At 33.6% G+C, this 144,179-nt stretch overlaps 1 protein-coding gene across 1 annotated transcript; it reads left to right on the top strand.

The window, feature by feature from the left end:
- The first annotated feature begins 54,153 nt into the window (after positions 1–54,153).
- LIFR (LIF receptor subunit alpha) lies at positions 54,154–138,196 on the top strand. The gene is made up of 20 exons (XM_031964308.1): positions 54,154–54,311; positions 79,241–79,395; positions 80,741–80,852; positions 84,140–84,279; positions 91,291–91,454; positions 99,194–99,368; positions 99,760–100,017; positions 102,540–102,669; positions 108,637–108,806; positions 110,672–110,817; positions 112,113–112,275; positions 115,210–115,280; positions 117,281–117,503; positions 120,417–120,596; positions 122,564–122,665; positions 123,433–123,600; positions 127,033–127,194; positions 127,963–128,056; positions 129,779–129,857; positions 130,451–138,196. Exons 2-20 carry the CDS (start codon positions 79,263–79,265, stop codon positions 131,075–131,077), a joined length of 3,297 nt encoding a protein of 1,098 aa, XP_031820168.1. The 5' UTR covers positions 54,154–54,311; positions 79,241–79,262; the 3' UTR covers positions 131,078–138,196.
- The last annotated feature ends 5,983 nt before the right edge of the window (positions 138,197–144,179 follow it).

The following is a 144,179-nucleotide window of genomic DNA, read 5'->3' as shown; positions in this document are numbered from 1 at the left end:
GAAAGGTGATCAGAGAAGGTTTCATAAAAAATGTTGGTATTTTAAGTTGGGCTTTAAAGTTTGAATGGCAAATTCACCAGATGAACAAAAGAGCAAGGAGATTATACCAAGCATACAAAAAAAAATGATTTTATTTTGATAGGATAGAAAGCAGTTAATGCAATACAAATTTAGCAAACATTTATTAAGCATTTACTGTGTATAAGCTACTGTTTTATATGCTGAACATACAAACACAAAAAAGGTCTAGTTTGATTTTGTGGAACGGAGTAAGAAGATATAGGGCTGAAAACCTAGATTGGAGAGGGTCTTAGAAACTAGGTCAGAGAGTTTGAATTTTACTTGATAGGCAATAAGGAGCAAGGATGAATATGTGGTAGAAGAGTGACATGGTCAGCATCTGGGTAGCACAATAGTGCATAGATTGCTGGGCCTGAAGTCCAGAAGACCTAAATCAAATCTGGCCTCAGACTCATACAAATTGTGTGACTCTAGGCAAGTCACTTAACCCTGCCTCAGTTTCCTTATCTGCCAAATGAGCTGGGGAAGGAAATGGCAAAGCACTCCAGTCCCAAAAAGACCCCAAATGGGGTCAAAAAGAGTCTGTTGTGACTGAAAATGACTAAACAATCACAGACTGAAGCAACAATTAATAAGTAAATCAATAACCATGTATTAAGCAACTACTGTATACCAGACATTGTGCTAGATACCAACAATACAAATACAATGAATGAAACAATTTCTAATTTTAAGGAGCTGCCATTCTAACAAAAGAAATGTTTTTATTGTGCCATGGTCCTGTCTAATTGTCAGTTACCTCTAAGAGTAGGCAATAGAGTCAAATTCCTCCTCTATTCATTCCTTAAGCCATCTGTTAGTATGAGGATGGGGAGCATGTAATTCTACTCAGATTTTATTGTTGTTCGTTTGTGTCCAACTCTTCCTGATCCCATGGACCACATTGTCCATGCGATTTTCTTGGCAAGAATACTGGACTAGCTTGCCATTTCTTTCTCCAGTGGTTTAAGGCAAACCAAAATTAAGTTATTTGTTTGGAGTCACACATTTAATAAGTGTGTGAGATTGAATTTGAACTCAAGCCTTCCTGACTGACTTCCTGACTTCAGATCCGGTGTTCTAATCACTGAGCCACCTAACTGCCTCCAGGTTCCACTCAGAACCACTCTCTTATTGAAAGTTTGGGTCTGAGGCCCTTTCACACTGGTCCTGTATGAGATTTAAATCACTGACCTGGAAGTGAAAGGTTCCTATTACTAGTTCCTTGAGCCATGCAATACAGGACATATTTTTGTTTTCCCAGGAGTTTCAAGTTGTGCACAGCTGGTGCATTCCATTCATTGCTGGAATGCTAATTTCTCAGACATGTTTTTTAATTAAGACCCAGTTCTTCTCTGGGAGGCCTTTGTGTCTGATCTGGGATATCCATTAAAGAAGAAACTAAATATTGTGGAAAAATAACAGGGAAAATCAGAATAAATTCAAAATAAAGGACTTTAGGAAAAGGATATTTCATTGTGGCAATCAATATCCCTTTTTTGGGCTAGGATACTGACCTGTGCTACCTTCATTAAAATGTTCCTTCATCATTGTTAATTAAGCACTGTGCTGGGTGCTAGGAATATAAGTACAAAAAATGATGCAATCCTTCTTGCAAAGAACTTTTATTCTAATGGAAGAACCAACAATTACATGTCTATAGATATCATAAATACAAAGATGATCAAAGTAAATATATATATATAGTAATTAAATTAAAAAGACATTTGGGAGGAAGAGTATAAGCAGTTGGGGGTATCAGGAAAGGCTACAAGTGGAAGAAAGTTCTTGAGTTTTTCTAAGAGAAAAAGAGAGGGGAAAAGAAGGAAGAAAGAGAGACAGAGAAAGAGAAAGGGAAGAGGAAGGGAGAGAGAGACAGAGACAGAGAAAGAAAAAGAGCAAAGAGAAAGGGAGGAGGAAGAGAGAGAGAGACAGAGGCAGAGAAAGACTAAGACACAAAGACACAGAGACAAAGAGAGAACAGAGAGCACCAGGGGAGGCAGAAACAAAGAGAAAGGCACTATTAAAACAGAGAGGAAGAAAGCACAGACTCCCAGCATGTGCTATGGTTATTGCAAAGCCATGAGGATGTAAATGAAGCAGAGCAGGAAGAAAAAGCTAGCCTGATTGGAGATTAGAGTACAGGAGGGAGAGTGAGTTTCAGTGCTTTAGAAAGATGAGTTGGGGGTCAGATTGTGAAGGGCTTTAAAACCTAAATACAAGAGTTTCTATTTTATCCTGGAAGCAATAGAAAGCCAATGAGTAGATTAAGTAGAGAGTCACAGTCAGATTCGTGCTTAAGAAAAATGAATTCTGGTAGCAATATTTAGAAGTCAGACTGGAATAGTAAGAGACTGGGGTATTAATTAGAAAGCTTTTGCAATAATCTGGGAGAGAGGTAATGGGGCAATAAACTAAAGTGAGGTGATAGTTGTGTGAGAGGAGAGGAGGGTCAAATAGAAAAGATGTTTGAAGGTAAAAATGCCTAGATTAGGTACATGGAGTAAAGAGAGTGAGAGTCCAGGATATTGCTAAGGTTACAAAGCCTAGGACAATGGAAGGAAAGTAGTGTCTCACACAAAGAGGGAAATATGATAACTTCTTCATCTGCAGCAACTCCTACTTCAACTTTTTCCACTGATGACTCCTTTTTGCGAAGAAATTTTTATACAGCCCCAGGTTATATAGATATATAAAATAGTTGTACAAATCAAACATTTACTGACAATAAAGAAATCTATTTTAAAACAATTCTTTGGTTTACATAAATTTTGCTGAGGCAATTGGGGTTAAGTGACTTGCCTAGGGTCACACAGCTAGGAAGTGTAAAGAGTCTGAGACCAAATTTAGACTCAGGTCCTCCTAACTTCAAGGGGGCTGGTGCTTTACCCGCTGTGCCACCTACTACCATTTATTAAAGATGAAAGTCGATTTGCATACTAATGAGATGAATGTGCTTGTTTAATTTTATATAAAGAATTAAATCATGGTGGCACATTTGATGCCTTTTTTACTGTTGTCAAATTTTTCAAGACTAGAAGGGAAGCTTTTTCTTTTCACCTCTGTATCTTGGAATCCCCAGCTTTCTTCAAGGCTCAGTTAAAATGATACCTCCAACAAGAGACTTTTTTTACATCGTCTAATTCTTATGGTTGTTAGAGCTCTTTACATAGCTCTACTCCTCCCTCTGAAATTACCTTGTATGCACTCCATATATCTGTATATGCAGCTCCCCAATTCAAAATGTAAACTCCAGAGCAGCTCCTTCCAACCCCTATCTCCCTACACCCCCATGAACTTAACATAATTCCAGATATCTTATTAATTGATAGACAGTGATAGTATTACAACTGGAATCCCATTTCTTTCCTCCAATTATAATTGATAGTGCCTTCTGTTATACTTTAGTACACTCATTTCTAATTACTTCATTGGTTCCCCACCCCCCAACAATAGTTTCTTTTCTTCATGCCTTTATCAAAAGATTTTTAAAGATACCAACAAAAAGCCAGTTGAACTACCAGTTACCTTGCCATTTCTCTGTCTTTCTTTTTATCTCTAAACACTTGGAATAAGCTCCAAAGTTTCTTGGCCTGAACTTCATTACAGCTAGATATCAAAATATTCTCCAATACACTTCTGTATATTTTACTCTATAGAAATTAGTCTCATTCCATTTCCCATATCCCTGGCTTTGCACAAGCAATTCCTTATGCCTGCAATGCACTCCTTCCTCCCCTGGACTTCATAGAATTCTGAGTTTTCTTCAAAGCTTAATTCAAATACCATCTCATACAAGAGACCTTTATTTTTTCCTGCAGTTGCTGACTCCCATCCTCCAAAGTAACTTTGTATTAAATTTGAAATATTTAGTATTTACTTTTCTGTGAACAAAGAGCAAGGACTGTTTCATTTTTGTCTCTGTATTGCTCATGGCCTAGTATAGTGCTTATCACAACCTTAGTAAATGTTTATTGAATTGAATGGAATCTGTGCTGACTTCCAAATAAGGATTGAGATCTGACCTGATATTGATCCACTGACATAGGGAACTCCTGGATAAGGAAACTCCTGGGAATTTGAATTAGTCTCTTCTCTGCAGGGTCATATACCAAAATGTGTTAGAGGCAGGATCTGAATCTAGTCTTTTCCAACTAAACTAAAACCAAAGATCATTTATTGCATCTTCACTCTTCTGAAAATATCTTGTCTGACCTTAGTTCCCATGATACCCTATTCACTGTATTCTCCCTTCTCACCCTTTCTACAAGATAAACTTGATATTCATTTTGGGTGTATTCCAATTTTGGTATTCAATTGTGAATTGAATACCAATTTTGGGTGTAGACTCAGGTCAGCCATCTTTTATTACCTTTCCAATTATGCTTCTGCCTCTGAATTTCATCATGCCCCAGGTTACCTTATTTTCATACTGTTTGTCTCTCTGACTCTGTCTCTCTCTCTCTATTTCTCTCTGTGTCTCTGTCTCTTTCTGTGTCTCCTTCATTTCCACTTCTCTCCTTTTCTCTGTTTCTTTTTCTCCTTTCTTTGTCTCTCTCCCTCTTCTCTCCATCTATCTCTCTTTCTCTTTCTCTGTGTCTGTTTCTCTCACTCTTTGTGTGTGTCTTTGTCTCTTCCATTTATGTGTTGTCTTCCCCAGGCTCCTTAAGATAATCTTTCTTTTGCTTAGAAAGTATCTTAGTGCTCAGAGAAATGCCTGGCACATTGTAAGCACTTAGTAAATTCCTGCTCCCTCCTATGCCATCTGATCTCAGAGGAGAGATGCCATCTGTATGTACAGCTTTGCTAGATCATCCCAAACTTTTCCCTTGATTGTTGTATGTGCAGAGGCAACGTGGCAGTGGGTGGTTAGGCTCAATGTCAGGAGATCAGAGTCTTGGCTGAACCATTTCTAAGTTGTATGATCTAGGCACATGTGTTCTGCAAAGTTGGGCACAACAAGAATGTTTGCTTTCCCTCCCTTCCAAAGTTCTTGTGAGAAGGAAAATGAAACACTGAATGTGGAAGTACTTTGGGAAGACTTGACTAAATAAAACTTACCATTTTTTTTTTCAGACTGGTCCCCTTCTTTAGTGTCATCCCCTGTGCAATTACATTCTTTTTCTTCAATTACACCTTAAGACCATTTTAGAAGCAGTCTTTTTTTGTCTGCCACATTTCAATGATTTATTTATTTTTCTCCTAGCTAGGTCGTGTGATTTAATTTGCAGAGGGAACTTCCCTCAGATAAGCATGTGCCAACCTTATGTTCTTAGAGATTGACCTGGGGACACCACAGAGCTCAGTGACAACTAGTATCACTGGACCAATTTGTATCACAGACAGGGTTTGAACCCAAGTCTGCTGAACTCATTCATTTTGGAGCCAGAGATCCACTGTGATTGCAGATAGATTCTAATAAACTAAACCTCTCCTTCAAGATTTTTTAGAGCATCAGTATATTACAAATTGTGTTCTGTAGAATGCAGGAATTCCCTGTGGTTTGAACAGGCATTTCTTGAGAAATTTTTGGTACTACTTTAACATATTTAACATGTATTGGTCTACCTGCCATCTGGGGGGAGGGATGGGGGGAAGGAGGGGAAAAATTGGAACAAAAGGTTTTGCAATTGTCAGTGCTGAAAAATTACCCATGCATATATCTTGTAAATAAAAAACCATAATTAAAAAAAACTACTAAAAAGAAGAAATTTTCTGTACTAGAGGTACTTTATTCTAGATCAAAGTATCTGAGATTAAAAGTGGTGAGAGACCTTGGAGCTGATGAGGAGTCTGATGTCTAGATTCTTCCAAGTTGTGCCTTCTTACAAATTCCCTATTTCTATTAATGACTTCATCAACCTCTTCTGAATCACTAGACTCAAACCCTTAGCTATCTTTGATGTACCTTGCCCTGACCCCACTTTCCTATAGTCCAACAGGTGCCAAATATTGCCAATTTTACCTCTTCATATTTTTGGCCAGAAATTCTGAGGGTCCTCCCCTCCCAGACTGATATTTTTGTGATGGTAAATTGAGTTATATTTTGTCTCAACTTTTACCTAGTCCTTAGTCACTGTCATGGTTTCAGACAAATTAAGACCTAAGAAAGACCTTAATTTAGAAAGGTCAAGGTCATCCACTTTACCCTGGGCTATCACCAGTCATCTTGATTTTTGTCCTGCCACTGGACATGAGGGATGACTCTGGAGGAGACAGTAAGGCTGATGACTTTGACCAGGTCTACCTCACTTATATCGAATTTATGTGCAAGTCAAGACATCACCTTTGTGATATCATTTGTCCTTTTTGAGGATGAAGAATGAACAATAACAATAATATGTAAGTAATCCAGTGGATAGAGCTTTGGACCTGGAGTCAGAAAGACTGGAAGTTAAACCTCAGATACTTAATAGCTGTATAATCCTGGGCAAATCACTTAATTTCTGTCTGCCTAAGTTTCCTCATCTATATATGAGGATAATAATAGCACCTATGTCACAGAATTGTTGTGAGGACAAATCAACTTTATAATCACTTTATAAGCCTTAAGTAACTACATTAATTTCACATATTGTTGTTAGTGGTAGTAGCAGTAATAGAACTAGCAGTAGTAGTGATAGAAGTAGTAGTAATTACAGTAGTAGTAGAAATAGCAGTGGCATTAGCAGCATTAGTAGTAGCAGCAGCAGCAATAGCAACCCACTATATCTGGCCTTAGACCATACTGTTCAGATAATGTTTCACAACCCATCTAGCTATCTAGCTTTCTTATCTTATCTAGCTGTACCCTTAAGCCCTGTCCCCACATCAAGTTCAGACCCTGACTTTGCCACTATCTCCATCTAATCTCTGAAAGAATTTTCTTTATTGAGAATTGTCTATGCTGATAAAAATCATTTTTAACTAAAAAATCCAGTCTCATATATCAGTTTGTTTAAAGTGCACTATAAATTGATGAGAAATTAGCAAAAGAAAAATTATTTTGAGACTCATCTGCAGAATATTCCTGCAGTATATTGATTCCATATATTGATTGCTTAAATCCAGAATAACCTTGTCCATTACTAACTTAACTTAGCTAAAAACAATCAGATGATATTCTACAATTCTCTAACAAAATTAAACAGCTCTTCATCAAATAGGAGCTAATATACCCATTATAAAGGCATGGATTTAGAGCTGGGGGGAAATTCTAATTTTCATTTAACCCAATCTCCTCTTTTTTTTTCAAGTAAAGAAATTAAGGCCAAGAGAGAGAAAGATGTTATTGTTTCAAAGAAGATGTCTCGAAGATGTTATTGTTTGTTCTTTATTGTTTCAAAGAATACCAAATGACATTTTGGAGTGTGTCTTGTATGTAAATTGAATTCCAGTGAGTCAGAGTTGTACAAAGTCTGTGGCCTCAGTCTCTCTTTCAGAGTCATGGAAGTTCAGTGGCAAGACAAAAATCAAGATGACTGATTATGGTCTGAGGATCAGTGGATGGCCTTGTCATCTTTGAAGATTGACCAAGTCTTCCACAGCACCTGTTTTAGCCACTTTCATGACTGTAGGAAGAAAATGTTTTTCTCTGCTCATTCTGCTAGGGGAAGTCCTCTAATTTATTGATGAGTTTGAGGCCCATAGGTTGTCCTCAACCTAGTTTAGCTCACATGCCAAGATAAAGTTTTACTGGGGTGTGCCCACCACACATGCAACAGCTTCTTGGAGCCATAGGTCACAGAAGTAGGAGAGCAGAGAGATATCATTTTATTTTGGTTTAGTTTTTTTGTTAGGTAATGTGGGTTAAGTGACCTGTCCAGGGTCACACAGCTAATGAGTGTCAAATGTCTGAGTCCAGATTTGAATTCAGATCCTCTTAAGGGGTGGATGATTTATCTACTGCACCATCTAGAAAGTTCAGTGGAATTCTTCTCATTTCAAAATGAATGAGATATAGAATATAGACCGAAAAAATCTAAGAAAAAATGAAGATCGAAAGAAATCTCTAGGACCAATCATTTGAGAGTTTCCCTCTAGCTTAGTAATGTTACTGATGGACATGCCAACTTGGTTTAAGACCAGACCAAAACAATATTTTAAGAACACAAGACCAATTTAGAGTGAGTCACTGGGCCCAACTAGAGCAGCTTAACTGACCACAAATGTTTGTGAATAGCCTATGGGGTATCCTTAAAGGGTCTGTTCAAACCTTTCATTTCCATTGGTTGGAATAGAAATAAACATAGAGGTTAAATCAAATTCTACATTCCACAGGACAGATTAAAAGTTAAAGTGTAAGCATTAACTCCTTGGTTGCATACCTCTACCAAGACTTGTTTAGAGCAGTCAGAGAATCTTTAGAATGTGCTTCCTAAGACATAAGAAACCAGAATAATGCAGCTGTTTACTTCTGAAAATAAGGTCTGTGTTGCATTGAAGCAAAATCAGTCTTACCTAACTACTCGCAATGTACATGTAATTATTACTTATGCTTCCAAGCCTCAAAGTTTTGTTAATGCAACTAGAAGTTCTATGTAACTGTTACACAGTGAGCAATTGATCCACATCTTGGATTGAGAGGTTTTGAGTAAACTTTCTTCAGACTAATGTCTTCGGAGCAGCTGCTTTCATTCAGAGAAAGTATTTTCCTCTTCTCTCTTTGAATTTGAGATTGAAAGAATATTTAACATTTGTGCACTCAGCCACATTCAGATACCATCCAGGGGTCCTCAAACTATAGCCTTGTGGGCCAGATGCGGCACCTGAGGACGTTTGTCCCCCTCACCCAGGGCTATGAAGTTTTTTTTATTTAAAGGCCCCCAAAACAAAGGTTTTGTTTTTATTATAGTCCGGCCCTCCAACAGTCTGAGGGACAGTGAACTGGCCCCCTATTTTAAAAGTTTGAGGACCCCTGCTATGGAATTGAATGATAATAGATTCTCATAAGATTGTAGGGATTAAGATCATTGGAAGGAACTTTAGCAGATGTCTAGTTCAACTGCTTCATTTACAAATCAAAATACTGAGACCCTAGGAGGCCACAGATATTTAACACTTACTAGCTCTGTGATCCTGGGCAAGTCATTTAATCCTGATTGCCTTGCAGAAAAATCAAACCAAAACAAAGAAAAAAAAATAAAGGTCACACAGATAGTAAGCACTGGGGATAGGATTTGAACTGAAGACCCCTATGAGAATGACAAAGATTTAGAATTGGAGGAAATCTTAAGGTCATAGAATCCAACCCCTTCATCTTCCAGATAAGGAAAATCCCAGGGAGGTTAATTGATTTATGTGCTGAAGACCACACATTCAAAGAAACCCTGAGAGGTCTTCTTCATGCACCTGTGCTAAAGAACTTTATTATGCTTATAATAGCTTACCCCCCCCACCCCCAGCCAAGTAATACATACTGCTTCAGATGATTGGGGAAAATGAAATGAAACTTTCACTCATTTAGTTTCGGTTTGTTTAGGAATAAAATGATGCAAAATAAAGCTCTGAACTATCAGACAATGAAAGGCTCTTTGACTCACTTCCTACCCTCATCTGGGAAATTTGCTCTTCTCTATTGACCAACCATTTTCTTAAGACTCGGGCAAATAGTGATTTGTGAAACCACATGCTTTATTAAACATAATAAAAATGCATAGAAAGTGTCAAGCACTCCCCTCTGGGGAGACTTTACTCAATTGTCTCCAAAATTGGAATTTCCTCTACAGAATTCTCTTGGCTTTCCAGGATTGGAAAAATGATTTGAGGAAGAAGTTAGGATCTTAGAATTTAAACAGTAATGTAGAAAGTTCCATTTCTCTCATTTCTGCTCATCATTCTTTTAATTCTTATTCCTAGGAGTTGGCAGGCTCTGGAGTTCTGGAATTTGCCCCCATAACAATGCTCCCTTCTCTGAGCAGCAGCCTGAATCTTTGCTTCAGGTCTGAACCTCAGCTTTCTCATAGGAATTAGGGATGCTTTTGGCAACCCAGGAAGTTTATTTCCCCAAACTTCATACCTCAGTCTTAGCTTCCTGGTGAGCAGAGTCTTGGGTCATTTGCTCATTACCCTCATGCCCCTTCAGTTGGTAGACAGGAAATATTCACTAAAGTCAATCTTAATCCTCTTAAAATCATTTGCTGTAAAACTACACCATTTACCTGTTTGTCCTAGGAGCCTCAACACTACTGGATGGAGAAAAAAACAATTCAGTTCAAGTCTCAAAAGAAACCATGAAAAAGGGGTGAACTGCCAATTTCGCTGGGCCCTTGTTTCACTTGTCCATATCCCAGCATGTGTGTGTCACTCTATGGGAAGTCTCTGCAAAGTGGAAAAGTGGTGACAGACAAAAGCTAGGCTCCTAAAGAGCTGTTAAGGAAATCCTTAGCAACAAAGTCACTAGTCACTTTTTATAAATCATCCTTATTTTCCAGTGGATAACAAAATGTGAGAGCACAATGCACAGACACTAGTTATATACCTTAAAGTAATTTATTGTAAGATCAAAAGAACTAATTCTACCTTCTGCTTTTTTCAGGCCTTCCAAGAGGATTTAAAATTTTTTTTTAATTTTGTAAAGACAAATATTTACCTAAATAACCTATTAATTGGTGTGATTAAAAAAAGAAGTAAGACTTCCCAGTTTACTCTCACTCTGATTCTTCAGAATTAGTCATTGAGATGAGATGAACAGCAGCATTCCTCTTCTCTACAGGGCTCTTTTTCCAAAAGAAAGAGCAGGTAAAGTTGCAAAATAGAGTTTACCTTTGCCACCCTCTCATCTCTCATTTTAGTTCTTCTCCCTGTCGCACCTCTTAGTACCTTTTTCTAATCTGCTTGTAGAGGCAGGGACTGGACCCGAGAGCTCCTTGATAAAAGGAACTCTTACATAAGGACAATCTCTCTATGACGTATAGACATATTATATTTGCAATTTGTGGTCTTATTACTAGAACGTATGAGAGTTTCAGGGACTTCCCCAGGATTCGTCAGAGGCAGGACTGAACTCCAAGTTCTCCTAGCTCCAAGTCAATTCTCCTCTCAATAAGAGTTTTAATTAGCTAATAATTAATAACCTATTAATTTAATTAACATTTATGATAGTTTTAATAAGATACCATTATCAATTCTTGCTTATAGAATCTTATTCAATTTCTAGTTATAGTTTTCAGTTATAGAGTGTTTATCAGTGATATATTCTTCTGAATGTGCAGTTTCATTATTACTTGGTTGGATTCTTTTCTAAAAGTAAATTTGTTGACTTTCTTGCTCTAGATGTCTGACAAATATTATATACAAAAGAATTACTTATCTATGGATGGAAGCATTGGTAAATGAAACTATTAACTACACTTTTAAACAAGAGTTCAGAGAATTTCACAAAGTTCATGATCTCAAGTATTATGGAAAAGAATCAAACAGATGTTCAACCAGATAAAATCCTAAAAGTTCAGTCAGTACACTCCTTGTTGTATTAAGGGTCATGAGTGGCTGAGTGGGTGAATGATGAGTATCTATAAAAGGAAGTGTAATATCATCACTGCTTTGATGAAGATTTGTCAAAAACAAAAACTCAACATTAAGATTCTGAGAAAATGTAATCTTTAAATTATATAAACTGACATGTTAAAGGAAAAAAAAATCTGATATACTAGGAACAATCCAACTAAAGGCAACTTTTAACTTTAGAAGGATTAAAGTGGAAAATGTGACTGGATATGAGAAGGCTTTAGTGACAAGAGGAAATTCTCACTTCCTTTCCATAGTTGGGTGCCTTTTGTGGGACTTTCCACCTTTGGAATAGGCAACGAATCTATGGGTCTACTGAAAAAGATATCTGGTTTTTAATTGATATTTGGGATTTTCTCAAATTATCCTGTACATTGGAACTATTTATGTTTTTTAGTGCCCTAATACATGTGGCATTAAATCAGGAACTTGCCTAGCAAATCAAACAAGTCCCTGTTATCTGCAAGAATTTATATGTCTCTCTGAATTCTTTTGCAGAGAGAAACTGACTTTGCAATGCACATTGGTGAAATTGATTGTTCATGATCCCAACCCTCCTTATTTTGATCAATATCAATACAGTTCACAATGAAAGCTCACTACATTTTTTGGGTAAATGGAGTCAGAATGAAAATTTAAATCTTAGCTGTAATATAAAGGAGACAATACAGGGCAGCTAAGTGGTACAGTGGATAGATAGAGCACCAGCCCTGAAGTCAGAAGGACCTGAGTTCAAATCTGGCCTCAGACACTTCCTAGCAGTGTGACTCTAGGCAAGTCACTTAATCCAATCGCCTTAGCAAAAAACAAATAAATAAAAATAAAGGAGACAGTATAAAGAATATTCTATGGATCTGACAAACAGTATGATACATTGTCTTGGTAAGTTGAAAAACTACAGCTTTGTCCAGCAAATTCATAGGAAGAGAGATATTAATGTAATAAATTAGTTTCATATCTTTTTTGTTTGTTTGATGGCTAGTTTTCAAAGAGCAGAATTAAGAAATGATAGGAGATGGAAAACATTTTTAGTAACCAGTGGCTCTGCCTACAACCTAACAATTTAGAGCAAAAAGATATGAAGCAAAGTGCCAAACTTTAAAATGAAATCAGAACACAAAAATCCTTTGATCTGAGATAAATCTAGTATAATTACATGTTTGTATGTGGCCTGGGGATGGCCATGTTCCAAATAGCATCCATAACTCAGTTCATCAAGTAGATGTTAGTTACTAAGTTTGGAGGGCATTTTTAAAAAGAGAAATATGATATATGCCTAAAGGTACCTTACAAGTTAGTACTTGGAAAACAACTGTAGTCAATGTCATGTAAAAATATATCATTCTAATCTGTGGATATATTTCCAGCTCAGAATCAACTGCCTAGAAATGTTGTTCCCAAATCTACATGAAAATCTCATTCAGAAGCATGCTAAATAAGGAACGTTAGCATCTGAACCTGGAATTTTTAACACAAGATTTCCTGAGGAGAACCAAGGCATGAGAAGGTTACAGAAATGCAGTTACATCTGGTTTCATTTGTCTCTGTCCTGAGGCCTAGTTACCAGGTCTCTTAAAACTTTAATCGCTTCTGAAAAATGCATTGGAAACAGTTTTGGAAATGGAATGCCTGCCTACCTTACCTATTACTTTGTTATCAAGAAAGGACTGCTGCCAATAATAGCGTAAAATAGTTTTCCTTCTTTTATATTGATTGATAGATCTTTAAGTTACAATAAATAATTATGCAACATAATACCATAGGAAAACTAATTTAAGAAAAAGAATATATTTTTTTTAAATTTGGTTGGGTTAAGTTAACTAAACCTTATCTCTCAATTGAACTAGTTTGTATAGTATAAGCTTTGGTAACATCTGGGGACAAGCAAAATTATTTTAAGTGAATAGTCAGGGTAAAATTCATATAATTATAGACTCTCCCAAAAAAACATTTAAATAAATTTCAAAACTCACCTTGACTAACCCATGCTTGAGCAGGAAACTTATTTACAATATTTCCAACAAAGCCATCCAACCTCTAGTTGAAGGTCTCCAGTATGGAAATGTATTACCTATGAAGACAGATCATTCTAGTTTAGCAGATTTGTCCAGATGAGCAGAAATTTTCCTCTCTGAAATTTCCATCCCTTACACCCAGCTTTCCTCCATTAAAATCCTCTAATCCATCATGGCATGGAGGTGACCCTAGGTTCCCTACCTAATCCAGGAAAGCACAAGCTCTGGCAGGCTCTCTACCAGACTGGAAAGGGTTAATGAAATGCATTAATCTAGTGATGAACTATATCCATTGACCAAGGCTAAGCTGAGCTACATTCAAAGAAACTCATTACAGTTTGGTTTCAGAATGAAGAATTTTGGGGCCACAGCAACTTTCAAAGATTATCCACTGACTTTCAGAGGGTTATAGTCTGGTATTGTGGAGGGAGTATTTTACTGGTAGAATTATAGATTTTTAATATTTCAAAGCACTAAAAAGGCCTTTTCTTTCTTTTTTGAAGCAATGAAGGTTAAATGAATTGCCCAGGATCATACAGCTAGTAAGTGTCCTCAGACAGATTTTATCCCAATGTCTGTTTTCTTAGACTAAGAAAACCGGGTCCCCAAAATGAGATGGAACATGGTACTAAAAATTGTGTTAGATTTGGAATCAGAAGGTTGAAGTTAGAATTCCAATCCCTCAGTTTCCTCATCTGAAAAACAAGAGAGTTAGAACAGATGACTTCAGAGATCTCTTTCAGCACTGTATGATCCTCTCAATTCTTTCACTGGAAATATTGGAATTAAATTAAATGGCAGAGTTAACTTTATTCAGTGATCCCAGGAATATCATTATCAGGCAAAACATAAAACAAGATGTATGACTGCTGAAGGTGTTCATCTCTATCATAGATGATAAGCGAGCCAAAGTAGAAAGACTCCCTATAAATGGTATAGTTCTCTGATGCTACATCCCCCCTCCCTAAGATGATATTGTGCTAGCTAATTCCCAGAAAATTACAGGATCTCTTCATTGAAATTCATGACCATGCAATCTATGTAGGGGAAAAGATGGATGAGGGATTCCTAATACTTAAACTATGACATGCAGCTGGAAGGGTAATCCATTGAGCTGGTTCATTAGTTAATCTAATTTGTACAGGCACTGCAGCTGGATTGGGTTGAAAATTGAAGAGGAATAATAGAGTGGTCAGGATTGCATTAAGGAAATTGTGCAATTCATAAGCTCCTCTCCAATACAAAACCACAAAATTACAGAAATGGAAGGGAGCTCAGAGTCCAGACTCATACCTGGAGAATTTCCTCAACAGCATTCCCAGCAAGAGAACTTGGCTTTAAAACCTCAGGTAAATGGGAACCATTGTTTCCTGAATGTCAGTCCATATTATTTGTGGGTTCTACTCATTAGATCTTTTTCTCTTTCATCAAGCCCAAATCTGCCACTCTATAACTTCTTCTAATTGGATGTAAATCATGATCATCATAAATTCTACATAATCAAATCTTGGATCCATGAATCAGAGAGAAATGGAAAAGGGCATGGTGACATAAGAAGACTGTAGTATAATGCCAATGACGACGTATCTATAAGAAGTAGCATTAACAATATCTTCAAGGAAATTATAATTGGAAAAGGTGATAGACTGACCAGGCAGCTAAAAAAGGGGATAGCATAAAGAGAACCCAAGTGTACCCATGTTAGAGGAAAGTCTCCAATAGATCCATTATTAGGGATTTTGGGGAACTCTGAATAAAAATGTGAACTAAGCAATTATAAAATCACAAAATCTCAAGGTTAGGTGTTGTAGATATGTTTCATAGCTAGTGATATTGATAAGAACATAGATCTTTTGAAAAACTTAAATATTAAAATATGAGATCATATTATTTCTTTTTTGACTTCCATGTTATGTTCCATACTGTTTGCAATCCACTGAAACCTCCAAGTCTTTCCATGTATATCATTGTTGAGACTTAACTGTTGCAACCTACTGTACAAGGTTTTTATTTTGTTTTTTAAACCCATATAGGATTTTACACTTATCTTCATGACATTTTGTCATGATTTGTTTTAACTCAGTGTTCTAGCCTGATGAATCTTTTTTTGTTGTCATTCTGCATCTTGTGTTCTAGAATGACCCAGTTGTTATCTCCAGATCTGTATCACTGGCACTTTTTAATATGCATTCCAACTATGCATTCATCCAATTAATCAATAAAACCATTGAGAAGAACAGCACCAAGGACAGAGCTTCATAGCATTACATTAGAGATAACTCCATATTAACAAGGAGTTCCAATTCTACCTAATTGTGCTATCATCTGATCCACAGTCTCCATCTTGTTGAGAAGATGTCCTGATAAGGTTTGTAAAATGCCTTGCTCTGTAGCTAACGTAACAGTACATTAGAGTACACGATGTCTATAGCAAGTTTTGTCTTTAGATCCCCCTCTCCTACCAATTCTCATTTGTACTAACCTCCTGTCTACCACTCTCCCCAAACAGCCTTTTGTCTTGTATTCCATTTTTGTTCTTCTTACTGTCAACTAATCCTTAAAAAATGTTAACTGATAATAAGCTAATCATGACCTATGGGGTAATCTCTTCCAAAAGCATTCAAATTTTTAAAAAATGGACTTGGAATGAAGTCTTCAAGAACTTAACTCCTAATGGTAAAATGAAAAGTGGTAGGCTAGTTCTAGGAATGGCAATTGATGCTGTGGGACACTGGGAAAGTTGGAAGCCACATACATACAGACTCTAGATATCTTCCTCCAGCATTTTGTGGATATCATTGCTATATTTGGGCTATCTCTAGATGTTATCCCTTTCTTTAGCTATATAGTCTATCCACTTCCTTTTCTAATCATAATTTCCCTAAAGAAATTTAACAGCTTCTTACACATACAATGAGGCTAAACTATGGTTTATTTATGTTATCCATTTCTCCATTGCTCCATTTATCATTTCAGTTTGAGGTGAGGCAAGCATTGTTCTGGTTTTCCTCAACTGTACCTCTATTGCTTGACAGTGCAAGCCTGCTTCATACCACTATAGCTCCTGGGGGAAGAGGAGATAATTATATGTGAAAAAGATATCCTTTCCTATGGAGAAGAGTGTATAAATAAACCTGGCTTGCCACCTTTAACCAATTGCTAGCTCAGAATAAATCCATGGTATTTCAGGTGAGTAGTAAAGTTCACTGGATAAAATTTTGGTGACTAATAAAAAAAAGTTATCAGTTCTTCCTTTGGAAATTTTGAGGAAGCGGCTCAGCAGTTGTTCTTCTGGGAAGGGTTAAGTATGTTGCTTGGAGGCTAAGGGATGTACTAGTTAACTTTTTGTGGAACTCTCTCCTCCACAATTAGTATATAAAAGTGAATGTGTTCTTTTTGTTTAGAAACATCAATTGGCTTTGCTGGCATCTAGGCTGGTACAATACATTTTTGCCAAGTTGGAAACAGATCTAGAATATCTTCTTCTATCCCACTTGCAGAAATCACCACAGCATTTCTTCTTGTGACCCTAATGGGAAGCACATGGAGATCACTGAACATTGGGATCACTCTTTTCCTCAAATTATGTTTCTCAACCAAAGGCTATGATAAAGTAACCTTAAAAACATGACCCTGGCAAAAAGAGTCAGTAGCCTTGCTTATTCTGGCCATGTTCCTGGTGCAATCCAGGGTTCTGGGAAGACTTACTTTAATTACAACCTCTCTCACCCTTTCTTTCTCTTTCTCTAAGGCTCATGAACTCTTACATAACACATTGTATTGAGGTTACTAAAATCAAGAGCTTCATTCTTAAGTTAATTAAATAGATGTAATTTCCACTTGGACTCTTTCCTTTGTACGACATCTGGTAAAATTAATATTTTGCTGTTTTTATATTCAGTACATAATTTGAATTCCCTCTTAGTTTAGTTTCTGTTTCTGGATAAGACTTCTCGTCTTGTTTTGTTTGCAAAAATAAAGTTTCTGTTTATTCCTATGATTTCATTACTTTGAAGTTCTCTTAGATGAGGAAACTCCTCGTGTCAGTGCAGACCTTCACATATTTGTGACTTATAGAAAGCTTTTGGAAGCAGGAGGAAGATAAATGACTTGTCCAGGATCTCACAGCAAAACTTTCAAGGCTGAGATAGGGGGTTGCTTCTCTATCCACTATGTGCTTCCTCTTGTATAAGAGAATAAAAGGATTTAAAGTCTTAAATCATCTTTTCCATTTTGTGAACAAAATTCCTTCCAAAGACTTTCCTACTACAAAAAATTCTTTATGGCAATAATAATATAGCAAAATAGTCCTATGAGTATTAATTCTGTTCTCATAATGTCATGTTGTTGTTCAGTCATTTTCAATTGGGTCCTTCTCTTCATGACCACACTTGATTTGGGATTTTCTTGACAGAGATATCAGAGTGGTTTGCCATTTTCTTCTTTAGTTCATTTTATAGATGAGAAACCTGAGGTAAACAGGGTTAAATGTCACAACATATAAGTCACAACATATGTGATCTAACTTAAAGTAAAACACATATTATTAAATATAGAACAAATCAGCTTAGTCATGTCAAACTTACCCAATGCTATAGACCATTTAAAATATTGAAATGCAAACATACATCAAGGTACTATGTGAATATTTATATGATGAAAGTATTTAAGATTGCATAAATGATCACAGCTCAGGTATGTAGTATAGGGGAGGTATGAGTTAGAAAATGGGCAATATCACCTCTAAAATTTCTTTCAATCTTTCCCCCATACACCTTTTTGAGATATATAAATTGCAAAAATATTAGGCAATATGAGAATTCAAGTTGTCATCAATCAATGACAATCAAGACATTAATGACTTGAGTCACTCTAAATGCAAAAATTTTGATAAAACAGTTTCAGGACAAAATATGTTTCCACAGTATAGAATTAACATGTCTCTATTCAGAACTCATTTGTTTCCTGAAACATTTGCCGCTATTGTCCAAATACAATCTAAAGAGAAAATATGAATGTTAATAAGCTCATTTTTCCCCCTCTGACTCAGGAACATTCATTTACTAGGCATGGAATAGAATTTTTTCTACTACTTCTTTCAATTTTCCTCTTTATTCAGATAGAAATGAAATGAAAGTTGCACACCCACCTAGTCCAAAATTTTCTAGGACCCTTTAAAACACAATTAAGCAATTACTCCAACCAGATGAAAATCACTGACTGTACTTGGCTATAAGTTGGGTCCAGTGCATTCTCCAGCTCCCTTTGAAGGCTACATATCAGAGCTTGACATGAGCAAGACAGTGTACATGTGAAACTGCATCACTTTATGCATTGAAATACAGCAACTCTCTCTACTATCAATCAGCACAGACTTATTCACAATTCTTTCCTTCCTTTGTCCTGGTACTATTTGGTATATTGGGAGCAAAAGGAAGGTGAATGGGGAGAGGGAGAATTGACTTCAACGTAGAATATCTTAGACATGAGGTCATCTAATCCAATCCCTTCCCAAAGAATGAATCTTGCCTAAAACATTCCCAGCAAGTGGTCACCCAGTTTGTATTTTAATTTCTTAGGACAGCAGATCTAAATCTAGATGAGATCTCAGAGAATATCTATCTAGTTGAAAGTATTCATTTTACCAAAACTTCCAGTGACAGATACTCTCTCCAGCAGTAAAAATACGAATAATTGGCATTTGTATAGCACTTAAAATTTTGCAAAACATTGTACATATGTTATCCATTTGATTTTTAATCTGGGACAACTTTAGTTGTTAAAAAAATCTTTTTCTTTTTTTTACTATTAATTTTCAAATCTAGCTTCCTATAATTGTTATCTTATAGTCCTAGGTTCAGCCCATAAAAGTTGAGCAGAACAAATGTTTCTCATGAAAATCTTTCAAATAGCTACAGACTGTGCCTGTCCTATGTCCAGAATGAATAACCAAATATATACGCATATGTAAATATACATATAGTCATACCTATACTATGTAGAGCTATATGAAATTTATATTTATGTATATATTCTACATATAGAATGTTTTATATATACATGTGCATGAATATGCATATGTATGTGTGTGGGTACATATACACGTATATGTATATATACATACACAACACACACATATGCATATTCATGCACATGTATACATAAAATTGAACACTGTACTTTAGATGTGGTTGGATGAAGGGTTAGCCTATTATGTCTCTTGTTTTTGATTTCATATTCTACTGAGTCTAAGATTTCAAAAGCTGTTTTGGTTGACATATAATATTAAATATACTGAATTCATGGTTCACTAGATTCCTAATTCTTTTGTTATGGGAGCCACCTGCTAGTAGCTACTGGGGATCTAATTCTGACCAGCAGAATAGATCCCTTTATGTGAAAAGATGATAATGATATAGGAAGACTGAGAGACAGTTGCATTCTCTGACCTCTATCCTCTTCCCTCTTGTCTCCAATTTATTTCATTCCCCAATTCACAAGCAACATCTGTGTCAATAAAGGCTGATTTGCAATTTCTTCAAGTGTTTTATATTCACAGCTGTGGGCCCTCAGAGAATCAACCTGTCCAAAGGCATGGTTCTTAACAATTCCCCATTTTGTTTATATGAACACGATTATTTTCCCCCAACAGCATGGCCAATAAGTTTGTCCAATATTGTGAAGCAACTGTCCATTTTCTGAGGAATACAACCAGCACTATCAAAGTCTTTTCCACTCTATTCCTCTGGATGGTTGCAGGGTGAGACGCTATAGAGGGTGTTGAATCTTGTGAGATATCATGGAGCCAAAATTTCTGATAAACAGAAAAGAGGATTGTAGTCAGATCAGGCATTTTTCATAAGTCCCTCATCAGTCTCTTGGCTCAGCCCTTTGATGTGTTGGCCCATTTTAATTACCCTGACTGAAAAAGTCTTACCTGGTCTCTTCTCCCTTTCCTTTCCTGCAGGTTACAGAAGGAACTCTCTTGGAAGGATCCTACTCACAAACAGCTCTCAAGCGCTGCTGATTTTTTATTTCTTGTGTTTCTTGTGCCCCCCATTGGGCGCCATTTGTTACGGGAGCAACCTGCTAGTGGCTGCAAGGTATTATAGGATCCACCTGCTAGTGGCTGCTAGGAATCTAATTCTGACCAGCAGAATAGATCCCTTCATATGAGAGGATGATAATGATACAAAGAGCCTGAGAGACAGTTGCATTCTCTGACTTCTCTCCTCTCTTGCCTCCAATTTATTTCATTCCCAATCCACAAGCAACATCTGTGTCAGTAAAGGCTGATTTGCAATTCCTTCAGGAGTGGTATGATTCATAGCTGTGGGGGCTTTTGGAAAACTGATCTGCCCCTTCACACTTAGGCATGGTCCTTAACACTTTATCATATGAATTGCTTTTTAGCTACATTTCCCTCATCCTGTTGCACAGTGATGACATTGATAACAACATAGTAGAACCTTGGGGTACATGAAGTATTCAGTGAAGACTAGTACCCAAGCCTTTTTAGGGCTGTTCAGCTAGCTTTGGTGTCTATTTTTCTCCCAAAACTCACCTGTGTTTCTTAAGAAGCATGAACAGCAGTCACATCCTAGTAACCCATCTCAGCAGATAAACTATACCAGGTAGAAAATAATTGACAGGATTCAAACTCATTGATGAGTTAGAGAGATGTCTATCCCAAGCATGTGAAGAGTTTCCTTTGTAGAATGAGTAGATAAGGATGATTTGTTTCTATGGCCATAAAAATTAGGGGTTGGTCAGGCATCTTTGTTAAGGTAATATATAAAGAAATTGGCCAAGATATGAGGAGTGAGAAAGGAACTCTCTGAAACCCTCCCAAATTCCTTTCCAAACAATTAGAAAACTGCCTCACCATTAATCTAGGAGCAGGGAAACAGCTTACCAGTACAGATGAAGAGGTCTGTTTCCCTGGGGTGGGAGGGGAGTGATGTGTAGGAGCAGTGCCAGTCAGTTTCATAGCACAGGAACCTGCAGCAAGGCTCCAAACCTGGAGCTGATTGGTTGTTATCCTTTGTTCTAGAAGAGGACCAAAATGACATCACTATCTTACAGTAGAGTTACAGTGTGTCCAACGGGTTGATCAGACCAATACAAGCTCAAAATGCTCTGCCACAAGTCAAACAGTTTCTATGAACATTTGTTCTGTGTGAATTCTCCGCAAAATCATTTTTTTGGGGAAGTGTATATTTGGCATTTGAACAATGTGGCCAGCCCAATGGAGTTTTGCTCTTTGCAGTGGAGTTGAAATGCTTGGCAATTTAGTTTGAGGAAGGACCTCAGTATTTCATACTTTATCCTTCCAGGTGATCTTCAGAATCTTCCTAAGATAATTCAAATAAAAGTGATTCAGTTTCCTGGCATGGCAGTGGTATACTGTCCAGTTTTCATATATATACATACAGATGTTAGCATATCTTTATAAAGATAAAGAGAATAGATCATGCTGTGACAACCACAAAGGGCTGGGAGATCTCTCTCTGAAACCAGTCTCTTCCTAAAGTAAGCAGTCTATGCAGCACGGCAAGGTTGCATCTCATAGACTATCCCCAGCACAAACCACAAGTAATTATTGGCCTTACCGCTGATCAGTAGTGAAGCCTTGATCCTGGAGTTGGCTAGTAGTGAAATCCCATCCCTGGGGCTAATCACCAGAGAGATCCTGTTTCCACAACAACCCAGCAGCAGGGCCCTGCCCCTGCAAAAGGCCAGCAATTAAACTGCATATTCAAAGGAGGCCAATAGAGAGGTCCCACTCCTGGTACAAGCCAGAACCCTAACTTCAAGAGAAAGCAAGAAGCTAAGTCTTGAAGCAAAATGAAAGCCAGCAGTAAGACCTAGCACCACTATGATATTCCAAAAGGCAAAGGAGTTAAGTTTATAACCAATAATAACCTACCCAACTAAATTGAATATAATCTGTTGGGGAGCAGGGGGAGGGATAGACATTTAATAAAACAGAGGACTTTTAGGCATTTCTAATTAAAAGACTAGAACTCAATAAAAAATTTGGCTTCCAAAAACAATTCTCAAGGGAAACAGATAAAGATTAAAAAAAAAACATGAAAGAGGATAAATTCTATAAGATAAAGAAGGAAACTATATCTTGCTGAAAGATACTATAGACAATGAAATCATATCAATATTAAACATAAGTGAACCAAATGGTATAGCATCCAAATTTTTAAAGAAGTTTTAAAGGAAGAAATAGATAATAAAAATTATACTAGTAGGGAACCTCAACTTTTCCCTTTCAAAGCTAGATAAATCTAACAAAAAATTTTTTTAAAGCAAGTAGTTAAGAAGACAAATAAAATTCTGAAGAAGTTAGCTATGATAGATCTCTGGAGGAAGTTGAATGGGAATAGAAAAGAATATACCTTTTCTCAGCAGGAAATGACACTTTCATGAAATCTGACTATGTATTAGGACATAAAAACCTCACAACCAAATGTAGAAAAGCAAAAATAGTAAATGCATCCTTTTCAGCTCATGATGCAATAAATTACATTCAATAGGGGGTGATAGAGAGATTGATTGGAAATTAATTAATCTACTCCTTTTTTAAAAATTGGCATCAAAGAACAAATCATAGAAACAATCAACAATTTCATTAAAGAAAACAACTATGAGACAAGATACCAAAATTTATGGAATGCAACCAAAGCAATACTTAGGGAACTCTTTATGTTTCTAATTGCTTACATTAATAAAATAAATAAAAAGCAGAATAATAAATTGGCCATGCAATTAAAAAAAAACTAGAAAAAGAACAAATAAAAAATCCCCAATTAAACCCCAAATAGGAAATCTTAAAAATCAAAGGAGAAATTGATAAAATTGAAAATAAGAAAACTAGTAAATAAACTAGTAAATGAACTAGTAAATAAAACTAGAAGCTGGTTTTATTTTAAAAAATAAAAATAGACAAATCATTGGATAACTTGATTTTAAAAACAAAGAAGAAAACCACATTACTAGTATCAAAAATGAAAAGGAGGGGCAGCTAGATGATGCAGTGGATAGAGCATCACCCCTGAAGTCAGAAGGACCTGAATTCAAATGTGGTTTCAGACAGTTAATGCTTCCTAGCTGTGTGACCCCGGGCAAATCACTTAATCCCAATTGCAAAAAAATGAAGAAGGAGAAGGAGAAGGAGAAGAAATAAAATAATTGTTAGGTGCAATTTTGCTCAATTATATAGGCCAATAAAATTGTCAATTTAAATAAAATGGATGTATACCTATAAAAATATAAATTACCCAGATTAGCAGAAGAAATAAAATACTTAAATATGTCAATCTTAGAAAAGAAATTTAACAAGCCATCAATGAATTTCTTAAGAAAAAATTGCCAGGATCAGATAGATTCACAAGTGAATTCAACCAAACATTTAAAGAACAATGAATCCCAAAATTATTACTATTTAGAAAGAAATAGATGAAGGAAGAATCCTACCAAATTCCTTTAATGAAACAAATATGGTGCTGATATTCAAATTTGTAAGAGCCGAAAAAGAAGAAAATTATAGAGCAATTTCCTTAACATATCACAAGGATCATAGACTGACTATATGGAATTGATACCAGGAATAGTTTATTCAATATTATGAAAACTGTTAGAATCCTTACAAGGTGTTAAGTCACTAGAATTGATAGAAACAATGCTTATGTTTACACCTTTGAGAGTTCACACATCAGCTCACACATTAGAGTTCACAAGTCCGGGAGATTCACAAAATTACCCCTCCCACAATCCCATTCTCAGAGGAAGAGTCAACCTTTGAGTTTACACCTCTAAAAGAGCATAAAAGGAGCTGAGTCAGTGGAGGAGTCAATTGAGGAGATTGAGAAGCTAGAGACTGCAGTCGGGCAGAACTGGGGATTCAGAAGAGGAGAAGCTGAAGCTGGCAGAAGCAGAGGCAAAGGACTAGCAACAAGAGCTGTCAGAACCAAGGAAAGCTCACTAGGCTATTTTGGAAGAGACAATAAAGGACTGTACTTTAATCTCTGACTGCATTTGAGGTGATTATTACTTGGAACTGAAACTAAGGCTGCCTCCAGAAAACCTCCCCAAGAAACTTGCTCCCAGAGAGAACCATCATATTTTAGAAAAGAAGAGAACACTACAGAAAACTATTGGCATAATTGGCCATATTAATAACAAAACCAACAGAAATCATATGATTATTTCAATAGATGCAGAAAAGCTTTTGACAAAACATAATACCTTTTTTTATTAAAAATACCAGAGATTATAAGAAAAAAGTTTACTTTAAAATGATAAATAATATTTATCTAAAACCATCAGCAAGCATCATCTTTAATAGAGATAAGCTAGAAGTTTCCCCAATACAGTCAGGGGTAAAACAAGGATGTCTCTTATCACCTCTATTATTTAATATTGCACTAGAAATATTAGCTAAAACAATAAAAGAAAACAAATTAACATTATTAGAATAGGCAATGAGGAAGTAAAAATATCACTCTTTGAGGATGATGTAGTGTTGTACATAGAAAATCCTAAAGAATCAATTTCAAAAGATTCTTGAGTTTCAGAATACAAAATAAATCCACAAATAATCAGAATTTCTATGTATTATCAACAAAGTCCAGAAGCAAGAAATAGAAAGAGATATTCTATTTAAAATAGCTATAGACAATATAAAATACTTGGGAGTCTACCTGTCAAAATAAAACCAGAAACCATATGAACACATCTATAAAATACTTTTCACAAACTAAAGCCAGATCTAAACAATTAGAAAGATTTTAATTGGTCATGGCTAGGCTGAGACAATGTAATAAAAATGACAATTCTATCAAAATTAATCTATTCGTTCAGTGTCATACCAATCAAACCAACAGAAATTATTTTATAAAGGTAAAAAAAAAGTAACAAAATTCATCTGGAAGAAGAAACGTTCAGGCAGATTAAGAGAATCCATGAAAAAAAAATGTGAAAGAAGATGGTTTAGCCATACCAGATTTCAAACTGTACAATGAAGTAGCAATAATCAAAACAATATAAGAAATGAAGTCGTGAATCAGTGGGATAGATTGGGTACAAATTACATATAGTAAATGACTATAATCATCTGGTATATGATGAATCCAAAGATCTAAGTTTTTGGAACAAAAATTCATTATATGACAAAAATCACTGGGAAAATTAGAAAACAATATGGCAGAAAATAAGCATAGACTCACACTGTATACTAAGATAATGGTATCAAAATCAAAAAGAGTATATTATTTACACATAAAAGGTAATGCCATAAGCAAATCAAGCGAGCATGGGATAATTTATCTGTCAGATTTATGGAAAAGGGAAGAATTTAGGATCAAAGAAGTTATGGAGAGAATTATATAATGTAAAATAGATCATTTTGATTATATGAAATTAAAAAGTTTTTGCACAAAGAAAACCAATGCAATTAAAATTATAAGGAAAGCATAAAACTGGAGAAAATTTGTGCAACAAGTATCTATCATTTTTCATTTCTTAAATATATTGAGAACTGAGTCAAACTTATAAAAATACAAATCATTCCTTAATTGATAAATGGTCAAAGGATATGAACAGGCAGTTTTTAGACAAAAGTCAAATATATATATAATCATATGAAAATATGACCTAAATCACTATTGATTAGAGAAATTCATATTAAAACAACTGAAGTGCTATTCATACATATCAGATTGGCTAATATAGCAAAAAAAAAAAAAAAAAAGGAGTTGAATGTTGGAGGGGATATGGGAAAACAGAGATACTAATGCTCTGCTGCTGGCATTGTGAATTGATTCAGCCATTCTGGAAAGCAATTTGGAACTATGTCCAAAGGACTATAAAACTGTGCATATCCTTTGATACAGCAATGACACTTCTAGGTCTGTATCCTAAAGACATTCCAAAAAAGGAAATGAACCTCTTTATACAAAAAATATTCATAGAAGCACTTTTTGTGATGCCTAAGAATTGGAAATCAAAGGAATGCCAGTCAGTTGGGGTTGGCTAAACAAGCTGTGGTATGTATTATAATGGAATATTATTGTGATATAAGAAATGACAAGTAAGATGATTTCATAAAAATCTGGAAAGGCATAGTGGAGTGACCAAAACCAGGGCAATATTGTACACCATAACAGCAATATTGTTCAATGATGAATTGTGAATGATATCTATTTTAAGCAATACAATGATCCAAGACAATCCCAAAGAACTAATGATACTATATGCCTCCAGAGAAAGAATTGCTATTGATTGAATACAGACTACAGCATACCATTTTCCACTTTTTTCTTTTATTCAATTTTTCTTATATAAAATGACTAACATGGAAATGTTTTACATAATTGTACATGTATAACCTATATCTGATTGGTTAACATCTCAGGGAGGGCAGAGGAGAGGGGAGGAGGATGGATAGAATTTGGAACCCAGAACTTTAAATAAAAATGTTAGAAAATTGAAGTGAGGACAGGAAATAAACTGATTTAAAAAGACCTACCCGGATTTTTATATTCTTCAAAGTTATTCCTTTTGAATGCTATATATAGTCATAATCTAGGATAAAGACAACTGGATATAGGTCAGAGGTCCTGAACTCAAATCTTGGTCTGGCTACTTCGCATATTAACTGACACTGAGTGGGTCACTTTAACCAACTAGACCTCAGTTTACTCAGTTGTGAAATGAAGGAGTCATGCTGGACAACTTCTAAAGGTCCCCCTGAGCCCTAAATCTATGATACTATGATCAGTATAATACTACTATTACTTCTATTTTGGAATTTCCTTCAGTGAATCAACTGACAAGCATTTATTAAGTACTTATTCTATGTCGAACATTGTATTACATCTGGAGATACAAAGAAAGTTAAAAAACAAATATACAACATAATCCCATTCTGAAGAAGCTCATATTTTAATGGGTGAGACAATATGGAAATAATTGTATATGCCAAAGATCTACACAGTATAAATGGGAGGGGACTAGCAGCAGGGACACCAGAATATGCCTTCTGTTATAAAGCAGTTTCCTTTTTTTCCCTTTCCTAGTAATCTCTGTTGCATTAGTTTTGTTTGTTTAAAAAATATTTTTAATTTAATACAATCAAAATAATTTTTATATTTTTGTAATGTTCTTTATTATTTGATCATGAATTTTTCTCCTTCCCAGAGTGTAATATTCCTTTTTTGTTTTTTTCTAGCATTTTTTTTGTTGGATTTATCAAGTTCTGAGAGGGGCCAGTTATGTTTTAATTAGGTCTATTTTTTGTTTTTATCTGGGACCAGGATTCTTACCAAGACTTTTTTTTTTTATTTCAGTTGAAACACAATAGATTCTGCTCCAGGCCCTTTCCTTTACTCTGTGTGTGTCTCTCTGCTTCAAATGTGTTTCTTGTAAACAATGTATTGTAGATTTGGAAATTTTTATCTACTTTACTTCTGTTTTATGGGAGCATTCACATCACATTCACATTCACTATTATGATTACTACCTGTGTATTTCCTTCCAACCTATTCTTCCTCCTTTTTATCTTCTCTCTGCTTTCACCCTTTCTCTTTTCTCCAGTGTTTTTGCTTTTATCTACCATTTCCCCTAGTCTACCTTCCCTTCTGGGGAGGAACTGACTCTCTTTTACTTTATCTGCTTTCCTCCTACTGTCCTGCTGGATTAAATAGATTTCCATATTCAACTGATTGTGGATATTATTCCTTCTTGAGCCAATATAAGGTTCAAGCAATGCTCATCATCTTCCATCTTCACCTCCACTGTAATTGATCTTTTGTGCCACTTTCTGTGATACTTGTGATATTCCAAATAATTGATGCTATTCCATCTCTTCCTTCTTCTTCATCTAAGATACTCATCTTTTTCAACCCTTAATTTTTATGTCATTCCCCCCAGCTAACCTTATATTCATGCCCTATACCTATGTATATTCCTTCTAGCTATACTATTAGTGATACAATTTTAAAGAATTTTCAGTATCACCTTCCCATTTATGGTTATAAATGGTTCAGTTCTGTTGAATTCCTCATGTTTTCTTTCCCCTTTTTACATGTTTATGCTTCTTTTGAGATGATATTGGATGTCAAATTTTTGATTTAGTTCTGGTCTTTTTATGAAAACTTGAATCCTTCTATTACATTGAATGACCATATTTCCCCTTGATGTATATTATGCTTAATTTTGCTGGGTGGTTCTTGGTTGTAGTCTTAACTCATTTATCATCCATAATATCATGTTCCATGACCTCTGATTCGTTAATGTTGCAAGTTTCAAGTCCTATATAATCCTTATTGTGACTCCCTAATATTTGAATTGCTTCTTTCTGGCTATTTGTAGCAGTTCCCCCCATACACACCCGATTTGATAATTCTGAAATTTGTTCCTTGGAGATTTTATTTTGAGATCTTTTTTTCTGATTGGTGAATTCTTTCAATGCCTATTTTACTCTCTTGTTCCAAGATATCAGAATCATTTTCCATGATAATTTCTTGAAAGGTCTTCCTTTTAATTATGGCTTTCAGGTAGTCCAATGATTCTGATGTTGTCTCTGCCATCTATTTTATAGGAAAATCATTTTTCCCTATAAGGTGTTTTACATTTTCTTCCATTTTTCATTTTTTTGAATTTGTTTAAATCATTCTTGATATCTTAAGAATTGTCAGCTTCCACTTGTTCACTTCTAACTTTGCAGTGGTTCTCAAAGTCTGGTCCAAAGCATCCTGGGAATCTCTGAAATCCTTTCAGAGAGTCTACAAATTCATAATTAGTTTTTATTTTTAATGTGATCAATATCTATAACTATAAACCACATAAACAAAAACTCTTTGGACAATCCTCAATCATTTTTAATAGGATAAAGATATTGAGAACAAAAGTTTGAGGACCACTATAAAATTTAAGGTATTGTTTTCCTAAATTAGCTTTGGTACTTTCTTTTCCATCTGATCAATTATACTTTTTTTAGGAGTTATTTTCTTCAGTGGATTTTTGTAACTGATTCTACTTTTTTATGTAGTTTTCTAAGCTTTCGTAATTTTATATCACTCTCATTTCTTTTCCCAATTTTTCTCCTACCTCTCTTATATGCTTTTAACAGGTCCTTTTTGAGCTCTTCCCTTAGTTCTTCCTGGGTTTAAAAGCACTTCCCATTTTCCTTTGGTGTTTTGCCCATAGGTGTTTTGACATTGTTGTCCTCTTCTGAGTTTGTCTTGGTTTTCAATGTCTCCATGGTAACTTTCTATGATTAGATTTTCTGTTGCTTTGTTGTTGTTGTGGTTGTTCATATTTCTCTCTGTGTGTTTCTTTGTCTCTGTCTCTGTGTGTGTGTCTCTGTTTCTCTCTGTGACTTTTTCTCTCTCTTTCTTTCTCTTTCTATTTTTCTGTATTTCTCTTTCATTCTCTTTCCCTCTCCCCCTGTCTCTGTCTCTCTGTTTCTCCCTCTCTCTTTATCTCTCTTTTTGTCTTTTTCTTTCATTCTCTTTCTCTATCCCTCTCTTTCTACCTCTGTTTCTCTGTCTCTGTTTCTCTCTTATCTCTCTTTCCCTGGTTCTCAGTCTGTTTCTCTCTTTCTATGTCTCTGTCTGTCTGTCTATCTGTCAGTCAGTCTGTCTCTCTTTTGCTTTTTTTTTTTAATTTGACCTTTGTCTCAAGAGTAAAAAGAGTACTATCTCAGGCTTCTTGTACCAGTTGCTGAAGGCTCAGCCTGTTTACCTAGTGATGCAACAATGTTACCCTGAAGCCCATGGGGGACCCTTATGTCTGGTTCTGTGCTGAGGGGATGGGTGAGGAATAATTGACACTGCCGAGGGCTGCAGAGTCTGGCAGCTTATCTGATGCTGAATTGGGGTCATACTGATGGTGACTTGTGTGTGCTAGACTTGGTGGAATGTTCCTGCTTTTCCCAGGGATTACACCAAAGCATGTGGTAGTCTGGCATCTGTAATATGTCTGTCCACCCTGGGGTTACATCAGTGGTGGTTCCTGGAGGTAGAGTCTACTGGTGCCTCTTGGTTATGCCAAAGTATATGGAGGGGTCCTGGTATTGCTGTTCAGCCATTCTAGCATTCTCAGTATCTCCAGCTGGTTTGCTGAGGTGGGATTTGCTGCTAGCTCTCTGGGAAGCTTCCTTTCCTGAACTGTGCCTCCTCCTACCCAGAAGAGATAGATCCCTCCTGATGACCCTCCAACTTTCCTGCACTAACATTTTGCTTCACCCCACTTCCTTGATGGTTCTACCACTCCAGGACCTGTCTTGTGGCACTTTTTTTGGATGCCCAGAGGTGAACATGGGAGACTTACAGTGATTCACTGCTCACTCCATCATCTTGGCTTTTAGAAGTTGAAATTCTCAGTTAAGTCTTGAGGAAAGTAAGGGAATCTAGGAGATAGAGGTAAAAGGGAGGACATTTCAGTTATGGGTGAGAGCCAGTGCAAATTTATAGAGTTGAGAGATGGCATCATTTGTGAGGAACAATAAATAAGCCAATGTCAGTGAACCACATTGAATGTGTAAGGTAATAAAAAAGAAAAAAAGAAAAGGTCTTAAATAATAATAATAATAATGAGGATTTTTTAAAAATTAAAAATTTTTATTTAAGCCATAATAGAGAGTTACCAGAGTTTATTGAGCAGGGGGATGACATGGTCAGGTGAGCACTTCAGAAAGGTTACTTTGACTGCTGACTAGAGGATAGATTCGAGAGAGACTTCAAGCAGGGAGGCCAAATAGAAGGCTATTATAATTGTCCAGGTGAGAGGTGATAAAAGTCAGTACCAGACTTCACACATGAGTGAAGAAGAAACACATTCAAGAGATATTGCAAGAAGTCAACAAGTTTGGCAACAGATTGAATATGTGATGTGGGTGAAAGTGAAGATAACATTGAATTTGAACCCTTAAGTGTCTGGGAGGCTGTAATAAGAAATTTTGGTTAAAAAGCTAATAATGGTTAAGTGAGTTAATAAGAAAGTTTGAAAGAAGGGGAAAGGATATGACGAGTTTGAGATGACAATGGAAAATCCAGTTCAAAATGATGCATAGATTGTTAATGATGTGAGAGAACAGGTCAGGAAAGAGGTTAGGACTGGATATGTAGATCTGGCCATCATCTTTTTATTATTGTTGAGTAGCTTTAGTCATATCTGATTCTTTGGGATTTCTTTTGGAGTTTTCTTAGCAAAGACACAGAAGTAGCTTGTCATTTTCTTCTCCAGCTAATTTTGCAAATAAAGAAACTTGGGTAAACAGATTAATTGACTTGCCCAGGATCACAAGGCCAGTAAATGTCTGAAGCTGAATTTGAACTCATGAAAAGGAGTCTTTCTTATTTCAAATTCAGTGCTGTGTTCACTGTGCCACCCAGCTGCTTAGATAGAGATAATAATTGAGCTCCTGGGAGCTGCCAAGTAAGATTGGGAAGTAGAAGAAGAGAGGGGTACATAGGACAGAACCTTGGAGGACAACTATAATTAGTGGATGTGATTTGGACAAAGATCGATTAAAGGAAAATTAGTTAGACAAGTGGAACAAGGAGAGACCAGTAAAAATAAAGAAAAGAGAGTACCTAGAAGAGAATAATAATCAAGTCAAAGGACATGGAGAAGTCAAGAAAGATGAAGATTAAGAAAAGGCCATTGGATTTAGCAATTAAGAGATCAGTGGTAACTTTGGAGAACGCAGTTTCAGCAAACTGATGAGACTGGAGATCAAACAGGAAGAAGGTTTAGATTTGAGTGAAAGTGGAAGTACCAAGTGTACCTTTCTCAAGGAGTTTAAGCCATGAAGGGAAGGAGATACAGAGTAATAGATGGTAATGATGGTAGGATTAAGGGAGGGATTTTTAAAACTTAAGTGTGTTTGTAGGCAGCAGGAAGCAGCCAGTTTATATGGAAAAATTAAAAATAAGTGACAGAGTAAGAATGATAAAAGGAGTAATCTGCTAGAGATCATGTAGCGGGATCTACCTTGGCAAGGAGGCCATTTCTATGAGACACAAGGGAAGGAGATAGTGAAGAAAGACACATGAGTGAATGAAATAAGAAGAAAAGAGGGAATTCTTAGTGAATAACCTTAGTTTTGTTTGTTTATTTGTTTGTTTTCAGTGAAGTATAAATCATCATAGGGCAACTGGACGGCAAGTGGATTGAATACTAGGTCTGGAGTCAAGAGGCTCATCTTCCTAAATTCAAATCTGGCCTCAGACCCTTATTGGTTGTGTGACCCTGCATTTAACCCAGTTTGCCTCAGTTCTCTCATCAAATGAGCTGCAGAAGGAAATAGCAAATCACTGTAGTATTTTGCTAAGAAAACCCCAAATGGGGTTCCTAAGAGTCAAACACAAGTGAACAAGAACAAATAAAAATGATTCATTATCTTCAGTTGTGGGTGGAGGGAAAGGGAATGTCATGAGAAGCTGGAAGATTGAAAAAAATTGGAATAGCTACTATAGTGAGTGAGATAGTGAATGATTAGGGAACAAATTTGTTAACTATAAAGTAGGCATTCTAGAGAGCACAGTGGAAAGGGCAGGTAGCCCTATAATGAGACATTTATGGTGTAAAATAAAAGAGCACAATAATAAAGGGGGCATGAAATAAAGGGGTATAAGGTTTGGTATAAGATGGTGTGAGATGAGAAAAATTTATGAAGCTAGGAGTATGCTAACCCCAGGTAAGTTTACATTGGCTGGAGAGAGGTTCTGTAAGGGTGGCATGTGGTTAAGCTCATCAAAGGCTCTCTCTTGAGCTCCAGATTCATGGTAGGTTGTTGATGCTGTGTCATGTAAAGAGTGAAAGGCCTGACTTATAGTTGGCAATGGTAGTCAAAAGTATGGCCTGTAGGAATTCAGAGAAGAAGTTGACTTTGGTAATTCAGGTAGGACTGAACTGAGAATAGCTTCTGGAACACTGGAGAAAGCTTTACTGTAAAGATAGATGCTGCAGGTGAATGGCCTGTTTTAAGACTGATACAAAGCTCCCTGGAAAGGCTCAAGAGAGGCTAGGAATCATAGGCAAAAGGTGTAAAGGAATTTATCAAGGAGTTTAACAGAGAGAGAGAAGAAAGATCCAGGATAATAGCTTGTGAGGACTGACTTTCTTAGAAAAACCATTTTAAAGAGTTACCTCTCAATTTTTATCCAAAATCATACTGCTGAACTGGATCACATATTTATTCACTGGACTTTGCCATAGATGACTTTTGGCTATTTTCAAAACTCAAATCAATCTCAGAAGATAAGATATGCTGCCAGTGAAAATACTGAAAAATATATGCTATATACTGTGACTGAACTATTGGACTATTGGTTTAGAGTTTGAAGGGACTTTAGAGATCATCCATTCTAATACATTTATTTGTTAAATGTGGTTCAGAGGGGTTGAATGACATACATCATCACAACTTTCTTCATGTTTACTGTGTGTCAGACATTATGCTAAATGTTTTACAAATGGTATCTCATTTACAAGTGGTATCCTCACGGCAATCCTGAGTAGGTGCTATTATTATCCTTACTTTAGATATGGGGAAACTGAGAGAAACAGAGTTAAATGACTAGCCCTAGATCACATAACTAGTAAATGTCTGAGACTGGACTTGAATTCAGAACTTCCTGATTACAAACTCATCATTCTATCCACCAGTCATAATTGTCCTATCTTAGTCAATCTGAGAAGTGTATAGTGGTATTTCAGAGTTGTCTTAATTTGTATTTCTCTGATCAATAATGATTTGGAGCACCTTTTCATATAATTAGAAATGGTTTTAATTTCTTCATCTGAAAATTGTCTATTCATATCCTTTGACCATTTATCAGTTGGAGAATGAGCCCAGGAGCTTTTACAGAATTCCCAAAATTCTAATACTTTTTCCATTACACCATAATGGATGTCAAATTGGGGAAATCATTTGATCAATGATTATGAGAGAAGGCAAAAATATTACTTCCATCTCAGAAATAAGCAGAAGGAAACAATGAACCAATCATATGTTAAATATCAGAAATCCTTTGTTTCCAGCTAAAACTGTTCAAGGAAGGTAAATCTTTTTACTAGAAGTTTTTAGGGTTGATGGCCTGGGGGTGACTGGAGTGGAATGTGGTTTTAGAGATAAGTAAAGGTTATTGAGTAAATGCTGGCAATCTATAGGACCTTCATGTCACTTACTAAGGACTGGGATTACAGCTAGGTATCCTATGGATCTCTCAAAATATCCGGGAGAAAAGCAGCATTTCTTTTATTTTCTTTTTTGTTGACTTAGCCCAAGAATTGTAGATGAGATACTTTAACCTGTCAATTTAAAAAGAGACATTTGCCAGAGAATGTTCAACAGATTTGATAGTTTTCCTTTATCTTTCCCTTTGTAAAGATATACAATATTCTTTAATGAAACACTTTATTGCAATATGCTTAAGGAGAAAAAAAGAAGCCATAGATGGAATGCCTACTTTATCAATACTATGATCATTTTTTCTTTTAGCCTCTTATAATAAGTACAATAAACCTGTACCCAGTCTTTTTTTTCTACTTATTTAATACTTCCTATTTGATTATTCTTAGACTAACTTGATTTTAAAATCCTTTTGGATAGGCACATTATTTTCTAATTCTTTTTTTTAACCTCCTAACTGTGCTAATAGTACTGATCCTTAAGAAATACTTGTTAAGTAACTCCTTGTGCATAAATACACTTGGCTTCTACTATGCGACTATGTCTTGAGTGACAGTTTAGATCATTCCTTACAAAACTTCCAAGTTCAGCCAGAGTCTGCCTGCTTGGTTTTCAGAGTACTAGGGAAATTACTAAAAAGGGAGCTCATTAAGTAACTAACTATGAATCTCCCAAATTGAAAAGGCTAAATTTGCTTTTTATTGCCCAAGCTTTACAGTAAGACCTAATTAATGAAATACAGTTTATTTATTTAGGAAGATAATTAGACTATCTAACAATGTTGAAAGCTGGATGCCCCAGGTTTTGTCATCTGACTGCAGAGTAAACACTCAAATATGTAAGCGCCTTTCACAACTTGTATGATCATGCATCAAGGATGTTTTCTACTCTCTTTCATTTTACATTTCTTTATATGGAGACGATAACAATGCATTTATCATCTTCAGATCATGACAAAAATGCTAATAATGGAACTAGATTAATACATGCCCTGACTCTCACTGCCTTTTGTCCTTCTTTCTCTATGACCTCTCCTCTCTTGTATAGTTGTAGGATTCTTGATAAATGACAAATACATCACATTTAGTAACTAAGAAATACATAAATTCAAGGAACTGGTTTGTTTGAGTGATTTTTTTTTTTTGGTAGCTAGTAGACACATTTGCAAGTGATCATAAAAGGAGAAGAGGCAGAGATATGAAAATGACGACCATTGCTATGATTCCTAAAGGTTTGTAAAGCTTTTTTTATTTGATTCTTGAAATCCTTCTAGATATGTGCTGTTATTCCACATCTTACAGGAGAAGAAATCAAAACTCAAAGTATTCATCAGTTCACTGGGGGTCATACGACTATTAAATACCAGAAGTAGGTTTGAGTCTAGGACCTTGTAACTCCAAGTATAGTTAGTAACCCTTTCACTACACCATTCTATACCTAGAAATGAAATCATAATTGCCTTTTTTTAAATAGACAACACTTCCATCAGTTTCTCTGAATAATACCTTCATCTCTTTAAAAATTTCATAGTTACAACCCCAATTCATGCCATCAACTTCAGCTAAAATCAGTTTCCACTGAGAAAATAATAAATGAGTTTCAGTGTTTTCTCCAAGGATTTATATTCGATTATGCAATTACTTTTGTTTTTATTAGAATTTTAGTACCATTACTGAAAATCTCTTTTGACTTAAAAAATACATTCATGACCTACTGTTTACCAATTTTCATTTGTTTGTACTTCTGTGGTCAACAAATTTTAACTTAGCATTTTCTCCCTTCCTTTTATACTTGCCAAAACAAACCATGGGAGACATAAGAAAAGGGAGTGTAATTTGACCTTTTCCTATCTAAAGCAACTACTGTATCTAAATAAGTCCAAAAGATGCCATTGTGATGCCACTCAAGGAAATTGTCCAATGTCCCATTTTAATATAATAATAATAATGACCAACTGGAATTATCAAGTTCCTTTCATTCAAGGATCAAGTGCTATGTTGATTCTTAGTGTTCACAGTTGTTTGGTTATTGAGAAGTATAATGTTTCTATGGTTCTCCAATGTGTTGACTGTACATTCAAGTGAAAGCAACAAGCATTTTAGTGAAAACAAGAAAGTCTTTGTTGTTCAGTCATGTCTGATTCTTTGTGATCCCATTTGGGGTTTTCTTGGTAAAGATATTGGAGTACTTACCCATTTCCTTTTCTAGATCATTTCTAGATGAAAGAACTGAGGCAAACAGGGTTATGTGACTTGCCCAGGGTCACACAGCTAGTAAGTATCTGGAAGCAGAACTGAACTTGGGTCTCCTTGATTCCAGTCCTGGTACATCTCACTGCCCAAGAAAGTTTAGGCAAACATGACATCAAACTTCTCCATGACCAAGTGGTAAAAGAGTCAAATAGAACATAGAGGTAGAGCCAGAAGCAATTTCATAGTTCATCTGTTGCATAGTTCATTTTCCAAATGAGAAAACTAAGATCTAAAGAGTCTAAGTGACTTTTTCCAGGTCATACAGACAGTGGGTGAGTAACAAAGTTGAGATTTGAATTCAAGGTTAAAAAAAAGCTGCCATCTTTCCACATCACCATACTAGTCCTTATATAAAATGTACTCCAACACACTCATAAGGGGTAAAAAAAGGAAACTGAGGACCAGAATAGTTGAGTGAATTGAGTGAAGTTTATAGTTTATTGATATATGGAGCAATAGAAGAAGAATGTCTTTTAATTCAAAGGACATAAGTTCAATTCCTGTCTCTGGTACTTTCTGTGTGATCATGCACAAGTCATTTAATATAGCTAAGCATAAATTCTTCATTTGTAGATTAAGGAAATTAGACTAGATTAGGGTTTCTTAAACTTTTTCCACTTGTGACCCTTATTCATTTTTTATGCCATCAGGCATACAGGTATATAAAATATGTATATAAATCAAACATTTATTTTAAAACATTCTTTGGTATACATACAATTTTACCATTTATTAAAGATAGAAGCAAATGTGCTTGTTAATGAGATGGATGTGCTTGTTTATTTTTACATAAAGAATTAAATCTTGGTGGAATATTTGACACTTTTTACTATTGCCAAATTTTTGTGACCCCCACATTTAATACACAACCTTTTATGGGGTCATGGCCCACAGTTTAAGAAACTTTGGACTAAATGATCTCTTAAGACATTTCCACCTAGAGTTGTGCTAAAAATTTTCTCTAATTCATTGTGAACACTTACATCTCAGATATCAGAAAATGCTATAAACTAGTTTGTTTTTGTTTATTGTTTTGTTGAATGTCTGGAATGAAAATTATATTCCCCATCTCCCAACTCTGAAATTAGTATATGCTTTCTCCCATACTAGATATGCTCAAATGAAGGTTAGTCTTAGGTAAATCAGACAAATAGAGGTCAAAATAAAGGGCCAGATTTCATATATTTTGACAGTAGCATAGTTTTGTTGTTGTTGTTGTTGTTGTTTTTTATTATTTGACAGATTGGTCAATAAACTGTGTAAATCAAGCTAATTGTACAATATTTCAGAGTCTGATTCTTTTTGTACAGCAAAATAACGTTTTGGTCATGTATACTTATTGTGTATATAATTTATATTTTTATATATTTAACATCTACTGGTCATCCTGCCATCTAGGGGAGGGAGTGCGGGGGTAAGAGGTGAAAAATTGGAACAAGAGGTTTGGCAATTGTTAATGCTGTAAAGTTACCCATGCATATATCCTGTAAATAAAAGGCTATTAAATTAAAAAAAAATAAACTGTGTAAATACCTGCTTATTTATGTTCTTGTTCATATGAATTTTAGGTGATTGTTCATTGAGTGGATACTCTTATCCTGAAAATGGTTTCTAGTAAATCAATATCCTCCTAGAGACAGGTAATAAGTAAGTTCTGTAAGTAGAATGTAAACCCTGACATTACTTTGTCAGGGTTTAATATTTTCTTATTTTTTTATTTATGGAATTAAAAAAAACATTTTCAAAACATAGTATTATAAAAAGATTATTGCACATGAGACTGCAATTCTCTTATGTACTAACTTGCTGTTTCTTTTAAATATATAAGGTCATAATTTAAATTTCTTTTTTCCCCTTTTTTCTTCTTCCCCAACCTACATGGCTACCATTACATATACATATATTTATATAAAATATACACACCTATTTGTGTCTAATGGTTTGTGTCTGATATATACATGTATATATGTGCATACATACTTATAATGTATATCTAATAATGTGTCTAATACATATAATTATTCAATATATATTCTAATATACAATTATTCTATGGCACTTATATTTATCATTTCTTTCTCTGGATACAGGTAGCATCTTTCTTCATATGTCCTTGATAGTTAATATGTGTATTTATAATAGTCAAAATAACTTTATCACTCAAGGTCATTCTTTTTTAAAATAACTTTTTATATACAAAACATATGCATGGGTAATTTTTCAACATTGACCCTTGCAAAAACTTCTGTTTCAACTTTTCCCGTCCTTCCCCTCACTCCCTCCCCTAGGTGCAGGTAGTCCCATACATGTTAAATATGTTAAAGTATATTTTAAATACAATGTATGTATACATATTTATACAATTATCTTCTTGCACAAGAAAGATCGGATTTAGAACGAAGCTAAAAATAACCTGAGAAGAAAAAACAAAAATGCAAGCAAACAATTACAGAAAGAATGGAAATGTTATGTTGTGATTTATACTCATTTTTTAGTGTTCTTTCTCTGGGTGTAGCTTGTTCAGTTCGTTACAGATCAATTGGAACTGATTTGGTTCATCTCATTGCTGGAGATGGCCACGTCCATCAGAATTAATCATCACATAGTATTGTTGTTGAAGTGTATAATGATCTCCTAGTACTGCTCATTGCATTTAGCATCAGCTCATGTATATCTCTCTCCAAGCCTTTCTGTATTCATCCTGATGGTTATTTCTTATAGAACAATAATATTCCATAGCATTCATATATCACAATTTATTCAGCCATTCTCCAATTGGTGGGAATCCCTTCAATTTCCAGTTTCTAGTCACTACGAAAAGGGCTGCCACAAACATTTTCACACATATGGGTCCCTTTCCTTTATCTCTTTAGGATATTATATATATATATATATATATATATATATATATATCTTTAGGATATTATATATATATAATATATATATTATATATTATAATATCTCTTTAGGATATATATATATATATGTATATATATAATCTGTTTAGGATATAAGCCCAGTAGTAACACTGCTGGAGCAAAGGGTATGTACAGTTTGATAACTTTTTGAGTATGGTTCCAAATTGCTCTCCAGAATGGTTGGATCCATTCACAATTCCACCAACAATGCATCAGTGTCCCAATTTTCCCACATCCCCTCCAACATTTGTCATTATCTTTTCCTGTCATCTTAGCCAATCTGACAGGTATGTAGTGGTATCTCAGAGTTGTCTTAATTTGCATTTCTCTGATCAACAATGATTTGCAGCATCCTTTCATATGACTAGAAATAGTTTCAATTTCTTCATCTGAAAATTATCTATTCATATCCTTTGACCATTTATCAACAGGAGAATGGCTACTCAAGGTCATTCTTAAAACAATATTTGTTTCATTGTATACAGTGTTCTCTTAGTTCCACTCATTTCACCCTTCATTATGTCTTACAAGTCTTTCCATGTTTTTCTAAGATCATTGAGCTTATTATGCTTTACAGTACAGTAGTATTCCATTGAGTTTAACCTTTTCAACAACCCCACAGATGAATATATTATATGTACAGATAGTGCTCATCTCAGAGAGTAGCTGGCATCTTGGAACATAGTCAGAAGCTGAACTAACCTTGAAAAATTGTTGTCAGAAACAAAAAAAAAATGTAGTTTAATAGGATAGTATATCTGAAAAAGAAAAAAAAATGTGTATAGAGCTAGGTAAAATACTCGTCAAGAGTTAGAAAAGTGGAGTGGAGAATATAAAAGCAAGCATTTTTGAACATAAAGAATTAGGAGTACAATTCAAGAATTGTATGAATTAATCTATAAACATAATGCTTTGTTCTCATTTTCTCAAAATATATAGACCAAAGCCTAAAACCTAGTATTCTACATTTTTTATAAAAAGTAAGAATTCAGTATTTCTGAAATTTTGCAATCATTTTCTCACTAAATAAGGAAAATTTGAAGAAGGGACAGAGAAAACTTGAATCAGCACATTTCCTCTCCTACAGGAAGAAAGTATTCCTTCATTGAGTATATGTCTCAATTGTTATAAAAAGGATTTTACTTTCAAAAGCCATGGTGAATGAATATGTATTTATCCTAGAGCTGATGATATACCCAGTATCTCCAAGTATCTCTGGGTGATATTAAAAGACAGCTGTCTGTGATGTTTAGGGCTGCTAGATTACACAGTGGATCAGGAAGTTCTATCTTTCTGAATTCAGATCTGGCCTCAGGCACTTACTAGCTGTGTGATCCTGGATAAGTTACTTAACTGTATTTGCCTTAACTGTATTTCTTCATCTATAAAATGAGCTGGAGAAGAAAATGACAAATCACTCTAATATCTTTGCCATGAAAATACCAAATAGGGTCATGAAGAGTCAGATAAGACTTAAATGATTTAATTACAAACTGTAATGCAATGATGGAGAGCAGGATTTGAATCAGGAAAATCTGAGTTCAGATCTTACCACAGATAGTTATAAACTATGTGATCCTTAACCTTTCTGCTTCAGTTTCTGGTCACTTGTGAGGATCAAATTACTTAATATATGGAACATGCTTTATAAACCTTAAAGTTTGTACTAGCCACTTTCTCATATTAATCCATTGGTGAACCAAGCCAATGACACTTTTTTCTCTCTTGAATCCCTTTATCATTTCACCAATTTCACCCTGACAAGCCTCAGCTTTGGCTCACTCTTAGCATTACCATCTTTTTTTCCAGCACAGTAATGCTTAATAAAGATGGAGAAAATCATGCAATCATTCTGACAGAATCTATTATATATTTATGTAACACAATCTCAACTGGGCCTTCACTGTTGCAAAGCAGTCCTTCTAGCTTTATCAATTCGCTATCCTACTCTCTACAGCAGCTCTTCCAAACCTTTTCATCTTTCCTCAAATATCTTGTGACTGTCTTTTCTCCCCACCTTCTCAGCTGAGAATCTTGCCCCATATTTGACAGAAGAAACTTGAGGCCACTTGCGATGAATTCACTCTTCTGCTCTTTTCTTCATCTCCAATCACTTCATTTCTTTCTGGTACTCTATTCCTTTACCCTTGTCTTATATGATGAAATGAGCTTACTCCTTATCAAACTTATTCCAAACCTATCCCTTCATTGAATCAAGTGATCCCATTCCTTTCTATCTCCTCAAAAATCTTATTATCCCCATTCTATCACTTTTTTTTGTTTTTTTTAAGTTTAATTGATGTCTTGTTTTTACATTACAAACATTTACAGATTACCCTCATTTTGTAGGAGGTCAGTTGTAGCAAAATAAAACAAGTAAGCACAACTCATGATAAGTAGCCTCATCTGAGGATGCATGCAACATGCCACATCTACAGTACTTCCCTACCTCTTATTTTTTTTTTAAAGGAAGAGAAATCTATTTCCTCTTCCTCTCCTACTACATTGGGGGAAAAAAAGAAAAACAAATTTATTTCAATATATATAATTAAAGAAACCAAATTCCTTCATGTCACATTCCCTATATGTCTCTCATTCTATACCCTAAATTTACCACTTCTCTCTCTCTAATGAATGGCCTTCTTCACTCTTCCTGTTGTATATTTCCATATTTACCAGGTTGTGCAAGAAAAATCAGACCAAAAGGGGAAAAAACAATGAGAAAGAAAAAGTAAACAAACAAAGGTGAAAATACTATGCTTTGATCCATATTCAGCCTCCACAGTTCTTTCTTTAGATATGGATGGGATTTTCAATCCCACATCAATTAGAATTATCTTGGATCACTGTGTTGCTAAGAAGAGCCAAGTCCATCACAGTTGATCATCACATTATCTTGCTGTTAACTATTGTTCATTGTTCTCTTGATTTTGCTCACTTCATTCAGCATCAATTCATCTAAATCTTTCCAGGCTTTTCTGAAATTAGCCTGCTCATCATTTCTTGTAGAACAATAATATCCCATTATATTTATATACCATAACTTATTCAGCTATTCCCCAACTGATGGGCATCCACTCAATTTCCAATTCCTTGCCACTATAAAAAAAAAGCCGCTACATACATTTTTATATTTATAGGTCCTTTTCCATCTTTTATGAGCTTTTTGAGATACAAACCAAATAGGAGCACTGTTGGATCAAAGAATATGTAGTTTTATAACTCTTTGGACATAGTTCCAAATTATTCTCCAGAATGTTTAGATCAGTTCACAACTCTACCAACAATGCATTAGTGTCCCAATTTTCCTACATTCCCTACAACATTTATCATTATTTTTTCCTGTCATTTTAGCTAATCTGATAGGTGTGAAGTATTACCTCAGAGATGTTTTAATTTGCATCTTGCTAATTAATAATAATTTAGAGCATTTTTTCATATGACTACAAATGGCTTTAATTTCTTCACCTGGAAATTGTCTATTCATATTCTTTGACTATTTATCAATTGGGAAATGACATGTTCATATAATTTTTTTTGTTTATATAATTTTGATTCAGTTCTCTCTGTATCTTAGAAATGAGGATTTTATCAGAAACACTGGCTGAAAAAATTGTTTCCCATGTTTTTGCTTCCTTTCTAATCTTGGCTGCATTGGTTTTGTTTGTACAAAATCTTTTTAATTCAATGTGATCAAAATTATCCAGTTTCTTCCCCAAAATGTTCTCTAGTTCTTCTTTGGTCATAAATTCCTCCCTTCTCCATAGTAATTTGTTATATTCTAAACCTTTATGTCTAAATTATGAATCCATTTTGACCTTATCTTCATATAAAATATGAGATGTTGGTCTGTGCTTAGTTGCTGCCATATTATTTTCCAATTTTCCCAGAAATTTTTGTCAAATATTGAGTTCTTATTCCAGAAGTTGGAATTTTGGTATAGTAGATTATTATCAACATTGACTATTATGTCTTGTATACTTAACCTATTCCAAAGTCCACTACTTTATTTTTTAGCTGATACCAAATGGTTTTGATTGATCGCTGCTTTATAATAGAATTTTAGGTTTGGCATACCTAGGTCACCTTCCTTTGCATTTTTCATTAATTCTCTTCTATTATTTATTTTCAATTTATCCCTTTCACTAGCTATTCCCTCATGTTTCCTATAACCTGAAAAAAAATCTTATTTAATTCTTCTATGCTCTCTTTTGTCTTTTGTGGCTAAAATTCTTTGAAAAAACTACAATAGTTGCCTCCACTTTCTCTCCGCTCATTTTCATCTTAAATCCTCAAAATTTGGTTTCTGACTCTTAGCATTCCACAAAATCATTCTACCAAAATTATTAATGATCTCTTAGTTGTCTCAACCCTATGGTGTCTTCTCAATTCTCATTTCTTTCTCTTTTACCTTTCTGAAACTTTTGATGTTGGTCATCTCCTCCTTGATACTCTCTTCTCTCTAGGTTTTTGGGAAATCACTCTCTATTAGTTATCCTCCATTTGACCATTACTTATTTGACCACTCCTCAGTCTCCTTTACTGGATGTTCCTTTTATACCTTTTAACCATAGGTTGCCCATATCTAGTATCCCAGAACCATAGAGTTCCATTCTAGGCTCTCTTCTCTTCTCTTTCTGTATTTTTCCACTTGATGATCTCATCAGTTCCCAAGTATTTTAATTGTCATTTCTCTGTTTATGATTCTTAAATCTACCTATCCTGACCCAAGTTCTCCTCTGATCTCCAATCTTGCATCTCTAATTGCCTTTCCTGGCATTTCCAATAAATAGTTTAAACTCAACACATCCAAAACAAAATGCATCATATTCCCCCCAACCTCTCCTCACCTCTTATTATTTGATTGAAGTGCTATATAAATTCTAGCTAAAATTATTATTTTATTGGCTGAAACCCAAAGCAATTCTTAATATTCATATGATTTCTACTAAAATGAAAAATGAAATTTATCCCTATACTCTTTTTTCCTAAACAGATATGTGTGTGTGTGTGTGTGTGTGTGTGTGTGTTATATAAAAGGTAAAACAAACAATCAAAGAATAATTCAAAGCAAAAAGTGCTGAGTCCAAACTGACTAATTCAGATGAGAATCACTGGACCCTTTACCACTCAGGTTCTGGTGTGTCTGTTTAAGTTTTTGCTTTCTATTAAAGCTTATTTTCAAAATATAAGCATAGTTAATTTTTTCAACATTAACCCTTGCAAAATCTTATGTTCCAATTTTCCCCCCTTTCCCCACCCTCTCCTCTAAATGGCAATATATACTAAATATGGTAAAAAATATGTTAAATCCAATATATCCATACATATTTATACAGTTATCTTATGCACAAGAAAAATCAAATCAAAAAGGAAAAAAAATGAAAAAGAAACTAAAATGCAAGCAAACAATAATAAAAAGAGTGAAAATGCTATGTTGTGACTTACCTTCAGCTCCCACAGTGCTCTCTTTGGGTGTAGATGGCTCTCTTCATCTCTGTTTAGGTTTTTAACTTTACTTGCAGGTCTTCTCCCCCTTTTGTGTGATGGAAAGAATACCTGGCTTGGAGGAAGTCCTGAGTTAAAGTCTTGTCTCTGACATTTCTGTAGCTCACCTTTAAAATATGCAATCTTTTTATTAAACCAGTTATTGATGACTTTCAAGTAGAAACTTATATATATGAAGAATACATATTCAGAAGAATATAACTATTTCATGAATTTTTGTAGCTGAAAAAATGTATTACTTGATAGCAAAAATCTTTTTAGTGATAATTGTTTCCTATTGTAAGCCAGAATACAAATGGAATTGGGGAAGTTTTAGTTAACACCAATATTTCTACAACATCAACCACTGTTATAAGTCAAGATGCAATTGAACAGAATTGGAAGGCAATTTGAGTTAACTTTGCCCTTGGGTACATTGATTGGGGACCTAGTTATGGGCCCTTTGTTAACAAGAGAATATAGACAATCTCTAGGACTTTGGAATAGAAATCTTAGCTTCATTGTAGACTACTTTTACATTCTTGTTGCTCTGTGTCTGCTGTTATATTTTTGGAGACTGCTTTTAACGCTTATGGAATACTTTTTACTTGGAAGTTACCAAATACGTTTTTATTAAATAAATTGCATATTTTAATCGTAAGGCTTCTGAAACTGTGGGTCTTAAACCAAAGCTTCTTAAACTATGGGCTATGACCCTATATGGGATTATAAAATTGAACATGGGGGTCATGAAATTCGAATTTATTATCAATAACTGTTTGATTTATATACCTATTTTATATACCTATATACTTGGGGTCATATAAATATTTCTCAGGTAAAAAGGGATGACAAGTAGAAAAATTTAAGAAGCCCTGATCTATTATACCAAAGGTAAAAACCATAACCAGAATTATTAGCAATTTAGGATTGAATCTAATTGAATGGTTTATCATCCATCGGTCTGTTTATTGCAAATATTTTAGCTCTAGTAAGTCAGAAACAAACTCCTTACTAGCCATCAAGGGTTTTATGACTATAAATTTTGGCAACTTGAATTTAAGCAACATTTTCTAAATTATTTCCAAGAATTAAAATGACAGATATATTTAATATATTATATCTAAAGTCAGATGTCTCACATATTACTACTTATTTACTATGTGCCAAACACTATGATAAACCCTTGGCATACAAACTCTTTATAGAGAATGAGACAGTCTCTATCCTCAAGGAACTTATATTCCAATGTGGGAAGGCAAGAAATATGGGGGAGGGTTGATCAGGGAAGGGAGTATTCTTTTCCTCTTGAGGAGGCAGAAAGTACCCTCTGGGGTGTGTGTGTGTGTGTGTGTGTGTGTGTGTGTGTAGGAGAGAGAGAAAGAGAGAGAGAGAGAGAAACAGAGACAGAGACAGAGACACAGAGAGAGAGAGAGACAGAGACAGAGACAGACAGAGACAGAGAGACAGAGAGAGACGGAGACAGAGAAATAGACAGAGACAAAGACAGGCAGAGAGAAATAGAGACAGACAGACAGAAACAGAGAGAGAGAAAGAAAGAGAGAGAGAGAGAGAGAGAGAGAGAGAGAGAGAGAGAGAGAAAGAGAGAGAGAGAGAGTTAAGTAGTTTTTCAATTTTGTCTAACTCTTCATGACCCCATTTGGGGCTTTCTTGGCAAAGATTTTGTTTACATTTCCTTCTCCTGGTCATTTTTTCAGATGAGGAAACTAAGGCAAACAGAATTAAGCCCAGGATCACACAGCTAGTAAGTGTCTTAGGACAGTTTCAAACTCAGGAAGATGAGTCTTGCTGACTTCAGGCCCAGTGTTCTATCCAGCAATGGACATGCTAATTAGACAGCTAAGAGGATTAATTTTCACATAGTTAATAAACAACTAGTTTGAAACATAGGTCTGGAACTCCAAAAATGATGACCCAATAGCTTCCCCAAGGATAGGAGGCATGGATCTAGGAAGTTCCAGGTCTCAGGGCCAGTGTAGAGAACTCTGGTCCAAAGTGGGGAAAGAATAGATTAGCTAAGATAGACAAATGCTGAAATATCTTGGGTAGATGGCATGTGTGTGTGTGTGTGTGTGTGCTATGCCCTCACTTTTATTAGAGCAAAGTTACTGTAAATGATTATGTTTTTCCTTCCTGGAGGTCAATAAGTAAAGGTCAGTAAGTAGGAATAGTGTCATTTAGTCAATAATAAAGGAGTCAGAACTAGACTAAATGTCTTTTCAAAGGCAGGGAGCAAGATGTAATGCTATATTAGATAATCTTCAGTCTTTTGAATTGCTGGTGTATTTACTGAACCATTTTTTAGCTACATTTGTTGAAGAACCTTAACAGATCTAAACCTTTTGCTGAAATAGCATTATCTTTAGTCACCTGAAATTCTGACTTGGAAATCATCAGCTATGATAGATCCCTGTTGGCCAAAAGTACCATGGTGATGACTACCTAAGAGACCATTCTTTTCCACTGTAGAACTTAAGCTGTGAGTCAGATTTAGCACCTGAAATAAACCTTAGAGACCTCATCATTATGCAAATTATTTTTCCCCTAAACATACAAGGAACTTTTCACCTAACCAGACTTTTAGGGGCTTTAAATTTACCCTGGAAGGAAAAATTTACAATTAAAAAAGTCTTCATAGTCACAAAAACTAGATTTAAAAGATTTCATTTTTTATAGTTTTGGAATTTCTGATCTTTTATAATATCTTGAAATCCTATTCAATTGTATGATTATGGGAGTTAATGAATAATGCATTTAATTCTATCCAGGAGAAGTAAGTAAAGTATTCTTTTGTGACATCCAATAGGTCAACTGAGAACTTTAGCACTGGATCCTATATCTTGAGTCTGAAATCATTGATATCCATACTCTAGCTAAAGGCAGCAGTGATTTTTAAATTCTTCCTCCCTTTACCTCACCTCTTTCCCCACCCTCACTTCAACTCCAAGCAATACTTAAAGAATATAAATGACAAGGAATAAAAGGAGAAGATGGGAGATGAATGGGGATGTAAGGTCAAACAAAGAACTAGAAGGTATAAGTTTTAGAGAATAATAAAGATAAGATGAAATTCAGAGCAGTAGACATGTAAATAAAGTAATAAAAATAGTGGGGGGAGGGGAGAAGGGATGGAGCTTGGTTAAGGAAAAGGAAGAAAATAGACTTTGGCTGAAGGGCCTGTGAAATCAGTGTGCATCAGAGTATAGAGGAGGAAAATAGCAGGCAAGGTCTACTCACCCTATATAATTTTTAAAACAGTAATTGTTATTAATAGCTTATATTTTTATATCACTATCCCTTGTCATGAAAAATGAAAAAGAGAAATATAGTTGCATTCTTATTGTCATTGTGTATATTATTTTCTGGGATCTGATTATTTCCCTTTGAATCCAGTTCATATAAGTTTTTCCATGCTTCTCTGTATTCACTATATCAATCATTTCTTACAGGCCAGTGATGTTCTGTTGCGTTCACGTACCAAATTTTATTCAGTCTAGTTGCAGGGTATCTAATTTGTTTATAATTCTTTGTTACTATAAAGAGGGTTGCTATGTATAAACAGACAGATATAGATGATAGACAGATTAGATAGACAGATAGATAGATAGATAGATAATGTACATGGCCTTTCTTTTTTGTCACTAACCTCCTTGTAGGCAAAAATTTTGAAATACATGAGGTTTATCTTCAATGATTTTTCATCTCTCCTATTAGTGTCTATGTCTAGGATATTTTCTCTTATTCCCAAAACTTTGATGCTCCTAGCTAGCTGTCAAAAACTATATAAAGTTGTTTATTCATAGAATCTTAAGTTGTTACACCTGAATTTTAAAGTAAGACTCTTGAAAATAAAAAAGTCTTTAAGATGTAAAGAAATGATTAGTGGTGATATCTCAAGAATTTGCTCTAATAAGAAATGATGAAATCCGATAACAGAAAAACCTGGAAAGACTTGGGTGACTTGATGCAAAGTAAAATGAGCAGAGTCAGAAAAAAAAACATGTTGCTTTTTCCCCCAATAATGCATAAACTCCTTGAGTGAATGGATGACTTACTTGTCCTTATATTTTTAGCAGATAATAATCAATCCATGGACATTTATAAGTGTTTATGTACCAGACATTGTGCTAAATGCTAGGTATTGATTGGCACATAATATGCATTTAATAAATTATTGTAGAATAAATCTACACATTTTATCCCTAAGGAAAATTTGTGAAGAGATTCTTAGGGATATGTTATTCAGAATTGAGACAACCGCATTAGCATCCTGGATACCTTAGAATCAGCCAGAATCAGGATAAGCAAAAGTCCTTGGTCTTTATTCTTGGTCTTTAGGGGTAGAAGTGAAGGGGATGGAAGCAGGATCTCCACAATCTCCTTCTTCCTCATCTATGGCCAAAGTGACCCTGGCTAGTCTTATTCCACCCCCTAGTCCCTCCTACCATCCTTTGTATACACCATAATCGAGCCAGCACAGGATAGTAGGAAGGCCCATTTTCCAAGCATATGCCCATAGAGTATTGTCCAATCAGTAGTTAGCCTCAAGTGCTCGGCTGTCTTGACCTCAGTGCATTGAATCAAGAGTTTCAGCCCTCTACAAGAATAGTGTTCCTTAAAATTTCCACATCTCTTAGACAGAATTCCAAGCTATTCTGGGTAAAGACTACTAAAACCAAGGGAAAATTAGCTGATTACTCTCATGTCTTTTTTTTAAGTGATCTAATTATAAGTTTGAATCTTGTCCAAAACAGTGCTCCAAAGTAAATCAATTTAATTCTACATTTATCTATCAGACTTAAGACTAGAATAGTTTCACTCCATTCAATTTTTCACTGGTTAGTAAAAAACTTTGACATTTGTTGATGACTGTACTTAATTTGCAGATTTTTTCTTCAGTTCCAAAATTTCTTCCAGGAACTCTGCCGTATCTTGTTCCACTGATTTATAAACATTGTACATATTAGCTCACACAACATGAGAAGCATGTTTAATGGGCCAAGATACGTGTAATTTAATAACAAAGAGAAAACTATCAGTTTAAGTTTTTGGCTTTCATAACTGACTGATCTTTTCAAAGGAAAAGCCCCCCACTTCTAGAACTTTCATCACAGATATTATTATTTTCTGCTTGGCTTAAAGGTCATTTCTCATCCAGACATGTCTATTGCTATCCCCCAAAGTAACAGTAGATATCTAAAGAAACTAGAATAAAACAAAGGCGAGATTGAAATAAAAAGATTGCTCAATTTGAAATTTTTTCTGCTCCTTACTATTTATGTGACCTTGAACAAACCATTTAAATTTGTTGGCCTTCAGTTTTCTCATCTACAAAATGAGGGGCAGAATAAATGATTTGAAAGTTTCTCCAGTCCTCAATCTATACAATAACTCAAGAACAAGAGAAGGAAGAGCACAAGTCTATAAAATGCAGTCAGGTAACAAGACCATCCTGCTTATTCAGAAATGTCTTCCACTTGCAATTTGTTGTAGGATATGCTACTTTATTCACATTCATATTGGAAACAAGCTTAACTTATTGTTACATAGTATGACCTTTTATTTCAATTGGGCATCTTCAACATATATAGAAACAATATTTTTGTCTATCGGCTTTATTAGCGCCTAAAGTTCACACAGCTTGAATTCTCCTACTAGTGACTTATCACTGTGTAATGTCTCATTTTGAAAAAAAGGAGAAAAACTTGAATATTTGCACACTGATTAGGAGGTAGCATAATAATAATTGTCTAATTATATATAATTAGCATTAATTATTTGTTAGTATTATTATTATTATTATACTTTAAAAGAATAATTGACAATAGCAGGACTGGAAAAGCTCATGGGCAATGAGGATTACTACTATTTATAGACTGATCTAGGTAGAGGGGAAAATTAATGCAATTATAATGAAAATTATCTAAATAATTCGCATTAGTTAATTCACGTTTCCCCCACACATACACAATTGGGCTGCATTGCTAGCAAAGTCATACAAATGCTGTGATTTTTTAGATGCCCAGTAGTGAGTTATTGGTTATGTACAAATTTATTCACGCCCAGATCACTAGTCACACCTTGATGTGACTTTTTTTGGCAAGCTCTTTTCTTCAGTATAAAATTCATTATCCACCACTTGTAAATCTATATTAAAAATGTGCAATATTACCTTCTGGTCTGAAGAGATATGCCTAAGGTGCTTTAAAAATCATTAATTTTTAAAATATGCAAAGTTAACTCATTCTCCCATGATACCATGAATGTTTTTCAACTATAATATTTTTAAAAGGCCCCTAAGCATGAAGTTCTATATAAAACATTTAAAACTGAAAAATTCACAGGGAAAGGATATTTCAATCTGTTTTAAGTAAATTGCTAACTTTTCCCACTATGTGTGCATGATATTTCTCCAACTGGAGAGGATGCAAGTAGAGTAAGACAAGAGACATCTCATAGAATTTCACCTTTATATAGAAGAACATTTTTCAAAGTTGTAAGTGATAGGCTAAGGGAAGAAAATCCACTCAGCTCAAGCATATAACTACAATGTAGAGAATAGTCCCGTGCTCTTTTTTTTTTTTTTTTTAAACCTTCCCTGTAGGAACTATATTTTAACTGTTTTTTAGTTGAACAAAACAATCTATGGCACTTTATTTCACAATTATAGTAACAGGAAAAGTTTGGGAAAACATGCCTAGTTTTGCCATTGTAGGAGCTTCCACAGAATTACATTCACTACAGGGCTACTCCATGGACTAATGTCTCTAGAAACTAACCTCCTGGGACTTCTATGCTTTGAAATTTCAACGTCTCTTTCTCTGATTATTAAAAAAAAAAAAGGTCAGGTCTCCAGAGGAAGGTGTGTATCCAGTACCCCTGTAATTTGCATGCCAACAGTTCCATCTGGCACATTTCTGACCACTGCAAGAATTAATTGTGCCAAACCAAACATTATCAAAAATGTCCAGCATCAAAGGTAAACAGCTTCCCACCGAGATTCTGCACCATCAAACACTCTTAGCTAATTTCATCTTGTTCATTACTTGGGGAGCATACAGTGGCCAAGTGAAACTGCGGAAATGGGAACAATGCACAGAGGAAAAATCTTACACCATTAAGGGATCCGTTTCTTCTTCACACAAATAATAGCCTGGCCACGCCTTACTTTACAGGCAAGACTAGATGGCTCCAGGAAATTCTCAGTAAGGAGAAATGTCCTGTCTGTCCTCTCAAACCGAAGTATCCTTCCCACAGGAAAGTTTGCCCTCACCTCCAGTAAGGCCACGACCATGAGCTAACTAGAGTGGAAGCTTAATAGACCAGAGAAATTGGAATGCCCTCACTAGCCTTGCCGTCTCAGGGTACGGGTGCCAGGTTTAGCGCGGGAAACCAGGAGCCCCTGACTCGCACACGCGTTAAGAAGTAGCGGTGCCTGATTAAATCATTTCAAGATAAACAGAGTAATAAACCATACCAGGACCCTCGAAACTCAGGGGGAATGAGATTTTTAAAACATGGGGCTGGAAGGAAGGCAGGGGGAGAGAAATAGGGTAATTTCAGGCAAATCCCCTTCCTTCTCCTTCCCCCACAGCAAAAGAATGATCTTGTCTCTAGAGCCCTTTATAAAGTACATAGCCCCGTACTATGTACTATGAACATCTTCATGTTCGTCTGTGCAGCACTACGGTGAGTAGAACGGGTGCGCCTCTGCTTTTCTCCACTCGCCACTTAATATTACTATTATTAATTAACGATATATGTGTGTTCCCATTCCCAGATTTTTTATTAGTTTGTTTGTTTATTTTTTATTTATTGCACACGAGTCTTTGGAACTTCTGCACAGCCTTCATGCGGACTAGTCGTGTCTCCTGCAGCCCCTCTCGGAGCCTTCCAAACCCTCGGCTCAATTCCTTTTTCTCTCGGTTCCCCGAAGGCGAGCAGCCCCTCACTGACGGAGCTCCTAGAACTAGCTCCTCCAGCTCTTTTCTCCATTCCTTCCTTCTCATTGGAGACTTAAATGACCTTTCAAGATCTGCCCTGGGATAGGAGGGGGGGAGGTGAGGGAAGTCGGGGGAGTCCCTTCGGAAGCACCACCCACCGCGTCCGACCCCCGCTGCGCTGCGGAGCGCGGCTGAAAGGCCCGCGGGGCGCGCACGAGCCTCCCTTTGGTTCTCCCGGATCAGGGCGCGCGCGCGCCGACGGGACGAGAGGAGGAGAGGGAGGGAGTAGGGAGAGAGTGAGGCGGGGGCGCGCTCCAGGCTTCCTGTTGTGGTTGTAGAGGGAGTCGGCTGGAGTAAGAGGGAGCGAGCCGGGTGGAGCCGCGAGGGTGTGTGGGTGGGTGGGAGGGGGAGGGGAAGACGGGGGCGGGGCCCCGGGGAGCAGCGCCCCCAGCTGTGCTGCGTGCTGGCGCCGCCCCCGCGCGCCGCAGTCACAGCTGTCGAGTCTGGGGCTCGGCCGCCGCAGCTTGCCGCGGGGGCAGTTAGCATTGCCGGAGGGCCCGGGAACTGGAGCCGGAGAGCCCCGGGAGGCAGCGGTCGCGCTAAAGCCGGGCTCGCGGCGAGGGGGAGGAGGCACCGTGCAAGGAGGCGGGGGGAGGCGGGCCTGTCGTGGCCTCGGGAGCCCGGGGAGCGGGGAGCGGGGAGCGAGAGCCAAGGCGGCGGCGGCGGCGGCGGCGGCGGCGGCGGCGGCGGCGGCGGGTCCCTGCCCCGGCTCTGCCTCCCTTCCCCCCTCGCTCCCTCCCCGCTCCGGCCGGCGCCGGGAGCCGCGGACCCAGAGCTCGGTCGGCTGCAGAGCGGCCGCGCCACCCCCGGGAGCATGCAGAAGTAGCGGCGCCGGCTCCGCCGCCCGCCAGCGGGTGAGTAACGGGAGGGCGAGATGGGGCGGTGGGGATCCGGAGAGGCGGGCGCGGAGAAGTCAGACAGACCCCTCACGTCTGCGGAGACGACTCCTCAAGCTCGGCGGTTTGGGAGGCTGGAAAGGGGGCAAGCTCGGCGGTCCTCAGCGCCCCCCACCTCACCGCGGTGACAGTCCCCGAGGATGGAGGTGTCAGAGGGGAAATGCCCTCACTTTGCTGTTTCTCCAGTTCTCCCATGGTCAAGTTCCCCTCTATCCACCCTGGGCTTCCGAAGAAAATGGGACGGAATAATTTTGAGGCCAGAGGTCAGCCTGGGATAAGGGAAAGAAGGCGCTGATTCTTATCTCTGGAAACTGAACAAGCTTCTTGCTTTCTATGTCCATATGGCTCCGTCCATCTTCAGGAACATCCCCAACCAGCCATCCTTTCTTTTATCCCCCTCCCCCACACCCAGACTTTGTACTTAATTACCTTTTCATTAATTAAAAAAAAACACATTTAACCCAAGTTTTCTTCTTGGATGACGACTTAACTGGACATAGTTAGATTTGGTGAAAAGTGTGCTACTATATAAGGTGAAGTTTTGAACTTATTGGTGCAGGTGGAGTACAGTAGTTCTTGTAGAAGCCAGAGCGAGAATGAATTAGTTCGAGAAAATCGTGTTGGTCCGATGTAAGGTATTCTACTTTTAAGTGCACTTGGAGAGAGTTGATTTCTCTATCCAGCTTTATACTATATTTCATTAAAAAAAAAAAACAAAACTATTGTGTGAATCTGTGGTTGAAATAATTTTTTGTGTTTTGTGAAACTGATATTCTGTAGTAACAGTGATTTGCTGTTCTTGAAAGGAAGCTTGCATAAGGCATCTCCTTCAATTGTTGTTATGGAAACTAATTTTGGTGTCATTTTTTTTTAAGCACTTAGAATTTTAATTAAGAGTTTGCCCCAAACCTTATTTCTTTCAAAATGAGAAAGACTGTAGAAATTTTTTTGTGGTCCGTATAATCATACTTAAGTTGTTTTTTCCCCTGTGTATTTCTTACCTTGGTCCTTGATTGATGAGATTGAAACTATTTGAGGACAGTGTTAACTAATCACAAATTAAATTCATGTGTTTTTGAATTCGTGTGTTTTTAAAATGACCTGTTTGTCTTCCAAAAAAACTAGGATTAAATTATATCATAGCCACGAATAAAGCAGTGAAAACCTGATTTTTGGCTTCTTAAGGATGGAATGGATCAGGAACTGTTAGATTTCTTGCAAGCATTACTTAATGATCTTACTCAAATAACACATAACAGTGTCATCTCTAAAATTGTCAAAGTATTTTTCAGGCCATTTTTAGCATTTTTAAGTTGATTTGAACAACTCTTATAATAACAGTATTATCCAAGGCATATTTCTTATGTTTACAGTCAGATACCAATTCGTGAATATTCCATCTCTAATTATTCAGTCTATTGTGTCTGATACCAACATTGCCCCAAACATATACCAACACTTGAGAGCTTCTTAAGGATTTTTATGCAGTATAGCAATATATCATTAATCCTAGTATTTATTTATTAAACCAATATTTAAATAAGCTTTTTAATTATAAGATACAAAGAATCTCATTCAGACTACAGTGTCTTGCCAAAGAAATGAGCTGTTCATTTAAAAGGGTGGTAAGAAAAGGGAGACAACTGCTTAGTTTAAGTACAAATTTACATTTCAAGAAGGGTTTAAATTTTTCAAAAATTTGTACCTGAAAAGAATTTTTGTGATTAAAATAAAGAAACAATAGTTTACATTCTAAGGCAGCACATTTACCCTTAGATTGCTGGATCAATGAATTTTATAGATTTATAGATTTCTGGAATAGGGTCCTTAAATAACATTAGTGAGGTGAGAGAATATTATCTGTGTTAATGTACGTTAATGATGTATTTATTGAATATCTGTTTCATTTAAGTTTGAATTCTTAGTACCTTCTTGTAATTGTAAAATACATCATTAATGGAGAGGGACTATATAAAGAGAAAGTTTTATAGTTTAATTTATCATTAAATTTGAGAATTATCCAAATGTTAAGGTTTTATATTTAAAGAGCACATATTATAGGTATATATATACCTATATGTTTATAAATTGCTAATTTTTAAAAATAATTAAAATATTTTAATTAATTAAGAATTTAAATTTGAAAATTTAAAATAAAATTTTAAAATCACCTTTGACTTACAGTAAGGAAACTTTTCATGATATTTTCAATAGAACCAACTCTGGATGTTGGAAGCTAATAAAAGTTACCTTCTCTTGGTAACTATACCCAGATATGGGGAGATTTTGTACTAAATTATGCATTATTTAAGTTCTCTATCATGATATTTGAATCTTAATATAACTTATGATTAAAAATTAAATGCCCCTTTTCTTTTTTAGGCAGCCTTTCCTACTACATTTTATACTTTAGTACATTCTCTGAAAACATAGTATTTTATTCATAGTTACTAATGTGACATGAAGTTAAAATATTAAAAGTGATTTATTGATGCAATAATGGACTATTTTGATATTATGTAGTCTATATATGTTCTCTGTTTTATCAAGGCATCCATTTGTGAAGTTTTCAAAGGCACTATTTTATAATTTGTATCAACTATTCATAAAAGATTAGGTATGTATATAAAACAATACCTGGATTTGTATTGTCACTGTCATCATGAAAGGATTGTGTTCTTTCTCCATTTTAGGTAACATTTGGAAACCTGTGGCACTTCTTCATTTTAATGTATAAGCTACTTGTCAATCTGTGTTGGGGTATGTGTGTGAACTGACAAGTGCATGCAAATAAGTTTTTGCCTTGTCAGTTAAAAGCTTGGGAAGTATGTTAGTTTTGGTGACAGACATTATGATAGAAATTATAATAAGTATTTATAATCTCTTTATCCCATCTGACCGTTTAAGATTTTATGATTCTATTATGTTTTTAAAAATGTTTTTCCCCCTAATCGATTGATACCTTAGCCTAACAGTTTACTTTTCAAATTTAATTGGATTCTTCTTTATCTTTGGGTTTTTTATGCTTGTTTTCATTCACAGTGTTTTAGGTAGTAGATACTCAATAAATGTTGCACTGAATCCTGAATTATAATGTATGTTCAACTTTAATCTGATTTATTACAATCATTATTTTTAATTGGAAATGTGAAAAGGGAAATATGTCCAAGGGAAATGTGAAAGTTGTAGTTTAAAAATAGATTTGGAAAACCAAACACTAACAATACTAATTTCAGAAGATAGTACTAAGGTAAAGGGTAGACCACATAAATGAAGACATTTAGCTCTTTAAATTCTAATTGGTTTGGAATTTGCTTGTCTCAGAAAATTTAAGATTAACCTGATGCTTGCAGATATAAGTAAAATGTTCTTTAGGAATAAAGAATGGAATAAGCCATTGCAATCATATGATTTTTACTATGATAAATATAAAACCATGTCTTTAGCATTTACATAGTCTCTAAATTTGCTTATGTAATCTACTTGATGGCTGGTACTCTGCATATTAAATTTTCTAGTACTAGAGCCTTAAGTTAATTTATAATCTTGATGATGAACTAAGGATGTTAGAACTGCAAAAGACATTAATGAACATTCAGTTCAATCTCTTCATTTTTTTAGATGTAAGGAAACTGAGGTCCAAATTTTTAGTATCTCAGTCTTATGTCTCAGACTATTCTTTCCACTCTATCAAGGTGTTTTTTAACGTGTGTGTGTGTGTGTGTGTGTGTAACAAATTCCTTCTTACAATAATGCCTTTAAATACATAAAATAAACCACATTGGATTACAAACCAAAAAAAAATTTTTTTAAGTCCATAGACCCCAATTTAAGAACCACTGCCCTAAATCAGGTTATAGATGTCTAATACAGTTAGTCTTTAGATGTCTGGGTTTAATCTTCACCTGGTGTATTTCTTTCAGATATTGTAGTCCACATTTACCTTTTTTAGTTCACTCCAAAAGCATTTCACCTCAGAGGCTCAAAATTTGCAAATGTTAATGGAAGAATGGAAATGAGAATTACTCCTGTCCTGTATATGGTAGAGGGAGGAGGGGTAAGCAAGGTATATACAATGGGAGATACTTTTTAATAATACTTTCTATAATGCACTTAAAAAATCCCCCCAAATACTACTTTAGATAGCAACTAGGAATATATTTTATGGTAAATCACATTTATTCCATCAAAGTTCAAAGCTTTATTTATACAGGGGGTGTATTTTTATTTATAACAATTCAAACTGTCCAAAAATAGAATTTGCTACCTTAAGCTAGTGAACTCCCATCAATGTAGTTTTATCCTTGATACTAGTATTCTTGATACTGTCACTATTTTGTGACACTTCTCTCTTTTAGTTCTCCTACTGTCTTTTTGACCATTCCTTCTCAAGTTTGCTTGGTGGATCTTTTTGAGGCCATATCTACTAACCGAGTATTCTCTCCCAAATTTTAGGCATTTTCGTCATCATTTTACACCTGAACTACTGGAATGACTTTGTGGTTATCTGCCTGCCTCGAGTCTCTCTCTGCTATGGTCCATCCTTCATTCAGTTGTTATATTGATCTTCAAGTTTACCCTACACCTCTCCCAGTTCAGTAAATGCCAATGACTTCCTCTTAACCTTCAGGACCAAATATAGAATCTGTTTTTCACTCTTCATAAACTGCTCTCCTTTAACAGTCTTCTTATACTTCACTCCCTTTCCAAGTACTTCGTGATCCAGTGATACTGACTTCCTCACCAGACTATATTTTCACTGTCCCCTCTACTTGGAATGGTCTCTTTTTCTTTCCCCACCCCAGTCTCAATTTCCTGGTTTCCCTGGTTTCTTTCAAGTGCCTACTAAAATCCTACCTTCTTCAGGAAGACTTTCCTGATATCTCTTTTTGTTAGTGTCTTCCCTTTGTTAATTATCTCCATTTATTTTGTATACAACTTGATGGTCTATAGTGGTTTGTATATTGTCTCAGCGCATTAGACTATAAAATCTGTGATAGACTTTTTTTTTATATCCCCAGTGCCTAATATGGTGTCTGACATATGGTAGGCTCCTAATGTATGCTGGTTGAGTAAGAAGAGGAATAAGGTATAATAAGGCTGGGAAAGTGTATTGAAGACAGATTTTAAAGGGATATATATGACAAACTAAGAAATTTATATTTGATCCTTGAGGCAGTACCCAGATTTGTATTTTAGGAAAATTACTTTGCCAGCTATGTGGATGATATATTGAAGAAAAGCCTTGAGACAGGAAGACTAGATATAAGAGTACTACAGTAGTTCAGATGAGAAGTGATGAGGACCTAAGTTATAGTGATGGTCATATGTGACTAGAGAGAAGACATGTTAAAAATGTGGAGATGGCCATGGTAATTGGACATGTGTAATGAAGGAGAGTAATGAGGATTTGAAAATAATTTCAAAATATAAAACCTGATGATGAAAAGGAAGCATGTAACCTCAACAGAAATAGGGAAATTTGGAAGAAGAGTGGGTTTGGGGAGCATGTTGAGCTGGGAATGTTTATGGGGCATCTATTTTCAAATGTTCAGTAGACAGTTTTTGATAGGGACTGGAGCTCAGAAGAGAGCCTTAAGTTTACTTGGAGATCTGGAAGTCATTTGCATATTGATTATAATTACCTTTTGGAATTGATGAGATTACCAATGAGATTGTGGGACCCAGTTAAGGGCTATGATGTAGATAAAAGAAACATCAAGGGAAACTTAATAAAAGCAAAGGTCGCAGATAGAAGAAGAATCAAGAGAGTATAGTTTCATAAAAATCCCTGAGAAAAGAGATTATTTAGAAAAGGGAAAGATGGTTATTACTGTTATGTGCTTGCATCCTATAAATTCTTCCTTTTTAGCTTGTCCAATTTATTCCATTTTTCTCATTTCCATTGCTATTATCCTAAGCAATTATCTCACACAACTACTCACAGACTCTTAGCTGGTATGTTCCTCCCTTCAGTTTTTTTTTTCCTTTTCCCTTCTCCTTGATCCCTTCTCCACCTGTTTCCCCATTGCCCCTTTCTGCCTATCTCATTCAGATTAAAAATGCAGAGGCCCCTAATTCTAGTGCTGATTGGCAAAAAAGCTTTGACCTGCTCTGTTTCTGCCCTGGATCAGTTCATCTCTTCTTAAGTAGCTTATTGCCTCCCCCCCCCCTCGCCCCCGGTCCTGAAAGGCTCTCCATATTGGTGCTGGACTTATTGTAGATGCCAGTAATTTTCTTAGCTGTCCCGCACCTTAGAACTGCAGAACCCAAGAGATCCATCAGTTTCCCCTTCCCCAGGAGCAGAGTTTTCAGGCATGTACTACCAAATATGTCATTATTCTAAGTATATCATTCTCCTGCTCAGAAATTCACAGATCCAATCCCTGAGGCAGGCATTCAAGGGCTTCTCATTTTTTTTTTTTTTTTTGACAATCTTATCTCTGTTTTTCTCCTTTAAAAATCTTTTGGTTAAACCACATTGGGCTTTCCCAAACCTAGTTTAATGTCCTCTCTCTTTCCCTCTCTCAGCTTTTTCTTACATGTTATCTTTGCTCTAGAACATTGTTTCATTTATTCTTTACCTATCCAAATCAGCTTCTCCTTCCTTTCCAAATCAAATGCTCTTGTCTTTTATGAAGTATAGATGATTTAAACTACCATGACCTACTCTTCCCTAAAAACTCATGGCAATTTCTTGTTTATAGCTCTTATTTAGTAATCAACTCTATATTGTCTTTTGGCATTTCTTACTTTAAATACAAACATATGTATGTTTTATATACATGTAATTTCTTTTTAAGTAGGGAAGGCTTTCTAATCAAGGGAAATGCTTTTGTTAAAGAATAGTATGGCTCTGTGTATGGAGATAGCTGAAAAAAGTTATCCATTTTTTTTCATGGTATCTGAAATATTGAATGGAGAAAATAAAATCTTTGTGATAGAATCTTCAAGGGAAGATAAAATGAATTTGGATATGAAGAGATAAAAAATAGCTTGTGTAAAAAAATCATTTATTTTAGAGTTTTGTGATCATTGAATCATTGTTTACTTTCATAGGACTGTAGTAGTTTGGGGGCCATTATTACAATTCCTTCATTTAACAGATAAGAAACCGATACTCAGGGAAATTAATTGACTTTCCCAAGGTCACATATGTAGTTAGCATCAGAGGTAGAATTTTAATTTAGATTCTTTAATTCCAAATCTAATACATTTCCCAATGTGGATGAGCTCCTCCACAATTGCTTAATGTGACAAATATAATATTTTTCTTTGGGTTTATTTTGTCAGACCATTATTAATAAGAAAACTAGTAGTTATAAGGTTTCTGTAAATTTTGACAGTAAATCTCCTAGTTTACATTGTAGTGAGTAAGTTGTTGTAATAGTAGAGCTTGCCTGTATATTTTTAAGACAAATGGTAGATATTTAAGGTACTTATTGTAGGAACTTTGCTTAAGCCCATCTAAAATAGGAAGATCTAATTTACAATAAAGATGGATTAAAGTGTGGTCATTTTATAAATAGTATTTTTGATAATATATTTAAAATATTTGAATTATGATTAAAAATACAACTTTTCATACTTATGTCTATTGTGTGAAGCAAGATATATACAGATGTTTTAATCAGTATTATCCAAGTCTTCTAACCCAAGGTAGTAAACCATCTCAGAGAGTGTTCCCTTTTATATATTTTCAGTATATGATCATATATTTTGTCATTTTCTCCTTGTTTTTAAAGTACTGTTTCTTAATACAGTTAGAAAATAAAGAGGTACAAATAAAATATTTATTGATAAAGGTTACCAAAGTTTTCTATATCAGTTATCTTCTCTTAATCTCTTCTATATGAATATTGTTCATAAAACTCTTTGTGAATTTTCATCATTCAGTGGTGGGTTTTTCACATGTCCAGAAAGCATTTTGAATAGTAATACAAAGAATAGAATTAATGCCATTGTATTTTTATAGCTCTCTCTGCCTTGTTTTATACCAATTTACTATTTTCACTATATATTTGGAAGACGACTTGACAGAATTTAAGGCCACTTTGTATTTTTTATTCATTTTGTGGTTTGCCATAGACAAAGAATTCATCATCAATAGCCAGCCTGTTAATGATGGTCTTTTCCATTCTTAAAAAGCAGGTATAATCTATTTTTTGGACCATAATAGTTGAAGTCTTTTCAACATGATTGATAGAATGTGCCATTGTTTGCGCTTTACTGATGTTTTTTGAGAATCCAGTTATATATGTCTTGGTTTAAGCATGGGAATTAACTTAGCCACAACTTTATAAAGACTTGAGGGAACTGAGTGTGCCATTCTCCTGCTTTTACAACCAGTTTAGAATCTGAATTGTTTTCTTTATGTTAACTTGAAGAGATAGAGAAATTTGTTTAAGATTATGGTGTCATATATTTACTAAGTTATTCAACAAAAACATTAAGTTTTAAAGTTTGGGCTCATTAGGATTTGAAGACAGATACACAAAGTGAGTACCAATAGATAAGAAAAGAAACAATACTCTAAAACTTTTATAGCTATGCCACAAAATGAACTCTCTGTAATTCCTTTTGTGTATTCCTTTGTGTACGAATCTTCATCTCTATTCGTGTGTATGTCTCTTCCTCTCTATGCATTTTTTTTCCTTTTCTTCCCTGTCTCTATACGGTGACCTCACCAGTAATTTTATAAAATTGAAATTTTCATTTTGGTCTGGAATTGTTGGATGCTTCAAAACAAAGGAGTACAGAAATTGACAACTACTACAAGATCAACTTTTTAATATAAAAACTAAAAAATGTGTTACAGGCAATAAGAGATAGAAAAGATAACAGAAGAAAAGTGGAGACAAAAGGAAGGAAAAAATCAAATGGACAAAGACAGTGACAGGATGGGAACAGCAGTAATATGAAATGGAAGTAATGAGGACCAGCAGTTAAGAGCAGCAGTGAGAGTGGCAACTTGTCAGATGACTGAAAATAGAACCACTAATGAAGAAACAGATATAGAATGGCTGTGTTCTTATGTATCTATGTGTGACAGTGGGTAGTGGCAAACATTTACCTGCACGTCAGGATTTTAGCCCTTAAGGGCATATTTGTATACCATGAGGAAAGTATGACAACTAGTCCAGTAAAAAGGGAAATCTGAGTTTTGAATTTACTATGTGCCGTGGTCTATAGAAATAAGCTAAGTAAAGTAATACAGGTCTATATCTGTAGCACAATACAGTTTAAAAAGGCTAGGAAATATATAATTTTAGAAGGTTTTCCATTAAAAACAGCTTCTAAGTTTTGCCTATGTAAAAACAAATTCTTATCACTGTTTTCTTTGCCTACACAACTGAGATTTTACCATGGAGATGAAGGCTGTTATTGTATTAGATTCTTGTACTACTTCTGTGAAATAACAAGTTTCTATGTTCATAAGATCATAGATCTAGAGCTTAAACAGATATTAAAGCTCAAGATTTTACTTGTCTGACAGCCTAAAGTTCAAATGAGAATATATATGAAAACATTTTGAAAATTTTAAGAACATAGAAACATGTAAAATTACTTTTATTATAGAATTAGAAAAGAAACATAATAAATGTGCTTAAAGTGATGTGGCTGAAGTTAAATCTATTTAACTTTAATATTGATTAGATGTCATACTTAATTTTGAAAGAAAAAACATTCTCAAAAATACTTCCTTAAAAAAAAGTATAAGAAAGTCTAATAATTACTTAGGCAATTGTCACCATTTAGGTGTATGACACTTCCTTAAGTTAATAAAAAAGAACCTCTAATAGAATTTCACAAAGTCAAAGTCATAATTTGCTTTTTGGGTTAGATAAGTCTATTAATATTTGAAGGTGCATGTTAGACATTGAATTTTTATTGTATGTGTATCTATATATGTGTATTGTATGTATATATGAAGTTAGTTGGTATAGAAGAAAATCCATATGAAAATTCTGAGCATTATTAAATCTGGACACTTGGGAGAAATTAGGGGAAGAGAAAGATTTGGGAGTCTTAGTTTATTATATGTAGCTGCTTGTGATCTTTTTGTATTTCTATTTTCATATCCATTGAATTAATTACCCATCTTATCTTGACATCTGTAAATTTGATAAGTATATCATTTTATGTCTTCCTTAGAAAATATTTGGGCATTTTTTATTGTCAATAGAGAAAAAAAGAAGCAACATAAAGCATTATATTACTCCTGTATTTAGGGACAGGATTGATTAAAAAAGGCCAACAAAAGATATACCTGGAGGGGATCAGAGAAGCTAGATGATCTTGCTCTGTACAGTGTCATGGAAGATCAGGCAGATGATGGATAATAGAGTGTTATTACAAAGGAGAAGGGGGTGTTACTCTTCAAACCAAGAGATGGAGGAGGATGAAATTTTAAAAAGCCAACCATTAATCAACAGTTGGCATAACTGGTGCCATGAGAAATTTTGAATAGGTCAGGGAAGAAACCAGACAGCAAGAGTTAAAAGAATTGGGTGAAAAGTGGTGGCAGTTAGTATATATTACATATGTTTTCTCTCCCTCCCTTCTTTTCTTCTTCCCTTCCTCCCTTCCCCCTTCTTCCCTTCCTCCTTCCTCCCTCCCTCCCTCCCTCCCTCTCTCCTTCCCTCCCTTCCTTCCTCCCTCCCTCCTTTCCTTTCTTCCTTCCTTCCTTCCTTCCTTCCTTCCTTCCTTCCTTCCTTCCTTCCTTCCTTCCTTCCTTCCTTCCTTCCTTCCTTCCTTCCTTCCTTCCTTCCTTCCTATCTGGTAATAAATAAATACTAGCTTTAATAGAGCTATAGGTTTGAGAGAAATTTTTCTTATATTAAGGAAGAACTCAGAGTATTTTAGGCAAAGGAGAAAGAATGATGAATGAAGTGAGAGAGACTGAAGATACAACAGAAGAAAGGATGATTGAAACAAAATGCTGGGGAAAGTTAGAAGGGTGGAACTGGTTGGGTTTAGTCTTGTCTTGTAATGCAAGAGGAAAGAGAATAAATGAAAATGTATTTCAGCAGTTATTAACCAAAAAGACTTGTGAATAGATTTCAGGAGCTTCATAAAGTAAGATGAGAAAAAACTGCATCTTTATTCAATATAATTGGTTTTCTTTGTAATCCTATTTATTTAGAGACTGGGTCAATAGGTTTCATCAAATAACAAGGGTGTTCATTATACAAAGAAGATTACAAACTCCCTGTTGTAAATATTGAAATATGAAGGACAGTGAGTTGAAAGAATTTGTGTCACATGGTCTTGTTCTCACTAAAATAGGTGAATAGAGAGTAACATTTTTTGTGTTTTGTAAACATTTTTTAAAATTTCTTAAAATTCCATGTTTATGCTTCAATGACAAGAATTTAATTAATTTTCAAAAAATAACATATGCAAATATGTGTGCAACATTGCCAAAGTGGATATTCTTTCCAATGATACATAACAACCTATTCATGCTTCCTTATTTTGTGTGATACTTGTTTATTTCCTCCAGTAAGTTCAATTACCTATCAGTTATATATTTTTTGATAAAATGTATAATGATCTCATATTATTCCTTTATAATTTTATAATGTATTATCAACATGTTTGTATCTACTATTTACTCTTTTATCTTTTGAGTAGTTCTCAAGTTTATTTCTTTGGCGACTGTACTGTTCTGTAACCTTCAACCATATTGTACTTGAAAAATACCATTTTTTAAAAAATAGGCCTATTTTCAGGGAAAAACTTGAGGTCAGTTAGAATTTTGAAATTTTGCACAGATAATCTACTATTTGTTCAATTCTGAACCCAATTTTTCTTATAACTCACATTTTTATATATATACACATATATATATCTATATCTTTGTAAAATATTTTAATATTTTCCTAACAATCCTCTAAGATAATGCAATGGTAGTTTTTCCATTTTGTAGATCAGGTAATTGATGCTTAGGGTGGAGTGTCTAAGCAATATGGCTATGGTCTCATGTCTAGTTAAGTATTAGAGCTAGAATTCAAATCTCTTCTGATTCCAAGGTCATTGTTTTTCCTACTACTTTATTATAAAATCTAGTATTTTGATTTATTGATAATTTGGATGAAAAATTTAAGTCATTTTAAACAATTGCTTATCTTAATTATGCTAGATTGTAAGATCCTTGATGGCAGAGACTCTTTTGTATCTTATATAAAATATGAGATACTTGTGAAGCACTTTGCAAACTTTAAAGCACTATTTATTCCCATTATTATCATCAAAGTCTGTGGTCTAGTAGGTTGACTAGAATTTTATTAGTGAAGTTTCAGTTCAATTTAGTAAATTCTGATCAGTAGAAGATTGTTATTTGCAGTTTATAGACTGGCATTTGAATTTTGGGGCTATGATTTTAAAATATATGAGTATTCATTTACTTTCTTTTTTGATCTGATTGTTTTTTTCTGCAGCAAGAGAATTGTATAAATATGTTTCTACATATTGGATTTAACATATATTTTAACACATTTAACATATATTGGATTGCTTGCCATCTAGGGAAAGGGGTAGGGGGAAGGAAGAGAAAATCTGAAACACAAGACAATGCAAGAGTCAATTTTGTCAAATTATATATGTTTTGAAAATAAAAAGTTTTATAAAAAAATTAAAATTTATGAGTATTGATAGGCAATTTTCTTAGCTAGGCTTACAGTGCATCTAACAGGCTGTGAACTAGATATATCTGTCTGTCTATGCCTGTATTCTTCCCCTCCACCCCGTTTTTTTTAAACTAAACAGTATTTTATTTTTTCCAATTATATATAAAGATATATGGCAAAATTTTTGATGAAAGTTGTACGTGTACAATCATATTAAACTTATTTCCACATTAGTCATATTGTGAAAGAAAAATCAGGGAAAAGCCACAAGAAATAAAAGGAAAAATTATATGTTTTGATATGCATCCAGACTCTAATTCTTTCTCTGGATATGGATAAGTAAGATTTTACATCATGAGTCTTTTGGAATTGTCACAGATTATTGTATTTCTGAGGAGAGTCAAGTCTATCCAAGTTGATCATTGTATAGTGTTGCTGTTACTTAGTTCAGTATTCTCCTGGTTCTGCTCACTTCACTCAGCATCAGTTCATGTAAGTCTTTCCAGATTTTTTTGAAATCTTCCTGCTCATTATTTCTTATGGAACAATAATATTTCATTATTTTCATATGCCACAGTTTGTTCAGCAATTCCTCAATTGATGGGCATGCCCTCAATATTCAGTCCTTTGCCACCACAAAAAGAGCTGCTATGAATATTTTTGTTCATATAGGTCTTTTGTCTTTTTTATGATATTTTTGGGATACAGACATAGTAGTGGTACTATTGAATCAAAAGTTATGCAAGTTTTATATAGCTTTTTGGATATAATTCCAAATTCCTTTCCAAAATGGTTGGATCAGTTCACAACTTCACCAACAATGTATTGGCGTCCCGATTTTCCCATATCTTCTCCAACATTTATCATTTTCCTTTTCTGTCACATTAGCCAGTCTGATGGTATGAGGTGCTTTAATTTATTGTTTAAATTTGCATTTCTCTAATCAATAATGATTTAGAGTATTTTTTCATATGCCTATAAATAGATTTAATTGTTTTTAAACCTGGAAACTGCCTGTCCACATCCCCTGACCATTTATCAATTGGCCAATGACTTGTATTCTTATACATTTGACTCCATTCCTCTGTGTATTTTAGAAACGTGACCTTTAGCAGAAACACAATAAAAAATTGTTTTCCAGCTTTCTGCTTTTTTTTTTTTATTGGATTGATTTTTTTAATCTATTGTTTCCAGTATTTAATATAAATTTTTTATTGACATCTTTTTTTTAGATTAATTTCCTTAAATTTTGGCTATGATATTTCTGAGTTTTCATCTTGGGATGTCTTTCAAGTGATTGGTGGATTCTTTCAGTTTCTATTTTATTCTTTGGTTATAGAATGTCAATACAATTTACCTTGACAATTTCTAAAACGTTAATGTTTAGCTTCTTTTTTTCATTGTGGCTTTCAAGTGCACCAGTAACTTTTAAATTATCTCTCCTACACAAATATTTTGTTGGTGGAACAGATCCAGCTATTCTGGAGAGCAATTTGGAACTATGCTCAAAAAATGATCAAACTGTGCATACCCTTTTATCCAGCAGTGTTTCTATTGCACCTTTATAAAGAGATCCTAAAGGAAGAACCCACATGTGCAAAAATGTTTGTGGCAGCCCTTTTTGTAGTGGAAGAAACTGGAAACTAGAAAATTAGTTGGAGAATGGCTATTATTTGGAGAATGGCTGAATAAATTATAGTATATAAATGTTATGGAATATTCTTGTTATATAAGAAGCGATCAGGAGGATGATTTCAGAGAGGTCTAGAGACACTTAACATGAACTCATGCTAAGTGAAATGAGCAGAACTAGGAGATCGTTGTACACATCAATATCAATATTACAGGACGATCAATTCTGATGAATGTGACTCTTTCCAACAGTGAGATTGATACCAGTTCCAATGATCTTGTGATGAAGAGAGCCATTTACACTCAAAGAGAGGACTGTGGGAACTGAATGTGGATTACAACATAACATTCTCACTCTTTTTGTTGTTGTTCACTCGCATTTTGTTTTCTTACTCATTTTCTTTCCTTTTTGATCTGACTTTTCTTGTGTAACAAGAGAATTGTATAAATATGTTAACACATATTGGATTTAACATATATTTTAATATGTATAACATATATTGGATTGCTTGCCATCTAGGGGAGGAGGTGGAGAGAAAGAGAAAATCTGAAATACAAGACTATGCAAGGGTCAGTATTGAAAAATTAGCCTTGCATATGTTTTGAAAATAAAAAGCTTTAAAAAAAAAACTCCAGCAAAATAAAATAAAATACATTATCTTTCCTGGATCTCTTTTCCAGGTCAGTTGTTTTTTCAGTGATATAATTCACATTGTTTTCTTTTTTTTTTTTCATTCTTTTGATTTTGTTTTATTTTTGATTTCTCATAAAGTCATTAGCTTCCATTTGTTCAACTCTGATTTTTAAGGAATTCTTTTCCTCATTGAGCTTTTGTACCTCCTTTTTCATTTGACCAACTGTTTTTTTAATACATTCTTCTCATCATTAACTTTCTGTACTTTTGCATCACTCTCATTTCTTTTCCCTGTTTTTCCTCTACCTCTCTTACTTGATGTTCAGAATCCTTTTTGAGCTTTACTACGGCCTGGGACCAATTCTTATTTTTTCTTAGAAGCATTGGATGTAGAAACTTTGACTTTATCTTCCTCTGAGTGTGTTTTGATTTTTCTTGTCACTTTCTGTATAACTTTCTGTGATCAAGGTCATTTTTTGTTGTTTGCTCATTTTCCTCATCCTTTTACTCAACTTTTAATTCTTTATTAAAGTAGGGGAGGCTCTGTTTCCAGAATAGAAGATATATTATCCCAAGCTTCAGGGATTTTGTGCAGCTGTTTTTCAGAGAACAAAGGGAACTAAGTTTTTCATTCTTTCAAGGTGGTATGAGCCACCTTGTGTATGTGCGTTTATTACTCACCTGGTGTATACTCTGGTCTGTGAGTACCACAAATACTCTTTTCTGCCCTGGAGTTGTGAGGGGCAGCCCCTGTTCACTTTAGCTATAAGTTCTAGTATGCTTTTGCTCCCTTTCACCCTGAGACTGTAAGGCAGGACTGCATTCTGGATCTGAATATGGGCAAAGCAACAGAATTTTGCCTCAGTGTTAGCAAAGAGACCCCTATTCAATGCCTTTACCAGTCTGTGGGCTAAGATGCTGCCGATAGAGGAACTCCCATGGCCTGCTCCTAGTTTGCTGAGGCCAGGACTGGGCTGCATTCCCACACTAGCGCAATAGACTTTTTCTGCCAAACTTCTAAGTTGTCTTTGGCTAGACTGTCTTTTTGTGGTCCTGATATTTAAAATTTGTTTAGAGTCAATATTTAAAGATATTTTCAGGAGTTTCAGGGAGAGCTCAGGCAAGTCTTTGCCTTTCCTCTGCAATTTTGGCTCCTCTGCTTTTCTTCTAGTTTTGGTTGCATTGGCTTTGTTTTTACAAAATCTTTTTAATATAATGTAATCCAAATTATTCGTTTTGCATTTTATAATGTTCTCTATCTCTTCTTGGGTTATAAATTCTTCCCTTATCCACAGATCTGGCACTCCTAATTTGCTTATGGTATCATCTTTTATGTCTAAATTATTCACCCATTTTGACCTTATCTTGGTATACAGTGTAAGATAGTCTTTGCCTAGTTTTATGCCTTTATTCTTACTAGTCTAATTATAAAGAGATTTTAATTTGAAAAGGAGGAAGAGGGGAAAAAACTGTTTACATATATATTCCAAAATAGTGGTTTATATTATAGTATTTCACAGAATACTAAAATCAGGAAAGAAGACAAATGTTTAATACAAATGAATGAAGAAGCAAAGACAACAAAGAAAACCAGTAAAGATTCTAATAGAGGAAAATTAGACCATAGGTATTACTGAGAATTACTCGGTGTTCTGTCGATTTTTTATGAGTGAGGTTCATCTCATATCTGCTTCTTTTACCTCTTCTTCCATGTTTGTATATTCTCCTCATATACCCCAATTATGAGAAATACGTTCTACTTCCTGCTTACTCAAGTAAGTACTTCTTCCATTGTTCATGGCTGTATTTCTGTTATACTCCTTTCCTCTCTTAACACCTTTAGAACCCACTCTCTTCATCTCCAGGACTTCTGCCTTTCTTATTTAATTCTGTATCCATATCCCTTGATGATATTAAGGATCTGAATCAGGTGAAAATGTAATTGGTGAATAGTTACCACAGTAAATAAAAATGCAATAGAACATAATATTAATATGTGGTTTTATAAATCAATATGCAGCCCATGGCCATCCTTATGTTCATATTTGAATTTAACACCACTAACTGACTATACCTTGAGAAACTCCTTCCCCTCACCCCTCTCATAAAACTTCTCATATTTGTAATTCTATCTTAAGGTTGAGGCAGCCTGATTTATGGTGAGTAAAAAGCAAACAAACAAATAAAAACTCACCTAATTTATCACAGCTAACTGTTCTTCAGACTATTTTATTTATCTGGAAACCCGAATTTGTCCAGGCATCTTGTAATTTGCCTTCCCATACTGAAAAGGATGTGACAGTTAATGACTGCATTATGACTTCATGTATAATCCTTTTAACTTCTCAGATCAGAGCATCTTTTAGTATTTGCCAGTCCTTTCATACTTTGTATTCCCTTATTAGAATAGTAGCCCCTTGAAGGCGGAAACAATCTAATCTTTATATTTTTTTGTTCCCAGAGAGTAATACATAACACAGTGCCTGGCACATAGAAAGTGCTTAGTCATGTTTTTTTCATTTATTTACAATGAGAATTAGACAAAAAAAAATGTTCTGAGTTTTAGTAACTAGGCATTGGTATTGCCCCAGAAGATATGTTCCTAGAGATTTACATGGTCATTTCAAATGTATTTTTATCATAATTTCTGATTAATTTTCAATCAGCAGTATAATTCCTAATACATTTTAGCTTTTAAATTTATAACTCAGAGTGGAATTATGTTGGATCAAAAGAAAAATTAGAAAGGAAAAATTCTTTTTTTCCTTGGTTTTCAAGAATTACTTTTGAAAAATTGAAAATAGTTTTAATTATGTTTGTTTTTATATTGACTAATATCACTAAGTTCCTTTTGCAAAGAAGCTTCTATTCTTCTTAGTCTCTAAACATTATATAATTGAATTATTTTTATATTTCTTGGGCCTCAAATTCCTTATCTTTAAAATAAGGCATTAGACTAGGTAATTTCTAAAGTTTTTTAAGTTCCTAAACTAATAAAATAAAGGCAATTTTTGCACAGTGGAGGCAGCAAAATCTGGGTTCAGATCCTGCTTTTGATATTTACTGGCTCTGTCACAATGGACATGATAGTTAGACTTTGAATTTCAGACAGTTCTTTAAGGAATAAACAGTGAATATCTGGAAGGGAGTGGGTGTGAAGGTAAAGCAGGATTGATGAGTTGTTCACATTATGTGGTCTTGATATAAGCTGGTATAATGCTTTTGAATTCAAAGTGAATAAAAATAGCATTTTTAAAAACTTCCCCAGTTGGGAAAAAATGTTGGGGAAAGATTTCCTTTGACAGATGATATGAAGGGGTTTTGTGATGTTTAAAAAGGAAACATGAAGGAGCTCATGATGGATGGGCCTTTATTTCCTCAGGAAAGTATGAGGGGAATCCCTTTAAGAGATAGGAAAAAGGTAGTGATATTGGACCTTGAAGACCTTTAGAATATCTTCTGAAGAATTTGGTATGATCTACCAGGGAAGAATAAAAGAATGATGTATTATAGGGTACAGTTGAGATTATATCAAATTAATTTATAATTGACCCAGTTGGCATAGTAATATGACTTTTTTCAGAAGCAAGCAGAAGTAAAAGTGGAAAAGGTACATGTTTGGGGTAACCGGATTGGAAGTTAGCAAAGTTTGAATGGTAAAGGGGACAGTAGATTCAGTGTTACAGGATATAGGATAGTATATAATTGAACTGACTATTTAGTCATAAAGTCAACACTGAACTGAGATGCCAGAATAGGAGTAATAGACTGGTAAAACAGAAGGGAATAGAAGGCTTGAAGACATGGTAAAAGTGCAAAATAGATTTATTAGCAATTACGCATTATGGAAGATGAAAGGATAGAAAGTTGTACAAAATCAAAGAGAAAAAATTTAGTTTAAGATCATGGAGGTTGCAGTTAGGAGTGATAGTGAGCAGTTAGATGTGATCAGCTTTTTGAGTATTCTGATTAAAAATAATAAACATAATAATGAAAATTATAACAATTGTTAGCATTTAAATGCTTTTACGTTTGCAGAGTGCATTATATTTATCTTATTTGATCCTCAGAATTACTCTGAGTTAATGCTGTTATTTTCCTTGTTTTACTGATTAGGAAATTGAGGCTGAGTGAAATTAAAGTGACTTTTTTTTGTCACATTGCTAAGTGTCTGAGTAGGGTTTAAGCTGAGGTCTTCCTGACTCCACATTCAGATCTTATGCTTTGTGTAACTTAGCTGCCTAGATTTTCATTTAAAGTGGTTTAAGAATTGAAGCTGATAACTTTTAAGTTCAAGGGGACATCAACAAATACAGGATATTAAAGTTTCTAGTGGGCTGAAATGGAAACTCTGAAAACTGAACCCCTTGAGAAAAGAAGGAAATTCTGGTGGATTATTTACAGAAAAAAACATTCTCTCTCTTTATAGGATGAGGACAGAAATAGTTGATCAACATAGAGAATCCAATCCTATAGGACTCTATGATACCAGACAAATTATCAATGTAAAAGCATGGCATCATCTTCCATTGCTGGTTGTTCCACACACAGGACTCAAAGTGCAGGCAGTAGGGAGTAGTTCAAGACATGAACACATAACTGTTATCAAGGATTTGGAGGCTTGTCCATAGTAGATGGCTTAGACTTGTTCTGTCTGGCTACATAAGGCAGAACCAAGAGCAGTGAGTGAAGTGGCAAGAAGAAAGATTTAGATTTCTCAGAGTTCTTTTTAAGTAGATAGACTTCCTCAGAAGATAGAACAAATAAGGGGCTCTTCTTTACTGGAAGTCTTTGAGCAAAGGCTGAATGAGGCAAGTAGACAGTATAAAATCCCTGGACTTGAGTTTGGATCCTGCAACTAACACTTAGTAGCTGTGTGGTCCTGGGCAAGAAATTTAGCCTGTTTTCCTTAGTTTCCTCATCTTTAAAATGGGGATAATAATATTATAGATCATCCAGGGTGACTATGAGGGTCAAATAAAATAATATTTGTCAAGTGCTTTGTAAATCTTACAGCACCATGTGAATGCTAGCTGCCATCATTATTAGCATTATTATTATGGATTGTTTTTTTTTATTTATGGATTTGAATTAGCTTGTTTCTGAAATTACTTCCAACTATCAAAGTTATGTAATTCTGTGTTATTTATGTTCTCCGACACAAATTCTCTACTGCCCACTGATATGTAGACCTGATCATTTAAAGCTGTTGGAAGACAGTAAAAGAGATTGTGAAACATTTTGTAACAAGTATAAGGAATGGAGAATGAATATCTGAACTTATTGAAACATAAATTCTCATTCATTTCATCTTTAAATTCATGTGTTTTAACCTTGACTGTAGCTATGTATGACCAAGCATCATCAAAATATATGTATCAATTGCTTGCAAATATGTATACTGTTAAAAAAAATCCTTGAAAGTTACTCCATTTGTCAAGATCAGTATGAGGCCCAGAGACTTTAGTAACTGATTTGTCCAGAGTTATCTAGTGCTAGTTTGTGAAAGAGCTGAGACTAAAATTTGTTTCTTTTGATTAGGGGGACATTTCCTACATGGCCAAATTTTTTAAAAAAAATAAAAGTCCTAGAAAATATATAGAAATATGCTATAGTACATCTTGATTATACAAAATGAACATACATCATCATATTCAGAACAACTTTAATATAAGTGATAGGAAATTTCAAAAGTTAAAAAATCATTTTGATTATCTTTTTAAAATTTACAGTTTTGCTATTATGATTTGGGTGGTTTATTCTTTAAAATGTTTTCCTAAACATTCTGTTTTTTTTTTCTTTTGGTGAGCCAATGGGATTAAGTGACTTGTCTAGGATCACACAATCACACTGCTAATAAGTAACAAGTGTCTGATGCAGGATTTGCACTCATATCCTACACTTCAGAGATTGTGTTCTATCCACTGTACCACCTAGCTACCCCTTGAAAATGATATTCTTATCAATTTTCCTTTTATGTACCAGGGATAGTTATAGATGCTAGATACATAAAGACAAAACCAAACCATTTCTGACTCAAGGAATTTATATTTTACCAGAAGGACACAACATACACAAATAAGAATATGCAGAATCCTTTTCTGATACATATTTTGCCTCCCAACTACAAGTGCAATTGAAGGTTCTTCTTCTTTTCTTTCTGTATAGTTCCTTTCTTGGAGATCTTTTAAGGTCCTGTAAGTTTAAACATCATCCCTATACAGATAAGTCTAATTTATATGTAGCCCAACTCCAGTAAGGTTTAAGGTTGTAAGATACTGTAGGTTGTTATAAGTTTATACTGCTTCAGGATAGCTGACTAGAAACTACTTTGCTGAACTTATTGTTTACTATTTTCTAGTATGGATTTTTTCCCCTCTAGCCATGCTTGTCTAGACTTTTTAAGATCTTTGTTCTGATGTCCTTTTCTCCTGGACTACAACAGATCCATTCTCATTTCCTGTAAATGTCTAGAACATATTAGTTTCTCAAAAACCAGTTATAGTTAACATGTTCTCCCTAAATCTGTCCCTCCTTTTACCAATCAATCAATCAGTTAACAAGTATTTATTAAGCACTGTGTATCAAGCACTGCTGAGTGCTAGGGATGCAGGAAAGATTAGGAAAGGCCTTGGTGAGAGTGGAGCTAAACTTGAAAGGGAACTAGAGATTTTAAACAAAGGATGAAGTATATCCAGGAATGGGGGATGGCTCATACTGTGTAAGAGGAGACAGAATGTTGTATGTTAAGGAATAGTAGGAAGGCTAGTTTGATTGGAGTTAAGAATTTGTGAAGTAAAGTAATATACCATAAGGCTGGGAAGGTAACTTGGAGCCAAGTTGTGAAAGGTTTAACATGTCAAATAGAGGAGTTTATACTCATTTCTAGAAGTAATTGAAGGTCTTCTTCACTTTATTGTGTTACATGGTCAAACCCAAGCTTTAGGAAATTCCTTTGGCAGCTACTGGAAGAGGGAGAGAAAGATTGGAGGCAAGGAGGGCCAAGTAGGAGGCTGTTACCGTAGTCCCAAAGTACCAGTTTTATAAATAAAATAATTATGTTTAGTTTTTTTTAAACTTCAATATTTATTTATACTATAGTATGTTTCATAATTAATTTTCAAAAATCTATAAAACATATCTGAAGTTGTTGATATCCCCATTTTAAGAATTTTGCATGATGCTCAGCAGTATAGTTTTGAAAAAATATTCTTTGGGCTGCTCCAGAAGTGATGGGAAGATTTTTTGTCAAAAAAATGAAGGAATGAAAAAGTCGTCCAAAGCACTTTGTTTTAAGATATGCATTGAAGAGACACAATATTAAAAATAATTAATTTTAAAGTTTTAAATAATAGAAAAGTTGCCTCTATAAAAGCATAGGGTTATATCTAATGATAGTAATGCCTTATTTTTATAAACCAAGGTTTCTATTTTATTTGTATTTATTATTTGATTCACATTATTTATCTAGAATTTACTGTGTATATGACAATCACAGATCTCTCACCAAAGATCTCTCAGAAGCCATTTGGTTTAGCCTTATATAATAGGTAGTTCTCCAATTTGTTTCTTTTTATTTCTGTAAAGAACATTTTGTAGCTTTATTTATATAAATTTTGTGGTGTCGGCAATCAGTAGATGTTTGTTAAATATCTACCATGTGCCACGCATTGTGCTAAGCACTTCATAGTAAACTCTTAGATATTATATAGTTTTTAGATATGTTTAAAGTAATTTCCTTATCCCTTCTTTATTTTCATTACTAAGAATAATATGAATGCTGATAATTTGGGGATATTTATTTCCACATGTGAGGCAATCCAGCACATGTGTGCTGGATTTAGAATCACAGGACCTGGGTTTCAATTCCAGCCCTATCATTCTACCTATATGAATTTGGACAAATCATTTAATCTTTTAGGATCTCAGTTTCCTCATTTGTAAAACTGTGGATTAGATTAGATAATTAGATTGAATTAGGTTATCATTATGGGTTTTCCAGATTTAAATCTGATTTTTTCTTGTACCTTGATCTTTATTACTGCCCTCCAATGAGATTCCTGAGTCTATTGCTTGCTTTTCCCAAGTCCAAGGAAAGATCACTAGTTCTACCATTAGAGGATCTGGGTTTCTCTGATGCATATTACTTATGTGACCTTACATAAACCATTAACTTTCTTGACCTTCAGTTATCTCACCTGGGAAGTGAAAGGGATGTGGAGAGGAGATTTCTAAGATCCTAGGGCTGTCATCCTATGTTACTTTTGGTGCTTGTTCACTGCTCTCACCCATATTGCTTAACAACTGAGATTAAAAACTGCTGCTCACACAAAAAGTAAAGAACTTTTTATAAGTGAATTGTGTTTATTGCAATAGAGAGAAAATTCTTTTCTCTCTCCTGAAATATTTTAATGATATGATTTGTATATGAAGTAGCATGCTAGTTACCATCTTATTTATAGTCATTAAAAGAGGATATTGTAATTATCAATTTTAGTTTAAAAATGTCGATTTTTAAATATTATATATTTTTTGAATTTAATGTAGCTGAATATCTTTTTTTTTAAAGATCTGAATAGTTCTTTAATTGGATATCTACAATTTATAAAATATAGCATGAAATCCTAGAAGATGAAATCTTCCTCATTTGAAAATCTCTTCTCTTTGATTTAGTTTTGGGCCCCGGTCATTTTCCTCTGTAATAACTCTCTTAGTATATGTATTAATGAACCAGCTCAATGTTCTGGTTCTAAATATCACTAACTAAATTTATTTATCTAACTAATTATCACATCTACTTGATTTTTCCTGTGTGAAGAATTATAATAATTAGCTTTTGTTTATTTAGGGGAAGTTTTTCCTCCTCTTTCAGTAGTTCAGTAGCTGGATCTTTGATTATTCAGAAAAATAATCAAGAGACTTGGGATATCCTGCAGAATATATTCTTCTTTTGAAGAGTGTTATAATTGATGTCATCAGTCCTTACTTCTAGTTCTAGTTTATAAAGGCCTCATTGTCAATAAAGACATGTCAATGTAGGAGTTATACTAATGTGGAAGAATTGTCATTTTATATTACAATCTTTCACTTTAAGTAATGATTAATTCTTGAAGGAAAACATTTTAAAATGAGTTTAATGCCTATACCTAATGTTATCAAATGACATTTCAGGTAAAAACAAAGTCTTATTTTCAATTGGATTTTGTTGTGAATTTATGATGTGTATTTTAAGTAGTTTTTTTGATGATGGTATTGTTTGCTTTCTATAAATGGGAACAACATTTATAATAGATTACTAAAGTATCTCTTAATTTTTTTTTCTTTAGTGATTTATTTGCGTAAATAACTTTTGGAATTATTTCATTACTCAACTTAATATTTGAGTTTTGTCTTAACATTCTTTGTCAGGGTCATAGAACTATTAAAAATATAATAGTATCCTTTCCCCAACAATATTTCTAAAAATAAGTTCAAGTTGTAGATAAGCACCTCATTTATATTTCACCTACATTTGGGCTTTGGTACTCAAATTATATTTATGGATATTTGTTTTATTTGTTTGTTATTTACAGTTAGCATTTATTTCTCTTTAATAAACTTAATGATTTTTTCCCTTTTTCTCTAATTGCCAGTAGTAGGAAGTATTTGTACTAAAACTATGAAATGCAAATATAAATTGTGTTTGTATTACTAATGATTAACAGTTAAGTGATTATTGGTTTTAGTATACATTATTTCATAATAATTTGAGATTAGTTCTGTATACTATATGCCAGAATCAAGCTAGAATCATAGATTGGTTACATGTAGAATGATTACTATTTTGAATTGGGGAATTACCTTGATAGCTTCTGATTTTTAAAATAATATATTATTGGTATATCTTCGTGTTCTTATATTTAATAATAATTCTTTTTATAGATCTTCCTGACAATATTTCTATTACAGGGCATGCAGTTTTAAAATAAATGTTTTCTTATGAATTTTAGGTTTGACTGATGTGTGTCGAAAATGGAAGCTTATTTTTATTCAAGACTGTTATCAAAAACAGGGGGAAATAAAAGAATGAGTAGTTCAAAGTTCCAATGGTTGTCATCGATTATTTTTTTATATTTAGTGAACCAAGCGCATGGACAGAGTAGAGGTAAGTATGAATTAAGAAACTAATTAAAATCCAATTCTATTCTGTTTATTCAGAAATAACCTGTATTGTTATTGAGCATTTTAGTTATCAATTATCTAATAGTTCAATTAAGCAAAAATTTAAAAAAATATTTTTAAATTTTCTCTGTCTTTTCATCTTTCTCATCCCCATCTGCCCTACATTTTAAAAAATAATATATAATTTTAAGATCATTTACTAAAGTTATATTTTAGTACATTATGACCATGGATTCTTAACATTTATAGCAGCAGAAAGGTTAGCACATGTTCTGGCAAGTCCCACAAATTGAAAGGCTTTTGAGTGTGGTCCTGGTGAAGAAGATATATAGCTAATTCTTTAGTGTCACATAGCCAAACAGGTGATGAATTTTTCCATCATAGGCACTCTACTCTGAAAGACTATTAAGTTAGAGGAGTTCCTGTCTTCATCAGTGAAGCCACATTGCAAAATCATCGATCCTTGAAATGTGAAGAACATTTAATTTGAATATCTCTAGTATAGATGTTTTGATCCCTATATTTATAAATAGCATTTTAATTTCACAGCTCCCATATTAATTTTGTAATATTTTGATAGTTTATTAAATGTCATCTTAAAGATAAGTGATTAAGTAACCTTCTATTAATTTTTTTTTGTATATTGATCTATAATTTGTTCTCACAATGAAAATCTACTTAATCCCCATGTAGAAAAGAAATCAAATCTTTGGTCATGGGAATATCTATATTTATACAGAGAGCATAGGAAAAGGAAACTTCTTATACTGCTATTAATATTTTTTGGGGTAATTGATGTTCTCATGTTCTGACTATAATGCATTTTATTACCATTTTTACATATTGAATCCTCAAAACTGTGATTTGCTATTAGTAGCAGTTAATTGCCTATAGATAATTACAACACATTTGTTGTTTTCCATTTATTTTTCTGGCAAAGCATTTTGTAAACTTAAAGAAAATGCAGCTCTACTTTCAACTTAAGGTATTTAACATTCTAGGTATTGAATCTAACTCCCATTATCCTTGCTCTTTGACATTATAAAAAAGCGTTGATAGAAGTCCTTTTCCTTAAGATACACCATTGACTCACTTGACCTTTCACAAACTTTTAGCTTTTTAGCTATATCCTATTCCTTACCTAGAAAGCAAGTAGAGGAGATGGAATAATAAAAGAAAGCAGAAGGCACTCTTTATCATGGAAATGATATTTTACCAAGCATATGTGTGACATATTCCTTTCATACAATATAGCTGAAATATATATGCTACCCTTTTATTATTGTGCATTGAAGTAATAATTGTGTCTAATTACTTTTGTTTATTAGGAGTTCCTCATGATTTAAATTGTATAACCCATAACTTAAAGGTATGGGACTGTTCCTGGGAAGCCTTGCCTACAATAAACCATGGTACTTATGAAATTTGTGTTATAAACAGGTATGTTTCTAATTTTCTTAAAATTTAGATGAAAATTTTAGGAAACTTAAAAATTTTTAATTTTGTGGAAAAAAGTAGAAAATATTTATTTGTTTTACTGTGTAATATAATTGGATGAATACCTTTTCCACTGATGTTTAAATACGTTTTGATGAAGTTTTTCTTTTTGATTCATTTTTAAAGAAGATAAGGTCTTTTCTGTCAATGAATTTTGGTGAAAATATCTCCCCTAGAATTATGTTCCTCTTCTTTAGAGAGTAACTTTTTTTGTTTTGAAAGAAGATACCTTTTTTCTTTATTATTTCCTCTTTTACTGAGAAAGGTTAATTTTGGACTCCAGGCTTAATTGTTAACCAGACACTTTGTTTTCTAAAACTTTTTCCATTTGTGCCTAGCTAAGAGTGCTAAATTCAACCAAATCCTCTTAATCAGGTTTTCATTATGCGGTATTGTGCCCCCTAGAGCCACGCACAGGAACAAACTTTACTTTGTCAGCTCATATTTTCTATTCCCAAATTAGAATTCATCAAATTGTCAGGTTATTTTTAAGGCCTCTGAAGCTGCTTTCTTTCAAATTTCCATTTATTGCTGATGATTTTGTGTGAAATTTGGATCTCAAGTTCAGTTTGAAGAAGTAAAGCTATTGTAGAGTAAAAAGAAATTAAGATAGCTTCCAGAATAATTTAATGGAGTATTAAGCAGTGATATTTACCTTTTTACTTCTATATAGTTAAAATGTGAATCATTTAGAAAAAAATTAAACTTGAACTATAGGATTTAAAGTTACCTCCATTTTACAAATAAGAAAGTGTTATATAGGCAATATATAACTGGGCTCAGCTGAGACTGAAATCCTTCAAGTCCAGATTCAATGCTAGAATAACTGTGTTCAATAATAACTTGAGATTATCAAAGTCCTTAAAAAATTGGCACCTAAAGAAGTGCATTTATGTAATCTGGAAAATTCATTTCTATGGAATACTTCGTTCTCAGAAATGGCAAATAGTAGAAGTCAACCAATACCTCGAAATCTGACACCAATACAGCAAAATTAGAGGGAATTCCTAGTTTATGTTTGGGAATTGATAGAAAATGATTCATAGTTACCTCAATTTCTGCTATGAGGAAGGAAGCTGCTGCTATCCTCAGGAGGATATAACAATATTTATAATGATATTTATTTAACAGTTTCTGGCTTATGAAGAGCATAGTTTTTCAGAGTAACTATAAAGTAAATTTAAGTATAAAACCTTCCAATTTACAGATGGAGCAACTAAGGTTAAGAAGGTATCATGTTAATCGTGATCTTATAATTAGTAATGAATTTAAAAGTCTTAAGTGTTTGCCAAAGTCCATACTAAGCCCTGAGAATATGAATACAAAAATTAGCTTTCCTGTCCTCAAGAAGTATATATTCTCTTGGGGTTAAACCAAGAAATAATTGAGCTTAAGAAGCCAGTAGGATGGTGAGTGGAGTCATTGAGGTCTTGCAGTATCAGTATTTATTTGATGATGCTTCTAGCTTGTTAGTTTGGGAGGTTGGAAAGGACACAGAAGCACAACAGAAAACAAGATGACCAGGATGGAATGTTAAACATGGCTCTGAGGTCATGTGGTATATAGTTACTTTTCAAGACTCCTGGGGTACTCCAGGTTCCAGCCTCCCTTTCTATCCTTAACATAATTCTTCTCTTTCATGCATTCTTTGATTCAACTAAACTTGCTGATTTGCTGTTCTTTACCCTTGGAGTGCCATCTCTGCTCTCCAAATCTTATTTTGTATATCTGTAATCCATTATATAGATTTTGTCTTCCATATAAGTTTCATGAGTACAGGAAATGTTTTGTTGCTGTCTTTCTAAATCCCTAAGCACCTAGTATAGTATCTGCCGTGTAGTTGACACTTAGTAGATATTTGTTGATTGATTTACATAATTGGTATGTTTGAATATTGTTTTTTCTTCCTTTTACAGTAGTTTAATAATCTAAGTCTACTTGGTGTAATATACAGCTTTTTTTTTTTTTTTTTTTTTTTTTTTTGCTGAGGCCATTGAGGTTAAGTCACTTGCCCAGGGTCACATAGGTAGGAGGTGTTAAGTTCTGAGGTGAGATTTGAACTCAGGATTCTCCTGACTTCAGGGGCTGGTGCTCTATCCACTGTGCCATCAGCTTAAAATTCTCTCTCTTTTTTTTTAATAATTATAACTTTTTATTGACAGAACCCATGCCACGGTAATTTTTTTTTACAACATTATCCCTTGCACTCACTTCTGTTCTGATTTTCCCTTCCCTCCCTCCACCTCCTCCCCCAGATGGCAAGCAGTCTTATACATGTTAAATATATCACAGTATATCCTAGATACAATATGTGTGTGCAGAATCGAACAGTTCTCTTGTTGCACAGGGAGAATTGGATTCAGAAGGTAAAAATAATCCGGGAAGAAAAATAAAAATGCAAACAGTTTCCCTGTGTTCTTTCTTTGGGTGTAGCTGCTTCTGTCCATGCTTAAAATTCTTAAAGTTGTTACCATATGGAGTTGTAGTCCTTTAACTACAGAGTTAAACATTGTAAGAGTTTATTGATTCTAGCATAGTTTGTTTAATCAATAAAACTTGAATCTAATGTCTTCATTCTCCAAGTCATCCTGAACTGGAGTTCAGTGGACTTCTGGGTGTCTGTTTTCAGTCTGCTGGATAATGTTTTGAGGTCCAGACTTGTGGTGAATGCTAATTAGCATGATTATGCAGATAAAATCTGTTAATGCATTCATTTATCCATATGTTGAAAAGTTAAAATACTGGAAAAATGACATGTCCTTTATTATGAGAAATTATAGAAAAAATATTAGTATGCATGAATACAGTTAATTTTGTATTAAAACCATCCACAAACCAAAATTCCTTCCTTTCAGTTCTTATATATAAATGTTCCATACAGTGCTACATTTAAGTTAGGCCTTTATATTAGGTAAATTATATTCATTTAATGAACATTAAATCGCTGCAGTAGACCTTAGATAAAACCAACTACATATCTCTGTAATGTAAGTTCTTCCTTGATATCAAAAGCTTGGCTCTATTTTTTTCCTTTGTTGAAGAATAGACATTATGACTAATAATTAAGGGACTTAAAAATAATAATACTAGAAATATTAGGCCTAGAACTCCCAACTTCCTTGTTTCTTTGTATACAAAAAGTTCCTGAAAACATTTTTAATGTTATTCATTCTCTCTGAAAATTTTGTTGTTGATTCTTTTCTTTTCAAATGATCTTTTTTCTATTGCAGTTCTTATCCCTGTATTCGGACAGAAAAAACACATTTTGAGATTCCAGCTCTTACCTTTGCTGATCATGAGATAAAAATAAATTCGATTCATGTTTCTGGGAATTCTGTTATTAAATTTATCCTAAATGAAAGAAATGTTTGTAAGTATTCCTTCTAAAGAAAAATTCACCTTAAAATCTAGGTGATATTTTTAGTGGGATATTCATATCTTTTGCTTTTTTAGATGATAGAAAAAGGTCATTTATGGTACTACAGTAATATTTGATTCATCTAGAAGTCCATTCTCATAATCCAAACTATTCTTCAAAATACCATAGAATCACTAAGAAATCAATGAGGCAGATAGTTAAAATAGATGTAAAAAAAATCTGAATTCTAAATTTCATGCATTTTGTTTCTAGTAGAGCTTAGAAGTCATTCATTTTTATTTAAGACACAGTTGTAATAAAGTTGACTTATTTGGTGTTCCATCCCACAGCAGGTTGAAACTTGAAATTTAGTCAGTAGGGATAGAATGGTATGATGGTAGAGGTAAATACAATAATACCTTGAAGTAGCAACTCATTAGCTATTTCATCATCAATTTTATTTTATTATCATGCCTCTAGAGATAAGATTGGTCATTTCATTGCTTTGTTTTGATGTCTTGATGTTACTTTTTGCTGGTTATATTCTCTTAGTTCTGCTTTGTGCAATTCTGTTTGGTTTAGTTTGTATTTCTCTGAATTCTTAATATTAATTGCTTTTTTTAAAAGAAAATTTTGCTTTTTTTGGTTTTTATTTAGTAATTCCAAACATGATAGACAATGACAAATGTGGGCATCTCTGTATGAAAGAAATCAGAGTATTGCATGTGATTCCATGAATTTCTCTGTATATAGCTTTTTTAAAAAATAGTATGTTTTAAATTTAGCAGGTTAGTTCCAGAGCTCTTCCACTTGTCTGTGTTACCTTTAGACCTCTTTCTGTTTTCTTCTGTGATTTTCAAAAATTTTCACTTGTCTGTTTAATATTGATTTTTTTATGTATCTCAGCAGCAAGGAATAAATATTTGGTAATCGAGATTATATTATCTTCTTTTCTTCTAGATTAAACATCCCCAATTTAAGAAAAAAATTTCATGTGGAGTATCTCACTGGTCTTATTATATCTTCCTCTAATTTATCAATATACCTTTTAAATTCTGAATTTATATAATATTTCAAATGAATTTTATGATTCAATTTTATGATTCAATGAGCAGAAAATTGGATTTAGAAGACTTTTTCAAATCTCACCTTTGCCACTTTGAACTCATTCTCATCTATAAAATAAGGGAACTAGATAACCTTTCCAAATCTGTGATCCTGTGAATGCCCTTGATATAGTAATGCAATCATGATATATGATTTGATGAGCAGCATATATTTGCTTTACCTTTTCATAGAATAATGCATAGTAATTGCCATTTGATTTCTAAACTAGTATGTGTCTGAGGTGATCTTTGAACTCAGGTCCTTCTGACTCCAAGCCTAGAACTCTGTCCATTCTACTACCTAGCTGATCCCTGTGTCCATTACACCAAAAAAGGTGAAGAATCCTTGAGTATATGAGCACCTGGTTTAAACTGAATTTGTTTTAACACTCCGGCAGAACTTTGATCAAATTCCCACTTCATCTGAAAGTTACAAAATGGTTCAGCATAATGAACCTGAGCTCTTATTACCTTTGTGACTTTGGGCAAGTCATGTTCCCTCTCTAGGCTTCAGTTTCCTCATCAGTGAAATGAAGGGATTGGATCCAATGTCTTTGAGGTCCCTTCTAGCTCTAAACCTAAGATCTTAAATTCTTGTTCCAGATATAAAGAAGCACAAAGATGGCATGCAGTTGTAGAAACTGTTGAATTTTTTAAATTGGTACTGCGGAAGCTCCCAATATATTTCATTTTTGTGGTAAAATATCCATTCATTTGTATAGGTCAGTCACTAGTACTTGTGTTCTTCATCCATTGAAAATTTTTTTTAATCCTTCAAGGCCAAACAACTTTTTTCTTTTCTTAATTATTCCTTTCTCAAAGCTAAGTGATTCTTCATTTACCTTTAAGATTCTTTTAACATTTAACCAGGTCTCTCTTTTGACTTTTCATATTTTACATAATCTCATAGTTAACTTGAGTACATAGCATGCCTTTTATATATTTTCAAATATTAAAGAAATTCTTGGTTGAAAAAAGATATTTGATAAATAAAGATATTTACATTGTCTACCTATCAGATTGGGTTAGATGACAGGAAAAGATGATAAATGTTGGAGGGGATATGAGAAAACTGCCAGACTAATGCATTGTTGTGAGAATTGTGAAGTGATCCCACCATTCTGGAGAGCAATTTAGAATTATGCATACCCTTTGATCCAGCAGTATCACTACTGAGTCTGTATCCCAAAAAAAAATCATAAAAGAAGGAAAAGACCCTACACATGCAAAAATGTTTGTAGCAGCTCTTTTTGAGATGGTAAAGAATTGGAAAATGAGTGGATAGATGCCCATCAATTGGGCAGTGACTGAATAGGTTATATTAAAGTAATGGAATATCATTACAAATTACAATATTATTAAAAATGATAAACAGACTGATTTTAGAAAAGCTTGGAAAGATTTACATTAACTGATGCTGAATATGAAGCAAGCAGAACCAGGAAAACTTTGTATACAGTCACAACAAGATTGTGTGATAATTAACTATGGTAGATTTGATTCTCAGTAATTCATTGATCCAAAGCAATTCCAATAATCTTTAGATGGAAAATGCCATCTGTGTGTAGAGAGAGAACTTTGGAGACCGAATATGGATCTAAGTATATTACTTTTTTTTTCAAATTCTATTTTTTATTATTATAGATTTTTATTTATAAGATATATGCATGGGTAATTTTTCAGCATTGACAATTGCAAAACCTTTTGTTCCAAACCCCCCCCCCCCCCTTCCTTGGACTCCTTTCCCCAGATGGCAGGTTGACCAATACATGTTAAATTACATTAAAGTGCAAGTTAAATACAATATATGTATACATGTCCATAGTTATTTTGCTATACAAAAAGAATTGGACTTTGAAATAGTGTACAATTAGCCTGTGAAGGAAATAAAAAATGCAGGCAGACAAAAATAGAGGGATTGGGAATTCTATATAGTGGTTCATAGTAATCTCCCAGAGTTCTTTCACTGGATGTAGCTGGTTCAATTCATTACTGCTCTGTTGGAACTGATTTGGATCATCTCATTGTTGAAGAGGGCCACATCCTCAGAATTGATCATCATATAGTATTGTTGTTAAAGTATATAATAATGTTCTCCTGGTCCTGCTCATTTCACTCAGCATCAGTTCATGTAAGTCTCTCCAGGCCTTTCTGAAATCATCCTGCTGGTCATTTCTTACAGAACAATAATATTCCATAACATTCATATACCACAATTTATTCAGCCATTCTCCAGTTGATGGGCATCCACTCAGTTTCCAGTTTCTGGCCACTACAAAGAGGGCTAAACATTCTTGCACATACAGGTCCCTTTCCCTTCTTTAAAATCTCTTTGGGATATAAGCCTAGTAGTAACACTGCTGGATCAAAGGGTATGCACAGTTTAATACTTTTTTAGCATAGTTCCAAATCCTTCTCCAGAATGGCTGGATGTATTCACAATTTCACCAACAACGTATCAGTGTCCCAGTTTTCCAACATTCCCACATTATCTTTCCCTTTCATTCTAGCCAATCTGACAGGTGTGTAATGGTATCTCAGAGTTGTCTTAATTTGCATTTCTCTGATTAATAATGTAAGTCTATTACTTTCACCTTTTTTCTTTCTTCTGTTTTTTTCTCATGGTATTCACCTTTTGCTCTAACTTTTCCCAACATGATTTATATAGAAATATGTAAAAAAATTAATGTACATGTATAATCTAAAAGAATAAAATTAATTACATTAGATAAGTATATTGAAAGCAAAGTCAAATACATAGAATCTTTCCTTCCTTGTTTCAGTTAGGTTGGACATCTTATATATTCATACACATCTTCACTGAAACATAAACCGCAGAATTTGCAGCAGGTAGAAAACCTAAGGTTATTTTGTAAGAAGCTAGAAGACTGAATAAATAAATTAGTTGACCAGCCTTAGAATTTTTTAAAAGCCTACTTTAATATATAAAGAGTGGAATATCAATAATTTTTTTTTATTCTAAAAGCTGACATCTCCTTTGAACTATATTGTGGAAGAGAGAATCAGAATTATTTAAATATCTTTCTGATTTCCCTACCATCATTCTTTACTCTTCTCCAAATTCTCTTTCATTTTAATGTCAAAATAACATTTCTGAAGTGATCTTATCATACCACTTCCTACTTAGGAATATATTTTGACTCACTATTGAGTAACCTTAAATTCAAAATCTTGGAGTAATGTATTGGAAAGAGTGATGTAGTGACTGAAAACTGTGTTAGGACTTAAACAATAGGCTAAAATGTTCTGTCCTTGCCACTAACTAGCTGTGTGACCCATGACATATCATTTAACTTTGACACAAATTTCTTCTTCTGAGAAAGAGAAAGTAAGCTATACAATTTCCATTTAGCTTTGATTTTTTTATTCTACTTATACAACTTTTAAATGCCTATTCATAGTAACTCGAGAACAAGTTGAAGTAACTTTATAACTATTCCCACATTTGTCAAACTTATTCTCTTACTTTCAAATGAAAGTCTGACTTCCTAATCTTCCAATTTACTACAGACTCCAGACCCCATGCAGTTCTTCTATCTAGTCAAGTTTCATTCAGCAATTGTTCTTCTCTAATCTTGTGGAATTACTCCCATTCTCCATGATCTTTCTAAGATCTTTTGTAGTTGGCTGAGTAGTCTTGTCTATCAGTTTTAAAATAAACAAGAATATAGTTCAGTAGTTAAGACATTCTTTTCTATCTTCCTATTTATCTTGAGTATCAACTCCCTGATCATCCATTTTGTTCTGTGATTTCAAATTAAAACACCATTCTCCTTGGCAAAAAGAATAGAAACAAGCTAAGAGCTAAGTAATTCTACTGTTTCTTCCTTTTAATACCCTCTTCTTCACTCCATACAGTAATCCTAATCTTTTGAGTCTTTTTTTCCCTCAGTACAGCTAAGATTTTTTTTAAAAAATCTAAAATCTGTTTTGAGGTTTAATTGCTTTTATGAAACTTACTGATTTATTCTTTTGCTAAACTTGTGTTGAATTTAGAAACTAATAATCACTTAGTATTTCTTTTTTCTCATTGTTTCATGTGTGCTTCATAATCTTTACTAGATTCTAGATGTCTTATGCTCATAGATCTACTTTTATATTTCAGGAACTGAAATATTGTTCAGTGCTAGGAACATGGTCAACATTCTATAAGTACTTGATCAAGGGATTGATTTGAATAGTTTGCCTGAAGCTTTCTTATATTTTGATATCCATATCTAATGAAAATTAGGTCATAAGAATAGTACAAAATTTTTAAATATTTGAACAAAGTATTTTAAAGACCCTCAGTTTTATAAGATGTTTTTACAAATAAGTTTTATTCATTTGCTAAAAAAGGCCTCTGCTTAAATGTAATAAAACCTAGTTTCATTACTATCCTGAAAAATAATAGAATCATGCATAGGAAATTAGAGTTAAAAATTACCTAAAAATAGATCATCTATTCCAGTTTCTTTTAAATTATTCTTCAAATAATTTGCTAGTAAGAAACTGATATTGTCCTTAGTTAATTCGAATTAATGAATTTTTATTGTATTTACTTGGAATATGTGAAATCTTTCTGACAATTGAGTTTTCATATTTTTAAATACTTCTTCTTTTATTTTCTTCAGTAAGAAATTGTGACTTATTGTGACCTTTCCCTAAGATAATCAGCAGATTTAAACATAGAATCATGGAATTTTGAGAACTGGTAGCAGATATATACTTTGAGACAGGCTCGCTTCCTCAAAAATACATTCTCTCATGTTACTTAAGCAAATGAAATAATATATAAAACAAAGTGTTTTATAAATTATAAATCACTATATAAATTCTACCAATTAGACTTAACAATACTCTTTTAGAAAAACATACCTCTAGAAATGTGTTAAGACCTTATCTATAATTCATATATTAACTTGAATCAATTTCAGCAAATTGTCTCTTAAGGTAATTGAAATATACTGTGGCAGCTGATTTGATTAGCTGAGTCAGTACCTGAGAATTTCATATAATTATATAGAGAAAATGTATATATTTTTAAGCATAAGGCATTTTGAAAGAGCAGGGTAGATATATCTAGTGATTTTACACTAGCATTATAAAAGTATCATGAATAAGATTAGATTACATTATCAAGGCCTGTAAAAAGTTATAGACAGTGAATAGGGAAAATAAGAGACCAATAGACTATTTTGAAATTTTGTATATCACCAAAAAGAGAAAGCTTTCTTCTTCTAGGACAGTGTGATTCTATGGCTTCCAATAATCAGAATTTAAAATAATAGTATTATTAATAAGTTCACCTGGTGTCTCATCCAATATTGGGATATTGTTTTTTATGGAAAATGCACAGAATTTCACACAATTTGCTAATAATTTCTGAAATGTAACTAGTTTATAATTGGGGAGTACTTTTGACCACATATGTGTGTAATTATTTTTTTAAATCTGTAGTTTCATGGATGTGTGTCTAACTGTGTCTGTCTTTCAACTTAGCATTCTGGTAAAAAGTTTGGAAAAGAGTTGTTTTTCCCCAGGAACCCCAGGAAAACCTGGGTTCAGATTTTATTTATGTATCATTAACTTCTCGGTACCTCTTACATAAATGAAATCACAAGTCCAGTCTAAAACCATAAGTTTTAAAACCATACCCAAACATAATACATTTAGGAGGAGGGGTGTGTGTGTGTGTGTGTATAAAATGCACATATATATATATATATATATATATATATATATATACATTTTAATACATATATTTACATGTATGTACATATATAATTTTGGTGAGATTTTTCTATTTAAATGTTAGGTCTTTTACATTTCTGTGATCAGAAGAATAAGTATATTTTAACTGTGAAATTAATGGTTTTAACAAGTTAGTAATTTATTATGTTTTTGTTTTCAAAAGCTTTAGTTCCAGCTACATTACAGGATTTTAATTTGACAGCTGATTTTTCAACCTCTACATTGTACCTGAAGTGGAATGACAATGGTTCTGTTTTTCCCTCTCACTCAAGTGTCATCTGGGAAATTATTGTTCAATATAAAGAAAAAATGGAAGTTGCCACAGTAGTAAGTTTCCTGCCTTCTTAAAAATATTAACTTCTTCTTCCTAAGTAATATGAGAAGTTAGATTTTCATAACATTGAGGTTCTTTTGGCATTGTTATGCTGCTGAACTTTTAGATTTGGGAAATAGATTTAGTAACTTATTAAGATAATACATATTCTTTGACCTTAAATAAATAGCTTAACCCTTCTTGATCTAAGTTTAATAATTTTTCAAATGAAGGGAGTCCCTTCTGGTTTTAATTGGTGATTAAGGAAAAAACCTTGTCCTGTTATATCATGGTTTACTTTACAATTTTTATATCTTTTTGGAATGATTTCCCCATGATTCATTTTCAGGTAGCTTCTTTCCATTTTGTTTTATTTCAGTAGTAATGAAAAACTGTGAAGTTGTATATCAAGTAATATTTTTTTCTTTAGTCTCTTACTCTTTTTTAATAGTGTTATTTATATTAATAATTTTACAGTATATTTAATATTGCATATTTAATAATTGAACTCAAAGATGGCTAATAGAAGAATTAATATGTTATAATCATTTTATCCATTCTCACCATATCATTTCCTGTTTGAGCAGCTATGCTATATTATCTGTGGTATATGTGTGTGTATGTGTGTATGTACATACATCTCCCTCATTCATTCTGTCAATATTTGTAGATATGCTCCATTCCATTTGGGGATGTGTTATTAAGTAACTGTACTGACAGGACCAAAAAATAATGAATGAAAAATTATAGTATGATGGAGGAGATAATGCTGCAATGGAAAGTTAAATGTGAATTTCTAATAAAAGAAAGATAAAGTGCTATGTTCAGAGAACAAAGATAGTAGTTCACATGGCAGAATTAAAGAATGTCTCCTGGAAGGGACAACATTTGATTTGGTTCTTGAAGGCTTGTTACATATCTTTTATTCTATGCATGTATACATACATGTTTATGTATAGTATAAAATAAGAATTCTGTATCATAAACATGTGCTTGCATGCAGGCAATAAATTCATTTATTCAATCATAGAAACAAAGGGCAAGCCAATTAAATATTTATTAATTTCTTACTATATGTCAGGCATGATAGTACACACAGGGAACATAAATACAAAGAATAAAATAATCTTTACTATTAGGGGAGAAATATAAGTTTAGCATAAACATAATAGGATGAATACAAAGTAGCTAAATACAAGATAATTTTAGAGGGAAGAGAGTAGGTAGATGAGGAAAAGATTCATGTTTTAAAGGGATAGAAAAGATAAGTTTTAGGGTTGTGAAGGATTTAAAAACTAAGAGCGGGGGATAAAATAGAAAGAATGAAATTATATTAAGGGATTCTACATGATGGTATATAGGAGTCTACAATGGTATATGATCACATAGATCATATACCATCATATACAGAATAAATATAAAATAAAAACGGGATAGGGATGATGGGTCCTAGTAATAGAGAGAGATAAAGCTGAGGAAAGACTTGGACTATGTACAGTGTGGCAATTGAGTTACATCATAAAGGAAGAAGGAAATTCACTAAGGAAGGTTATACGCTAGGATTGAGGAATGACCAAAAATGAGATGAATTTTTGATTGTGACCTTTTGCTAGGTCATCAAGTATGGGAGGAGAAATAATGTCCAGTCAGGTAGGAAAGATACATGTGGCCAGATTGTAAAAGATTTTAAATGGTAAACAAAGGACATATAGAGAGAGGTGTGTGTGTAAAGTTGTTTTGGACATCATTTGATCTCCAGTTCATCCAGTTTAAAATGTCCAGTAGGCAATTGGTAATGTGGGATTGGAGTTGAGGAGAGAAGCGGGGGCTAGATATTGGGGTATCCAGAATAGAACTGAGCCTTCTGTATTAAGGAGATACTTAAGCTCACGGAATTGTTGAGGTCACCAAGAGAGAAAGTATAAGAAAGAAAAAAGAGTAGAGGACTTAGAACAGAGCACTGGGGAATACTCACCAAGGGGCATGATGTGGATAATGAACCAGCAGAGGAGACTGAGAAAACGTGGTAAGTTAAATAGGAGACAAACCAAGAGAGATCATTTGTTGCAAAAACTCAAATAAAAGTACCCATAAGAAGAGAGAGGTCATCGGTTTTAGATACAACAAATAGGTCATGAAGAAGGAAAACATTAAAAACAAAATCAGTTTTGACAATTAAGAGCTTATTGGTAATTTGGAGAGAGAGTAGTTTCTGTGAGAGGCCAGACTGCCCAAGATTTAGAAGTGAATGAGAAAAAAGTGAAGGCCATTAATTTTGAGGGCTTTTCTAGAAGAAAAAGAGGAAAGAGATTCAGGCTGAGAACTTAAAGAGTTAGTAGAATCTACCAAAAAAAAATTAAGGGTGGGATAGACCCGAGCATGTTTGAAGGCAGTAGTAGGTAAAGAATCGGTAGATAGAAAGAGATTGAAGATTAGAGAGACAATGGGGATGATGATGTGTGCAATCTGTTAGAGTAGGAAAGGTATAGGATTAACAGAACATGTAAAGGGATTGTCCATCTCATTGTTGAAACTAAATAAAAGGGGGGAAAGCAGGTGATGATGTCAAGGGGTTTTTGAGGTGAAAAGGGAAAAGTTCACTTGCAATTGTCTATATTTGATGCATATGGATCCCTTAGAAGTTCTCAGTGAAGGATTTCTCAGAGAAAATTGACTGGTTGAAGATTGGCCACAATCCTGGTGGTCTTTAAAAAGCTAAAATTACCAGCCCAAGTAGCATTCAAAGAAGGGAGCAGCTTTGTTGAATGCCACTGCCCTTAGATTTGGCACACTCAATTTTATCAAATTTATCAATTTTACTTCCTAACAAGTGCATCAGATAAATGCCTGGACTGCAATCGCTAACATTACTTCCTGAGGCAGATGCTTCAAGTGAGTCATAACTTTTATGTAAGGGAAAGGTTCTCATTCAGATGTATCTGATAAGTTTTTCATCTTTTAGTTGAGGAAATTTTAGCTCTTAGATCTAAAGCTGGAAGGAGTCTCAGAGACTTTTTAGTCTGACTCCTTCATTTTACAGATGAGAAAACAGGAGGTCCGGAAGAATTTTGAAAAGACCACACAATTGGTAAGTGGCTGATGTGAAGTCTTCCTGACTCCACGTTCAACAGTCACACATTATGCTATACTATTTCTAATATTTATTTATAGGAAGGCCCTGAACATAGAGGTTTGGGGCAGGAATACATGCCAAAGCTTAGAATAGAGGAAGGCCTTTCTATGAGTCCAATGAGTCTCAGCATCATATAGACTACAGGTCTTTTTTTTTTTCTTCAAACTCTCACACCATCGTTTAGAGTCTAGCTAAAAATAATACCTGTGCAAGGCCTTTGTATGCTGGCTTGAAGTATCTTTTCTTTACTTTGAGTTCTGGGTTAACTATTCCTTGAAAGATACAAAACATCCTTTTTGCTTTCACTAAAAACTATTCATTATTTTATTAATGAGAGCCACTTGAATGTGTTTGATTATTTTTTAATATTTTAGTTTAATACTTTGTGATACAGGGATCCAAGGATATGATTCTAGGTAGAGTTTATTCTGATCATTCATTAGTTTTAAGGCTGTCTATTGCTCTATACGTTTTTCTTTTGCAAAACTCCAAATGAAATGTTGCTAAATCATGGTGCTTATTTTCCAATTCTGTCTGTTAATTATACAAAGCTCTTAATTTAGCCAATTATTTTTTTCTTTATTGATATTAACTGACATTTCAAACTAATTAGAAGGTATTGCATTTTCATATTTTTCAAAAAACAGATCGACTCCACTTCACTTAGGCTTTTAAACTGTTGTGAAAATTGTTTCCATATCCATATTTCAAATAATCTCGATGATTTCCACTTTTTTGATAGGCTTTTTAATGTCAATTTTTTAACCTTAGAATGTGGCTGACAAAGAGCTCATCCTAGGAGTAGAGAAAGTCAGTTCTGCCATTTTCTTTTTCATTGGTAACTAAGTTATTTGTATTCAAGTCATGGATTCGTTGTAGAAATCTTTTTAACTGTTTTGTTGTTGGTTAGTTAAAACCAGGTAGTATAATCTACTACAAAACTACACATAACCTGCAATGTTGTTCAGTATTTTAGAAATAAATTAATATGTAAGAACTGATATGCCCCTCCATATTGTGGAACTCCTACCTTCCATCAGAATACCTTGTGTATCATATAAGACATGAACCGAGTGAAGGTTCTGGTGTCAATCCAGATAACAAATATTAGTAAAGCTTACTTTCTTAGATAAAAATAAATTTAGAGAGAATACCTAATATTTTCTTCCCTTTCTCTACTGCATTGGTTTTCACCCTCTAATTTGGAGACAGGTATTATAGAATATAATAAGCTCTTTGTGAATAGGAATAACTTTTTATAATTGTAGAATTAATATAGCATGTTATCTATCTATAAGACTATAGAATATAATAAGCATCTGTTAAGGTACTTGCTAACTATTAGATTTAATGTTAGATACTAGGTATATAGATATATAATCAAAACAGTTTCTGCTCTCAAGAGTCTTATATTTTATTTCTAAGACTACATCATAGTGTCATAATGATAAAGAAGGTAAGAAGCTATTTCATATCTAAGCAAGAATCCCTTTAAAAAAATGAATTGACCTTAATTCCCTTAGTATATAATGTAGATGAATATTGAAGAAACAACTTTGAGAGATTGGGAAATAAATTTTAAAGAAAGCCAATGTTGGTCTTGTTTGAAGTTGTGAAATCCAAATTTAGGTGCAAATTGATTCTTGAAATTGCTTTTTTTGATGGAACCTGAAAAAAAAAACTTGATCTTAACAAAAAATTGCAATTGATGGTTTAAAAAAATGCAGAAACCTAAATTTAGTTCATAAGGTGCTTGAGATTAAACCTATAATTATCTAAGAGTCCATCTAGTCCATATTCTTCATTTTACAAGTAAGGCCCAGAAAAATAAAGGGACTTATAACAAAGTCATGGACTCCACAGACTTTCCATAGCTTGGGAAGGGGATGCTAGAGCCTTTATAATCCAAAGCATATATGAAGGAGAAATCCTTTTTATTGCACCCTCAATAAGTAATGGTCTACCTTATACTGAAAACCCCATTGAGGGGGGATTTATTTGCAAAAGTAGTTCCTTCCTTTATTAGGAAGTGCTGATTGTTAAAATATTTTTTCCTCAAACCAAGTCTAAATATATTCTTCTATAATTTCTATGCATTGCCATTTATTTATTTATTTATCTGGCAAGATTTATTAAGCACCTGTCACATTTGTGTTCTTGTATGAAACATTGTGCTAGGTATTGGATATACCAGAAAGGAAAGCAGTCTATATTCTATTGCTTCTAATTCTAACATTCACTGGCAGAAATAGGTCTGAAATATGCCTTAGGCCTATGGTATTCAAAGCTTATTAAACTTTAAAATCAATAATCATTGATTTGATTTCCTGCAGCTGAGAACTATCTCTTGACATATCTCTTTGTCATGAATAAGCTCCAGGAACACTCTGTTGCTCAGTGAAACAAAGTAGATCTGGTGTGGTGATTGCCATTTATTTTCTTCACACAAAAGAAATGCTTAAAATACAAAAGACTCAGGACTTGCTGACAGAGATTTAAATCTGCCTTGAAACAAAAGTAACAGAAATTAGTAATCCTTAACTCCTCTTTTATTCCCCAAAGAGATTGGTTTTTAAAAACATTAAAACATGAGATATGTGTAGGACTGTCGAACAGCTATTCATTTCACATTTACACTTGACTCTCAGCTGTCTTGAACAATGTCTCAATGTCTACAACATAGGCTCATCTTCCTGTCAATGGTCACCTTTAAGAATCATTATGGGAGCTGCAGAAAACACTACTTGCTTCTGGTTAGCACTTACTGAAGAACTTGGTAACATTTCAACCTCCAAAGCTAGAAACATTCATCTCAGAATCTCTATTCAATTAATTTGGCACAAGGAAAGAAACAGTAGAAGGGAAAGCTGATACTTTGAGATCCAATCTTGGACTTACTAGGTTCCCACATAAGGCCAGAAGCCATTGTTTCCAGGAGAAGGAAGGAGAGAAGAAGAAATTCCTTGCCACCCCCAAGAGAAGTCTCGAGAGTTGTCAGAATCCTAAAGCACATGTTCAGAATACATGGGAAGAAGAGAGGAAAAGAAGAAATTGTCTTTCTTTTGAATACTGCATGAGCAGCTATTCCTGGTTCAGTGTCCAACAAGGACATTCCATTTTAGTACTGAGTATTTGTGAACCTAAAACAAGATAGGACAGCTCAGTCTCATGAAATGTGTTGTATCCCTATGACTCCCCCCCCCCAACTATACATTTGCTGTCCTCAGCAAATCAATTGGGGTGCATATGACATGTTTTTTCATAATTTCAGTTATGGGAAATTCTTTCTGGGTATATAGGGGTCCACTGCATTTCTTAGACAATCTCTAAAGTAGGTTCTTTATTAAGAGTTTTCAAACACTCTCAAATACGAAGATAAATTAAGGAGAATGTAATTGGTTGTTTATCTTGAATTATCTTGTCTATTGTTAACAAGGGCTTGTCTCAATCCAAACAAAAATTTAAAGTGGAAATAAATGTACTATAATCATAATATAGAAAAAAGGAAAAAGAAGATGCTTCTGAGGAAGAAACTTTTAATTTCAGATGAGCTATCAGTACAAATGACTTTCTCTTCTTTCTTTATTGAGAATAAGGGGCTTAAGATTCTGATAGTTCTCCATTGAAACTTCCTTTCCTCCCCTAGGTAGCAATGGTTCCTGGCCCCTACAAGGGTGCTTAGGTGAACCTAAGACTGGATCTCAAAACCCTACTTCCCCTTTCTGCTTTGTGTTTCTTTTCTTGAGTCCAGATATTTGAAGAGGAATCCTGAGATGGATGCTTCTAGCACTCGGCATGCAAGAATTCTAGATTCTTCATTCAGTGATAACTGTTATGGGACTTTCCCAACAGAGTTAAGGAAATTGGGGTAGACTGAAAGTCACCCTCTCACTCTCAGGTGAGAAATCAAACTCTCTCTGAAATATCCCAGTTTCTCTGATGTATCACCTATCAATACATTGGACAATATAGATTCTTAAGGTCTGACAAAATATTTAGAATGCCTCTAGGTATTTCTGCAATACAGAAAACTTGCCACATTGAGGTTCAGCTAGTGTTGGACAGCAAGTCTAGCACCAAAATAAAGCAAACTGTGATCAGAATTGATTGAAATTAGCTTTTCAGATCCCAGACAAAGTTCTTTAGTGTAATAGAAATATATGAGTCCAGATCTGTGTCACTTAAGTGGTAGGATGCCCTCAATCTCCTTGAGCCAATGGTACTATTGTTAATCTTTCCTCTTCCAGACTTGGCAAATAAATATTTGTCAAATTGAATCCATTGCTTTCTTTGATCTTCAAGTGTTGTAAGCTGATTCATATTCTTCCTGTAAAAGAGAAAATACCTTTTTTTTTCTATCTAGACCAGTAGTGTTCAAACATTTTAAGTCATTGAATTCTTCAGCTATGTGTTTAATTATCCCAGAATTTCAGGCCCTTTGAATTGAGATAGAATTAGAGGTAATGAGGCAGGTGTAACTTTAATATGTTCATACTTACTGAAAATCTGCAATTCCCATATAGTGGAAAACCACTAAACTTAAACTAAACAAGTGTTAGATAATTACACAATATAAGAAAAGCTTTCTTTTTCTAATTTTTTCCCTTCTTTTTTTTTTAGGCAACACTTAATACAACTCTGATTGGTAAGGATTCAGTTCATCATTGGAATTGGACCTCAGATATCCCTTTGGAATGTACTCCACATTATGTGAAAATTAGATATTACATTGATGAACTTCATTTTTTTGGTCAAAAAGAGTGGAGTGAATGGAGTCCACTTAGAAATATTTCAGGTAATCCATGTGTTCTATTTAGAATAATTAACAGAGCCCAGTTATCATATGACTTGAGGGAGTCAACACAAAATTTAGTGTTTTGAAATGCTTAAGTTTTACAAATACTCTTCATTGATATGTTAATTCCTATAATGAAACTTATTTCATTTATCATTTTTTATGCATATCAGAAAAAAATTGGTCTGAAAGTTAAGACATTTTATAATTTTTAATATTTTCAAATGTTAAATATACAAGTAATTTTAAAAAAAGAATAAAATTAATATATTGACTTTTGCTGTGATATTTCACACTTCTAGTTTTACATCTATATTAATACTTTTCTATAACACAAGATACTTGAGAATTTTTCAACTACTTTAACTTTGTATGTTTCTTTTCCTCCTAGGACCTCCCGTAAAAGAAAATTATGAGGTTTTTCCTCGAGACAAAGTGGTACCAGTGGGTTCAAATATGACATTTTGTTGTGTAGTTGGGGAACCTGTATTAAGTGCACAATTTGGAAAAGAAAGCTATTCTTTTATCCGCCTTGATCGTAGAAGTGTTGCAATCAAGATCAACAATATAACTGTTTCTCCAAGTAGTGGAACAAATGTGGTTTTTACAACAAAGTCAAATTTGTATGGAACAGTTGTATTTGCAGGATGTAAGTTATATAAAGCTAAAGCGATCATTTCTACTAATTTCATTTCTTTAGTTTGCTAAAATGTTAGTGCTATTTAGACAAGTTCTATGATTCTTTTCTGAAGTAAGATAATTTATTACAATATTGTGCTTAAAGTAAATATAAGTAGATTTTTTTCTGTTTCCTGTTTTTCCTTGTTTCTTAGTATTAGTAAAAATACAAAAATTTCAGCATATTTACTTATTTTCCTCCTAATCTAAATCAGAATAATTTGTGATCTTTCTTTAGTAAGAATTATAGCATCTAATTACTACAGTTTTAAATTGAATAACAATATGTTCAGTCTCAATCAACTTATGTTATTGCCTTGTTCATCTGATGCCCTCAGGAAATGAACTGTTTCCCATAAAGTGTTTTTTTTCCATGTAAATCTAACAAAAAGTGGCACTATACCTGAGAGTATCTCATTTGTGTTTTTGCCTTTTTCAAAAATGAATAATGCAAGTTTGTGATGACTAATAGTGACAGAAGAGTTAGAATTGTATTGAAAGGTCCTGGAATCATCTTTTAGCTCTTCTATTTAATTGTGTGACCACCACTTTGATTCTTGGTTTTCTTATACAGAAAATGGTAGACTTGGACTATATGACTTCTAAGGTCTGTTCTAGTTCAACATTGATGGATGATCCATTTGCTGTCCTCTGCAAGTTCACAATTTAAAAAATAGCAATGATGCAGGTGATACATTTGAACAATAAAAATAAAAAGTGAAAACAATAAGCTAAAAATTGGAAAGAAAATGAAGTAATTTAACATTCTTAATGATTTCATAGTCAGACAATGAACTCTTCACTACTTTCTTCTAGGTTGTCTTTAAAAATATGTTCTGCCTACTTTATCAGTGCCTTTCAAACAGTTTCCTTCCCCATGTTGTATTCTGAGAAACCAGATAAAATTTATTACAATATGGTATTTAAAGCAAATATAAGTATATTCAAAGTAAGGGTTTGGAAAATATTTATAAGAAAGGAGTGTTAACTTACTACATGAATTTTGTATTATTTATTTTAACTGCAAAAGACCTTTGCTTACTTCTTGATTTTTGTGTTCTAAATAGTTGTGGTTGTCAGATAAATGTTCTGGTTAAACAAGAAACCTACAGGATAGGTTTTCTTCCTGGAAAAAATGAATAAGAATTATGTTTTTTCTTCTAAAGAAAGGGCAGAATACAAACCCTAAAGAGTAGAACATACCTGTTCATATTTGTTATTTCCAGCACATGTTCTTTATTTAATGTGTTAGCTATGAGAAAATAGATGCATTTATCAGTTACTCTGCATAATTTATTTCATTTAGTCAATTTTTTAAAATGCTAAACTGGGCAGTGGTGAATTATATATTTATCTTTTCTTATAAAGCAGTAATGGTTTCTAGTTTCATACTGACCAGCTATGGTAATTATGATCACCATTGTGATTATGATATAACTAATTTTCCACATTATTGTACTCATTGGATACTTCGTAGAGGCTGGTCTTGGAGAACTGAATTAAAATCCTACTTCAGTGTTATTTTTGTTATCATAAATTAAAACTAGTGCTGGACAAGCCACGTAAAAGTGCTGGGCCTACAGTCAGAAAGACTTAGGTTCAGAAGTGGCCTCAGATACTTAGTAGCTGTGTGACCTTAAGCAAGTCATTTAACCCTGTTTGCCTAGCTTACTGGTAAAATGAGCTAGAGAAGGAAATGCCTAACCACTCCAATATCTTTACCAAGAAAGCCTCAGATGAAATCATCAAGATTATAGAAACAACTGAACAACAAAAGTAACACTTTCATATTTTAAAATAATTTTTAGTATAATGTATAGAGGACTGAAACTATTGAGTTGATGCGCTGAGGTCAGGACTGCCGAACACTTGAGGCTAACTACCGATTGGACAATACTCTATGGGTATATACTTGGAAAATGGTCTTTTCCACTATCCGTTCTGGCTCAATTATTGGTGTATAGAGGATTGTAGGAGGAACTAGGGGGTGGAGTAAAACTAGCCAGGGACTCACTTGGCGGTAGATGAGGGGGAAGGCAATAGTGGAGATTTTGCTTCCATCCTGTTCAATCTTGCCTCTGGGGACCGAGAATAAAGATTGAGGACTTTTGCTTCTCCTGACTCCGGCTGATTCTGGGGTGTCCTGGGTGCTAGGGTGCTCGTTACTGTAATGAACTGTGAAAAAGTCAAGTCAAATCAATAAACCCTATCAGATGCCAGGCACTTTGATAAGAACTGAGAATACAAAAAAGACATTCCTTCTCCTCAAAGAACTTACATTTTTAATGGAGGAAGACATATAAGGAAACTGAAAAAATATTGCAGCAATAAGTATAATTCTTGAGTTCTTCACATATAATTATATGCTTAACTAATAATGAAATGAGAATTGCAGTTTCCATTTTTGGAAGTTGAACAAAAATTAGTCTCTAAATAAAACATTTAAGATTTTTTTTCAAGACAAGAACACCTATAGATTTTTCTATTTATTAGATCCACCTGATATCCCTAGAAAGCTGAACTGTGAAACACGAGATTTGAAAGAAATTACATGTAGTTGGAATGCAGGAAGACCAACTGGATTTTTTGGGCCTCGTGGGACAAATTATATCCTCTATGAAAGGTAAGAGTTATCAAAAGGTTTAAAACTGTTAATGTTAAGAATAATCCAATTGTTTATTTCCTTTATTCAAACCATTTCAAATTTCAGAATTTAAAAGTTCCAAGATACAGTCAGGCATCACGTGAACTTTTTTTCCCTCTCCCTGATTGGAAAAAAGATAAATTGCAACAAATATGCACAGTAAAGCAAAATAAATCCCTTTTAAAGGCTGTACATACATCCAAAAATATATATCCACATGTATGTATGTATCATTATGTACCCTAAGTACCTTCATCTTTCTGAAGTGAATAGTATGTTTCATTATTGGTCCTTTAGAATCATAGATGGTCATTATATTGTTCATAATTTTTAGAGCATTCAAAGTTGTTTTTGCAGTGCTATTAGTATATAAATTGTTCTCTTGGCTCTTCTACTTCATTCTTCCTAAGGTTTTGGAATTGTTCATTTTTATATATTGATGTTATATCATAGATTCATTTTTCTGGTTCTGCTTACTTCACTCTGTATTTGTTCTTTTCTGTCTCCTCATGGATTTTTGAAATCCTGTTTTCTCATGTCTGTGCCTGGGCATTTATGTCCTGTGTTCACTCAGCCATTTCTCAGTTGGTGGACACTTCCCTTTTTTGAGAGCAACACCTCTTTAGATATTGTGCTGAAAACAAGGGGCTAACACATAATAGCCTCATAATCTCTTTTTAATTTTTTTATTATTATAGCTTTTTATTTACAAGATATATACATGGGTAATTTTTTAGCATTGACCCTTGCAAAACCTTCTGTTCCAACTTTTCCCCTCCTTCCTCCCATCCTCTCTCCCAGATGGCAGGTAGACCAATACACGTTAAATATGTTCAAGTATATGTTAACTACAATATATGTATACATATCCATACAGTTATTTTGCTGCACAAGAAAAAATAGACTTAGAAATAAGGTAAAATTAACCTGAGAAGGAAATAAAAAATGAAAGCGGACAAAAACAGGGATTAGAAATGCTATGTTGTGGTTCACACTCATTTCCCAAAGTTCTATCACTGGATGTAGCTGGTTCTCTTCATTATTGAACAAATGGAACTGATTTGGTTCATCTCATTGTTGAAGAGGGCCACGTCTATCAGAATTGATCATATATAGTATTGTTGTTGAAGTATATAATGATCTCTTGGTCCTGTTCATTTCACTCAGCATCAGTTCGTGTAAGTCTCTCCAGGCCTTTCTGAAATCATCCTGCTGGTCATTTCTTACAGAAAAATAATATTTCATAACATTCTTATACCACAATTTATTCAGCCATTCTCCAATTGATGGGCATCCACTCAGTTTCCAGTTTCTAGCCACTACAAAACGGGCTGCCGCAAACATTTTTGCACATCCAGGTCCCTTTCCCTGCTTTAAGATCTCTTTGGGATGTAAACCCAGTAGTAACACTGAACAGCCTCATCAATCTTATGATTTCTTACAGACAGTGAAAAGATCCTGGAGTTCAAATCCTGGCTCTGGTCTTGGACAATTTTCTTTACTTCAGTTTCCTGATCAGTGTGATGTCAAAGTTGGACCAAACCTCCTAGGGCCCTTTGAGCTCTTTCTGTAATCTGAATTGGGTGATTTTTGTTTTACATAGGTATGTACATATGTGTATTGTGTGTGCACATATATACATGTGTATGCACATATATACATATGCATGCATACAGACACATTGGTACTCTTGTAATTACTGAGGTCATTCAGTGAGCATTAATTAAGCATCTACTATGTGCCACAAACTGAACTTTGCTCTAGAAATACAAAGAAAGACAAAAGACAGTCATTGTCCTCGAGCTCACAGTCCTATAAGGGAGACAACAAGCCAAACATGTACAGAAGGAGTAGGAAAGGTTTCCTCTAGAAGGGAGGATTTTAGTTGGAACATTGAGGAAGTTAGAAAAGCCAGAAGATAAATCCTAGGATGCCTCCTAGGCATGGGTAACAGCCAGAAAAAATGTCTAGGCAGAGATAAGAGAGTAAGGGTCTTTTTATTTGAAGGTGAGGAGGCCAGTGTCATTAATCAAAGAATACATGAGTATAGTATAAGGTGTGAGAAGACTAGGAATCTAGGAGGGGTAAGGGGAAACTTATGAAGAATTTGGAATGCTTAACAAGATTTTGAATTTGATTATAGTGGTGATAGGGAAGTACTGTAATTTATTGATTATAAAGGTGACCTAGTATTGACTAATGTTATTGATGGTGATGACTAGGGTTCTTGAAGCTTATTCGAATAGAATATAAGTTCTATGTGGAATATATCAAGTTTGAAAGGCTTCAGGAATAGGTTTCATATTTGATGATAGAGGCCTGACTTTATAAAATTTGATTTCCAGGGTAACAGCAGTACATGAAAAAACGATTATTAGAGTAAATCTAGATTTGAGGTGGAGAGGTTTTTGTAGCCTAAATTAGAGGAAGGAATATCCCAAACAATGAAATTTTAATCCTTAGCATTATTGAATTACTTATACTGTAAGTGCTTAATAATTGTTCTAATGAACTACCCATAATGTAGAATATTGAAAGTGATATGGTTTAGGAATACATCATTTTTTTTGGTGGTGTATGATCCTGTGGAAGTTATCATTTTACTAGGTTTCATCATCTATAAAATGGGAACTATACCTACCCATGTCAGCTCATAGAATTGTGAAAATAAAATGAGAAGAAAGATTTTAAAACCTTTCTTGTTTTTAGGCTTATATTGAGCTAACTTTTCCATGAGCATAAATCATCTGATTGTAAGGGAGGTTCCCTGGCATTGTGCTTTGTGTAAAGGAAAAACTTATCAGAAAATCAATAAAATATAAAAATTCACACGTGAATAATCAAGCTTTGATGGTATTTGATTATATCTAAACAGTGGATGACTAAATCAGTACTCTGAGCTCGGTCTATGTGGTTTATGGAATCCAGCTCACTAATTTTTTTTAAACCACATCTTACATTTTTGTATATATGCTCAGAGTTGGCAAGCATTTATTAAGTCTACTATATGTCAGGTATTATATTAAATTTTTATGATAACAAAGAAAAGCAAAAAATAATTCTTGATTGCAAGAAACTTATACCCAGAAGCATGAGTAATTTTGAATTGAAAAGCCCCAATCTGCCCTCTCTCAAAATCCATTCATGTACTATTTAAACATATTTTTATTAATTTTTGAAATGTTAATGACTGATAGTCCTTCACTAAAGTCCTACCTGTGATACTGAAGTTATCTAGAATTCCAGGGGGCTTGGTCAGTGAAAACAAAAGCCTTTCAGGACACACCAAGTGGTAAAGGCATAGCCTCAAACAGAAAAGGGTTGTCTAAGGGTCACTTTAACTAAATTTTGAGAGGTTCATTAACTTTTACAATCTTATGCCATTTTACTTTTCCAACTTTGTATTATACTCTTCTTTGTGATATGCTCTGTGTTCCAGTCAAATTGGACTATCAGGTATACCAGGAGCAGAACCTTTGTTTCCCCACTATTTCCTGCTGTGCCCTTTTCATTCTTATTGTTCTTGATGTAAAAGTCATCTTGCTACTTGAATCCCAACATATTCTCTAAAGTCCCGTTAAATGCCACCTTCTCAGTAAAGCCCTAGCTGATTGTTCACAGTCAGTAACAATCATTTTCCCTTCATGAACTTTACAAAGCACTTTTCAACTTTGAAATGGGGATTATAAATAATAACTCCTACCTCCCAGGGTGGTTGTGAGGATCAAATAAGATCTTTATAAAGCTATGTGCCTGTCCCATAGTAACCACTTAATGAACTCCTCCCTTCCTTCCTCCCTCTCTCCTTTCCCTTTTCTCTTCTCCTTCCCTTCCTCTTTTTCTTCCTTTTTCTGAATTATTCTGTATTACAGTTACCTGTGTATTTCATATCCCATATTAGACTATAATAAACTCCACAAAGACACAAACTGTAATCTCTTTATTTCTATCAGGGCTTGTATTCTTTTTCATCTTTATGTATCTCCAATGCCTAGAATATAATAGGAATTTAATAAAGTTTTAAAAAATTATTTATAATTTTAAGAGTATCAAATCTATTGCTCAATAATAAAATTTATTTTTTATATGTCTTCTGGATTTAGATTGTGTTCCTATTGTATATAGTGATTTTTAGTCTGTAAAACTTTTCAAAAACATGATTTTTTTCCACTACTACATAATTAGACATGCTTTCTGTGTATTCTGTCTTATCATTATGCTTTAACACATCCTAAAACTATCTTCATAAAGGTTTTTTTTACAGAAAGCATTTTAACAGAACATTTTAAAAATCTTTTCTTCCCAATTCACCAAAAATGCTAAGTGCTCTTTTACCAGTCATACATTTCCTGGCTTTCTTTTTGTTCTATTTCTTGTCATAAGTTATCACTGGTACTGTATTTCAGTGTTTATCTGACAGTAGTGTCTTTTAGTCTATATGCAATTTTTTTTTGAGAGGTTGGGGTCTTCATGATTAACAACAATATAGTTTTATCAGAAGAATATTAATATTAAAAAGATTCCCTTTTATATCAAGAAGCACTTTAGAATCATTTGAAAATGCTTCCCAGTTTCCCAACATGGTCCAGCTTATTCTCTTCCTCCTATTCAATTTTGGTCCTAACTTACTGTTTATCTGTGCTGCCTGTCTAACATAGATGTAATGATGGACTAATTCAACTGTTTATCTAGCTATATATTGTATTTAGGTAATAGGCTTTTTTCATCCATTTGATTTTTCCTATATGAATTTGAGGTCATTTTCTTTTGATTTGTTAAGAATTTGGTAAAGAGAGAGTAAAGTACTCTGACATTTGATGCTGTCAACCTATTCTTAAATAGGAACATATGGTAGATACCACCATCTCTAAGGAATCCCTCATTTATAGTTTTTGTATAAAATATCTACTGTCATAGGGCAGGCATCTTTGATAAATATACATTACACTGTTTAGTGCCTTGTTTGATATTGATAGAGGCTCATTGATCAGATTTATTTCTGATGTTACATCTGTTAGGAAAATCTATATGTTCTTAACATATATTTGCTAAAGGACATCTTTATAACTTGATTTTCCTCTATTAAATCAATTTATAATAAAGCATATTTTTTGCATCATTTATAATTTTAATCAGCCACATGACTTTGAAGCTATCTTTTGTAGAAAGTAGTTTGCTTAAACCCTCTCTCTTATTTTTTCATATTTTCATTGAGAATTCTATTGAAGTATGTGTAAATCTTTATAAAGATTTTATAGAGACAAGGGTGTAGATTTGTATTTTGGTAGCTGGATACTTTTGCCTTTTTTTGATTCGGATATTAGGCATTTCTCCTCTATTTAGTATCTTACCTTCTGTTATGTCTTTAAAACCAAACACTCAATGTTTGCAAAATTATCTCCCAAGATATAAACTCTTCCATTAATTTTAGATCAGCAGTCAGTTAATATTTCATTAAGACATTTACCTGAAATTTATGTGTATATATTTTGAGTTTAAAATTATATAGTCATTTTAAAATATCTGTAAATATACTCTTTTTTTTTAAAAAATTGCCTGAGTTCTAGATTAAAATAAAACTAATTTTGTTTTTCCCAAAGGATGAGAAACTTTATTGATGGGTCAATATATCTGTTAAAAGTTCAATTTGGGGTCATATATGGAATCAAATATTTAGAGTTGGAACAGACTTTAAAGGCCATTTAACCAATTCCCTCATTTAATAAATGAAATACTAGGTGCAAGAGAGGTTAAGTGGCTTATCAAAGACCACACTGATAAGTAAACAGAGATGGAATGGAAACCCAGATCTCTCAATTTTAAAATCAGTACAGTTTTCTATATATTACTTCTTAACTAATTGTTGGTATTTTCACCATAATTTTTCCTAAGCTCTTTATTGGACAACTGAACTGTAGCATTAATTGTTTTAATTTTTAATTTCAGATTTTCAGGAAGAAATGTTACATATGGTAGAGCTGAAGAACACATGAATGCAATTCATCAATTAATCTTCCAAATGATAACTGGTCAGGAAATATATAATTTCACCTTGGAAGCTAACAATCCTTTGGGTAGATCTGAAGCAGTAATTTTAGTTAATATAACTCAAAGAGGTAATAGTGTTACATAAACTACCCTTTGTATAATTTTAGAATTTGCTTCAAGATTTTTAGAATCTTTGGGAATGACTTTTAATATTAATAATGTTTTTTGTAACATTTCTTGAGAATGAGAGTTGTGAAAATGGCAAGTTGAACATAATAATAATCTTCTTGCCTACATTGTACCTGTACTTAGAAATGAATATGTCTAATTCTTATTGATAACTAGAATTCACACATTAAGCCTATTATCATTCTAGCCCAAAGTGACAAAATATTATACTTATTTGTTTTGGTGGGTTTTGCTGAGATTCTGATTCTGACAGAAATATTTTTATTTATTCTATTCCTAAATTTAATACTTGCTAAATCTTTCATAATTCATAAATGAATGGTTAATTGCTTTGCACTTCAGTAGTCAAGCAGTATAAATGTGTAAGCAAATATGTTGATAGTTTGAAAGACCTTTTTATGAGGTTTTCTTCAGAGTTTCCTCTGTGTTGTTACATGACAGAAAATACTGTATGTAAATAGTGTGTAAATATTTAGGAGACTAGTCATCTGAGGTACTCAATGTTGACGTTTACCTGTAAAACTCATACATGAAAATCTACTCATTTACAGGTAAGTCGGCCTCTTTTGTTAGTAAACAAGTGAACCCTTGTCAAATGAAATATTTGTAAAATCCTTAGCTCATCTTAATAAATGATTGTTCCCTTTTGCTCTCCTCTTCTACTCTATCACCACTTTTCCTTTATATGCCATTTTGGAAGATTAAAAGCACTAGAAATATTATTCTGTTTTGAGATTAGCAGAAAAAAAAATAAATCTGTGCCCAAATAGATACACATATTTCCATTATCTTTTTCTTCCTTTTGCTTAATTTTCATCAAAGCTATGTTTCTAAAACCTGAACACTTCACAAATATCTTTTAATTCACTAATTGGCTATTCTAGTAATCTAATTAATTCAATAATTGGCTTAATCTATTAATCCATATTTCAGTGGCAGTTGAAAACTCAACAGCTGCCCTCCTTAAAAGTTATTTCATGATTTCTTAATGAATCATTCTTTGCTTTTAGACAGGGCTTATTGAAAAATAGATATTATATATGCAGATGAGTTACAGTTTGCCTTTTTTTAGCACCTAATTCATATTCTTGTGAATGCTCTGCATCCCACAAAGATCAAGTGACATTTGAAGGCAAAGGCGCTAAAAACAAATGTAAAGACTGGCTTATATGTCTACAATCTTATCTGCTTCTCATATCTCCCATTATTTCCCTATAAGAACCCGCTATCCTAACCAAATGCATCTACCTGTCATGCCCTAGAAGAACTAGTCATGTTTTTACCTTCTAGCTTTTTCTTCTGCTTTTCTTGGAATGCCTTCTTTTCCACTTATATCCTGCCCTTGAAGTTCTGCTTTTTTTGTGAAGCCTTTTGTGACCATTCTAATTCTCAATGAACACTTCCTCTGAATTTCTTTAATGCTTATTACCTAAAATATTTCATATAGATTTTCTTGGATTATGGTTTATATTATATATATATATATATATATATACATACATGCATATATATTTATATTTATGGCGTGTCTTTACAAACTATAAGCTTCTTGAGAATAGTACTTATATCTTTTGAATGTTCTCAATGATGAACAGTATCTTGTACATATTAAATAATAAGTATTTGTTGATAATGGTGTTAGCGTCTCAGTAATGATCAAAAGTAGAAAAAATGAATTCTATGTAGTTATGTATGCTAATGATTTCATTATATGTTTATTATGTTATATTAGAATATGTAAGGCTCTTGCTTATTTTTTGCTTTTAAATAATTATAAAATTATTTTTTAAATTTCCATTTTCAGTTTGTCCTCATACTCCTTCAAAACTCATTGCAAAGGATATTAATTCAACTGCTATTTTTCTCTATTGGCACTTATCTGGCAACTTTGCAAATATTAATCTTTTATGTGAAATTGAAATTAATGCAACTTATTCAGGGCAAGAATTGGTAAGTATGTTTTTTCATGTAAATTTAATATTTGTTTAATGAAATATTTTATTTCAAACAAAACATAAAAATTAAATTGGAATGGTTAGTTGGAGGAACTTTGAAGGAACTTATTTTAGTAGATTTACAAAGAGCCTCATGTTTTATTATTCTGAACAATATTATAATCAATATTTTAAAGTGAAATCGTGATATTAGATATTATGGGAGATAAATCAGTGTTTTATGGTTTAACTCTCAACAGTTAGATTAATTTATCAGTAAGCTAACGAATAACAAAAGGCTAAAGCTTCCCAAGTAGGAATAGGATGAGGGATCATCTTTATGACAAATATAAATAAATATTTAAATTTTAAAATAATTTTCCCATAGAAAAATTAAAATTGATTCAGAGCTGTATGTAGAAACTTATCACAAATGGATTCCAGAAGTAGTTACAGGCACATAAAATGTCTCCTTTTTTTTTTTTTTTTTTTTTAAAGCAAAGGTAGGCTTGAGAAAAAAGCTAAATAGCCACAAATAAGGGCATTATCCTCAAATGCCTATGAGTGGTTATAACCTTGGTTTGATCTATATATTATAAACTTAAAGATTTTAATACAGCATGAATTGTAATTCTGTAATACAGAATATCATTGATTTACCTAAGAACATGCATTTGAAAGCTTATTAATGGTCTGAGAAATAAAATAAAAATATATATTGGAATTTTTTAATATATAGCAGGTAGTTTGGACATAGAAATCCTTAAAACCTACTTTGTACTTCCCTATCCAACTTGGTTTATTTATTTAGTTATTGAGTAACTACTACTGTGGTTGTAGGTAAGGGGGAAGGGGCATAGAGCATACTTTTCTGAGCTTTAATTTCTCATGAGTAAGTTGATATTTACAGTGTGTCTTTTCCAGCTTGAAATTCTAGAATCTTACATGAAATATTTGTGAAATTGCTTTCAAATGAATTTTAACATCCACATGTGAAGTAATATGTTTCCTGGTGCATATAAGGTTTATGAGAACAGGACTATTTTTCATTTTTTTCTTTGTCTCCCCAGTCTTGCTCGTGGGTATTTAATAAATGAATGTTTGCTTATTGTTGAAGCAGAATCTCTTCCTCTGATTTAATTTTAATTCATATATTGTTAGTAAAATGTCTTAGCTTCTCTAGGTAAGGGTTAGAAAAAAAAGTATTTGCTTTTGTTTTTGTACTCATAAAATAATGGGTTTATAGGGTCTGATATAATACAAAGTTTAGAAAGCTTTGTTAATTTTTAAAACTCCATTAATTTTTAACAGCGGAACATCACTGTTAGAGGATTAGAAACCTCTAGTTATCATGTTTACATGGATAAATTGATGCCATATACTATGTATACTTTCCGAGTTCGTTGTTCTTCTGAGAACTTTTGGAAGTGGAGCAAATGGAGTAATGAAAAGCATTACTTAACCACGGAAGGAAGTAAGTTCTTTGAATATTTTAAGGATCTAGTCCTTAAATTAATTTAACTGTCTTTAAAAATTAAAAATCTATATAATTAGATTATGATTTAGAGTTTAAAGATCTCATAGAGTTAGTTTTTTCCATGGTTGGTGTGGAACCAGGCATCTCTAAGTAAAGATCATTCAGCTTTTACATGAAATTGGAGGTGGGGGACAGCAGAGAAAGATTCCTTCATGAACAATTACATGAAGGCTTTATGAATTCTCTTTAATTATTTTCTTCTTCTTCTCTTTTGGTAAATCAAACAGCTTCCATAGTTTTAGTTGTCATCTCTGTTCAAGGGTCACTCTAGATCTGTATATCTGTAGCAGTACTTGCCCTCCCAGTCTCCAGATCATCATCTCCATTTGGCATTTAAAACTGTATTTCCTGAAGGTAATTAAGTTAAACTGAGGGTGTTCAGTAAAGAATTTATCTTCCCATAAAACCTTACTTTTCTTCCAAAGAACCCTGTTTTTAATCAAAGGCTCCATTATTATTATTTAAGTCATTCAGGTTTGCAATCTTCAGTTTACTCTTTAACCCTTTACTCTTCTTTAACGCATGTAGAATATGTTTGTAAATTTTGTCAAATTTATTTCCCCCAACATATCTTATATACATCTCTTTCTTTCTTCACATGGTCACTTCCAAAGTTCAAGCCCTTATTATCTCTCACCTGGGCTATTTCAAAAAAGTCTTCTACTTGGCCTTCCTTCCAGCCCATCTTCTTCATAATTATGGAAGTAATATTCCTAAAACAGAAATCCCACATGTTATTCCTTTCTTTATAAACTTGAGTGACTTTCTGTAACCTCTAGAATCAAATCCAAACTCCTCTTTGGCATTTAAAATATTTTACAGTTTGGTTTCAACTTGCTTTTCTAGTTTTATTATATTTTCCAAGCCAAAACACTTTGGTCCAGCCAAAGTAGCCTCACTGTTCTTTATATACATTATTCCATCTCTTCTTTTTTTTCACTGGCCCTCTTCCATTCCTAAAATTCACTCTCCTTTTTTTCTTAGAATCTCTAATTTCCTTGAAAGCACAGTTTGTGGCAATCAATAAGCATTTAGTAAGTGCTTACTAAGTGTCAGGCTTCTGTAATACACACACAACACACACACACACACACACACACACACACACAAAGTGTAAATGGAAAAATCAGTCTCAAAGGGAAAACATTTAGCCATTTAGCAATGGTAGGGAGAAAGAGGGTAGATGACTATGAGAGACCAGAGGTCTTCCTGAAGAAAGTGTAGTTTGGGGTGAGGAAGCTGGGAATAGAAGTCAGGAGGGAAAGTATTCCAAGTATGAAAGATAACCAGTAAAAAAAAAAAAAAAAAAAAAAAAAAAGCAAGATGAAGTTGGGGGTGTCATGTGCAAGGATCAAATAGGTCACAGTTGTTGGATTCTTTACTCTAGGTTAGAGTGGAGTAAAGTGTAAAAATATTAGAAAGGTCAGAAATGGCTAAGTTTGTAAAGGACTTAAAAAAAAACACATAGAACCTAGATGTAATAGGAAGCCCCAGAGTGAAGGATGGATTTTAAGGGGGAACTTGAGGCAGGGAGACCAGTTAGAAGACTTCACTGTATTTGTCTGAGTGAGATAATGAGAGCCTGTTCCAGAGAGATGGTTATATGAGTGGGAGGAAGGAGGTATGTATTAGAGATGTTCCATAAATGGGCACCCCTTTATGCAGGAGGCCTTTCTTGATGCCTTTTTTTTGTGTGTGTGTGCTTTGCCTACCAAAATTGTCTTGTTATATTGTGTATGTGTATGCACGTGTGCATACATACACACCCTCCCACACATATCCCTATTGTTTCTCCTCCACCAAACTATAAGCTGCTTTCAGGCAGAGACTGTTTCTTTTTGTGTCTATATATTCCTCATACCTAACACAGTGCTTGCCACATAGTAAACACTGATTAAGCAACTATGAAATAAGTATATATGAATGTATATGTATTGATTTTTAAAACTGGACAATAATAGGAATTTCATTTAGATCAGAACTTCTTAAACTTTTTCCACTTGTGATTCCTTTTCACCTGAGAAATTTTTACCTGACATTGGGTATATAGATATATACTAGATATTCAAGTCAACCATTTCCTGATAATAAGTCATAATTTCATGACCTCCATATTCAGTTATATGACTCCATATGGAGTTACAGGGCATGGTTTAAGAAGCTGGAATCTATAGTATGTGAACAAGTAGAATTTGTAATGTTATCACTTTATTATTTCAGGTTATTATTTTCAACTCCAAGGAAGAAATAAGGGAATGAAGAAAAAAAACAGCTTGTTTGCATACACACACATAGATGTATACATATATTTATTTTTTAATATCTTCTTATTTATAAAACATATGCATGGGTAATTTTTTCAACAATGACCCTTGCCTTCTTCTGTTCCAAATTTTCCCCTCTTTCCCCTATCCCCCTCATCAGAGAAAATGCTGTACTCTGAGCAAAGCAGAATTAAATTAGGTCAGAAGAAACACGAGGTGCACAAAGTTAGAGAAGTTACCCCAAATGTTCATATCGGCTATTAATATCCCACCTGTGGCAGAGCACTCTGAGCTCCTATTAGTCTGATAAGCCATAGTCAGACACACTGTAATTTGACTTTAACATAATGATGTCGTTTTGGTCATCTTCAAGTACAAAAGACAATAACCTAAGTCTTTTGTATTGTCACTTTAAAATTTATTAGAGTTGAGGTTTTTGGGTTTCTTTTTTCTCCCTTATCCTAACCCCACAATCCCTTGTCTCCTTGGAATTTTGTTTTTGCTAAGAATTCCAGGTTATTATCTTTACCACAGTGCTAATTGATAATTTTATCAATTGAAATAAGATAAACGTTTTCAAATGCTAACTTAACATTATCTTTCCTAGTTCCTTCAAAAGGACCAGATATCTGGAGAGAGTGGCGTGCTGATGGGAAAAGTGTAATAATATACTGGAAAGTAAGTTTCTATGTTTTTTAACTACTCAAATAACTTTTTTTTCTTTTTTCAAATAACTTTTAATAAATTGCATAATTTACTTTGGATACTATTACAGTTTTTTCCTTTACATTAAAATGTTGTTGAGATTCTATTAAAAATCACATCTCTTGCTAATTTGTCATATTCTTTGTCAGTAGAGTCTATTGTAATTTCTTTTATTTAGAGTCCTATGTTTTCAATTTTCCTCATTTCAGACAACAGCACATTTAAATCACTCAATAAAAGTTGTGAAATGATCCATATATATATATATATATATATATATATATATAGATAGATAGATAGATAGATAGATATCAGTATTTAAAGGCAACTAGGCAGCACAGTGGATAAGGTGCCAAATCTGAAGTCAAGAAAACTTCTTTTCCTGAGTTCAAATCTGGCCTTGTACACTTGGTAGCTGTGTGATCCTGTTTCTCTCAATTTCTCATCTGGAAAATGAAATAGAGAAGAATATGGCAAATTGTTCCATTATCTTTGCCAAGAAAACCCCAAATGAAGTCATGAAAAGTCAGATATTACTGATCAACAAATATCAGCATTTTAAGGATTTGTGGTTTTGTCATTGTGATTGTTTCTTAGATTTAAGTAGATTATCATCCCTCTACTCTCATAGGTGCTCTTTGAGGGTTGTCTTGTCTGAAAAAATTGTTACTCTGTGGCCAAAATGTTAATGAATCTCACTAAATTTAGCTATCTAGTCCTCATACAGTTAATTTACTGTTAACCACTTGGCCCACAGTGATCTGAAACTATCTGGCTTGTTAAGCCTGCTGGAGTTTATAGGCCACCAAAATATCTAACTTCACAGATGCTAGGTTTTGAAGGGAGCTTAAGTGGAAGATTCAGGTAAAGATTCAAATTAATGTCCGATAAAAAAACAAATGCCTTCTATTTTGACATGTAGTAAGTAGGATTGTTTTGATTTTTATTGTTTTATGAAATTTTAAGATAAAACTATAATGGCTTTAGATTTGATGGCTTTATCTCAAATTAGTTGAAGGTTAGTTCTTCAATATTTTTTTGTCACCAGCTTATTGGGTATATCTATTTTAATTAAAACACAATTTATAACAAATTAGTTAAGCAAGTTAGTAATAATTCCCTTTATAAGATAATTTGGCATAGAATTCCTGTAAATGAGTTTTCTCTATTGTTTATAAAATATTTGTAAAAGTTAACTTATATAAAATTTTTCTAAAATATCACTATTGATAAAGCCAAGTACAAATTTAAAATAATAATAGTCTTCTTTATTAAATATTTCTAGGGAAGAGAATTTTGCTGCTTCAATATCTTGCTATATATTCTTAATCCCTTATAATAGTTTTCTTAAAGCTTTTAAAAACATCATCCTATTATAATTTAAACTTATTTCCTCCAATTCTGTTCTTAACACAGATGAAAAGTAATTTGATAATCTTTATGTAGTATTTCATATATTTGAAGACAAAATAACCTTAGTTTAGGTGTCTTTTCTTTATCCTGATTTCTGATTTTCCTGCATTTATTTTAAGTTTACCGTAATCTAAAAATCTAGAGACCATAAATGGATTAATTCCTCTAAAGTATTTAAATCTGCTAATCATGTCAAATAATTAGCTTATTTTTAAAATAAATAATTAATCTATTATTAGTATATTATTTTATAGTTTTCATACTAGAAACATTTCTTATTTTTATTTAACTTGTGTTCCATTCTGAGGCAGTTGCCTTCTTGTGTTTTTTAATAATATGCAGTGTTGCCAAGTTGCTCTTATGTCTTATTTACTCATAATTTCTCTGGGGTACATTGAATTCTAATCTTCTGCTTTAGTGTAAGCAACCCCTGTTTCTCCCTGCTCTGTATCATCTTCAGAATTAACATTTTCATATTCACTTTCAGAATCACTTTAGCAATATTTATAATCATTTTCTTCATAAACTTCTTACCAAAGAATTTTTCTTGTTATTTTTAGCCCTTATCTCTTAATGAAGCTAATGGAAAAATACTTTCTTATAATGTATCATATTGGTCAGAAGAAAAAACACGATACCTTTCTGAGATTCCTGATTCACAGCATAAAGCAGAAATAAAACTTGATAAAAATGATGATAGTGATTACATCATTAGTGTTGTGGCCAAAAATTCAGCTGGATCATCTCCACCTTCTAAGATAACTAGTATGGAAATCCCAAATGGTGAGTACTTAAGACAATTGTAACTTATTAACTATATGATTTTATATTTCATATAAAATCTATTTTTTAAAAATTATAATCGTTAATTTTTAAATAATGATTAATTTTACATTCCTCGATAGAAGTGTTTATACTAAAATGATGAGTTTTCATTTGCTGTTTTTTTCTGATGGCTCTCAGAAATGGAAAAACTATATTTAAAAATTCTTTAAAACCTCATGATATATTAAATGTAACAAATATAAATATTTGAATACTCAAGATTCTTTTTCCCAAAAGAATAAAAAAATTAGCAGTCACATTGATAGAATTCTTTTCTCCAATAAAAGTGACAACATATTACTAAACAGTTCTAGTGAAATTCCATATTAATAATAATGTATAGTAAGAAATAGAACTCATTAACATTGTCTCAAAACATCCTAACTAGTAAACAAATTCTGTGTACAATTCCATTGTTTTGGCTAACTGAAAGAGCAGAAACATCTTGACAGTTTATATAAAGATTTGATTTCCATATCTAAAATCCTAATACTCAAGAGATCCTCTAGTTCAGTCTTTTGAACTCAAATAGAAAAGGCTCTCTATGGACTAAATATTGACCCAGGGAAAAACCCACAAAATTAACATTATTTATGATGTATTGTATTTTTATTTAATTTATGTAAGATTTCCTAGATACATTTTGACTCCTATGTTATGGTTTATTCCCTACAACTCAATAGAATGATATTTATTATGAGACCTAGTGGACAACTAACTATATATGTCCTTTTGAGATAGCTGAAGATAAAGATTTTTCTAGGCACCACAACAGCCAGGAAAAATATTGAATGCACTTTATTATCACCATGTTATTCCTTATATCTAATGTAGAGCTTGCTTCCTTCAATTTAAGTTCATTTTCTATCTTTTTTTTATTTTTAAAAAACTTATGTTGAAATATACAGCTCATTTGCTTCTTCTCTTCTTCATTAAAATTAATTTATAATAAACTCCTAGTTATTTGTGGGTGGATTATCTTCATTCTGGATTATTCATGTAGATTCTTTTACTCAGTTTGAGTCAAGCTGTTGCTTACCGTAATACTATAATTGACTCCTCTCTTTTCTACTTGCTAGTCATAACATTATGATCCCCCATCTCTACTTCAGAAATCATCCATAGGAGACACTTTCTTTCCATATCCATGACAGGAAACACAAATCATATGACCTATCTATAAAGACTGAAGAAGGGGCTAGTAAACACGACGATCATGAAACCCAAGAAACCTGAAAACGGTTGATAATCTTTCACATAAACTTCCAGCTATGAGCATTTAAAAGACTTTCTAATTCTTTCTTTAGAGACAATCACTTTCTCCTCACTTGCAGCTTTATTGTATTCTTTGACTTGCACTTACAGAGTTAAGCAAGAGGGGAAAGAGCAAAGTGGACCTAAGATAAATAAAAATCAAATAGAAACAACATGCAAATATAAACCAGTAAGAGCATACATGAAGGGAAATAGTAACTTTGACTTGACAAAGATAAGACATATGTGAGTAACTGAATTAGCTTCTACTTGGAATTATATGTTTCATAGCTTACTTTTATTAGTAATGTTACATAATATGTCATATTATTTATTATAAACTTTGTGAAATCAGGGCCTTGATTTATGCTGCTTTTATATCTCATAAAGGACTTAGTAAAGCTAGAAGAGAAACTATTTGTCTAGTTCAGCACCAATGTTCAGGAAAGTGAATCATCCAGGACACTTATTTTCTTCTAAAATATTTCCTATGTTGCTAATTCCACATATTCCTTCATAAGCTCCTTTCCATGGATTATGTTTAAGAGGAGGGTAGTGTACATAATAATAGTCCTTTATAACAATCAACCTCCCACTCTGACCCCCACCCTCAGTTTAAACCTTACTTGGTTTAGTACAGTATTTTTATAAAATTTTTATGTAGCCAATATCTTAATATGCTTCGTTTACCATTATGTCTACTAAAGGAGGAAACACTAAAGGAGTTTCCCAAGCCTATATACTGGGCTTTCTTCTCTTTTCCTTCAGTTCTCATAGACTGAATTATTATTTTATACAGATGATTTTTAGGTCTACTTACCCAGACATAACTTCTCAATTTTCCTTCAGTTTCACATCTCTAATTATCTCTTGAACATCTGAAATTGGATGTCCCATAGACATTTTAAATTCAACATATATAAAATTAAACTTATACATACATGGTTATTGTCAATAAAAAATGAAACTATCAAAATTATGACACATCCTAAGTAACTCACACTGTACTATAGTTGGGAAATATTTTTGTTTTATTTTTAAAGCATGTCATGGATTATACAGGTTTTTATTTATTGGCCTGGAAAACTTAATCACTTAAAAATATAATGTGTCTAGGAAAAAATACAGTTTAATTGCCAGATAGCCAATGTATAAACTAACTTAATAAATGACGTATTTAAAGATTATCAGACTCCTATACTCCACAATATATTCCATAGCTTCCTGATTTTAATATATCCAATTTTATGATTCTCTTCCCACCCCTTTCATCTAGCTTGTCTTTGAATCATTCTTCTACTTGACGGTAAACTTTGTATTGTGGAGTTCAGAAGTAGCAACAACTATTCCTTGATCATGACAGATCTGAAAGTCACTGTTAAATAAATAATTTTCAGCTACCTGAAAGTGATTAAAACAATTTCAGTCTTTGTTATGAGCTCTTTGTTAACTACTGCTTAATCATACCAAAACAAAAATATTTCCAAACTCCAGGAGCTAATTTAACAAAATTCCTACACATGAAGTAATTTGTATTAGAAAATCTATTTTATAGGATTTGATCTATCTTCTTGTTTTGAAGTCAATAACATCTCCTTATAATTTGTCTTTTTGTAGAAGACATCAAAGTAGAACAAATTGTTGGAATAGGAAATGGCATATTATTTCACTGGAATTATGATCCCAACATGACTTGTGATTATGTTATAAAATGGTGTAACTCAACTCGATCTGAACCCTGCCTCACTGACTGGAAAAAATTCCCGGCAAATAGTACTGGAGCACTTGTAGAATATGGTAAAAGTTATTTATCTCTATTAAAATTCTTTAAAAATTAGTAGTGTCCCAGTTTCCAACTTAAAATCTACATAGATGAGAGTAAAACCAGATGAATAGTATTTTGTTAGTTTCATGTTGACTGATTTTGTGTATGCAGACCTTTGTTTAGCTAATAAGTTTAAAAAGAAAATTAACATTTTTCTTTAATATAATTCTTTGAAGGTGTTTCTAATATATTTAAATTACTCATATTCTATATCTAGAGTCACTTGAGATTTATAATAGCACTTTTAGAAACAGTGGGCAATAGCTGAAGTAAAAGCCAAATAATTAAGAAGGAGGACACAGAGGGGGTTAGCAAAATAGTGATGAATGTTTGGAAATGAAGCAATAAAATCATCCCCAATACATGCAATGATTGGGATCTAAGGCATATAAGAAAAGAGACAGCATGGGAATTAGATTTTTATTCTTAACCCCTTGAAGATGATCTTTTGTTTCAATCTTTCTGAATTCTCACAGGTTTTTCCTGAGCATTTCTTTTTTTTTTCTGCTAAAATTTACTCCCTAACTCTACATATTTTCACTATAAGACAGACAGTAAGGAATAAATAAGCACAAAATTCCAGGAAGATGATGATGGCAACATTACTGATTTTCACTGTTTGTAGAATGCTCTAATAGGTCCTTGCTTCTAAAGAATTGAATAATTGCTACTTAGTCTTATGGAGTTGAATAAAAACTCATGAGTTCTTCAAATTTTGTTTTTGAGGAAGAAAACTTCAAAAATACTGATTATAATTATATATTATTTCCAAGACCTTAAAAAAAAAGTTTGCCTGATATAGGGAATAATTTATGTCAGTTTCTATTTCCCTCCCACCTACCCTACAAACATTCCCAGGTAATGAACATTCGAAACATATAGCATAGATAGAACAATGGGATAAGAACAACACCACAGTTTGATATAATGTGGACTAATAGTCCAATTTTTCTGAGCATTATTCCATCTACTCATGTCCCCATCCTTAGCAGTTCAATTTTTTTGGACTGATTCTCATCTCAGTTTCTACTGACCATTCACCGTGATAGATCAGTGCTCATCCTAATGCCAGAGAGCAATCTACTTCCCCATACTTACTCTCTTTTTGGCTTCCAACTTTCTTATGCTTGTTTCCCTTTCTCTTAACTTTTGTCTCCTGAAAGGGGAAAAAACAACTTACCCAAGGAGATACTAAATCCTTTCCATATGACCAGTAGTAGTATTAAAGGAGCCTTCTCTGCATGGAGTTGACCAACTAGTTACAGAAATTAACTAGCATATTTGAAACAAATAACATTTAAATGTTAATTTTTCTGATAACAGAGGGAAAATAAGTGATCTGAAATAGTCAAAGAAAACTTCATAGTAGAATTGGGATTTTAACTGGACCCTGAAAGTTGAAAATTCATTTGATTGAAATTTAGTGTTTTCTTTAAAGAAGAATGAGAACAGTGGTGACATTTGCCACTTTGTTGTTTTGCCACTTTGGTTTTAGGAGAGAAGTTTCAGAAAGGCATAGGGAATTGGGGGTTGGAACATAGGTAGATTAATGAACTGATTGAAAATCACTAGGCAGAATTCTTGAATTAAATTCTGAATATTTTGACCTTGTGGTTAAAGAAGGGGACTTTCTCATCTAATTAGTTTGGTCACTTTGGTTATCATAGCTGTCACCAGACATCAGATTTCCAAATTAATTGTTGATGTTTAAAACAGTTTTATGCATTTTAAATTTCTAATATAGTCAGTTCTAGAAGTAGTGACTTTTCAAGTAAGGCTAATTGTCATTTCCTTTGAATAGATGGAATAATTTTTAAGTTAGTTTTTTAAAGAAGGATAATTTTAATTGTAAAATTTGTTGCAAATTACCTGTTTCTCAAGTGGATCTATTTATGACAAGATTATTTTTAAGTTGTACTGAATGCAGTATTCTTTATAGATAATTTTCGATCTGGAACACGCTATAACTTTTTCCTCTATGGCTGCAAAAATCAGAAATATCAATTATTACGTTCAATTCTTGGATATACAGAAGAACTGGGTAACGTATTAGATTTCCTTTTGAAATTTTATTTGCATATTTTGTTTTTATAATGTGTTTATTTCTAAATATTTCCTTATTCCCAAAAGCTGTGTCTTATAGCAATTATAAAACAAAGAGGAAAAGCAATTTAGCCAAACGAACCAGTATATTAATCAAATCTGACTAAATATATGGTGTTTCACATTCATAACCCCTTCCACCTCTTCAAAGAAGGGAGGGAGATGCATATTCTTATCTTTTGGGAAGTTAGGCTTGTCATTTTAATTACACAACATTCAATTTTGCTTTTTTGTTCCATTTGCATTGTTATATTCTTTATGTATATTTTCTTGGATCTGTTTATTTTACTTTATATCAATTTATAGGTGTTCCCATGCTTTTCTTTAATCTTCTTATTCATCATTTCTTATAATGGAATAATGGTTCATTACATTTATATTCACAATTTGAATTAAGTGGTTTAGATTTTAAAGTAGAATAAAATCCTAAATGTGACAAAATTCTACAAAGTTATCACATGGAAAATTGTATTAAAACCTGCATTTCAAAAATTGAAATATTCATTTCAAAGAAATAAAAAGAACTCTTCTATTAAAGATTTAAATACTTTTTTATGAGTATGACTCTCTAGTATTGGTTTTACTATAAATGCAAAAATGTATGTTAAGACTGTGGTGAAGCTTTATCAACTTTGACTCAAAATTACCTGGTAAATCTCAGTCTCAATCAAATATCTTTTAGCTGTTGACGATTTCTTTCTATAGCTCCAAGTGTTGCACCAAATTTTACTGTGGAAGATACTTCTTCAGATTCAATATTGGTAAAATGGGAAGACATTCCTGTTGAAGATCTTAGAGGATTTTTAAGAGGATATTTATTTTACTTTGAAAAAGGGGAGAAAGGCACTTCTAAAATCCAGGGTTTGGAATCAGGTAAATAAATTCTCATTTTTCATGCTGAAAATTTCTTACGAATTTCCTTATCTACCAAAAAAAAAAGTATTGTGCAAAATTAAGCAATTCTTGTAATTACCATATTTTAATGTATTATGTTATAAGAATATGTGAAACTTCTTACAAAGTTTGCATTTAAGTGTTCATAAGGAAGGCATCATCCTATTGTCTGACAAAATAGACAGCATATTATAGATACTTCTTTATAAATTCTGATTAATTAATTGATGGTATGAATTGGTAAGATTATGGGAGTGATACACTAAGCCTAAGCAAACAGTCTCATAATCATGGGCATAGAATATTATATTAAAAGCTGAAAGAAGAAGTCTTAGCAGTTCACCCAGTTCAAGCCAGACATTGTGTCAGCCCCAGAAATAAGAAAGGCAAAAAACAGTTCCTGCCCTCTAGGAATTTGGGATCTAAAGAATGAGTTTAAAACCTTGAGCATTTCTTCACCTTATTTAAGCTGCTGAGTTTAAAAGTAATTTTTTAAAAACTGAGTTCTTGTTTTCACTATTAGTTATCATGAGTAGTGTGAGAGAAAAAAAGATATACTTGAAAGAGTGCTTACTGCCTGTCATTTTTATTTACCAAGAGAGGAGAGAGTGGGAGAGAGAGAGAGAAAGAAAATATGAATATGAATATGAATATGTGTTTGGAATTTGCTTCCCCCAATGGCTTGATTACAATGGTGATGGTGGTGGTGGTGGTTTTGGTAAAAGTTTATAATCTCAAGGAAGCTGGACAGAATACTGAGGAATAGCATGGACCGCAGATAATGGTTTTAAGTAGAAAGAGGAGCACTGTTTTCAGGGAAGCCAGTCTCATCCCTTCCCAAGATGACAATAAAATGTAAGTTTTTTGAGGAAAGGCACTCTTTTTTATTTTTGTCTTTGTATCTTTAGTGTCTAGCACAGTGCTTGGTACAGAGTAGCTTAAATGCTTATTGGTTAATTAATTGATGCCTGGATAGCTATAGAAGGGAATTGGGACTCCTGCTAACAGCAAATGTTTCTGAAAATCTCAAGGGTTTCTTTTAAATCCTTGGGCCCAGAATTCCTGCTTAATAAAAATAATCTAACTTCAGGAGCAAAAAATAATGAAAGAAATAAGCTTTCCAGAGACTCTTTGGATCAAAGCATTTCATAGTATTGTGTGTTTAATCCTTTATATAAATTAAATTCAGAGATTTGGGTCTGAATACAAACGGGTTAAATTAGTCACTAATAGAAATTGTCCTCTGATAACTGAAAGAAAAAAATTAATTAAACTTTTTTATTTTCAAAGCATATGCTTAGGTAATTTTCAACATTCACTCTTGCAAAACCTTGTGTGAAAGAAAATCTAATTATGAGGAAGATGTCAATTTTCAATGAAAAAAATTTTATGTATATTTGTTACAATGGAGGGTAAATTAATGAAGAGTTGTTTTTAAATATACACCAAAGAAAAAGTTTAAAAGTGGACACAAAATAATAGAACATTTCAGTAACTTTACCATATCTTAAGTAAGCATATGTGGAATAAATTGTTCTTATCACCCTTAGTAGTACGTAACATTTTTTGCTTTTCCATGGTATATTTTGAAAGCATTAATTTAACAATGTTAGTTTGCTCATGTCCAATTGATTTCATTTTTCTCTTAGTGAATTGCTAATTTTAGTGAATAACTAATTTCTCCTCCTCATTCTGTCAGTTAATTTAAATATCTAAATGATCAATTCACATATTGTCATGTCAGGTGTCATTAAAGTTTAGCAGAATTTTTTCTTTTCTTTTTTGCATTTCTTTTTATTTTAAACTTAAATACAAAATAGGAAAAGAAAAAAGTTGATATGTATACAGCACAACAGAGAGGTTTCAAAATATAAAACAATAAATTTCCAGTCCAGAAAACCTGTCTAATATTACCCATTGTGTTCAGAGCTATCCATCTTTGCTTCCTTGTAGGATAAATTTTTTTCTCAACTTTGAGTATGTCAGCAATCCAGAAGCTCTCATTTTCTTTTGCATTTAATTCATATCCATCCTGTATCTTCTATCTCAGTTCTCTCATTTGTGAAAAAGAAATAATTCTTAGAATAAATTTAGGTTTATTTCCCCTCCCTTCACAATCTTCTAATTATTATGAGGCTAAGAATGAGAATACTGATATGTGTGTATACACACATATATTATATATATATATATATGTAATATATATATATATATATACACACACATGCATATACAAATTCATATAATCAGAATAGCAAAAAACTAATAAAATTTAATAAATCTAAAAAATAGTTACTTTAGCAAAATCTTTAGAGGTCATGCAATTCTCAACTGAATTGTATTTGTTGCCAATTCATCCCCTCCCTTGGGATTAGCCTCATATGTAGAGGTAAATAACAATCAATAAATATTTATATAAAAGCTGTTGTATGCCAGTATTGTGCTAAGCACTAGAGAGAAAGGAAGGGAGGAAGAGAGGGAGGGAGGAAAAGACAAAAGACAATCCCTGCCTTCTAGTAGCTCACTATCTAATGGAGACAACAAATGTGCACATACAAAATATATACAAGTTGAATAGGAAATAATCAAGCTAAGGAAGGCCCTGGAATTGAGAGGCTGAGAGAGGCTTCATGTAGATGATAAGATATTAGTTCGAATATAAAGGAATCCAAATGGAGGTACCAGGTGTAGATGAGGAGAGAGAACATTCCAGGCATGAGGGCCAACCAAAGAAAATGCCTAAACCAAGACATGGAGTACTTTGTGCTTGGAATAGCAGGATGGTCTTTGTTAACTAAACTGAAGAGTTTGTGTGGGGGAGTAGAGTATGGGATGACTGGAAAAGTAGAAGGGGATCAGATTATGAAAAGTTCTTAATGCTGAGCAGAGGATTTAGCATTTGATCCTAGAAGTGATAGAAACCACTGGAGTTACTGGTTTGCTCTGTGCTTGAGGAAAATCATTTGCTAAATGGAAGGCTAGTTGGAAAGATTTGAGGCAGGTAGATCTATCAGCAGTCTATGGAAGCAGACACTATGAGGTGATGAGGGATTTTTGTTTCAATTAGAGGGATAGTCAGAGGACAGAAGTGAGAAGATATATTCCAGATATATTGCAAAGGTGTAATTGATAGGTTTGTCAGTTGAATTTGTCTCTTGGATTTGAGAATCATCAACATAGAAATGGTAATTAAATCCATAAGAGCTGATGAAATCATCAAATAAAGTGGTAGCAAAAAATCTGTGAGAATAATAGTTATGATAATGTCCACCCAGATCAGGGGGCAGAATTATTTTTGTTGATTAAAGTATTATACATATTAACTCAGAACACACTTTTCCCGTTTGTATTGTCATTGTAAAAAATACATGAAATAATTATGAATCATTGGTATATTTATTTTTAAAACAGGACGTTCTGATGTAAAAGTTAAGAATATTACTGACATAACACAGAAAACATTGAGAATTGTCGATCTTCAAGGAAAAACAGGCTATCATCTGCTCCTGCAAGCTTACACAGGTGGTGGAATAGGTCCAGGAAAGTCCATGTATGTGGTTACAAAGGAAAATTGTAAGTTAAATATTTTTATTAATAGAAATGGTTTTGTGTATTATTACTAGTAAATTTCAAGATGTAATAATAGAAATCCCTTAATGGAATTCAAAATAGTTCTGGAATGGTTTTGGGGGTGACAGTTTCAAGTTTACAGTCTGATTCTTGTTAAGCTACAGTGGTAAGAAGTTTTCTTTTTTAAAATTACATGTTTATTCTCATTTGCTCAATTCTGGGAATGTAAGGCAACAAGTTTAATATTTATGTTGTAGAGGATAAAACCAAAAGACCTCACTTGATGCTTATTAATTTTAATTAATTTTAATATTAATGTTATAGGCCAAAGTATTATTTCTTAGATTTTATCACTCATTCATTCCCTTGAGCCTCTCCATCATTTGTCCTGCCTGCTACTCTCAAGGGAAAAAAAAAAGTAACAGTACTTTGGAAGAAAAAATAGAAAATAAAGAGTGACAACTGGGGTGGGCTGAAGTAGTCATCAGTATATTATGGTGCCACCCTGAGAAGAACACTTAGTTTCTTTCTGGTGCTTAGCTACAACTTAAAATTAGAGAACTATGATGACTGTGATCACTCCAAATTTAATGAATAGACAATATATTTAATTTTGCAATGTCAAATAAGGTAGTAATATTTCAGGACAATTTGGTCAATTAGAAATGGTAAAAATTTCCCCTTTTTAATTTGTCCTTAACCATATTTTTTTATTTGTATTTTGAACTAATGAAAATGGCAACTAATAATCTGTAACAATCTTTTTTTCAGCTGAAGGATTAATTATTGCCATTCTCATCCCTGTGGCAGTGGCTATCTTTGTCGGAGTAGTAACCAGTATTCTTTGTTATCGTAAAAGAGAATGGTAATCATAAATACATACATGTGTTTAATGATGTTTTCTGATTTATGGGTAGTACTGGTTGTTTGGGGATTGAGTTTATAAATTCCTGTTATGTGAGAATGAAATAAAACTTGAGTAAAATCTTTATATTAATGGAAATGAATAGTGGGATAGAATCATAGGACTTATATTTTGAAGAGTCCTTAATATGAATGGATAATTATCGATACAAATGACAAAAATACTTCTTATTGTAAGGGAAAAGTTTTTAAATTTTTAGACAATTCTTTAATTTTTACTAATTAGTTATATAATTTTCACTTAATCATAAAAATCATTGGTTTTCATTATTGTATTAGATACTTTGCTAAAAGGAGAAATCAATCCTACCACTTTCCATTAGATAGCTTAAATTATTTATTTAGACATTTAGATAGCACTTTTAAAGTTTACAAAGCACTTTACATATATCATCTCTTTTTATTATTATAATCTTTTGAATTATCTATCCCTATCTTGCAAATAAGGATACTGTGTCTGTGTCTCACTAGTAAGTAGTCTGGATTTACACCTGAGGACAAGTCCATGGTATTTTCCACTGTACTATACTGCCTAGCACTTTTGAAATTTGAAAAATCAATGTGAAATTTCAAGTTTAAATTTTTTAAATGACAAATTTAATTTCCCTTATTCATTTTTTTGAGAAATTCTTGGGGTTAGTCTAACATCTTTTATTCTTTGATCTTACCAGTTCCTGCTAATATAAAAGAAATACTTTTCCTGAAATGACAGATTGGAAGATGCTGAGACTTCTACATACATGCTGATCCACTATAGAATATAATTCATTATAAATACAATGAGATGCTATCTGGAATCTGAATTAAAAGGCACTCTCAGAGATGCTTAAATTTAGCTTTTCCTTTCCTCATGCCTGAAAGCACACATTTTCTCTCCAGTATCCCTGAAAACTGATCTTTCATTCTAGCCTTTTGTTAAATATCTGCAATTATAGCTAACTTGGTAATTCTTGAAGCAGATCATTTAATTATTATAAAATCTGAAAATCAGAAGAAACTTCAACATCCATCTGATGCAGTGTATACACAAAGAAATCTCAGGGTTCTTTGTGACTCTAGTTGCCCTCATCTGGACATAGTCTCTAGCACCATCAGTACTAAAAATGGTGTTTAAATTGTAGTCTTTATTCAGGATATATAGTGTAATTATCATCTCCCATTCTACTCTTTTGTTGTCCAGCTCTAATTGTTTAGAAATGTTTTCTTCTCCAGCTAGGAGGACAGTAAGCTCTTGAATTGTTCACACAGCTAACAGATAAACTTATCATTATTCTGTGCATTATCCCTATGACCTGGAGAAGGCTAAACTTGGTGTAAACTGAAGCCTAGAATATATAGTATACATGTTATACTTAACAATTTGGGAATACCTTAAATATAGTATATATAAATGTATTTATATATGTATTGTGTGTGTGTATATATATATATATATATATATATATATATATATATATATATATATATCACTCATTGAATGTCCAGGAAAAAATGCATGCACTACTACTACAAATGAATATTCTATTACTAAAGTCATTTATATTCAGAAATGCAAAAATGAAGGTACTAAAATATTAAGTTCTGTTGCCTAATTTTCTTATTGATAGACATGTAATCTTTATAAAAGCATACTCTTTAATCATTCTTCCTTTTTTTAAATAAGGATTAAAGAAACTTTCTATCCTGATATTCCAAATCCAGAAAATAGTAAGGCATTGCAGTTTCATAAAAGCATCTGTGAGGTAAGATTTTTTTGTTTTTAAAGATTTCTAAATGGGTTGTTTTCTAGTTTAAACTTAACATAATGGCTTCTTTCTGAGGAGAAAGATGAACTGAAGCTGTAGGTCAACCTGAAAATTTATGACTAAAATAATACATTTAGTCATCTCAAGTTATGAGATTTAAGAAATACCTTTGTGCTCTATTTTTTTCTTTCATTGGTAAGCAAAAAGTAAGAGGCAGCTAGATGGCTCAGTGTATAGAGCAATATGTCTGAAGTCAGGAAGACTCGAGTTATAATCCAGCTTAGATACTAGCTGTGTGACCCTGAGGAAGTCACTTAACCCTGTTTGCCTTAATGTAGTGGAGAAGGAAATGGCATACTTCTTCAGTAATTTTGCTAAGAAAACTTCATGGACAGGATGTTGGACTACAGAACCACAAGCAAAAAAGAAGATTGAGGAAAACCTTGTAGTTTTGTTGTAGCAGAAAATATATGAAATGAGTTTTTAATGATCAGATTATAGTTGAAAAATGAACAAATATAAAATTTGTTATCTTTGTGTGTGACAAGAGTTTGAGTTTCTATTCTTATGCAGTATCTTTCCCCTTATAGGGAAGCAGCACTCTGAAAACGCTGGAAATGAATCCTTGCACCCCTAATAATGTGGAAGTGGTGGAAACAAGATCAGTGGCTCCTAAAATAGAGGAGGATACTGAAATCAAGTCTCCAGTGACTGATGGTCCTGAAGAAGGATCCGATGCTGAGCCTGAAAACCATGTGGTTGTCTCCTACTGTCCACCAATCATTGAGGAGGAGATAGCAAATGCTGGAGGGGAGGAGGCAGGAAGCTCTTCCCAAGTCATTTATATTGATATTCAATCAATGTATCAACCTCAGGCAAAACCAGAGGAAGAACTAGAAAACCACTTAGTAGGTGGAGCAGGCTATAAGCCACAAATGCATCTGCCTGTTACTTCTACTATAGAGAACATAATCACAGCAGATGACTTAGAGAAAACTGCAGGTTACAGACCTCAGACAAATGTAAATGCTTGGAATTTAGACTCTCCAGACTCTCCTCGGTCCATAGACAGCAACAGTGAAATTGCGTCCTTTGGAAGCCCATGTTCAATTAATTCTCGACAGTTTTTGATTCCCCCAAAGGATGAAGAATCTCCTAAATCTTCTAATGGAGGATGGTCTTTTACAAATTTTTTTCAAAACAAACCAAATGATTAGCAATAGCATCATGTTGTGTCAGTCTACCATCTCAATAAGCTCTGGCTCCTGGGGTTGTAATAGCAGCAGCACTGGTTATTCTAGGAGGCCTCCAGTGGAGTATATTTTTAGTGAGATGAACTTTACCACATGTTAAGTTACACTGAAAGTGTTAATGTTGTTTTACTGTAGCCTAAAAGCCAAAGTATAGCAACTCAGTAATTCAATTCATGTGATCCAAGATATGGGTTTGGATCTATTTGTGATTCCAGCCAAAGAAGCCTCATTTAACTCGTGGCATTTTAAGATTAATTATTACTTAATAGTTCAGAAAATATCCAAACTGTTTTACATTCATTAACTAATCAATTCTTATTATGTGTACGTTATTGAATCCCAATCAGAACGTTTGAAATTGCAGACAGGGGGAAAAAAGCATGCAGATGTTCAGATCAACAAAGAATTAGTTGACTGAAATTTGTTCAAATCTAGATAAAAGCCAAGCACAGATCAAGTATCATAAGATCTTTTTTTTCTCTGTAATTAATATAGCTTTTAAAATGTAGCAGCAGCTATTTTAGTTTTTTCTTTGATAAGTAGGTCTCTGTGCCTACTCTGTAATTGTTAAGAAATTGTTGACTCAGGGGCACAAACTTGGAAAATGAGTATAACACTGACATATGCCACATTTCTGATTTAGCAGTTTCTTTTCCCCATTAATTTTTAACTATTACATGTAATAAAGTACCTAAATGTATATGCTTTAGTAATTTACAGGACTAGGACTGCATATCTAAGACATAATGTACAAACAAGCCCAACTCTTGACGTTTATTTTGTGAAAATGCCAATTTTCATGAGTGTATGAACAAAGTATACACTTAAATATAATGCTTCAGCATTAACTGCACTAATTTTCCATTTAAAACTCTTACTAGCAAAATTTAGCTAACTCAATCTCTACCACTGGTGGTAACAATTGGCATTAGTTCTCCATGAAGAAATGATTCTATGAATGAGCCACAAATTAATGTCATTTAATATGAGCATATGATCTATTTCCTACTTGTAGTCTAATGGTTACATTTCTTAAATAGACCATCAATACTACCTTTCTGATGGAATAATTATTTTTGATGAAAAAGTAAAGAACTGATTCTTCTTTTTTTGCTCTAAGATAAATCACTTGGTAGCTATGTTATAGTAAATGTCATGAACAACTACAAATTCAGACTTAATATGAATTAATTCTATTAAGCATCACATAACTAAACAACTGCCTTTATCACCTATAAAAAGCATGAGTGCCCTTATAACAAAGAATAATTTTAACCTCCCAAGTTTTTCAGAAACAGCTGCTTCTCTGAGAAATGACTCTTGGAAATTTTTCTTTCATGTCAACCTGCAAATTGCAAAGTGTTTTTTAATCTGCTTTTAAGATCTGTATGTATTTAGCCTTTTAATGGCTAAGTTACATACAAATACTTAAAATCCTTTGATAACTGATTAAGTCAAAGCATTTTATTTTATTTTGATTTATTTGCTATCATAGGGAACATTCTGTTAGTACATTTGGACCCTTGACTAAAGCATCCTAGTATATCTTGTAGAAGGTGATAGAGCAGTTAGGAACAAATTTCATTTAGAGATCATATTTTTAAACCCTCATTTTAACTGATAGGTTTCAGTTAATATTTAGGATCTAGAATGAGACTAGGGAAAGAAATGCAGAGTTAAAATTTACTAAGTATAACTGTAGCATATTCAGACTTTGACCACATGCATTTTTTAATCCCCAGGGCTAACCCTAAACAAAATTGTGAAATAGGTGAATAGCACTCTCTCTGTGTCTCTGTCTGTCTCTCTCTCTTTGTGTGTCTTTCTTTCCCCTAGCATTTCTCCCTCTCTCTTACTATGATTGCACTCTCATCATTACATAGCTTACAATGCAACTTATGTACATAAAGCAGCTTATTTTTTCAGGGACAAGCTATCAATGTTTCAAGGTGATAGTGAACTAACCTGAGCTAATAGGGAAATAGTACATCCCCAAATTTCTCCTTACCTTTGAAATAACAGGAATGCATTGTTAACAGTGGTCATCTGGAGACTTTTCTCTGTCTTCCTTGTCCTAATTAAAGAAGTGATACTAATGCTGAAAATTTTAGACCAGATAAGAAGTAATGTGGCAGCATGTTGGAATAGTTTGGAGCAGGTCAAACTTTAACTAATTGTTACACTGGTAGATGATTTCATACTACCCATTTATAAATTCAATTCATGATGGAAAATTTTAATTATACTAGGTTTATATCCCTATTAATCAAATAGTATCATACTTTGAAACATATTTAAAGCATTAGCACATTTCAGTACAAACTTTACATTTTCAAACAAGTCTCCTTTGCATAACAGTCAAACAATCTATTAGTAATAGTTAGCATTTATATAATACTTTCATGTAGTAGAACTTTGTTTTTTCATTTGCTACAACCACCTTGGGAGATGGGTGATATCATTAGCCTGATTTTTTTTTTTTTTTTTTTTTTTTTTTTACAATTGAGGAATTGTGTGTACTAAGTGACTTGCCCAGCATCACAGTTACTAAGTGTCTGAAGCCACATTTGAGTATAGCCTCCATGACTCCAAGCTCTGCAATCATTTTGGAGACTGTAAATTGATAATTACTTACCATTCATAGAAAAAAGTAATCAGGTTATAACATTTTGTCATAATATATTTCACAAAAATATCAATTCATAGTGAATATAAAGACCTGATATCAGGGTAAGGAAAACAAGGGCTCGAGTCCATTCTCTGGCATATACTGGCTATATGACCTTGGGCAAATCATCTAATCTCTCACTGTCTCCAGCCAGTTCTATAAAACTAACAATTGCTGGTGTGCTTTGGTAAAGGGAGTTTCATAACCAGGAAGCTTCCCATTCTGATGAAATCGCAGATCTGAACAAAGCACATCTCGTATTGTGTAAATTATTTCACCTATTATAAAATTAAAATTATCTTTAAATGTATGGCAACAAGGACAATAATAGCTTTCCAATTGATTAACACTGTGACAAGCTTTTAGTCTTTGCAAATTAGAAACTAAAACAGGGAAAGAAAAAAGATGATTGTTAATTGAAAAAATATACAACTTTATATATATATATATATACTATACATACACAGCAAGAATTCTCAATCTAGCTTTTAATACTCAGGGGTTTTTTTTATTAGTCATTTTCTAAAGGGAAAACACAACTGGTACTGTTGGAGACTGAAGTGGAAATCTATAGCCTTGCAGCATTTGTTTCAAATTAGATATTTTGTTACTTTTTTCTTTCTATAAATTGGGGTGATTACTCTGAATCTGCTGCTTTCTATTTTGAGCCATATTATGATTTGTATAATTCTTTTGTTTAAAAAATAATTTTTATTTATGTAGAAATTCAGCATTGAGCATCAATTTAGGACAGAAGGGCTACGTTAGTGATGCTTGTCCTACAGCTACAGAAAGATTAGGCACATAGATGCCCAATAAATATATTTGATTGAACTTGACCTAGAGAAAATCTTTCCAACTGGAATAATCTCTAGGGATCCATCAGTCTAGAGTAGCCATGCAAAGCAGGTCTGTTCCAGTGTCAATTCCATCTGTTATAGAAGTGGTCCCATATAACCAAACTGACTTCACACTCCAGAGATCTTCTAGATAATTACCTGTCCCCACCTTCATTAGATGGATATCTCTGAGGAATAAGTCTAAATTTTTTCTGGAAGAAGGAGGGAAAAGGGTCTTTCATTTCTCTGAATTTGGTTTGAGTTTGAGGCACTAAATGCAAATATATATAGTTGCTTTTTATTTTGAGCCATGTTAAAATATACCTAATTTGTTTTATATAAAAAGACTTTGTATTTTTTACACTCCATCGTTTTGAAAAATGATCAAGCATAAATGCCACTAGAATTGTTGCATTTATAGTTATACTTTAGTGCATAATCTGAATGTTTCTGTTTTGCCATAGTGTGCACACAATTTAAAACATATATACCATAACTAGAAAACATTTGGGAAAGGTATTAACTTGTACATATAAGCTTGGGCTATGATTTCTTAATATAGAAAACTATTCAATTCTGTAAAATATCTTCTTAAAACATGCATTTCGAACTGGTCATATTGATTTCATTGGAGAGCCAATTTTGAATTGCCATCAAACTTTTATTTTTTTAATCTTTTTACATCCGAATTCCATTTATAACATATTGAAGAGAAAAATATGCTTGCTTTTTACAAACTATAATCTTAGGGGTTTTTTAAAAATTATTTTTAAAGGTGGTTTATTCAGCTCTTTAGCTCTATACCTGTACTATGTTTAAGTAGTAATCATGAAAAATTTATATTAGTGCCTTAATTTGGTTACCCTATTTTCAGTTAATACCTTTGTAATAGTTATCAAAGATAACTTGTTTCATGCTGATTAATAAAACCTTTTTAAAATACTACCCTTGAGAAATTCAAACCAATATCCACTTTATAGGCCATATGGTATTTTATTTCATACATATATACGTATATATGTTTCAGGACATTTGATTTGACCAAGATCATTTCTGAACTCATGTGATATTGTTGCATTGTCTGTTGTGTTTAGAGCGTTTTGATCATAAGAACAATATTGGTGATTTTTCTCTATGTTTTGTAATTGGTGTGAAATAATGCTGATTACTGCCTTTATTTTTGTGTCAGCTCCATTCTTGTTGCTGCTTTCCCTTTAACCCTTCATAGAATTTCTGTTCAACATACCAAAAACTTTTCTGTTATTTTCTTGCTGTCTCTTGGGTCCCACTGTTTTTGCATTTGTCTCGTTTTTGATAAATGATTTGCCCCTTCTCTTCTGATCAAACATGTCCATGATAATGTCTCATGCCACTTCTTATGGGCATGTTATCATTGATTACATGCTGTAATCTGTTTATTATGCTTACCATGTGTCTTTCCATTGCATCCTTTGGATCAGTTATAATTTTTATAATTTCCTCTATATATTTGAAATAATACTACTTGGAATTTAGATATTCACAATTTAAATAAAATTTACCTATGCAAGTCAGATTCTGACTGCCTAATATTTTCATGAGTTTATTGCTGTGGTCTTAGAAAAACCACCCTCTAAATTAGTCCTTTTACTGTGAAAGTGCCTAGTTGAAACAAATGTAGTTTTTAGAAAAATAAACTATAATTGAGTGAATATCAACCAACTATGAATTGGTAATAATTTTCATCACTTTCCTTACTGAAAAGAGATTATCTTGTCAACAAATTGATATGAAAGAGATAGTTAACTGAGTTAATCATATTGATTTCTGTCTTTTAAGGATTTTAAAATCAGAACCAAAATAATTTAAACTGAAATAGTATAATATCAATGAAAATGATTTGGTTATATTGTTGAATTAAAGTTGTTAGTTTCATTGTCACCTAAATCTCCAATTGAATTTTATTACATATTGCACAAATGCTGGAGGTACTTCTTCTAACACCATTTTTGATGGGTATCTCCTCATTTTTAGGTCACTGTTCTATTTGCTGAGCATTCCATGTTGTATAAAAAGTTGGATTATTTATTCCATTGTGGTAAAACATATTGCCATTGGCTTGTTGAAAAGGTGAAACAGTATGTTCTGAGGAATCATTGATAATCTGATATTTTTTAAAAAGTAGCTATATTCATGATTTTGTTGTTGAACATTGAAAAAGAACATTTGAGTACTAGTTTTTATAGAATTTATTTTTTTATATTTTCATAGATGCTCCCTTCCGTGTTAGTAGTTTCCCCCACTTTGATAATAGATATCCTGTACTTGTGTTCTTAATATAGCACAAACCATTAGTTCTTTTTTAACTTTATTCCCACCAACATAAATGCCAGAAATGTGAATGGCACTAAGAATAATGCAGTTGAAGGAAACACATAAAAAAAGTCTATTCAGTGTACTTTTGTGAAGAGAGAGACTACTTGACATTTCTGTATATCTTGTAGTCTGTGATTCTATTTTTAAAAAGAATTGATTTTTTAAAAATATGTCTAATTTGCTTCCTTAATTTTTTTTAAAGGAATACAATCAACAGTATAGCCCAAAGCTGGAGTGGATATTTCAAAGTATTCAACTGTTACACTTTAGTATGCTTATCTAATTCATGGTCTTTCCATTTCTGGAAAAGAAATTCTAAAAAATGCTTTTTAAACTTCTTTTCCTCTTTCTTTAAGCAATCACATAAATGTGTTTGTAAATCTAGAAAATCATCCCCTTTTCTCACTTCCAAAATTGCATTATACTGAATTGCTGTTTACTAAATATACACATACTGTGAACAGGTTTAAGTTTTTATGTCTTTTGTAAGGTTGTATGTAGAATGTGTTTCTTTTTTAAAGGGAATGTTAATTATGTTTAAAAACATTTTCAGTTTGCTACATATTTTAATAAATCATGTTTACTAATTTGTTTTGTAAAGATGTTCTGAGTACAAGTTGAGAGAAGGTTGGAAAAAGCATAAGCTTCAAAACTTTACCGTTTATATTTCATGTAAAAACTAATCCCTCAGATTTGCCTTTAAATCTGATCACATGTGAAATATGCATTATCTAAAAGTGTATGTTTAATAATAAAAGAAACCTCTTTAAGAAATCAGAACTTAAATATTTAGATGCACACAAAGTAGGTTAAAGTGATTCACCCAATCTAGAAGCCATGGAATAAACCATGAAGAACCTTTTACATGGGAATTTGAAATCTTATGTTTTCTTCTATCAGTAATAAACGGATTTCTCCCTAGAACTGTTGTTACCTCATATAGCATAAGAATAGGAGAATCTGAGTGATTAGTAGACAAGCATAGGGAAATAATGTATACTTTAAAAGTAAGATTTAGTATCATGTTGGAAAATGTGGTTACAGCAGAGGCATAGACTATTAACTCATGTATTACTAAGACACCGTAAATGTAAAACTAGTTTGCTTGGCTGTTAACTCTTGAAGTGTTGCTTATGTCTGTTTTTAAAATATGCATGTATTTAACAGTTTTACCATAGTATTGCCATGAAAATAAATAAATATATTTTCTTACACTCTAACAAGTTTGGACATTTGTTGCTTATGTGTTTTCTTATACTGATTCCTGGCTGATTTGGTAGAGAGAAGGAAGAGTGGGTATGACACAGGAGAGGAAGATTTTTTTTTCTGAGGCAGTTAGGATTAAGTGACTTGCCCAGGTTCACACAGGTAGGAAGTGTCTGAGATCAGATTTGAACTCGGGTCCTCCTGAATTCAGGGCTGTGCTCTACCCACATCACCACCTAGCTGCCCCAAAGATATTTCTTACTCTTTTGCATTAATGGGCTATTAAATTTGTCACATGGAACATTATTTGAATCTTTTTAAAAAATTGAAATCATAGAATTTTTAAGTCGGGAGGGACCAGTGAGGTTTCTATTGATTTAACCCAAGAGAAGTTATTTGGAAAAAGTACTGTAAGTGAAACATCTGGAGACTGAGCCTGTGAACTTCTTTAAAATGTTATTTCTTCATCAAGTATATACATCATTTACCTCAGACATGAATTAATCTACATCGTGTTTTTATAACCTAGAAGCATTCTTTATTTTAAAACAGTGTAGTAGAAAGAGAACCTTGGACTCAGAATCTAAAGACCTAAAATTAAACCTAGGTTCTGCCAGGTACAAACTAAATAACCTTGGGAAATGGTTCAAATTATTAACAAGTATGGATCAAGCACCTATTATGTGCCAAGCACTGTATTAGTTGCTGGGGATTCAAGAATGAAAATTCACAATGAGTTAAGTTCTAACAGGATTTTAAAAAGGTAAATACAAGGTAGTGAGGAGGGACTTGGTGGGGGGGGGGGGGTACCAGCAATTGAAAAAAAATCTATAAAGGCTACTCAAAAAAAAAAAAAATCGACCTGAGTTGCAACTTATGGGAAAAGAGAAACCAGCCCTGAGCTTAAGTAAGCTTCTGGGATAGGTGTGCATGGGGATGGAGTGGGGAGCAAGTTCCTAGACTGGTGGGTTTTTATTTTATCTTGGAGGAAGATAAGAAGCCACCACAATTGGTTGAGAATTGGAGTTAATTACATGGTGAATTCTCTGCTTAAGGAAATTTCCTTTGATAGCAATTTGTTGTTTGGACTGTGTAAAGGGCAGAATTCTGGAGAAGCATACTTGAAACAAGGTTTTAACTTAGAAGATAAGACAATGGTTATCTAGTTTAGCTTAGGATTAATAGTCTCTAATACAGTATGATTGATTTAATCTTACAACAAGGTGTTAACTCAGTGGAATTAAGACAATGATTCTCTAGTTTACATGTTCTTAGTACTTAGTATAGGTCTACAAGTTGAAACCTACCAGATTGACACTTATGATGATGTACTTGTAATAGAGTATATAAGAACCAACAAGGGCTGGAAGTCATCTTTGATAGGCTCCTGGTGGCTCTCCTGCTTCCTACACTGAAACCAAGACCCATTTCAGAAGGTCTCAGAAAGCTAACTGGATCCCAGGTAAAGGAGAGACAGACTGTGCAGGAATATATGTACACACCCATATATATGTGTGTATATATATATATATATATACATATTTACAAGAATTACTTTAAGAAGAAAGAGAAATTGTATACATCATTAAACTTTTCCTTGGAATTCTCAATAGTTAACAATTTGAAAATAGAGATCTCATCTAATACTGAAGTGTAATGTTCTAGTTAGTTTTCTGGAGGTCTTGGGACCAGCCTTCATTTTAGCAGAATAATCTCCACAAGAATAGTCAGGGATAAAGTCCAAATCTTTATTATCTCCTTCACAGGGTGTCTCCTTCACCTGGGGCCGTGCTAGCTTTCTGGAGGCCCTCTGGCATGGATCTTGGTTGCAGTGGAGGAAGATAAGAGAGCCACCAGAAAGGTCTCTATCTTGAAGTCTGTGTTTAGCTGAGTTTGTCCCAGTTTATATACTCTATTACAATTACATCATTATAGTTTACTGAGTATAAACCAATCATTATATCACTAGGAAATCATTATTTGTCATAAGATTAAATCAATCATACTGAACTAGAGAACTCACATGCTAAACTAGATAACCATTGTCTTATCGATTCCACTGAGTTAACACCTTGTTGTAGGATTAAATCAATCATACTCAGTCTTAAATATATTTCTCCAAAGTTCCTGCCTTTTACAGGATTGTAATGGAGGGGAAACCCATTAGAAGACCTTTGCAGTAATGTAATACTGGAAGTAACTGTGGTAATTAGAGATGGTAATAGCCTGAAGTAAGGTGGCTATGGGAGCAGAAGGAAGATTTTAAGAGGTGAAAGTAAAAACCAGATCTGGCAAATAATTTAATTTGCAGGGTAAGAGAAAATGAGATGACCAAGACTGCACATGGTATGAATCTAGGATGCTCTTGACAAAAAAATTTGAAAGAGGCAAAAGATTAGGGTGAAAGATGAGTATAATTTTTGATAACGCTAAATTTTTTTAATGTTTCTGGAGCATCCACTTTGAATGTCCAATAAGCAATTAGTTGGTGATTTGGGCCTAAAGTTCAGGAGAAAAATTAAGAAGCTGTATATATAGATTCAGAAAGTCATTTGCATACAGATGCTATTGAAACCCATAGATGTGGATGAGAATATGAGAGATTCGAGAGGAAGTAACAAATAGCCAGGACAGAACCTCAGGGAAATCTCCACTAGTAGAGGGTATGATGTGGTCAATAAGCCAGCAAAGAAAACAATGATATTCAGGAGGTGAACCAGGAGAGGGTAGTTATTACAGAAACCCAAAGGGGATCCAAGAAGAGGGTGTCCACAATGTCATGTGAAGCAGACAGGTAGAGAAGAATTAGGGTTGAGAAAAGACCATAAGATTAGACAGTTATGAGCAGTTTTGAAGGAGCATTTTCAACTGAGTGATGAAGTCCTAAGCCAGTTTGCAAGGAGTTTCTTCTTCCAGGAAAAAGGAATAATATTTGCATTAAGCAACTCACACTTCTGTGTCTACTAGTAAATTAAATACTATTTAGTAAAGTACCCAATTATCTTAACAATTAATATAAATGTTATCCACTCTCCCATTTAAATTGTGTACAATATTACCCACCAGATGGCCGTGAAACTTCTGTTTATAAGCCTCCTATTCCTACAGGCAAACTTACTGTTTCATTTATTCTGCAGCAACTTGCATTGTTGTGTTTGATATTTCATTATTTCAGCATTTTCCTGAGAGTGACATTAGTTTTAAAGAAAATGTGGGAAAGGGAATGTGGTAGTTCTACACTGACATAATTTAAGGTGAATTCCCCATTGTTGATGGTATTCCAGCAGAAGGTGGGTAAGGGACTACTTTTTGGGTTTGTGGTGGAGGTAATATATGCTTCCTTCCCCAGCACTTAGAATGCCTGTACATGCATGCTTAATTGACTGACTTGGTAATCTGATTCCTGAGCTCCCTTCCAACAACAAAAGTCTACATTCCCCATGATAATCTAGCAAAATAGATACTTGAAAGTGAATATCGACCCCCAAAATGCAATTTACTAACTCTTTTGAAGACATCTAAAGATTCTTAGATACTGCGTTCTATATTGAAATCATTTTGAATTTGAAAAAAAAATTAAGAGACCCAGAAACATTATAAAATGACTTCCAAATTTCAAACTATCTTAACTAGGTGGGATATGAAAAACAAAGGCATTAAATGTGAAGTCCTTGGTCATTATCTGAACTTGTTTTGGAATAAACACTGACAGATGGAAACATGGATTTCTTAGACTTTATGGTGAAAGAAGCTGGATACTTGGACCATAAAATAATTTGTAATGAGTTCTGAAACACATGTTAACAGTTAAGTGCTAGAAGGCTTTATGGTATGTAACATATCCTCAGAGGAGGTCTCTGCTCTATATAAGAGATTATTAACTTGATTCCACAGGGCAAATTCTTGAGCCAAAGTCTCTAGTACTCTCAACTGAAGGACTATGGGAAGTAAATGAATAGAGACGATGGAGGAAATTATGGAGGGAGGAGTGACTATAAAAACAGAAAATCCCTTTCAGAGTTATGGAAATTATCCCAATACACAGGATAATGGGTACTTAAAATTAGGATCTGAGGGTCACTCCATCTAATCTTTTACCTCAAGTATGAACTATCTCAGCAATATCCCCAACAAATGGTCATCCAACCTCTTTTTCAAGATGACATTGATAGGGAACTCACTAATTTAAGGCAGTACATTCCACTTTGAATAGTTTGAATTGCATATAATACATGAGTAATAACAAACACAAATAAAGTGGTTTCAAATTGCTTATTTATAAATATGGGATATTGGCCTGTAGCATGATGTTACTGTATCTGATTTGCATGGATAAGGATCTATATTTATTTTGTAGCATTTGAGCTCTGAGACAGCTGTAGTAAAATAAAAATATGCCTTCAAGTTAGGTACAGCCAGGATGAGGCTACCTTCAAATATTATCAATAGGACTCTGGATAAGTCACTAATCTCTCTGACCATGTTTTTCTCAACTGTAAAAAAAATTAAATAAATGATTCCTTGTAACAGTCCCATGAGATAATTTTAAAGCATTTTATTAATACAAGTTGTTAATAATACATTGAAATCCATTTCTGCAGGCTACAAAATTTAAAATTTACTAAATACCTAACAAAATACAATGAATAAAGCTAGAGAAAAATTACAAAATCATGCTGAATGTGAAAGGGGAGGGAAACTGTTCCCTTTACTGAAACAGTATTCCTTTAAGATTATCACTCTAAAACTGTGTTCCCCTTTTGAAACTGTGTTCCCTTTAAGATTATCATTCTGAAACTGTGTTTCCTTTTGAACTGTGATCCCTTTCGGAGTCTCAGCCCCTCCTAGGGAAGGCACATCTCCCCAGATAAGTTATCTTTTGGGGATGCCATAACCTTTGATTCAATTAGAAATCCTGGTCAAAAAGCACCCCTTTGAAGTTAATTCCAACAGGCATCTAAGCTGGGAACCTGAGTCCTGAAGCCTCAAGACTCCTTTAAAAGGGCAGCTTCTAAACTTACTCTTTGCAGAGGGCCAAAGCAGGATCATGCCAAGCCAAGGGACCTTTCCTTGGCATAGCTGCCTGTGAGGACCCTCTGCCTGCTGAGAAGGCATTCTCTTCTCAGTGTCAGCCTCCATTTCCCTTGCAGAGGTCCAAAAGAGGAACATGCCAGCCAAGGAACCTCTCTTTCCTTGGCATAGTTGCCCACAAGGACCCTCTGCCTACTGAGAAAACATTCTCTTCTCAGTGCCAGATTCCATTCCCCTAATAGGACTTTGCCACTATAGAAGTCAGTTTCTTAGCAAACTGGTTTCTATCCAACAATAAACTTTCATTTTTGCCAATTAATATTTCAGAATAAATATTTTCTTTCACTTTGAAACTGTGGGCTGACCAAAAGGGAATTTTAACAGCTCTCTTATTGCCACTAACCTCATTACCACGGGGAATGAGGGGATACTAATCTCATCAAATGTATCCATTGCAAATTTATGTTCCATAATCTCAGTTGGACTCACATTGCAACGGCAATTTTTTCATATTTCCCTAATTGATTCACTAGTCTGTATAATAAATAGAGCCCTGAATCTGGACTCAGAAACACCTCAGTTCAAATTTGATCTCAGGCACTTACTAGGGTCACTGTGTGTCCCTAGGATTGTCACTTAACTGTTTTTCTCAGTTTCCTCACCTGTAAAATGAGCTGGAGAAGGAAATGGCAAACCCACTCTATTCTCTTTGCCAAGAAAACCCCAAATAAGGTCATGGAGAGTCAAACAAGTCTAAAAATTACTGTCAACAACAACAACAAAATCAATTTACTATTCCATTCAACAGAATTTTTTTTTAAAGCTCTGTTTATTCCTCCTCAAATATTCCAACACTTTCTTCTTCCCCTACTCTTCTAGCAGAGTCTAACTTCATATTTCACTAGAGGAAAAAAACAACAAACAACATTCATCAAGAGCTTCTTCTTTCTCTCTTCCATCTCCCATC

Source organism: Sarcophilus harrisii, chromosome 1 (genome assembly GCF_902635505.1).
Source record: "Sarcophilus harrisii chromosome 1, mSarHar1.11, whole genome shotgun sequence".
Classification (NCBI taxonomy): domain Eukaryota; kingdom Metazoa; phylum Chordata; class Mammalia; order Dasyuromorphia; family Dasyuridae; genus Sarcophilus; species Sarcophilus harrisii.
The sequence above is the reverse complement of the archived record's forward strand: the minus strand, read 5'-3'. Positions and strand labels throughout refer to the sequence as shown.

Excerpts from the sequence above, each read along its gene's own strand:
- LIFR (XM_031964308.1), top strand. The coding sequence starts at position 79,263 with ATGGAAGCTTATTTTTATTCAAGACTGTTATCAAAAACAGGGGGAAAT. Across the intron at positions 112,276-115,209 it reads TTACTTAACCACGGAAGGAA|TTCCTTCAAAAGGACCAGAT; the intron begins GTAAGTTCTTTG and ends TATCTTTCCTAG. Across the intron at positions 129,858-130,450 it reads TTCATAAAAGCATCTGTGAG|GGAAGCAGCACTCTGAAAAC; the intron begins GTAAGATTTTTT and ends TTCCCCTTATAG.